The sequence below is a fragment of the Capricornis sumatraensis genome, chromosome 5, assembly GCF_032405125.1.
Source record: "Capricornis sumatraensis isolate serow.1 chromosome 5, serow.2, whole genome shotgun sequence".
In the NCBI taxonomy this organism is placed as follows: domain Eukaryota; kingdom Metazoa; phylum Chordata; class Mammalia; order Artiodactyla; family Bovidae; genus Capricornis; species Capricornis sumatraensis.
Window position 1 is genome coordinate 6,001,642 of NC_091073.1, and position 144,179 is coordinate 6,145,820.

The following is a 144,179-nucleotide window of genomic DNA, read 5'->3' on the forward strand; positions in this document are numbered from 1 at the left end:
AGTGAACTTGAATGGATGATGGGCTACATTTTTCATGTTGCATCTGATATTGCAGAGATTTTATCAGAACTTGATGAAATATATGCCATAGTTTATTAGTGCATTTTACTCATGAAGTTACAGTTGAATTCAATTCCCTTGGGACAATTTTCTACTCAATTGTCTGTGATGACCTGATAATCCTAATCAATCTATTGGATGCAGAAACAGCCAGTGGTAATTGATGATATTTAGAGAGAGAGTGATTTAGGTGAGCTACTTGTAGTAATACCATCTGACTTCATGTTTGTCATTTCAGTGAATTCATGATTTATACTGCTGAAATTCCTTTAAATAAAATCATATAATTTTGATGGTGATTTATTAGTTTTTCAATGAAGTTGAAAAAATAAACAGGTAAGCATCTTTATAGTGATCTGACCAATACAATCCCTCCGTGTAACTATAATATACAATCAGTTGTGGATTTAATTGATGAGTATGGAGTCTGAGCAAAGCAGGTTATGTTTACATGATTTAAAGACTCACAGCATTGAATTGTGAAAATCTGCTGCAACTATATCCTCAACATGGATATTGAAGTAGAGAGAATATTTTGTCTGATTTTCAATATCAGCATCTTCCCAAGAGGGGGCTTTTTTAGGTTTTCTCTATGACAATTATTTTGTGATTTCCAAGCTCACAATATTCTTGCTTCTAATTGGCATATTATTCCTCTATATTTGCCGGTTAGATTATGTGCTAGTCTTCCTCTGGCTTCTAAACTACATTGTCTTCATAAACTAAGTGTAAATATTCATGATCCAATTATTTGCATGTTCTGTTGTTAACTATCAGAAGGATATCAATTTTTCTATTCCAAGTTGTAGGTGGTATCTGTGTATATGAATCCATGTAAACTGGTGTGAAGGAATAGAATACCATCTCTTTAGTATACATTCATCAATACAACTGCAGAAGTTAATATTTTAAAATATATTTACATATTTATAACATATTTACAACATAAATTTATTTAGCAAATTTATCATCATGTGTTAGTACACCTTATGTGAGAGTTCACATATGTATAATATGAATAGATTGCTTTCATTTACTCAATTTTCACTTACTTTTGTACCTCCAAAATTGTAAATCACTTTAAATATCTTCCTTTAAATAATTTTGCCTTATGTATATTAAATTTCAGCGTTCATATATAGTTTTATTTTCTGAAAACTTCAGTAAAGGTTGAATGTGAACACAAAAATAAGACAGAATATCCAACTCTTGACTATCTTATGATTCTCTCAGCCCTAAATTCAAACACTATTTTCCACAATGTATTCTTTTTGAACATTTTCCATTGTCCTCCTAGTTTATAGATTTGATGTGAAAGATATTTAACAGTATTCAGTTGTCATAGTGAGAATCTTCTGAAGATTTATCCTTTATATAGCAGTCTTTTTGAATTAAACTTCAATTGTTTCCTGGATTTTCTTCAAAATTCTTGTATCTGGATAGTCTTCCACTGATAAAACCTGTTTCATTATTTTACTCTATTGGGAATCATTCAGAGTTCTCTTTCCTCAAGGAAACTGAACCTCTCACAGGGTGCCATGTCTGCTCTGGGCAAACAGTCCAGGGGTTCCTCTGAACTTTGTGTTTATGATCACAGGCCCTGAGGCTTCCTGAAACTTCCTTTACTCTTATATGTCCAGTAAACCTCTCCAATCCTCTTGTTGTTGTTTATTCACTCAGTTATGTCTGACCCTTTGTGACTCCATGGACTGCACCATGCCAGGATTCCAAATCCTTCACCATCTCCCAAAGCTTTCTCAAATTCATGTCCATTGAGTCAATGATGCCATCTAACCATCTCATCCTCTATCATCTGCTTTTCCCCTTGCCTTCAATCTTTCCCAAAATCAGGTGGCAAAAGTATTGGAGCTTCAGCTCCAGCATCAGTCCTTCCAATGAATATTCAGAACTAATTTTCTTTAGGATTGACTGGTTTGATCTCTTTGCAGTCCAAGGGATTCTTGAGTCTTCTCTAACACCGCAGTTCAAAAGTATCAATCTTCAGTGCTCAGCCTTCTTTATGGTTCAACTGTCACATCCACACATGACCAATAGAAAAAACATAGCTTTGGCTATATGGACGTTTTTTGGCAAAGTAATGTCTCTGCTTTTTAATATGCTGTCTAGGTCGGTCATAGCTTTTCTTCCAAGGAGGAAGTGTCTTTTATTTCATGGCTGCAGTCACCATCTGCAGTGATTTTGGAGCCCAAGAAAATAAACTCTGTCACTGTTTCCATTGTTTCCTCATCTATTTGCCATAAAGTGTTGGGACCAGAAGCCATGATCCAGTTCAAACCCTCTCTGTCACGTTAGCTTTTTCCTGTGGGTGTCCTTTGTGCCTCCCCCAAACATACACACATCACATAGTTCTGGGAGCTGTTCCTGGGAATAGAAGTGATGATGCACTGCTCAATTTTTGCAACTTAGATTTTTCTTTTCTACTAGTTGGGGATACCTGTCAGTCACCATGTGCAAAATACTGATATATAGAAAGATCACATACATTAGCAGCTATGAAGCAATGTTGTGTTTCTATCAGTCTCTCATCTATATTTTGTCTATCTATCATGTATCTAACTTTCAACTTGTGTGAGTGAGGAGTGGATAGGGAAGAGTGGTCAATTTTCTTTTTACTTCTCAAATATTAACTGAATTGAATAGATCTTAGCAATTTATATATTGTTATAAATTTTCAGGATAGTTATACATTTTTTTTTTCATTTTGCATTTTCATACTGTTCATGGGGTTCTCAAGGAAAGAATGCTGAAGTGGCTTGCCATTCCCTTGCCAGTGGACCATGTTCTGTCAGACCTTTCCACCATCACCCGCCCATCTTGGGTTGCCCCACAGGCATGGCTTGGTTTTATTGAGTTAGACAAGACTGTGGTCCTAGTGTGATTAGATTGACTAGTTTTCTGTGAGTATGGTTTCATTGTGTCTGCCCTCTGATGCCCTCTTGCAACACCTACCATCTTACTTGGGTATCTCTTACCTTGGGTGTGGGTTATGAAAAGACAAAATGATAGGATACCAAAAGAGGAACTCCCCAGGTCATTAGGTGCCCAATATGCTACTGGAGATCAGTGGAGAAATAACTCCAGAAAGAATGAAGGGATGGCGCCAAAGCAAAAACAATATCCAGTTGTGGGTGTGACTGGTGATAAAAGCAAGATCTGATGCTGTAAAGAGCAATATTGCATAGGAATCTGGAATGTCAGGTCCATGAATCAAGGCAAATTGGAAGTGGTAAAACAGGAGATGGCAAGGGTGAACGTAGACATGCTAGGAATCAACGAACAAAAATGGACTTGAATGGGTGAATTTAACTCAGATGACCATTATATCTACTACTGCAGGCAGGAATCCCTCAGAAGAAATAGAGTAGCCATGATGGTCAACAAAAGAGTCCGAAATGCAGTACTTGGATGCAATCTCAAAAATAGCAGAATGATCTCTGTTCGTCTCCTAGGCAAACCATACAGTATCACAGTTATCCAAGTCTATGTCCCAACCAGTAATGCTGAAGAAGCTGAAGTTGAACGGTTTTATGAAGACCTACAAGGACTTTTAGAACTAACACCCAAAAAAGATGCCCTTTTCATTACAGGGGACTGGAATGCAAAAGCAGGAAGTCAATAAACACCTGGAGTAACAGGTAAATTTGGCCTTGGAATGAGGAATCAAGCAGGGCAAAGACTAATAGAGTTTTGCCAAGAAGATGCACTGGTCATAGCAAACAGCCTCTTCCAACAACAGAACAGAAGACTCTACACATGGGCATCACCAGATGGTCAATACCAAAATCAGATTGATTGTATTCTATGGAGCCAAAGATGGAGAAACTCTATACACTCAACAAAAACAAGACCAGGAGCTGACTGTGGCTCAGATCATGAATTCCTTATTAACAAATTCAGACTTAAATTCAAGAAAGTAGGGAATACCACTAGACCATTCAGGTATGACCTAAATCAAATCCCTTATGATTATACAGTGAAAGTGAGAAATAGACTTAAGGGCCTAGAACTGATCGATAGAGTGCCTGATGAACTATGGAATGAGGTTCATGACATTGTACAGGAGACAGGGATCAAGACCATCCCCATGGAAAAGAAATGCACGGAGAAAAATGGCTGTCTGGGGAGGCCTTACAAATAGCTGTGAAAAGAAGAGAGGCAAAAAGCAAAGGAGAAAAGGAAAGATATAACCATCTGAATGCAGACTTCCAAAGAAGAGCAAGAAGAGATAAGAAAGCCTTCTTCAGGTATCAATGCAAAGAAATAGAGGAAAACAACAGAATGGGAAAGATTAGAGATCTCTTCAAGAAAATCAGAGATACCAAGGGAACATTTCATGCAAAGATGGGCTCGATAAAGGACAGAAATGGTATGGACCTAACAGAAGCAGAAGATATTAAGAGGAGGTGGCAAGAATACACAGAAGAACTGTACAAAAAAGAGCTTCATGACCTAGATAATCATGATGATGTGATCACTGATCTAGAGCCAGACATCCTGGAATGTGAAGTCAAGTGGGCCTTAGAAAGCATCACTATGAACAAAGCTAGTGGAGATGATGGAATTTCAGTTGAGCTGTTTCGAATCTTGAAAGATGATGCTTTGAAAGTACTGCACTCAATATGCCGGCAAATTTGGAAAACTCAGCAGTGGCCACAGGACTGGAAAATGTCAGTTTGCATTCCAATTCCAAAGAAAGGCAATGCCAAAGAATGCTGTAACTACCGCACAATTGCACTCATCTCACATGCTAGTAAAGTAACGCTCAAAATTCTCCAAGCCAGGTTTCAGCAATATGTGAACCGTGAACTCCCTGACGTTCAAGCTGGTTTTAGAAAAGGCAGAGGAACCAGAGATGAAATTGCCAACATCTGCTGGATCATGGAAAAAGCAAGAGAGTTCCAGAAAAAACATCTATTTCTGCTTTATTGACTATGCCAAAACCTTTGACTGTGTGGATCACAATAAACTGTGGAAAATTCTGAAAGAGATGGGAATACCAGACCACCTGACCTGCCTCTTGAGAAATCTGTATGCAGGTCAGGGAGCAACAGTTAGAACTGGACATGGAACAACAGACTGGTTCCAAATAGGAAAAGGAGTATGTCAAGACTGTATATTGTCACCCTGCTTATTTAATTTATATGCAGAATACATCATGAGAAATGCTGAACTGGAAGAAACACAAGCTGGAATCAAGATTGCTGGGAATAATATCAAATACCTCACATATGCAGATGACACCACCCTTATGGCAGAAAGTGAAGAGGAGCTAAAAAGCCTCTTGATGAAAGTGAAAGAGGAAAGCAAAAATGTTAGCTTAAAGCTCAACATTCAGAAAACGAAGATCATGGCATCTGGTCCCATCACTTCATGGAAAATAGATGGGGAAACAGTAGAAACAGTGTAAGACTTTATTTTGGGGGGCTCCAAAGCCACTTCATATGGTTATTGCAGCCATGAAATTAAAAGACGCTTATTGCTTGGAAGAAAAGTTATGACCAACCTAGACAGCATATTCAAAATCAGAGACATTACCTTGCCGACTAAGGTCCATCTAGTCAAGGCTATGGTTTTTCAGTGGTCATGTATGGATGTGAGAGTTGGACTGTGAGAAGGCTGAGCACCGAATAATTGATGCTTTTGAACTGTGGTGTTGGAGAGGACTCTTGAGAGTCCCTTGGACTGCAAGGAGATCCAACCAGTCCATTCTGAAGGAGATAAACCCTGGGATTTCTGTGGAAGGAATGATGCTAAAGCTGAAACTCCCATACTTTGACCACCTCATGTGAAGTGTTGCCTCATTGGAAAAGACTCTGATGCTGGGAGTGATTGGGGTCAGGAGGAGAAGGGGACGACCGAGGATGAGATGGCTGGATGGTATCACTGACTTGATGGACCTGAGTCTGAGTGAACTCCGGGAGTTGGTGATGAACAGGGAGGCCTGGCGTGCTGCGATTCACGGGATCCCAAGAATCGGACAGGATTGAGCGACTGAACTGAACTGAATGATATATTTTTAGGATACTTTGGAAATCCTTGAAGATGGATCAACCCTAGAAACAAGAATAATTAGATCCAGCTCTACATGAAAGTTGGAATAGGCAGATAGATGATGCTTTCAAGTGGGTGAGTCCTCTTACAAGTATGTGTTCTTGAGGAAGTGGTTCTAGCCTGCTAGAGAAACTTATGAAGTTGAGGAGCCCTAAAGTCAGCAGAATTGATACACTGGGCTTATTATTAAGCAGGAATTCATTCTTCAGAAAAAAGAACTTGGGTCACTGAAATACAATGTGATCAGTCCAGTTCAGTTCAGTTCAGTCGCTCAGTCGTGTCCGACTCTTTGTGACCCCATAAATCACAGCACGCCGGGCTTTCCTGTCCATCAACAACTCCCGGAGTTGACTCAGACTCGCATCCATCGAGTCAGTCATGCCATCCAGCCATCTCATCCTCTGTTGTCCCCTTCTCCTCCTGCCCTTAATCCCTCCCATAATCAAAGTCTTTTCCAATGAGTCAACTTTTCGCATGAAGTGGCCAAAGTACTGCAGTTTCAGCTTTTGCACCATTCCTTCCAAAGAGATCCCAGGGCTGATCTTCAGAATGGACTGGTTGGATCTCCTTGCAGTCTAAGGCATTCTCAAGAGTATTCTCCAACACCACAGCTCAAAACCATCAATTCTTCGGCCCTCAGCGTTCTTCACAGTCCAACTCTCACATCCATACATGACTACTGGAATAACCATAGCCTTGACTAGACAGACCTTAGTCGGCAAAGTAATGTCTCTGATTTTGAATATGCTATCTAGGCTGATCATTACTTTTCTTCCAAGGAGTAAGCGTCTTTTAATTTCATGGCTGCAATCACCATCTGCAGTGATTTTGGAGCCCCAAAAAATATAGTCCGACACTGTTTCCACGGTTTTTCCATCTATTTCCCATGGAATAATGAGGCCGGATGCCATGATCTTCATATTCTGAATGTTGAGCTTAAAGCCAACTTTTTCACTCTCCTCTTTCACTTTCATCAAGAGGCTTTTTAGTTCCTCTTCACTTTCTGCCATAAGGGTGGTGTCATCTGCATATCTGAGGTTATTGATATTTCTCCTGGCAATCTTGATTCCAGCCTGTGTGTCTTCCAGTACAGCGTTTGTCATGATGTACTGTGCATATAAATTAAATAAGCAGGGTGACAATATACAGCCTTGACGTAATCCTTTTCCTATTTGGAACCAGTCTGTTGTTCCATGTCCAGTTCTAACTGTTGCTCCCTGACCTGCATACAGATTTCTCAAGAGGTAGGTTAGGTGGTCTGGTATTCCCATCTCTCTCAGAATTTTCCACAGTTTATTGTGATCCACACAGTCAAAGGCGATGCTTTGCCCTAAAACAAGAGAGCATTGGGAACTAAAAATGTCTGAAGCTAATGTGAAAGGTGTGAGGAATATGGAATTCTTAGCCTGAGTCCTGAACTCTTCGCTTTTCAGCTTAGTTAGTGAAGCAGGTAGGAATCTGTGTTCCAATTCTTACATGGCCTTTAGAAAGTTAACCAACTAGTCATATCATAGTTTGAGTTCTTAATTTTAATTTTTTCAAGTTAATATATACTTTTACAGCACATTTAGTTTTGCAGGAAAACTGAGCATAAGTTCTCACATACCTTCTTTTTCCCTCACATATTCCCCTCTTTGTAAATAGTTTACCCTAGTGTGTGATAAACTGATATTTGCACATTACATTTTATTTGCAGTCCATATTTACATTAGGGTTCACTCTTTATGTTGTGTATCTCCGTGGGTTTCGATAAATGTTTAATGTCATATATCCATCATTACAGAATCATGCAGAATCATTTCACTGTCCTGAAAATCCTTTGTACTTCATCTGTTCATGCCCAAGTCCTTGATATCTCCACCAATTTACTGCCTTCATAATTTTGCTTTTTCCCTCATATAATTAGAGCCATATAATATGCAATATTTTCAGACTTGCTTATTTTACATAACAATATGCTTTTAAGGTTCCTTCATGTTTTTTTTTTTTTTATGGTGTGACACCTCATTACTTATTATCACTGAATAATATTTCATTGTATGAACTCCAGTTAGCTTATCCATATAGGTACTGCAGGGAATATTGGCTTCTTCCAGTTTTTGGTGATGGTCAATAAAGCAGATGTTAATAGTCAGATGCCTGTTTTTGTACTGACATATATTTTTAACTCATTGGGTAAATATCTAGGAATAATGAGCTGAGTTATTTGGTTAAGACTAAATTTAGATATTCAATAAATTACCAAACTGTTTCTAAAATGGCTGTACCATTTGCATTCACACCAGCATGAGTCAGAGTTCCTTGTCATTCCACATCCTTACTTGAATTTGGTGTTGTCAGTAATTTGGCATCTAGCCATTCTAATATGCAGGTAGTAGTATCTTATTGTTATTTTATATTGCAATTTCTAACAACATATGATGCTGGGCATCTTTTAATATGTTTATTTTTCCATCCATTTGTCTTCTTTGGCAAGGAGTCTGCTAGGATTTTTTTTTCCACTTTTTCATAGAGATGTTTGTTTTCCTATTGCTGAGCCATTTGACTGTTTTGGATACAGTCCTTTAAATGTGAGTATTGCAGATATTTTCTCCCAGGCTGCGGCTTGTTTCCTAATTCTCTTTACAGTATTTTTCCAGAACTGAAGTTTTTATCTAAAATGAAGTTATCATTTTTTTAATGAATTATACTTTTGATAGTGTATTAAATATTTGTTTTAAGCCCAGACTCACCTCTATTTTCTGCTATGTTATATTCTAGAAGTGTTATAGTTTAGCATTTTACATGTAAGTTTGCCAACTAAAAATTGGCACTTGCCATCTGCCTTTACAAGGTTGAAGTCACTAGCCACTGCAGTTGCTGACCTTTAAAACACCTTGAAAGACATCCGGAGCGGAGAGCAAAAATGAGGCCCTCTTGTGCTTTGGGAAAAACTAGCAGAACTTCAGGCAGTTAGATATTTTCAAGAGGAGATTTTATGAGCCCAAATTCTTGCATCTCCTCATATCTAGAAAAGTACTAAAATCATTTGTTGGGACATCTGCTCCTTATAACTAGCAGCCAAACTTTTGCAAAAATGTACAATTGTGTGCTTGACTTCATGTGTCCTTCTTCACTAAACTCATGTATACACTGACTTTCCTGCCCACCTTTTTGGAGCAATTTCTCAGAGCCCATCTGAGACGCTTCTTCTAGGCTACAGTCCTCATTTTGCCCCAAATAAAACTTTACTTATGACTCTCACATTGTATTTGCATTTTTTTTCAATTGACAGTTTTATGTATGATCATTTTGATTTATTTGTGTGTGTGTGTGTGTGTGTGAAAAGTGTAAGGTTAATATCTAGATTTTTTTTTTTATTTTTAGATATTCAATTGTTTCAGGACCACTTGTTGAAAGCATCCACATTTATCTATTTCAGCTGCCTTTGCTCCTTTGCTAAACTGCAGTTTACATTTAAATCTCAGGCCTACATTTGTAAGGTTCTAGTTTTAGCTTTCTATTCTGCTGTATTTATTTATTATTTCATCAATAACACATTTAATTATTATTGCTGTTGCTTTAGAATGCATCTTGAAATCAGATTTTTTTTTAAATTTTCTGACTTTGTTCTTCAATACTGTGTTGCTAGTCTGTGTCTTTTGCTTTTCCATGTAAATGAATTTGTTAACATCCAAAAATTTCTTGCTTGGATTATGATTCATATTGCCTTAAATTTATGGATAAAGCTGGTAAGGACTGGTATCCTAATATTAGTGATTGCCTTTCTTGTGAACATGGAATATTTTCTCATTTATTTAGACTTATTTGTTTCATCAGAGTGTTGTACTTTTTCTAATATAGTTCACACATATATTTTGTTAAATGTGTACTGCAACATTTACTTAGCCTTTCTTTTGGTGTTAATGTAAGTGATATTACAGTTTACGAATTCTGACTACTAATTGTAGATATGAAGGAAACCAATTAACTTCTGCACATTAACCTTGTATCTCACAACCTTGCATAATCATTCATTACTTCCAAAAGTTTTTTTTTTTTTTTTTTCTTTATTCTTCGGTATTTTTCTATATAGACAAATATGTCATCTATGAAAAAAGTTTTATTTCTTCCTTTTATTTCCTTTTGTTCATTCTTAATTTTATTTAATTACTTTTCCTATTGCATTATCTAAGACTTTCAGTATAACAAAGAAAAGATGTGAGAGGGGCGGAAGCCGGGAGGACCCCATGTCCAAAGGGCAGCGGCCAAGAGGAGTTACCTCACATCCGAGGACAGGGGCAAGGGCCGAGAGCACCAGGCTGTGACGGTGCAAAGACGGCCGAGAGGAGCTACCCCGAGTCTGAGGTCAGTGGCGGCGACCGGGAGGAGCTACCCCACGTCCGAGGTCAGGGGGGACGACCGAGAGGAGCCACCCTGCGTCCAAGGCTGGGGGTGGCAGCTAGGAGAAGCCACACCATGCCCCAGGCCAGGGGTGGCAGCTGGGAGGAGTAAACCAGCACCCGAGGCCAGGGGTGGTGGCTAGGAGGAGCTAAAACACATCTAAGAAGAGATGGCTGCATAGGCACAGGAGGGCCTAAAGGAGCTATCCCATGTTGAAGGTCAGGAAGGGTGGCGGTCAGGAGATACCCCTCATCCAAGGGAAGGAGAAGCGGCTGTGGTTTGCTGGAGCAGCCGTGAAGAGATAGCCCACGCCCAAGGTAAAAGAAACCCAAGTAAGATGGTAGGTATTGTAAGAGGGCATCAGGGGGCAGACACACTGAAACCATACTCACAGAAAACTAGTCAATCTAATCACACTAGGATCACAGCCTTGTCTAATTCAATGAAACAAAGCCATGCCCACAGGACAGCCCAAGACGGGTGGGTAATGGTGGAGAGGTCTGACACAATGTGGTCCACTGGAGAAGGGAATGGCAAACCACTTCAGTATTCTTGCCTAGAGAATCCCATGAACAGTATGAAAAGGCAAAATTATAGGATACTGAAAGAGGGATTCCTCAGGTCAGTAGGTGACCATATGCTACTGGAGATCAATGGAGAAATAACTCCAGAAAGAATGAAGGGATGGAGCCAAAGCAAAAACAATACCCAGCTGTGAACGTGACTGGTTATTAGAAGCAGGTTTGATGCTGTAAAGTGCAATATTGCATAGGAACCTGGAATGTCAGGTCCATGAATAAAGGCAAATTGGAAGTGGTCAAACAAGAGACGGCAAGAGTCGTCATTCTAGGAATCAGCAAACTAAAATGGACTGGAATGGGTAAATTTAACTCAGATGACCATTATATCTACTACTGCAGGCAGGAATCCCTCAGAAGAAATAGAGTAGCCATGATGGTCAACAAAAGAGTCCAAAATGCAGTACTTGGATACAATCTCAAAAATAACACAATGATCTCTGTTCGTCTCCAAAGCAAACCACTCAATATCACAGTAATCCAAGTCTATGCTCCAACCAGTAATGCTGAAGAAGCTGAAGTTGAACGGTTCTATAACGGCCTACAAGAATTTTTAGAACTAACACCCCAAAAAAGATGTCATTTTCTTTACAGGGGACTGGAATGCAAAAGTAGGAAGTCAAGAAACACCTGGAGTAACAGGTAAATTTGGCCTTGCAATACAGAATGAAGCAGGGCAAAGACTAATAGAGTTTTGCCAAGAAGATGCACTGGTCATAGCAAACACTCTCTTCCAACAACACAAGAGAAAACTCTACACATGGGCATCACCAGATGATCAATACCAAAATCAGATTGATTATATTCTATGCAGCCAAAGATGGAGAAGCTCTATACACTCAACAAACAAGACCAGGAACTGACTGTGGCTCAGATCATGAACTCCTTATTAACAAATTCAGACTTAAATTCAAGAAAGTAGGGAATACCGCTAGACCATTCAGGTATGACCTAAATTAAATCCCTTATGATTATACAGTGAAAGTGAGAAATAGATTTAAGGGCCTAGATCTGATAGATAGAGTGCCTGATGAACTATGGAATGAGGTTCATGACATTGTACAGGAGACAGGGATCAAGACCATCCCCATGGAAGAGAAATGCACTGAGAAAAATGGCTGTCTAGGGAGGCCTTACAAATAGCTGTGAAAAAAAGAGAGGCAAAAAGCAAAGGAGAAAAATAAAGATATAAGCATCTGAATGCAGACTTCCAAAGAACAGCAAGAAGAGATTAAAAAAAAAAAAAAAGCCTTCTTCAGGGATCAATGCAAAGAAATAGAGGTAAAGAACAAAATGGAAAAGCCTAGAGACCTCTTCAAGAAAACTAGAGATACCAAGGGAACAGTTCATGCAAAGATGGGCTCAATAAAGGACATAAATGGTATGGACCTAACAGAAGCAGAAGATATTAAGAGGAGGTGGCAAGAATACACAGAAGAACTGTATGAAAAAGATCTTCATGATCTGGATAATCACGATGGTGTGATCACTCATCTAGAGCCAGACATCCTGGAATGTGAAGTCAAGTGGGCCTTAGGAAGCATCACTATGAACAAAGCTACTGGAGGTGATGGCATTGCAGTTGAGTTATTTCAAATCCTGAAAGATGATGCTGTGAAAGTGCTACACTCAATATACCAGCAAATTTGGAAAACTCAGCAGTGGCCACAGGACTGGGAAAGGTCAGTTTGCATTCCAATCCCAAAGAAAGGCAATGCCAAAGAATGCTCAAACTACTGCACAATTGCATTCATCTGACATGCTAGTAAAGTAACGCTCAAAATTCCCCAAGCCAGGCTTCAGCAGTAACTGAACTGTGAACTCCCTGATGTTCAAGCTGGTTTTAGAAAAGGCAGAGGAATCAGATATCAAATTGCCAACATTCACTGGATCATGGAAAAAGCAAGAGAGTTCCAGAAAAACATCTATTTCTGCTGTATTGACTATGCCAAAGCCTTTGACTGTGTGGATCACAATAAACTGTGGAAAATTCTGAGACAGATGGGAATACCAGACCACCTGACCTGCCTCTTGAGAAATCTGTATGCAGGTCAGGAAGCAACAGTTAGAACTGGACATGGAACAACAGACTGGTTCCAAAAAAGGAAAAGGAGTAGGTCAAGGCTGTATATCATCACCCTGCTTATTTAAGTTCTATGCAGAGTACATCATGAGAAACGCTAGACTGGAAGAGACACAGGCTGGAATCAAGATTGCCGGGAGAAATATCAATAACCTCAGATATGCAGATGACACCACCCTTATGGCAGAAAGTGAAGAGGAACTAAAAAGCCTCTTGATGAGAGTGAAAGAGGAGAGTGAAAAAGTTGGCTTAAAGCTCAACATTCAGAAAACAAAGATCATGGCATCCCGTCCCATCACTTCATGGGAAATAGATGGGGAAACAGTGGAAACAGTGTCGGACTTTATTTTTTGGGCTCCAAAATCACTGCAGATGGTGATTGCAGTCATGAAATTAAAAGACGCTTACTCCTTGGAAGGAAAGTTATGACCAATCTAGATAACGTATTCAAAAACAGAGACATTACTTTGCCAATGAAGGTCCGTCTAGTCAAGGCTATGATTTTTCCAGTGGTCATGTATGGATGTGAGAGTTGGACTGTGAAGAAGGCAGAGTGCCGAATAATTGATGCTTTTGAACTGTGGTGTTGGAGAAGACTCTCGAGAGTCCCTTGGACTGTAAGGTGATCCAACCAGTCCATTCTGATGGAGATCAACCCTGGGATTTCTTTGGAAGGAATGATGCTAAAGCTGAAACTGCAGTACTTTGGCCACCTCATGCGAAGAGTTGAATCACTGGAAAAGACTTTGATGCTGGGAGGGATTTGGGGGCAGGAAGAGAAGGGGACAACAGAGGATGAGATGGCTGGATGGCATGACTGACTCGATGGACGCGAGTCTGAGTGAACTCTGGGAGTTGGTGATGGACAGGGAGGCCTGGCATGCTGTGATTCATGGGGTCGCAAAGAGTTGGACACGACTGAGTTACTGAACTGAACTGAGGTGAATTGAAATAAGGACCCTGCCCCAAGGCCCCAATTGTTAATTGACTGCTCCTCCCTTGTTTCTGGATCCCCTCCCTTCCCTGATAAGCAGCTCTTTGAACCTGCCCTTTGGAACTCAGGGAAGTCTGGAGGCTGGAGTCTATTCCTTGCAAACAGGGAATAGGAGACACAGAAAAGCTTCTGTGCCCAGGAGCCTCACCAGGGTCCTGCTCAGTTTCAATATGGCAGATTAATAACAAGTTGCGGAACTTAGAGCTTTGAATGATAGTTATTCTATTGCATATAGTGTGGCTGTCTGAGTAGGTGGAAGAGAAAGGTATCATGAAGACTTACTCAAAAATTGGCAAAGGGCATATATTGATGGTTTTGGTTCTGTGTCTTCTCATTCAGACAAGAAAGAGCTAAGGGTATTTGGTCATGTGTTTTTAATGCTCTCTAACTTAACACTTCTATCCAATCACACCTTTAAATAGCGTACACCCTGTAGACTCTACACAAATGTAAAAGGATATGATGATTATAATGATGATGATGGAGATCATCACACTCTTGCTTCAAGGGGAGAAGAAAATGAGTTTGTGTTTATTAACAATACAAAGTAGGACTGTTTTCCTTTGAGAAAAAAAGTCAAAATGACTGCTATATATTTACCTATTGTTAAAAGAGTTGACTAAAATGTTGAACAGCCCTAAATGTTAATGTTCCTGCTTCTCTGCCCATCACTGTTTTATATTTTTTTGTTATATTAATGCACTGTTATATATTTTATAGAACATCTTTGCTATAAATAACACTAATATGAATTTGAGAATAAAATATCTTTGGATTTGTGTTTAACATCTATAAAATATGAGGTCTAGCAAATATAATTTTTCATAACTTATATTTGCCAAAATCTAAATATCTAGACAAATAAAAGTCTCTTTTTTGTTGAGGTCGTAGAAGAGGGAAATCAGGAACATAAAGCTGAGGTGATTTTACTCCTCAGTTCATGGTATCATTCTATCACCACTTTATATAACATTCCTTCTGTTATTAGATTATCATATTAAATTATACATCATTAGATGATTTTTTAAATTTTCATTTGCCAACACAACTGCATTGCCCGTTCTTCATTGTTATCATTTTTGTGTGTGTTTTCAATGTGTGTAGTTTTAATTTATCTACCATACATTTTTTTAATAGGTTTATCCACTTAGAATGTCTATCACTGTTTTATGTATTTTAAATTTATGTTAGTTTTCCTACTTATGTTTTATTTTCACTCTATATTGTATTTTAAAGATTATTTCTATAGTTATATGTAGTGCAGTTCAGGAGACTGGGGTTCAATTCCTAGGGTTGGGAAGATCTGCTGGAGGAGGAAATGACAGCCCACTCCAATATTCTTACCTGGGAAATCCCATTGACAGAGGAGGCTGGTGGCTCCATGAGGTCACAAGTGTTGGTCACAACTTAGCAAGTAAACTACCATCTAGTTCATTCCACTGAGTGGTATTTCAGTGTATGTATATATCACATTTTAGTGGTTCATACACTTAGATAAAACCAAGTTTATAAAAAGTTTTGTCCTTGCAAATATCACTAAGGTACACATCCTTCTACATCTGTGAGCAAAAGTTTACCTAGAGCTTACACCCAGGAATATCTGTGTGTGTAAACACATAAATATATGAAATTATTTCTGTATGGAAGGATACACTAAATCCAGGATACATTTGCCTCTGCTAAGAGACAGAGATATATTTAATTCAGAGGGTAAACAAAGGAGATAACAATTTTTAGAAAGGTTAACTTTAAAGAAAAATATCTGAAAGTGATACAGTAGGAAAAATAGTAAATTCTTTAAAGTGTGTATATAAACTTTTGGTGTGTTATTATAGGCATCTTTATATATTTTTTTAAAGTTGAAAAATGTATTCATGCTTTAAATAAATTGACAATTTATTAGGAGACACAGAAAAAAAGTCACCATATAACAAAACACAATGATAAGTCTTATAGTAGGACTATACTCAACCTATATTGTTTATGAGTTTTTGAAATAAAGAAAAAAATGTCCAAAAAATACATGAGTGAAATTATGCTTGCAAATATATTATGCTTATGTGAATTCTGGGTGATTGAGGACTTATAAGCTAAGAATATAGATGAAACAGTCAAGGTAGACATAACAAGTTGTGAAAAGTGGGGAGTTTGGGAAGTTTAGGAAATATTGATGGAAAGTATTTTATGTGTTTTAAGCAAGGTTATATGACATGATGGAGGCAAGGTGCAACTAAAACTTCAGCAGGGGAAAAATCTGCCAGGTTATGTCAGCCAATAGTAAAAGGTGAAGGCTTATTCTTACTCTGTGGGCCAATTAAAGGAGAAGTGAACTTTAGAAAAACAATTCTCTTCCATCATGAGACTCTGGGAAATCCCTGCCACTGTAATCAGGATTCTCAGCAACAACTTTTTAAGAAGTTTGCATCCGCTGGAAAAAATTGTTCTTGTTCAATTCTCATTAATCTGATATAGTATATCTACAGGTGCCAGCCATTACAGTGCCAAAAGAAGCAGTAACAGACAAAGAGGGAAGTAAGAATTCTTCCGCTAAGGGAGATATGTTGACCTTTACCCTGAGAATTTATATCTTCCTTGTACTTTCATTTCTGAAAACAAAGGAGCTTAACATTGTTTTCCAAAGGAGGAAGAAAATATTATAAGTGGAGGTTAATTACTTTACAATATTGTGTTGGTTTTGCCATACATCATAAATTTATATTTTAAAAATAAATAAATAAATAAAAAGAAAAAAAACAATATATTGTAAGTGACGTTACATCCTGCATGGCTGTCAAGGAGGAGTAACCAGGTCATATGTTTGGACTTAAAGATTACTAAAGATCTCTCTTATCATCTTTCCAAATAAGTATTTATTGTTGAGAACTTTGAGTTCAATTAAAAATAGAGCTCATTCTCAATGATCAGAGGACACTAGCTGCAATATCTCCAAACTCCTGCTGAACAGACTGGAAAGAAAACTCCTTCTACTTTCCTCTCCTAGATTTGTAGGACTGCAGGCTTAAAGAGGCTGAAGAGTTTCAGGAAAATTTGAACTGCAGATGCACCCCCATTTAAGGTTATCTACACCATAAAGAATATGCTGCAATTCAACAAATATAGTATAAAGTCTTATCCTTTATAAATAATTTTAATGTTACAGTTGGATAAAGTTTCCAGAACTATGAACCCACCCTAAGACATGAGAATATTCATCTCATCTATATGTTTGTAGTAGGATTTTATTTTATTTTATTTTATTTTTTTTTGTAGTAGGATTTTAAAGTCAAGAACAGGAAGTAAGGAAAAGAAATACAAATGGATGTAATCTAAAAATAAAATATTTATTGAAAAACAATAGATTTTCTGAATAGGAGTCTGACACTGAAGAATAGCAATTCTTGTCTTTAACAATTTTGTTAGATTGTACTGTGACAGCTGTCATATCAGCATACATTTAAAAAAACTTATCAAAATTGGTGAAATGTTTGTGTGACCATTTTAATACTGAAGATGGAAGTAAAAAGGCAATAATTCAGCATAATATGTTTTACTATTTCAAGAAAGATAAAAACACAACTGAAACAGATAAAAGTATTTATGCAGTGTATGGTTTAGGTGCTATAACTGATTGAATGTATAAACAGTGGTTTGTGAAATTTCGTGTTAGAGATTTTTAGCTGGAGGATGTTTCACAGTTGGGTGGATCAATTGAAGTTGATAGCAATCAAATCAAGACATTATATGAGAACAAGCAATGTTGGGAGATAGTCAACATACTCAAAATATACAAGTAAACCACTGATAATCATTTGTACCATCTTGTCTTGGTTCATCACTTTGATGTTTGGGTTCCACATAAGTTAAGTGAAAACAAAACAAAACAAAAACAGAAAACCTCTTGACCATATCTCTGTATACAATTCAGTACTTAAACATAGTGAAAATGTTCCACTTCACAACAAATTTTGATGGGTGATGAAAAATAGATACTGTAAAATGATGTGGAATGGAAGAGATTATGGGCTAACCACAACAAAAGCTGGTCTTCATCCAAAGAATATGTTGCATATATGGTGGGATTGGAAGAGACTCCTCTATCATGACCTTCTTCTGGGAAATCAAATGATCAATCCTAACAAGTACTTCCCCCAATTAGGCCAAATTAAAGCAGCACTAGATGAAAATCATCTGGAATTAGTCAATAGAAAATGCATAATCTTTCATCAGGATAATGCAAGACCACATGTTTCTTTAATGACCAGGAAAAAAACTTTTACAGCTTGGCTGAGAAACTCTGATTTATCCACCATATTCATTAGATAATACACCTTCAGATTTCCATTTATTTCAGTCTTTACAACATTCTCTTAATGGAAAAAAAATCAATTTCCTTGAAGACTATAAAAAACAATTTTTTTTAACAGTTTTAAGAGTTTTGGGAACATGTAAATATGAAATTGCTTGAAAAACAGCAGAAAGTAGTGAAACAAAATGGTGAATAATATGTTGTTCAATAAAGTTCTTGGTGAAAATGAAAAATGTATCTTATCTTTACATAGAAACAAAAGAAAAAAAATTTGGCCAACCCAACGCTAAGCTCAAAAATGAAATGGATTGTTTCAGAATATAGTACAAATGTTGAAAGTTGTAAAATATGGAAGAAAAATTCATAAGAGTATAAGGGAATTCCCAAAGACAAGAACAGAGTGATTAATGGGAAGAATGATTCCTGGAAAGAAATCAATCCTGGATATTCATCAGAAGGACTGATGCTGAAGCTGAAGTTCCAATACTTTGGCCCCCTCTTGCGAAGAGCTGACTCATTAGAAAAGACCCTGATGCTGGGAAAAGTTGAAGGCAGGAGAAGAAAGGGACGACAGAGGACAAGATGGTTGGATGGCATCACTGACTCAATGGACATGAGATTGAGCAAGCTCCTGGAGATTGTGAAGGACAGGGAAGCCTGGAGTGCTGCAGTCCATGGGTTGCAAACAGTTGGACATAACTGAGTGAACAACAACATGAAATTATATCTAATAATTCATCAGAACAATTTATAAGGAGATTAACAGTTGCAGTACAGAATAAATTAGAAGAAACTCATACATACACAAACTGTAAATAAGCTTCAAAATGTCAATTATAAAGAAGTATTCTAAGCTCCAACAGTGATGAAATGAAGATACATCTAAAGAGCAGGGATTGCATGGACATGGCAAGGCTGCAGAACCCAATGATGCAGTATGTGAGTGCTGAAAAGGACCTTGCTCACCACCTGTGCATCACTGGATGGTTTACTCAACTTTCTGGACTCCAGATTTCTTATCTGTAAAAATGAATATAGTAATCACTTGCCTTATTAGACAGGACATTAATTTAGTTGATCTTTATAAAATAACTAGAACAGTGTCTGGTACTTAGCACCAGTTTGTTATGATTGTTATTTTCTGATATTTCTAGTGACAGTAGCTGTAATAGGACTATGAAGCAATATTAGAGAAGTACTTTAAAAAGTCAAGTTTGGCCCTGGAGAGTGGAACAATCATTTGACTCTGAAGATGAAATGAAGATCTTTCAGACATTTAAAGACTCAAGGAGTTTGTCACACCCAGATTATCTTTGAAAGAAGTACTGAAAATGTAGTTCATCAGAGAAAAATAGCAAATCTATACAGAATAAGGGAAATGCACATATCAGTGATGATCTAAGAAAAAAGTAAAATATAGTATTGCCTAAAGAAGGTAGTTTTGTCAAAACAAATGACTTACAACAATGAGAAATGGAAATATCTAGTATTATCTTTAACAAAGTTGGAGGAAGGTAGAGAGAGTAGGATATGAAATATCTTAAGTGAGGATATAAAGTCAATTTGAAAAATTTATTTTGGAATAAAATAAGTGGATTTTGACTTAAAAGATATTCTCTGTTACCTTAAAAGTGACCAAAATTTTCTGGTTAGAGTAAAAATCTCAAATTGCCCAAGTACCACTAAAGAACATCTACCATCATAAAAGAGCACCAGGCAAATTTGATGAGATAAATTCCCACTGAAAGTGTCTCCAAGATACAGAAAATGATGTACCAATATCATATGAAGAGTCTAGAGTTATTATCAAATTCAGAGTAAGACATTTTAGGAAAAAAAAAACTACAGGATTTGGATTTCCCTGGTGGTCTAATCATGAAGACTTTGTCTTCTAATGGCAGGGTGTGATATTAGGAGTCAAGATCTCACATGCCTCGTGGCCAAAAAACCAACCAACCAACCAAACAAACAAACAAACAAACAAAAAAAACAGAAATAATATTGCAACAAATTAAACAAAAATCTTCAAAATGGTCCAGATTAAAAAAAAAATCTTCAAAAAATTAAAAAAAAAGAAAACTACAGGTTAATAACTCCCAAATATATATATATATATATATATATATATATATGCCAATCATTATATGGAATATTAAATTTCTCTGTATATTAAAAATAATCACTAATAAATTTTACATTAATAGTTATGTTTCATCATGACAAATGGATTAATCATTACATTAACTAACAAAATATTAGCTTTGGGTTTTTTATACTTTTTAAATTATTACCCTGTATTATAGCAAAACAATATATATCTAGATAAAATTTATTTTCAGTCTGAAGAAATATATGCCAAACTTGTTACCTCTGAGACATTGGGAACCAAATAGAGCTTTTCAAATAGGGGATTTACTTGATCTATAGAGTAATTATTTAACAGAAAAGAGATTAAGAACTTGTGGGAAACTGGAAGTCACTCAGTTGTGTTCAATTCTTTGTGACCCCAAGGACAATACAGCCCATGGAATTCTCCAGGCCAGAATACTGGAGTTGGTAGCCTTTCTTTTCTTCAGGAGATTATCCCAAACCAGGGATCAAACCCAGGTCTCCCTCATTGCAAGTGGATTCTTTACCAACTGAGCTATCAGGGACGCCAGAAAATAGATGAATGAATAGCTTATGTATTCAACTAAAATTTAATATCATAAAATATGTACATATGATGAAAGATGATTATTGCACTAGTGTATGGATGTCTAGTGGTCAAGGAGACAAATTACCAAGCTACTGTTGAAGTTTAAGTAAAGCACCATGTGATTTCATAATAAAACCATGATGTTGAGAACAGAAAATTAGTTCTATGTTAGAGAAATAGAAGAGAGAATGAGCAGTGCAAAGATAAATAGGGGATGAAGCACAAAGATAATGCCAGAATGCCTCTAATTCAATAATGATGATGAATATTTGGATGTTCCATTTTCCAGTAATATTTTTATTTTTTTATTTTTTTATTTTTTTTGCTTGACATTTGGCTTTTATTTTCCTCTTTGTTTACATACCACAGTGACATAAATATTTAATAATACTCTATGTTATAAACAGTATTGTATTATACTTTCAAGGTATTTTTTTTCTCTTTTGTTGATACATAAAATAATGATGACTTAGATTCAAACCATGATACCTTAGGTTTGATAATATACACAATAAATACGTGTACACATTGATTTTAATTCATTTCCAAGCATATCCCCCTTCAACCCAATATTGTTGAAAAGCAGTTTGTACTCATTCTGTTTCCTCCCTGCCTCTCCACTGGTTAATTTAGTGTTTCACTTTTGTTCCCACCACTGAATAACCCTTTCTGGAAAAACGTAACCAATGACTTCTGAATATTTAGTTATCACTCTTGGCATCCTTGCTGAATTTCAAACCTTTGACTGATTTTTTTTTTCCTTGAAATATTTTTCTCCCTTAGCCCTGTGGCATTTTCCTTAATTTTATACAATATTAGTTACCATTATTTGTTAGTCTTATACACTGTAATTTCTTCCTTAAGACACTTAAATCTTTATATTTCCCACAGTTTTATATTCAGTTTTCTTCTCACTCAAGAAATGCTATTAAATTCATTTTAATTTTATCTAATAATGTTTTTTTTTTCTAAGTAACTTTTTTTTTTTTTAATTTTAAAATCTTTAATTCTTACATGTGTTCCCAAACATGAACCCCCCTCCCACCTCCCTCCCCATAACATCTCTCTGGGTCATCCCCATGCACCAACCCCAAGCATGCTGTATCCTGCGTCAGACATAGACTGGCGATTCAATTCTTACATGATAGTATACATGATAGAATGCCATTCTCCAAAATCATCCCACCCTCTCCCTCTCCCTCTGAGTCCAAAAGTCCGTTATACACAGCTGTGTCTTTTTTCCTGTCTTGCATACAGGGTCATCATTGCCATCTTTCTAAATTCCATATATATGTGTTAGTATACTGTATTGGTGTTTTTCTTTCTGGCTTACTTCACTCTGTATAATCGGCTCCAGTTTCATCCATCTCATCAGAACTGATTCAAATGAATTCTTTTTAACGGCTGAGTAATATTTTTAAAAGACAATTTCATGGTATAAAGTGATTAGATGATCTTTGAGTCAAATATGTCAATAAGGAAAAATATATCTTCAAAATATTGTGTCAGATTTATTTCTGGCCATTAAGAGAGTGATAAAAATGAGTGATATGATCTGAATAAATTATGGACTTTAGTTAGTATGTTAATATTGGGTCACTAATTGCAAGAAATGTACTGCAGGAATTTGACAGGGAAACTGTGTGTGTGGGTGGGGAGTAAGGTTATTAAAACACTACTATCTGCTCCTTTTTGTTGTTGTTGTTCAGTTGCTCACTCATGTCCAACGCTTTGCAACCCCATGGACTGCAGCATGCCAGGCTTTCCTGTTCTTACTTATCTCCCTGAGTTTGCTAAAACTCATGCCCACTGAATTAAAGATTGTATCCAATCATCTCATCCTCTGTCACCCTCTTCTCTTCCTGCCCTCAATCTTTCCCAGCATCAGAGTCTTATCCAATGAATTGGCAATTCATATCATGTAATCAAAGTATTGTAGCTTCAGCTTCAGCATCACTCCTTCAGTGAAAATTCAAGGTTGATTTCCTTTAGAATTGATTGGTTTTATCTTCTTGCTGTCCAAGGGATTCTCAAGAGTCTTGTCTAACAGCGCAGTTCAAAAGCATCAATTCTTCAGTGCTCAACATTCCTAATGGTCCGACACTGACATCCATATATGATTATTGGAAAAACCAGAGCTTTTAGTATATGGGCCTTTGTCAACATAGCCATGTTTCTGCTTTTTAATATCCTATGTTTGTCATAGCTTTTTTTTTTTCTTTCCAAAGGAGCATGCATCTTTTCATTTTATGGCTGTAATCACCATCTGCAGTAATTTTGGAGCCCAATAAAATAAAATGTGTCAAATTTTCCATTTTTTTTCCCCATCTCTCTTTCATAAAGTGATGGGACCAGATGCCATGATCTTCACTTTTTGAATATTAAGTTTTAAACCAGCTATTAAGTCTCTTCTTTCACCTTCATCAAAAAGCTCTTTAATTCCTCTTCACTTTCTGCTCTAGAGTTATGTCATCTGCATATTTGAGGTTATTGATTCTTGTCCTGGCAATCTTGACTCCAGCTTGTGTTTCATCCATCCTGGCCTTTTGCATGATGTGCTCTGCATATAAATTAAATAAGCATGGTGGCAATATACAGCCTTGACATGCTATTTTCCCAATTCTGAACCAGTCTATTGCTCCAGGTCTAGTTCTAACTGTTGCTTTTGATTTGCGTACAAGTTTCTCAGGAGGCAAGGTAAGGTGGTCTGGTATTTCCATCTCTTTAAAAATTTCCATGTGTTGTCTTTCCACACAAAGATTTAGAGTAGTCAATAAAGCAGAAGCACTAAGCGCAGGCACCTGCGGCCAGCGCACTAGGCACAGACGGCTGCAGCCGGGACACTAGGAACACTATGTGCGGCCAAGAGGAGCTACTCCACCTCTGAGGTCAGGGGCAGCAGCCTAGAGTGCCAGGCTGTGACAGCAAAGGAACGGCCGAGAGGAGCTACCCAGCGTCCGAGGTCAGGGGCGGTGGCAGGGAGGAGCTACCCTGCATCCAAGGCCAGGGACGGCGGCCAGGAGGAGCTACCCTGTGTCCAAGGCCAGGAGTGGCAGCTGGAGGAGCAAACCCACGTCCAAGGAGCGGTGGCTGCATGGGCACAAGAGGGACTAGAGGAGCCATCACACGTTGAAGGTCAGGAAGGGCAGCGGTCAGGAGATACCCCTCATCCAAGGGAAGGAGCAGCAGCTGCGCTTTGCTGGAGCAGCCGTAAAGAGATATCCCACACCTAAGATAAGAGAAACCCAAATATGATGGTAGGTATTGTAAGAGGGCATCAGGGGGCAGACACAATGAAACCATACTCACAGAAAATTAGTCAATCTAATCACACTAGGACCACACCTTGTCTAACTCAATGAAACTAAGCCATGCACGCAGGCCAACCCAAGACGGGCGGGTCATGGTGGAGAGGTCTGACAGAATGTTGTCCACTGGAGAAAGGAATGGCAAACCACTTCAGTATTCTTGCCTTGAGAACCCCATGAACAGTATGAAAGGCAAAATGATAGGATACTGAAAGAGGGACTCCCCAGGTCAGTAGGTACCCAATATGCTACTGGAGATCAGTGGAGAAATAAACTCCAGAAAGAATGAAGGGATGGAGCCAAAGCAAAAACAATACCCAGCTGTGGATATGACGGGTGATAGAAGTAAGTTCTGATGCTGTAAAGAGCAATATTGCATAGGAACCTGGAATGTCAGGTCCATGAATCAAGGCAAATTGGAAGTGGTCAAACAAGAGATGGCAAGAGTGAATGTTGAAATTCTAGGAATCAACGAACTAAAATGGACTGAAATGGGTGAATTTAATTCAGATGACCATTATATCTACTACTGCAGGCAGGAATTCCTCAGAAGAAATGGAATAGCCATCATGGTCAACAAAAGAGTCTGAAATGCAATACTTGGATGTGATCTCAAAAATGACAGAATGATCTCTGTTGGTCTCCAAGGCAAACCATTCAACATCACGGTAATCCAAGTCTATGTCCCAACCAGTAATACTGAAGAAGCTGAAGTTGAACGGTACTATGAAGACCTACAAGACTTTTTAGAACTAACACCCAAAAAAGATGTCCTTTTCGTTATAGGGGACTACAATTCAAAAGTAGGAAGTCAAGAAACACCTGGGGTAACAGGCAAATTTGGCATTCAAATGCAGAATGAAGCAGTGCAAAGACAAATAGAGTTTTGCCAAGAAAATGCACTGGTCATAGCAACACACTCTTCCAACAATACAAAAGAAGACTCTAAACATGGGCTTGATGCTGAAATCAGATTGATTATATTCTTGGCAGCCAAAGATGGAAACGCTCTATACACTTAACAAAAACAGGACCAAGAGCTGACTGAGGCTCAGATCATGAACTCCTTATTACTAAATTCAGACTTAAATTGAAGAAAGTAGGGAAAACCGCTAGACCATTCAGGTATGACCTAAATCAAATCCCTTATGATTATACAGTGAAAGTGAGAAATAGATTTAAGGGCCTAAATCTGATCGATAGAGTGCCTGATGAACTATGGAATGAGGTTCATGACATTGTACAGGAGACAGGGATCAAGACCATCCCCATGGAAAAGAAATGCAGAAAGCAAAATGGCTGCCTGAGGAGGCCTTACAAATAGCTGTGAAAAGAAGAGAAGTGAATAGCAAAGGAGAAAAGGAAAGATATAAGCATCTGAATGCAGAGTTCCAAAAATAGCAAGAAGAGATAAGAAAGCCTTCTTCACCAATCAATGCAATGAAATAGAGGAAAATAACAGAATTGGAAAGACAAGGGATATCTTCAAGAAAATTAGAGATACCAAGGGAACATCTCATGCAAAGATGGGCTCGATAAAGGACAGAAATGGTATGGACCTAACAGAAACAGAAGATACTAAGAAGGGGTGGCAAGAATACACAGAAGAACTGTACAAAAAAGATCTTCACAACCCAGATAATCACGATGGTGTGATCACTCATCTAGAGCCAGACATCCTGGAATGTGAAGTCAAGTGGGCCTTAGAAAGCATCACTATGAACAAAGCTAGTGGAGGTGATGGCATTCCATTCTATTTCAAATCCTGAAAGATGATGCTGTGAAAGTGCTGCACTCAATATGCCAGCAAATTTGGAAAACTCAGCAGTGGCCACAGGACTGGAAAAGGTCAGTTTTCATTCCAATCCCAAAGAAAGGCAATGCCAAAGAGTGCTCAAACTACCGCACAATTGCACTCATCTCACATGCTAGTAAAGTAATGGTCAAAATTCTCTAAGCCAGGCTTCAGCAATATGTAAATTGTGAACTTACTGATGTTCAAGCTGGTTTTAGAAAAGGCAGAAGAACGAGAGATCAAATTGCCAACATCTGCTGGATCATGGAAAAAGCTAGAGAGTTCCAGAAAAACATCTATTTCTGCTTCATTGACTATGCCAAAGCCTTTGACTGTGTGGATCACAATAAACTGTGGAAAATTCTGAAGAGATGGGAATACCAGACCACCTGACCTGCCTCTTGAGAAATCTGTATGCAGGTCAGAAAGCAACAGTTAGAACTGGACATAGAACAACAGACTGGTTCCAAATAGGAAAAGGAGAATGTCAAGGCTGTATATTGTCACCCTGCTTATTTAACTTCTATGCAGAGTACATCATGAGAAATGCTGGACTGGAAGAAACATAAGCTGGAATCAAGACTGCCAGGAGAAATATCAATAACCTCAGATATGCAGATGACAGCACCCTATGGCAGAAAGTGAAGAGGAACTAAAAAGCCTCTTGAGGAAATTGAAAGAGGAGAGTGAAAAAGTTGGCTTAAAGCTCAACATTCAGAAAACGAAGACCATGGCATCTGGTCCCATCACTTCACTGGAAATAGATGGGGAAACAGTAGAATCTGTGTCAGACTTTATTTTTTTTTAGCTCCAAAATCACTGCAGATGGTGACTGCAGCCATGAAATTAAAAGACACTTACTCCTTGGAAGAAAAGTTATGACCAACCTAGATAGTATATTCAAAAGCAGAGACATTTCTTTGCCGACTAAGGTCCGTCTAGTCAAGGCTATTGTTTTTTCCAGTAGACATGTATGGATGTCAGAGTTGGACTGTGAAGAAGACTGAGGACCAAAGAATTGATGCTTTTGAACTGTGGTGTTGGAGAAGACTCTTGAGAGTCCCTTGGACTGCAAGGAGATCCAACCAGTCCATTCTGAAGGAGATCAGCCCTGGCATTTCTTTGGAAGGAATGATGCTAAAGCTGAAACTCCCGTACTTTGGCCACCTCTTGCGAAGGGTTGACTCATTGGAAAAGACTCTGATGCTGGGAGGGATTGGGGGCAGGAGGAGAAGGGGACGACCGAGGATGAGATGGCTGGATGGCATCACTAACTCGATGGACCTGAATCTGAGTGAACTCTTGGAATTGGTGATGGACAGGGAGGCCTGGTGTGTTGTGATTCATGGGGTCGCAAAGAATCGGACAAGACTGAGTGACTGAACTGAACTGAGACGTTCTCTTGGAGTTCTCTTGCTTTCCCTATGATCCAACATATGTTGGCAGTTTGATATCTGGTTCATCTGCATTTTCTAAATCCAGCTTGTACATCTTGAATTTCTTGGTTCATGCACTGTTGAAGCCTCTTTTGAAGGATTTTCAGCATAGCCTTAGTAGTATGTGAAATGAGTGCTATTGTGCCGTAGCCTGTCCGAGAAGTGCTTTGCTTACAGTGTAAATCACATATACCTACAACATATATTCTGTAATACATTGTACATACATGCATGCCTGTGTATATATGTGTGTGTATGTGTACAAATATGTACTAATATATCACAAGGAATCACAATATCACCATTGCTAGCAGTATTAGCAGTAAATAAGTTCATTCAAAGTAGTTGTGATTAGAGAAAGGCTAGGTTAATGCACAAATCAATCATTCCAGGACATAAAAAAATTACTCTTTAAGACCTGGTATGACATTGACTTGCTGTGTGAATTTCTGCTGAAAAATAACTTATGTAGACTCAGCAACTATGTCTATCAAATGAAAGCAATTTATTTTACCTACTTCTGTGCCATTTAAGTATGAAGTTGACTGAGGAGGAGGGATTGAACACATAGCCTTACATGACAGCCATAACAAAGGAGTTTCTTGTTACCACATTTTACAATATGTTTTTTTTTTTTTTGTAGTTGTTGTTTCCTCTATACACTTAGAATCAAGGAATGTGTTTGATAAGATAAAACTTTTGAGGCCATAGACTAGAAGACTAAAACTTCCAAAAATCAGCATTAAAATAACTCTTCAGAAATAGTCTTGATATCATAATAAATTTCCTCAATTTTCCCAAGAATAAGTAGAAAAACTTGATCCCAAATACCATAAAAACTGGTGTTTAATGTCAGTTTTTGCCAAATTAGTTATATTAGAGGAGAAACAGCCACAAAGGAATGCAAGAAAAGTTTACAGCAGGATATTTTCTCTAACACAGAGCAACATTTATCATTGTTAGGCAGTGAGTCGATGATCTTGCTTAGTTGTTTGTCAAAGAATAATTGTTGTTGCTGTTCAGTCACTAAGTCATGTCCAACTCTCTGTGATACCTGTTTACCAAGTTCCCCTGTCCACATGATTTCTGAGGCAAGAATACTGGAGTGGGTTGCCATTTCCTTCTCCAGGGGATATTCCTGATCCAGAGACTGAACCTATTTCTCCCATTCGGCAGGCAGATTCTTTACCACTGAGCCACCAGGAAAGCCCCTAAAGAATAATTAAAAACATTCAAATTTGAAAGCATACCTGTTCCATTACTTCAGTTATTTGACTCCCCCCCCCCCGCTTTATGTAGTACCTTAAAGCTATATTTAATAATGGTGAAAGTCCCTGACACTAATTATGCTTTTTAAATCATGAATAGTCTTCTAAGTGACTTTGGTGTCAATCAGGAAGCCAGCTTAAGAATTAGTTTATATTATGTATTCATAATAATGGTGCAACCTTATAGAGAGACATTTTATTTTGTCAGGCATATCTGTCATATAAGATTATTATAATGAAAAAGTGGGGCAGATATTTTTAGACGAACTTGACACTGCTAAGTAAATGTTATTTGATAAGGGCACACTGTCTGTGCTGATTATCCAGCTGTTTTAGAGCACTTTAATATTCTGGTAAATTAAATAATAGGAAAAAGGAGATTGGCTTATCTTTGGATTTCAGAAAAAAAAGTTATAATTGGATTCAAATGAAAACATATAACACATTACAAATAATATTGAATTTTTTCATTCATAATAATTTAAAATTATCTATCTAAGCCTGGCATTTTAAAAAATATTTTATGTGTCTGATTGTATAATCAATTAAAAACATTTCGATAAATAACTTCACATCAATATCTATCAAAATAATTTTAGATATGAGAAAACAGATTGACAAGGGGTAATTTCAGTACAGGAACAGCTGAAACCTGGGTTTTTGTGGAGAGCGAACCCAAATAAATGTAGCTCAGTAGGTGGAGAGCTGGAAGGCACAAGGCAAGAATATTGGAGTGCTTTGCCATTTGCTTGATCTCTTCAGCAGGAAGGGCTATAGAGGAAGTTTTCAAGGATTCACTGAAAGTACTGAAATCCCACACCCCATCCTACTCCCACACTTTACTCCCTGAAGCCAGAGATTGCCACCAAGTCTCTAACATAAAAATGGAGGTTTACATTCTGAACAGGTTTTACTTTTCACTTTCAATTTTTTAATCATGTCAAGGTAAAAATCAATAACACAGAGATAGGAATTCAATTTTAATTTTCCAGATTATCTCAAAGCTATTTACTAATATATCTGCCCCTCTTGAAATGTAATATTATCCTCAAAGTATATTATTTTCATGTACACTAGACTTGCATCTCTGTTAGCTCTTCTTTTGATTTTCTCTGAAATATCTGTTTTGTTCCACATATTTTTTTGTACCAATGATAAAGCATTTTAATGCTATAAATTGAAATACATTTTAAATAACTTATGTGCTCTCCTTTTCACTAATCTCTTCCAGACTACATAGGTACTTGGGGACCTACTGTATATTTATGCTGTTTATACTATATATATATATATATATATACACACACACTGTATACAAATAAGCATATCAGTATATGTAAAGCTTATTGAGGTACTCAATAAAGGACATAAATAGTAGAGACCTACCAGATGCTGAAATGATCAAAAGGTAATGGAAAGGATATCCATAAGAACTGTACTAAAAAAATCCAAATGAACCAGATTACTACTACAGGGTGGTGAGCCACCCAGAACCAGACTCTCTGGTTCACTCTCTTCATTCTGGAGAGTGAAGTAAAGTGGGTCTTAGGAAGCACTACTGTTAATAAAGCTAGTGGGTGAGACAGAATTTCAGTAGAACTATTCAAAACCCTATAGGATGATGCCATCAAGGTGCTACCTTCAAAATGTTAGCAAATCTGGAAGACCCAGCAGTGGCCATAGGACTGAAAAAGGCCAGTCCTCATCCAAATTCCCAAGAAGGGTAGTACTAAAGAATATACTAGCCATCAGAAAATTGCACTCATCTTCCATGCTAGTACAGTCATGCTTAAAATCTTGCATCCTAGGCTTTAGCATTATATGAAATAAGAACCTCCAGATATCCAAGGTGGGTTTAGAAAAGGAAGAGGAACCAGAGATTAAATTGCCAACATTTGGTGGATCATAGAGAAAGCTAGGGAATTCCATAAAACACCTACCTCTGTTTCATCCACTATGCCAAAGCCTTTTACTATGTGGATCATAATAAACTGTGGAAAACTCTTAAAGAGATGGGAATACCAGATCATCTTACCTGTCTCATGAAAAGCCTGCATTTGGGTCAAGAAGCAGCAGTTAGACCTCTGTATGGAAGAGCTAACTGGTTCAAGATTGAGAAAGGAATACTACAGGACTGTCTTCTGTCACCCTGTTTAATCTATATGATGAGCACATCATGTGACATGCTGGACTGGATGAGTTACAAGCTGAAATTAATACAGGCAGGAGAAATATCAACAACTTCAGATAAGTGTTTGATACCACTTTAATGTCAGAAAGCAAAGAGAAACTAAAGAACCTCTTGATGAGGGTGAAGGAGGAGAGTGAAAGAGCCTGCTTAAAACTAAATCTTAAACAAGCTATTACAAATCTAGACAGTGTGTTGAACAGCAAAGACATCACTGTGCTGACAGAAGTCCATAGAGTCAAGGCTATGGTCTTCCCAGTGGTCACATATGGTTGTGAGAGCTGGACCATAAAAAGGCTGAGCACTAAGGGATTGATACCTTCAAACTGTGGTGCTGGAGAAGACTCCTGAGAGTCCCTTAGACAGCATGGAGATCAAACCAGTGGAAATTAACCCTGAATACTCTTGGAAAGGACAGATGCTGAAACTGAAACTCCAGTATTTTAGTCATCAGATGTGAACAGATGACTCATTGGAAAAGTCCCCAATGCTGGGGAAGATTGAGTGCAGAAGGAGAAGAGGGTGAAGCCTACTCATTTTATCTAGGTTTTCAAATGTATTAGCATTCGCTTCTTGATAATATTGCTCTGCTGTTGTTGCTCTTCTCTGTTAGAAATTATCTCGTTTTCTGTGTCCATCTCTTTCCTTCTCCCCTCCTTTTTTCTTTTTTCTTTCCATGATCAATTTTACTAGTACCAAAAATAACCTACTAATACAAGCAACAGCATGGATAAATCTTAAAATCTTTGTTAAGTAATAGAAGTCAGACTCAATAAAGTATATACTCTGTGATGCCATTTGTATAGAATTCTAGAAAATTCCAACAAAGGTATACTGACTAAAAGCAGATTGGTGGTTGGGGTCAGTTCTACAGAAGTGATGGACAGTAAAGGGTCAAGGAGCATCTTTGGGATGATGGAAATGTTCTGCATCTTACTTTTTGACAAGAGGTTAATGCATATATATGTTTTTTAAGACTTGTTAAGTGTTGCAGTCTAAATGGATTTGTACTGTATTGGTTTGTAGTGTGTAAATCATAACCCATTAAAATTGATTTTAAAAACTAACTCCATTATATTCTAATCCCTTTACTAGTACTAAGAAGCCTGATATTAATACAATTCTCTTCCCTTTGTTGATAATCCACTTTTTTCCCTACAGTGATTCAATATTTTTCTCTTTTTCCCATGCAATTATTACATTTTGTGATAGTATGTTGACTTTCGGTTTCTTTTCTTACTTCTCACACTTTAGCATGCCACACAGTTTTTCAATTTGAATGTTTTAATTTTTCTTTGTTTCAAAAAAGTTTAGCTTCATGATCTATTTGAATATTTCCCATTCCTTGATTTTCTTTTCTCTCTCTCTCTCCCTTTTTTTTTTTTTTTTTTTTTTAACTGTTTTACTATGAAGGATTTGGCTAACTGGCAATTGGAGTCTCGCAATACTACTTCTATAAATTGTATACTCTATTTGTCCTTTACTGCTTTTAGGAGAATTTTCAATGTGATTTTCTAATATTCTTGACCTGCATACAGATTTCTCAGGAGGCAGGTCCGGTGGTCTAGTATTTCCATCTCTTTAAGAATTTTCCACAGTTTGTTGTGATCCACACAGTCAAAGGCTTTGCCATAGTCAATGAAGTAGAAGTAGATGTTTTTCTGGAATTCTCTTGCTTTTTCTATGAGCCAACAGATGTTGACAACTTAATCTCTGTTTCCTCTGCCTTTTCTAAATCCAGCTTGAATATCTCAAAGTTCTTGGTGTATGTACAGTTGAAGCCTAGCTTGGAGAATTTTGAGCATTACTTTACCAGTGAATGCTGCTGCTGCTGCTGCTGCTGCTAAGTCGCTTCAGTCGTGTCCGACTCTATGTGACCCCATAGATTGAAATTAGTGCTATTGTGTGGTATTTGAACATTCTTTGGCATTGCTTTTCTTTGGGATTAGAATGAAAACTCTCCTTTTCCAGTCCTGTGGCCACTGCTGAGTTTTCCAAATTTGCTGGCATATTGAATGTAGCATTTTAACAGCATCATCTTTGAGGATTTGAAATAGCTCAGCTGGGATTCCATCATCTCCACTAGCTTCGTTCATAGTGATGGTTCCTAAGGCCCACTTGACTTCACACTTCAGGATGTCTGGCTCTAGGTGAGTGATCACATGGCTATCTGGGTCATTAAGATATTTTTTATACAGTTCTGTTTGGGATTAGCACATACACACTCCTATATATAAAATAAATAACAGGGACCTATTGTATAGCCCAGAAAACTATACTTAATATCTTTTGGTAACCCATAACGGGGAAGAATGTAAAAAAATAAATAAATAAATAACAATAATACAATCATTTTGCTATACAGCTGATACTAACAAAACATTGTAAATCAACTATATGTAAACAAAAATTTAAGAGTAAAAATGAAAACAAGAAAAAAAATGAGTCTAAATATTTATCTGTGCAATAATATAGCTTTTGAAAATTGATAGGCCTCATATACACTAATATATACAAACAGTTGTGTAACATCATGATCTTATCTTCTTAACATGCATTTTAATAAATTAACAAAATTGTTTAAATATCTTGTCTTTTTTTCCTACAACAAACTGTAAACCATGTCCTTTTAAAAAAAATATATTCCTACAGGTTGAGTAAGTCATTTTAAATGTTTAAGTCATACTGCACATTTCCAGATTTCTTTCAGAATATGTGTCCATTTATATTGTGTGTTATATCAGCAGTCTTTTTAGTACGGTGTTAGTGGAAAGCTGTGATAAAGAAAACTGGGCAGCTCCTGATTAACTGCAAACAGATATCACTCTTTAGAATTCAACTTTCCCTTTAACTTTATCAGTTCAGTTGTTCAGCCTTCAGCATGCCAGGCTTCTCAGTACATCACCAACTCCTGGATCTTGCTCAAACTCATAACCATTGATTTGGTGATGCCATTCAATCATTTCATCCTCTGTTGTCCCCTTCTGCTTTCATTAACTTTTTAGGTTTTAACAATATTCATTTTGAAAATTTTTATTTGCCAGTCATTGAAAACACTGACAATTTCTATCAAAAACTAGCTAGAATGTATCTGTTAATATAAGGTGGCAATAAAGGTGTATATTTCTTACTCAATGTATTACCAAATACCAAAATTTTCTTGGGCATGAAAAGAGAAATGAAGAAAAGATGTCAATGTTAATATCTGACTGAGAAAGATTCAAGGTGAAGGAAAATAAAAATGCATGCAAATGTTGTTTTATATTGAAAAGATAGAGTCTGCAATGAAGTTTTAATTATCTGCAAGTAGGATATTAAACATACAACACAACATCTTTTTTCCACTGTGTAGAAATATTGACTCAAATGCCAATATAATGTCAGATGTTATTCCTATATGGCACCAATGGATGCTAAAACAAAATACCACCTAATTAATTCTATTGATTTACCAAGTATTTAACAAAAAATACACATGCAAAGCTGAGATAATAAATTTCACCTGAATTCTTGAAAGAGTTACAAAATGAATCATTTCTCAAGATTAACATTAAATTTCAAACATTATAAACACAAAAATTATGCTGCTCAATATGCCTAGCAGCATTAATAAAAGTGGATGTTACTCTTGTAAAGATAAGAATATATATCTGAAAAATATAAAATAATAAAATAAATGATACACTCTCCTAAATAACCCTCCAGTTAATTTTGAGAGGGAATATTTGCCCTAATACAGAAAATATTAAGCATTTGTATTTTTCAAGAAAATAAAAGTACTTATGTATAAATATGTTGACTGTGTTCAATTAATTTATATTAAATTTGAGCAGGTATTTTGTTAAGTCAATTTTTTTTTTCAATTTATCTGTCAGAGTTGATGTGTCACTGTGTGTGATTCATAATGATGGAACCTGGAAAGAGATACTAAGACCTCGGCAAATACATGAGTGCTTCTAGAGGCTCCTCAGTATGCAGGATTTCATACTCCTTAGCATATGAGATGATGCTCTAGTGGTGTCTGTTTTTCCTAGCCATCACTTTACAATTCTGCTGTCACGTACTTAAGGTTAAGTGGGACCACTCTATTGTACCAAAATATGGTGATGTCAGTCATCTCCAAGGAATACAAAGATTTGGACTGCCAAAAATTATTTACACAAAGGGTAAGATTCTAACAGACATGGTGACAGTCCTTCACACTTTCCATCTCCATGCCATCCTACAATTTTTCCTTTTCTCCCTGCCTTCTTTCTTTTCTTCCCTCGTTTCTTTATTCTTACTGTTAGAATCCACTACAGTTTATGCAAACACTTGAAATCTTATTTCACTTGCATCCATGCATCTAAAGGAGGTAACGTAAAGTCTTATGAATTTTATAAAGTCATCCATTCCACTCTCAGTATTAATATGGAATAACTCTGTACCTGTCAGTTTCCAAAGATGAAAGGAAAAGATTAATAAATATTTCATTCCAAGTAAGTTCAGTTTTGTGATTTTTTAGAGAAAACATTCCATTATCTAATGTTTTATCCTCATGTTAAATTATGCAACTTAGTACAATATCTATTTAATGAAATTTCTCAAAAAAATTATCACTTCAGTTCAGTTCAGTTCAGTTGCACAGTCGTGTCCGACTCTTTGCAACCCCATGAATCACAGTACACCAGGTCTCCCTGTCCATCACCAACTCCCAGAGTTCACTCAGATTCACGTCCATCGAGTCGGGGATGCCATCCAGCCATCTCACCCTCAGTCGTCCTCTGTCCTCCTGCCCCCAATGCCTTCCAGCATCAGAGTCTTTTCCAATGAGTCAGCTCTTCTCATGAGGTGGCCAAAGTATTGGAGTTTCAGCTTTAGCACCATTCCTTCCAAAGAAATTCCAGGGTTGATCTTCAGAATGGACTCGTTGGATCTCCTTGCAGTCCAAGGGACTCCCAAGAGTCTTCTCCAACACCACAGTTCAAAAGTATCAATTCTTCGGTGCTCAGCCTTCTTCACAGTCCAACTGTCACATCCATACATGACCACAGGAAAAACCATACCCTTGACTAGACGAACCTTAGTCGGCAAAGTAATGTCTCTGCTTTTGAATATGCTATCTAGGTTTCTCATAACTTTTCTCCCAAGGAGTAAGTGTCTTTTAATTTCATGGCTGCAATCACCATCTGCAGTGATTTTGGAGCCCAAAAAATAAAGTCTGACACTGTTTCCACTGTTTCCCCATCTATTTCCCATGAAGTGATGGGACCGGATGCCATGATCTTCATTTTCTGAATGTTGAGCTTTAAGCCAACATTTTCACTCTCCTCTTTCACTTACACCAAGAGGATTTTTTAGCTCCTCTTCACTTTCTGCCATAAGGGTGGTGTTATTTGCATATCTGAGGTTATTGATATTTCTCCCGGCAATCTTGATTCCAGCTTGTGTTTCTTCCAGTCCAGCGTTTCTCATGATGTACTCTGCATAGAAGTTAAATAAGCAGGGTGACAATATAAAGCCTTGACATTCTCCTTTTCCTATTTGGAACCAGTCTGTTGTTCCAAGTCCAGTTCTAACTGTTGCTCCCTGACATGCATACAGATTTCTATTGAGGTAGATCAGGTGGTCTGCTATTCCCATCTCTCTCAGAATTTTCCACAGTTTATTGTTATCCACATAGTCAAAGGCTTTGGCATAGTCAATGAAGCAGAAATGGATGTTTTTCTGGAACTCTCTTGCTTTTTCCATGATCCAGCGGATGTTGGCAATTTAATCTCTCATTCTTCTGCCTTTTCTAAAACCAGCTTGAGCATCAGGAATTTCATGGTTCACGTATTACTGAAGCCTGGCTTGGAGAATTTTGAGCATTACTTTACTAGCATGTGAGATGAGAGCAATTGTGCGGTAGTTTGAGCATTCTTTGGCATTGCCTTTCTTTGGGATTGGAATGAAAACTGACCTTTTCCAGTCCTGTGGCCACTGCTGAGTTTTCCAAATTTGCTGGTATATTGAGTGCAGCACTTTCACAGCATCACCTTTCGAGATTTGAAATAGCTCAACTGGAATGCCATCACCTCTACTAACTTTGTTCGTAGTGATGGTTCGTAGTGATGCTTTCTAAGGCCCACTTGAATTCACATTCCAGGATGTCTGGCTCTAGATTAGTGATCACATCATCATGATTATCTAGGTCATGAAGATCTTTTTTGTACAGTTCTTCTGTGTATTTTTTTTTCACCTCTTCTTAATAGCTTCTGCTTCTGTTTGGTCCGTACCATTTCTGTCCTTTATCGAGCCCATTTTTGCATGAAATGTTCCCTTGGTATCTCTAATTTTCTTGAAGAGATCTCTAGTCTTTCCCATTCTGTTATTTTCCTCTATTTCTTTGCATTGATTGCTGAAGAAGGCTTTCTAATCTCTTCTTGCTATTCTTTAGAACTCTGCATTCAGATGCTTCTATTTTTCCCTTTTCTCCTTTGCTTTTTGCCTCTCTTCTTTTCACAGCTATTTGTAAGGCCTCCCCAGACAGCCATTTTGCTTTTGTGCATTTCTTTTCCATGGGGATGGTCTTGATCCCTGTCTCCTGTACAATGTCATGAACCTCATTCCATAGTTTATCAGGCACTCTATCTATCAGATCTAGGCCCTTAAATCTATTTCTCACTTTCACTGTATAATCATAAGGGATTTGATTTAGGTCATACCTGAATGGTCTAGCTTTTCCCCTACTTTCTTCAATTTAAGTCTGAATTTGCTAATAAGGAGTTCATGATCTGAGCCACAGTCAGCTCCTGGTCTTGTTTTTGTTGAGTGTATAGAGTGTCTCCATCTGTGGCTGCATGAAACATAATCAATCTGATTTTGGTTTTGAACATCTGGCAATGTCCCTGTGCAGAGTCTTCTCTTGTGTAGTTCGAAGAGGGTGTTTGCCATGACCAGTGCATTTTCTTGGCAAAACTCTATTAGTCTTTGCCCTGCTTCATTCTGCATTCTAAGGCCAAATTTGCCTGTTACTCCAGGTGTTTCTTGACTTCCTACTTTTGCATTCCAGTCCCCTATAATGAAAATGACATTTTTTTTTAGGTGTTAGCTTTAAAAGGTCTTGTAGGTCATCATAGAACCGTTCAACTTCAGCTTCTTCAGCATTACTGGTTAAGGCATATACTTGGATTACCGTGATATTGAATTATTTGCCTTGGAAACGAACAGAGATCATTCTGTCATTTTTGAGATCGCATCCAAATGCTGCTTTTCGGACACTTTTGTTGACCATGATGGCTACTCCATTTTTTCTGAGGGATTCCTGCCTGCAGTAGTAGATATAATGGTCATCTGAGTTAAATTCACCCATTCCAGTCCGTTTTAGTTCGCTGATTCCTAGAATGTTGACCTTCACTCTTGCCATTTCTTGTTTGACCACTTCCAATTTGCCTTTATTCATGGACCTGACATTCCAGGTTCCTATGCAATATTGCTCTGTACAGCATCGGAGTTTGCTTCTATCACCAGTCACATCCCCAGCTGGGTATTGTTTTTGTTTTGGCTCCATCCCTTCATTCCTTCTAGAGTTATTTCTCAACTGATCTCCAGTAGCATATTGGGCACCTACTGACCCGGGGAGTTCCTCTTTCAGTATCCTGTCATTTTGCCTTTTCATACTGTTCATGGGGTTCTCAACGAAAGAATCCTGAAGTGGTTTGCCATTCCCTTCTTCAGTGGACCACATTGTGTCAGACCTCTCCACCATGACCCACCCATCTTGGGTTGCTTCGTGGGCATAGCTTAGTTTGATTGCGTTAGACAAGGCTGTGGTCCTAGTGTGATTAAATTGCTAGTTTTCTGTGAGTATGGTTTCAGTGTATCTGCCCTCTGATGCCTTCTTGCAACACCTACCATCTTACTTGGGTTTCTCCTACTTGGGCGTGGAGTATCTCTTCACACTTGCTCCAGCAAAGTGCAGCTGCTGCTCCTTCCCTTGGATGAGGGGTATCTCCTGACCTTTGCCCTTCCTGACCTTCAGTGTGGCATGGCTCCTCTAGGCCCTCCTGCGCCCATGCATCCACCGCTCCTTGGACGTGGAGTTGCTCCTCCTGGCCACTGCACATGGCCTTGGGTGTGGGGTTACCCCTCCCTGTTGCTACCCTGGCCTCGGGAGTGGGGTTGCTCCTCCTGGCCACTGCCCCTGGCCTTGGGTGCTGCCCCTGGCCTCAGATTCAGGGTGGCTCCTCTCAGCCACCGCCCTTGACCTAGGACGTGGGGTAGCTCCTCTTGGCCACCGCCCACAAACCTAGACAGTGTATTAAAAAGCAGCAAAATGACTTTGCTGACAAAGGTCTATATAGTCAAATCTATGGTTTTCTGTTAGGCATGTATGGATGTGCGAGTTGGACCATAAACAAGGCTGAGAAATGAAGAATTGATGCTTTTGAACTGTGGTTCTGAAAAAGACTCTTGAGAGTTCCTTGGACAGCAAAGAGATCAAACAAGTCAGTTCTAAAGGAAATAAACATTGAATATTCTCTAAAGGACTGATGCTAAAGCTGAAGCTCCATTAATTTGGCCACCTGACGCAATGAACTAGATAACACCCTGATGCTGGGAAAGACTGAGGGCAAAAGAAGGAGGAGACAGAGAATAAGATGGTTGGATAGCATTAATGAACTAACGGACACGAGTTTGAGCAAACTCTGGAAAATGATGAAGGACAGAGAAGCCTAACATGCTACAGTTTATGGAGTCACGAAGAGTCGAGGCAACTTAGTGACTGAAAAATGAACAAAGTATACGCACTGCAGTGATGGAGCTCAACCCCTGTATTACACCCCAGCTCTCCACTGGGTGACCTTTGCAGTGGAGCTGGCAGTCAAGGGCAGGATATTGAGGAAAGTCACTTGTCTCAGAGTTTTTGAGCAGAAGAAGAGAAGGCAGAAAAGCATCAGACAGATGGTCCTTCTTCAGGAAGGCAGTGCTGTTCGTATGGAGAGGTGGTGAACACAACTCTTTCAGCCTTAGAGTAGACATCATCCTTTCATAACTGGTCTGACTGGGGTGTAGTATTATCCACTGGATGAGGAGAGGAAAGGGTTGCTGGACACGGTGAGCATGGAAGAGCCTTTTGATCAACTAAAGTGTATTATTATTTTCCACATCTCTACGTCTTTTCCTACCTAAATGTCATTCTCTTTACTTATAATCTGTGTTTCTAGCTTTTGTTAGTGTCTCTACAGTGCTTTGCAACCAAATCCTAAAAACTTATCTAAGATGAATTATCTTATGACTTTTCTGGGCATTTAAATTCAGAAGAATGGCTATATCTCAAATACATAGATTAAAACATATATTTAAAAACCGTTTGCCATTATTGAAAGTAAGACCTTTTTTTCGATGACATTAGAAAAAATTCTGATTTCCTCCTATCTAAGGTTAGCCTGTATATGATTCATGGACTATTCTAATGTGTCTTTGCTATCACTTACAGAAGTTAGTACATTTATAATTATAGCACTAAAGTATTCTTAGAAAACTTTAGAAGGAATACTATAGAATACTATAGAGGGAGCACGCTTTCCCCAGTGGTGGAACCAGCCGGCTCTGGAGCGCCAGAACCTTCTGTCTGCACCCCTTGGTTGTGAGCTGGCACTTCAGCTGCATGCTTTCCCCGAGCCTTGAGACTTAGCAAGCAGTTCCAATGGCTGGGAATAAAGGAAGAGGACATGCTGCTTATACCTTTAATATTGAAGCAGTTGGATTTAGCAGAGGTGAAAAGTTACTTGAGGTCTTATTGAAACCACTCCCACTATTTCTTGATACAGACTATAAGCCAGTGCCACTAAAAAAAGGAGAGAGTGAAGATTATGTGCTTGCCTAGAAACAAGAATTGAGAGAAACTGTGAAAAGAATGCCTTATTTTGTAGAAACACCTGAAGAAAAACAAGAGATTTTCCAAGGAATAGAGAGAACTTGCTTTAAAAGAGAAGAAAAGTTATTTTGTGCTAGCATTACCTTTATTGGCCCATTGGACCCTTTCCTAAATCTAAAGTACATTTTAGAATTTCAGTGATCTTACTTTTCTTGCATCTTGAAACATTTTTCTGTTTAATCATCATAGATATTATTTCATCATTTTTCATCAGTTAGCCTCTACTATGCTAGAAAATGGAGAAGGAAATGACAGCCCACTCCAGTATTCTTGCCTGGAGAATCCCATGGACAGAGGAGCCTGGTGGGCTGCTGTCTATGGGGTCACACAGAGTTGGACATGACTGAAGTGACTTAGCATTCTAAGAATAATACAATCATAAAATATTTTACCAATTTTCTTAAAATATACACACTTCAAAAACCTAATAAATTAATAAGATGCTTATTAAATGAACAATCCAAATACAATATTCATAATGACTTGACTATTAGCTTTGGAAAACAAACCAGTTGGGTGCAGTTTTGTTTTGAGGTGGGGGAGTCTATAACAATAATGCTTGAATGAGGCCAAAGCAATATCTTGTTGATCTCAAAGAATAATCTGTTTCTCTAACTAAATCCATGAGTTATAAATTAAAAGTTAGTACAAACAACACCAAAAGAGTTGATCATGCAAAAGAGACAAGGGGAATTAGAAATATGGGGGAAATTATGAATTTTATTGGAGTAAACAGAATGGCCCTGAGGAAGGCCGTCACCTTGTTATTTATAACCACAGATGTTAGTTTAGTTCAAGGAAGGAAAATATTAATGAATTGGATCTACAGACACACACATTCAGTTGACTTGAAGTATTTAGGAATTATCTTAAATATTACTAAAGTAACAAACTGTGAATCTACATAAAGATTTTTCCTGAAGAAACTAAAATTGATTTCTGTAAGGATGAATATATTGAAAATATGGCTAAAGCATTAAAAACTAATGCATTTATTCTAAAAAAATAGAATAAATCTATTTTTGTCGATTAATGTTCAACAAAAACAGAAGCAGTAGTGCAAGTTTTTAAATTTATTTTTTTATTAAGCAAATGCTAGGATTTAGATCAGTTTCCCTACCTTCAGATTCACTTAAAACAATCTGAGCAATTTTGCAAAGAAATTCCACTTTTAGGAAGCTTCAATAGAATGAATCATTAAGCCCCTCCCCTCACAAGTTCATGTATTAAATCTTAACCCCCTATATGATGGTATTTGAATGTGAGGCCTTTGAGTGGTGAATAGGTCATGGAGTAACAGGGAAGAAAGAGGGAAATCTCCCATGAATGGGATTAGTGCCCTTAAACAGAAGAGATCCCAGAGAGCTCCCCAGCCCATTCCACTATGTGCTGACACTGCGATAAGACAGTTATCTGTGAACCAGAAAAAAAGGGGTCTCACCAGACATGGAAAATGCCAGAGCCTTGACCTTTGACTTCCCAGCCCCCAGAACTGTGAGACATAAATGTCTGTTGTTTAGCCACCCAGTTTCTGTTACCTTGTTTTAAAAACCCAAACAGACTATGACAGAAACATATAAGTTAGTAATAGATATACCTGGTATGACCAAAATTCCAGACAACTATGGAAGTTAAGTTTCCTCTATGTACAATTTGAGAAGAATGCAATTCAGGGCTGGTTTGGTGCTTTTGCTCCATGAATTATGCAGGGAGCCAGGATCCTGAATTTCCTCCCAGTTTTTTTTTTTTTTTCCTACCCTGCTTTGAATTTGGGCCAGATTCTACCAGTTCCCTGTGGAGCTTCATCTTCATCCCAGAAGCCCAAGTAGCCCTGATAACACTTTCTGGAAACTGCACAGAAAATTTATCCCTCTCTTAGCCAAAGCTAGACACAATGAAGATTAGAAAATATAACAACATTTTTAGTTTGATAAGCAACAATAAATACTCAGGGAACTAAGAGACTAATGAAATAAATATTTGGATATTTAAACCTGTTTCTCTTCTAGCTCGTAGATAAGAGATAAGATTTCATTTGATAGATGAACTCTAAATTTTAAAAGTCAGAAGAGAAAGATAACTACAAAATTCTCATTTAACTAATAATTATGAGTATCAAGTGAAGTCGCTCAGTCGTGTCTGACTCTTTGCGACCCCATGGACTGTAGCCTACCAGGCTCCTCCATCCATGGGATTTTCAAGGCAAGAGAACTGGAGTGGGTTGCCATTTCCTCTACAAGGGATCTTCCCGACCCAGGGATAGAACCCAGGTCTCCCGCATTGTAGGCAGACGCTTTACCATCTGAGGCCCCAGGGAAATCAATTTTGAGTATAGTATTCACAAATAAAAATATTTAAATATAAAAATGTGAAAAAATACCTTCAGTTTCTCTGTAAAGCTGTTTCTCTTACACTAAGGATGAATATATTTTGAATAAATAAAATTTGCTTTATACTACTGTTTTTGAAGCTAAACTACAAAAGTTCAATGTTTTAATAGAATACTGGGAGGATTTAGATGATCAGATTTCACTAGGCTATCTATGCCAAATCAAATATGATTATTTGGCAAATAAAAGATTATCCATGAGAAAGAAAAAGTAAACTAGAATTACTTTTCCCAGAATCCCTTTCCCTCCATGAACATAGCTCAGGATTGGCCTAAAAGGGAAGTTTCAGAGATTGAGAGATAGAAGCATCAGTGGCTATATTCTGAAGGTTGTAATTGGATAGATGCCATGAGAGACAGATGCAGAGGGAGTCTTGTTTTGCCCGCATTTCTCTAGCACCCCCTTCGGCTTTTCTTGAGTTTGACCTGATGCTTATTGTCCAGACAATCATCATTCTTTGAACTCAGAGGGAAGAGCCACCCCAGCTCCTTTAACAGCAGCAGAGAACACCTACTGTTCAGCAAGTTTCAGTCAGTTCTTCCTTGTCAGGGCTGGTAGATATCATCTCCAATCCTCTGAAGATCTCTATTTCCTCAAATTCTCCAAAAATAATACAAACTCTAATTTATACAACCGGAGAAGGCAATTGCACCCCACTCCAGTACTCTTGCCTGGAAAATCCCATGGATGGAGGAGCCTGGTAGGCTGCAGTCCATGGGGTTGCTAAGAGTCGGACACAACTGAGTGACTTCACTTTCCCTTTTCACTTTCATGCATTGGAGAAGGAAATGGTAACCCACTCCAGTGTTCTTGCCTGGAGAATCGCAGGGATGGGGGAATCTGGTGGGCTGCCGTCTATGGGGTCGCACAGAGTCAGACATGACTGAAGCGATTTAGCAGCAGCAATTTCAACAAAAGGGTTTTTATTCCATAATATTCCATCATCATTCTCCTTTCTCTTTCTGTCTATATTTTATGCGTTTCTATTTTCATGTAAAATATACTATAAAAATATTTGCTTTATGTATATAGAGATCTCCATGTCATATGGGTGAAGATAATTTCTTAGTTGAAACCATATTGCAAGCATTGACTCTTACTACTTTATGTATTAAGTGAATCCAGTGCAGATAACTATGCCTTATAGTAGGCAACAGAGCATAAGCTTAAGAACAATGTTCCTACTTCCCATAAATCAACAAATATGTTAATTTTCTTTATTTTTTTTTATGTTTAAGACTAGATAATATCCAGCTGATCTATTTATTCAGTCATGCATTTTATAATACGGCATCTGTATATACATACAGAGCTTAGTGATCCACTCTGTTCACTCAGGAAGCTAAGCGACCTCTTGGCCTCAGATCTCGTTTCCCAGAGACTGTAGTGGTCAGAACAGCCAATGTTATACCGTGGTAACAAATGACTCAAAAACCTCAGCTCCTTTCAACAAAACATTGTTTCTCAGTCCCCGTAAGTATCTCTAACCAATCAACTGCCTCTTTGCTCTGTGTTCTGATGCCCAGGCTGATGAAGAAGCCTCAGTCTGTAGCAGTGGAAAAATAGCACTCATTAAGGTTTACTAGGAAGAAAGCATTGCCTGTTCTTTACATTGGCCAGAGCAAGTTAGAAGGCTAAGATTTGTGTCAGTGAGATGAGGAAGGTATATTTTTGGTATAATGATGGACTAGAGTCTGTTTTTCAAGATATGAGTTCTATGTCTCTTGCTCTAATCCAAAAGGCAGATCATTCACATCCCTCACTAAGGATATCAAGCCAAAATCCTAATAACATCTGCCATCCATCAGTCTACATCATCTGGAACTGTGTCCTCTTACTAGAGACCTATGAACTAAAACCAAGTTAGGTACCTCATCTACTCTTTGTGTTCAGTGGAGTAACAGGAAAAATATAACTACAATAAAAGCTCCCATTTTGAAGAAACCAGCTTTCACTAGTCTGTGATCCCCCAAACCTGTTAGGCAGTAGTTTGAGGGTTCCTATTCTAGGGGTGGGAGATGTTGTTTAGGCTGTCATTGTATATTTTGTCTCCAAGTCTGCCCCTTGCCCTACCAGCATGGCTATTGGTTCTACTTTTTGAGATGTCCTTCCTTTTTCACCACCTTACTTTGAGAAGGACATTGATAAAATGCCTTCCCTGAGGTCTAAGATAGGCCACTCATTCTGCTCCTCATATTTAGAAGTTTGGAGATCTAATATTTGTTCTACATTTGGAATAGTCAAACTCTCTTTGGGACAATACTGATGACTATTAGAATTACCACACACACACACACATGCACACACACACAGATTTTATATAGTTATTTGTTTTACATATAAACTCTGATAAACTTGAGCTACTTCTACCTGTCTTTTGTCTTTCACTTTATATGACATAACATTTGAAAAGCACTTAGAAATCAAATTGTGCAGTTGAGGTTTCCCATAGACACTATTTCTTACCAAATGGTCACTTGTCCTACAGATGAACATAAACACTGTATGGCGTCTCATGGCATAGTCAATCTGCTCACTGACTTTTTTACTCATCAGCTGCTAGAAGGTGAATCAATATTCCATTAGAGCCCACACACTGTTCTTCCTTCTGTCTACCTATCAACAAACAACATATCTAAGCCACCTTATAAGCCATCACCAACCAGTCAACATACCTCCTTACTGTGAGCCAGTAGTAGTGCCTGAAAAACGTTTAGTTCCTGAAACCATATTTTCATATAATATAATTTCCCTCATTGTTCTTTAAGCATGTTCTATGTAATTTGACATTTTAAAGTATATATGTGCAAAGTCACTACAGTAGTATCTGACTCTTTGTTACCCTATGGACTGTAGCTCACCAGGCTCCTCTGTCCATGTCCTCTTCTCCAGGCAAGAAGTACTGGAGTGGGTTGCCGTGCCCCGCTTCAGGGGATCTTCCCAACCCAGGGCTTGAACCCACAACTCTTGTATCCTCTGCATTGTCAGCGGGATTCTTTACCACTAGCACTACCTGGGAGTCACTTCAAACTATGGTTTAGCAACTAAATGCAACTTTCTAGGCATGCTTGGATCTTCATAAATGCCCTCATTTTAAATAATTTTTCTTCATTATTTTGACAATTATGCATCATGTTTTTTTCCAGCTGTATTCCTGAACTGATTTTTAAAGAGATTATCTAAATTGCCTACTTTTTAAATACTCATTTAACATAATAGCTATATATCCTTGCTATTAATACTAGATATGCATTTATATTTTTATCCACATGATTCATGAAATTTTGAAAAGGACATAGCCAAGGATAAGGCCAGTGGCACCTACTGGAAACCACCTTTACATATTGACACTTATCTATTAATCACCTTTTTGGGTTGAGTTTTTCAATCAGCTACTAATCCATCATTTTGATCTTACACTTTTCTAAATCTTGTCCACAAATGCCTAGTCTGACATGATTTGTTCCTTGTGGGTCTATATTCACCTCCTTCTCTAAGGAATCATCTTTCAACTTTATTGATGTGTTCCTTAGAAAGTCAGGCAGTGTTTTTCTACAGGCAGTAGTAAGCAGAATCTTTGTACAACTTTTTGAAGTATAATCATTATTTGTCAAACTTCAAACCTGTAGTACTTCTAAGTTTCACCACTTTCCTCAAATGTTTTCAAGTGTTTGCTCATGAACTAATTTTCAAATTATCTGAGTAACTTGAGTACATATTCATATGCTTTAGTAGGCATTCAAAATAGTTATGTGTGTTACTAAAATTCTCTTCACATCCCCCTTGTCTCAAAGTTTTTGTTTGTTGTTTGTTTGCTTTTTTTTTTAAGTATCATACCTAATTTCATTTTTTTAATATAAATTTATTTATTTTAATTGGAGGTTAATTACTTTACAATATTGTATTGGTTTTGCCATACATCAACATGAATCCACCATAGGTATACACGTGTTCCCGACCTGAACCCCCCTCCCTCTTCCCTCGCCTTACCATCCCTCTAACTAATGCTCATTTTTATTTGTCTCTGAGAATAACCCTAGAAACTGATCCTCATTTTCTCAGTTGTTTATCAATGGAACAAACCCCAAGCCATGGATTTTCCAGGCATTGCTGCAATTATACCTAAAACAGTCATTATTTCCCCTTGCCATCCTTATAGTCAGTTTATTTGATGAATTTAGTTAAACTAGAAAAGTATGCACTTTTAGGTTCAAATGTCACAAAGTTTTAAATGTAAGAAGGGAAGACAGGTCTCATCTTGGAAAGAACAGTAAATGTGGGTTCAAATATAATCAACTCCAAAGTTTCTAGTACAATGCAATAAGATTTTTTGACCTGTAGCTTATTCTACTAAAATTATAATTATTTTCTAATATAACATGTTGTATCAATGATAAAACAATGTAAACTGCCTTAAAGCACTGTATAAATGGAAAATATAAGCATCTTGTTATTGTTATTACTTGGTAATATATAGTTGATATAAGAAGCAAAGATAGGAAAAGAGCAATGAAAGCAGCACATTGAAAACTGAAAGAAGAAATAGTTTGCATATACTGAGACTGTATGCCATTGATTTATCCCATTATGTCATTAACATTTGGCAATAGACTATTCATCTTTCTTTAGTAATTAAAATAAGTCAGTGATAAACGAGCCAAGAAGAGTCAACAGTGGCATGAACTGATAGTGAAAGTTAGAATATTTTTATAGTGTTAATATGTCACCAGTTGGCACTCTGACAAACATTTCAATAAGGTTCTTCTAACATAATAAGTCACATTTAAAATATTTTTGCAGCTTCTCAAATTTAAAAGTTTAATTTCATTCCACTTTGCAAATATTTGTGATGTGAAACTGATAATATGTTTCCTTTGACCACTGTTTTTTTGATAATGACATCAAATAGCCTTCAAAATGAATTATGGATTTTTTGAACAGTCCAAGGGCATAACTTTATTAATTTTCTTTATGTTGATTGCTTACAGGTATGACCACTTATAATTTAAAATCTTAAAGTGTGGAGTCACAGAAATTGTACAGATGAAAGTTTTTATTGAAACATTAAATTGAGACCCCGAATTATTGAAAATTTATGTTATTCAGTGGCAAAATATCAGCAATTTTGTGCTAGTATTGAGCACTCAGTGTTATTGTGAAATAGTTTTTTCTTTTAACAGCTCTATTGAGAAATAATTCATTAAATGTGCCATTTTTTATACCTGTTCATTTATTTCTCATAGCTCTTTTGTATTTTATGTACTTTGAAAGAAGAGGGAAATCACTGTTATAGTATTTAAATACATTTGAGACATCAGGGATACAAAATAATGATAAAAATGAAGACATTAACATATTTAATGCAATGTTCATTTTGCATTAATGGCTACTTTATAATTAATAATATTAAAAGAATTAGTTGTTTCTTAAGTGGAAAATGTATTTCAATTTCAAAGCCATTTAAACTATTTAAAGAGATCTTTAATTGGGAAATCATTAAAAGTTAATCACCTTTTAAAAATATTGCAACTCAGTTGAGTTTTCTTTCTGACATCTCTTTAATTACGTTTATATCAGTTATCACTTGAACTATGATACAGTGACACTTGGTCACCTCATCATGATTATTTGACTTATCCAAATTAAAGTCTGAGCCATGGGTTTAATATATAGCAATATATATCAAAGCACCGTCAACATAATTAATAAAATTCTTCACTCAACCTTAGCTATTTGTGTGAAATTCAAACATTTCCTCCAGAAAAACCACTCAAATGTATGTAAGTGAAAGTGGCTCAGTTGTGTCCAATTCTTTGCAACCCCAAGGACTATACAGTCCATGGAATTCTCCAGGCCAGAATACTGGAGTGGGTAGCTGTTCTCTTCTCCAGGGTATCTTCCCAACCCAGGGATCAAACCCAGGTCTCCCTCATTGCAGGCAGATTCTTTATCTCTGAGCCACCAAGGAAGCTCACTCAAATGGGTAATTCTATCATTTTTCTATTTAAGTACAGCAAGAATGAAACATGTAGTGACAGTCTTGTGTATGTGTGTGTGGGTGTGTATGCACATTCATGCTTGTGTGTCCCTTAGCTTAGGCCAAGTTTTGAATAAATGTGCTTTTTTTCTATCTGTTCTGGATACTTGGGGTGGGGCGGACTTACCAGGCCTGTACACCTTTTCTCCCTCCTCAGAAAATAAATCTAAAAGGAAAATTATCTTGAATTTTGCTTCCTCTCTCAGCCCTTCCCAGAGATGGACAAGGTTGGTGAAGATGAAGATTGATGAGATGAAAGAGGGACCCTGGGAGTTCTCTTTTGGAAAGTTTGACATCCTTTCCCACATGGAAATGACCTGTCTGTTCAGCTGGCATTTGTCCTAGATGTAGTATTAATAATATAAAGATTGTTTGGCTGGAGACCTAAGCCCTACTGTCCAACTAGTTGTAATTTTAATTAAGCTGACACCTTGTTCTATTTTTATGATTCCTATACCTTACTTTCTACTTGATTCCAAGCTAATAGAAGAGAGAGGAATGTAAATATTTTAGATTTCTAAACCTCATTGTCTGGCAAAGATATGTCTTCTCTCTTCTTTGTATCCTTTATATTAAAATTTTCTGATTGAGGTCTGGGTATATAATCATATAAAGCCCCACTAGAAACTTATTTACCAGAGCATTTTGGTAGAAAACAATCTTTCTACTACTGCCATGCCAGGGGATTAGGAAATGTGGTTTCCAGTGGAGCAGAGCTTATCAGAGAGAAAGGGAAAGCAGCAAAATCTTCATGAACAGGTCAAGGCCATGTATACCTCTGTTGATTTTATTTCTATTTACCTGTGCAGAGGAACTTTCATTCTTTTGTAGACTAGTTTGAATTGGATTTGTGCTATTTGTAACAAAGAGAGGCTTCTAACAGAAGTAACTATAAACAAGGAGTGTCACCCATATGACACTGGCTATGTTGAAGGTAGTCCCTGACAATGTATCTATTTTCAACTAAATAACTGCAAATTCATGCTTTGCAGTGGCAAAACATCTACATGAATTTTTACCTATTTTGTTCAGTTTTGTTCCATTATTGAGTACCCAGTGCCGTCATTAAATAACTTCTTCACTGTTTTTTTTTTTTTTAACATTGTTTTTTTTGGGAAATGATTCATTTAATGTATGATCTGCACATTAAAGTATGTGATTCCCTGTATAACAAGTATATGTCAATATATTTACAGTTGTGCAACCATAACCATAATCTTATTTAGAAATTTTTCATCATCCTTCCCCCGAAATTCTTCATTCCTACTAGCAGGCAAGCCCCATCTCTCTCTAACTCATTTCACAGGCCAGACCTAGGGAAAACAAAAACTAATATACTTTCTATCTCTATTGACTTGCTAATTCTGGCCATTTCATAGAAATGAAGTCATGTTTCAAGTCACCTTTGACATAGCATATGTCAGTACTTTATATCTACATTTTTATTTATCCATCTATCAACTGGTGGATGTTTAAGTTGTCTTATTTTTTCGCCTACTAGAAGTAACACTGTATGAACATTCACACACAAGCCTTTGTGGGGCAAGTTTTTTCACTTCTCTTGGACAGATAACTGCTGCTAAGTCACTTCAGTCATGTCCGACTCTGTGTGACCTCATAGACGGCAGCCCACCAGTCTCTCCTGTCCTTGGGATTCTCCAGACAAGAACACTGGAGTGGGCTGCCATTTCCTTCTCCAATGCATGAAAGTGAAAAGGGAAAGTGAAGTCGCTCAGTCGTGTCCAACTCTTAGCAACCTCATGGACCGCAGCCTACCAGGCTCCTCCGTCCATGGGATTTTCCAGGCAAGAGTACTGGAGTGGGTTGCAATTGCCTTCTCCAAGGACAGATAACTAGGAGTGGAATTTCTATGTCATATTGTAATCCCATTTCATCTTTTGAGGAACTGACAAATTTCTTTCCAATGAAGCTGCAATGTTTTACATCTTCATGAGTAACATAGAAAAGTTCTGGTTTCTTCACATATTCTTCAACATTTATTATTATCTGTCTTATATTATAGGCATTTTTGTGTTTATGAAGTGATATATCATGTGTTTGACTTGATTTCCCTAATGATGTTGAACATCTTTTTATATGCTTATTGGCCATTTGTGTATCTGCTTTCAAGAAATATTTGATTAGATTCTTTTACCAAGTTCTATTTTTCTTTATATTTTAATTATCTCATTGTAAGAGTTCATATATTGTCAAAATCCAGGTCTCTTATCAAATATAAAATTTGTAAATATATGAAAAATTTATTTCTCCTTTTAAAAGATGATTGTTTAAAGAAAAAAAATTGTGACATATGTAGAAATATAAATTTATGAACTGCATAACATATGAAGCAATAAAATAGTACAAAAGATAGAGAGACAGAATAAAAGTATAAAGTTTGTTTTTCACACTACAGGTGAAATTGTATATTATTTGAAGAAACCCTATCATAAGTTAAGGTTTATAAAAATACTAGAGAATTTTCTAAAAGTATCCTTTAAATAGTGACACAATAAGGGACTAATAGAATTATTAAAAATAAAACAGTTTTATGGAAAAAAGGCAAGAAAAGCAAGAAAAAAAAAGATGAAATTACACGATGTCCTTGATTTACTTTAAAATATTTATTCAAATATTAAAGAGACGGGAGAGAGTGGAGAAAAGTGAGGCAAGATGAAGCAAGTACAATAGTGTATTGAGTTTTGGGGTCTGACTGATGATTATGTGGTGAAAAGTTTAATGCTGTCTTTATGTTTAGGTGTGCTCATTTTTTTAAAAAATAAAATGCTTAAGAAACATAATTGCATGTTTGTTTGTTTTTTTTTTTCCCCCCTTTGTGATTCCACAAATTAAAAACTATTTTCAAAATCTAAAATAAATTCCCACAGACGTAGGGGAGGCAAGGAAGCACAGCTAGGACTCTTGAAATTCTGGTGATGATGCAGAACTGGGGACCCTATGACCCCAAGCCATCTCTCAGTGACAACAGCAACGATTTTCTCCAACTTGGAGCAATACTCCCAGAGGCTGGAAGGAAGCACTGGGCACATGCCAATTTTCTATGATGACTGAAGAAAAAGGAGCTGCACACTTTGGCCTTGTGGTCTCAGAGTGAAAGCCTCCTCAAATAAAGAGGTGGCAATCTGAGCTAAACCTGGCTCTCAAAAAGTCCAGGCACAGCCAGCGATCAAATGACTCCTGTGAGTATTTTACATTGGACTTTACTCACTAAGTCTAAGCAAAATCTTCTGTTGCTTGCAGACAAAATCTCCCAGTGATATATTTTCAGGGGCCAGCTCTAGAAGAAGCCACGTTGATTGACCGAGAGAGCTCTTGAGATCCTTGTTCTGTAAGTCATCAATGTTTGCAGAAGAGGCAATGCAGTGTGTTGACTCCTCTTTCTGCAATTCACAAGCAATGATTTTTGTTTTATTGTTTTGTTTTTAACTGCAGCTCTCCCATTCCCTTCTATGCTGCATTCTGAATGTGCTTGCAGGGGTAGTTAAATGTATTGTTTGCTTTAATTGCCAGGCCACAAGAGGTAGTATGTGGAATTAAATACTGCCTAGCACACAAAGGGAAAATACATACACATTCATATATATTAAATTTACTTTTTTATGAGCAGGAGACATTTGAGATTTCATGTTGGGAAAAGGGATGCAGGTCAGTCTTGATAGCACTCTCTCTCTGTGTCTCTCTATCCCTTACCACAGAGGTAGCCAGGAAATGATACCTGATCTATCAGAAAACCATCTCCTCAAGAGAGCAACAAGGCCTGAAAAATGCCATTTAAAAATATTTTACTGGGAGCTTCAATAAATCTGGAAATAGGATCCCTCTTTTGTAAGGATTTCTGATCTGATAGAATATGCATCTTTGATGCCTGGTGGTCATGCTACCGTGTCTTCTCTGGGGAAAACATATGAGATCAGGAGAGAGAATGGATGTTTCTGACTTAGAAATGTCTGTTGCCACCATGTCTGTATTCAAATTCTACCCAGGTGTTTTGTTTCGTTTTATGGCTTACTGCCATTTATACTGATTGTCACTTACCAGAATTTAACATATGAATTATACAGGCATTTTCAGGAAAGGTCTGGGGAAGAGATTGTGTAATGAGGACATCAGACAAACTCATGTGTAGAAGTGAGAATGTGGGGCTGAAATGTTTGGAGGCTGAAAGTGGGATCCTTTCCCCTGTATGTTCCTTTCAGCTTCCAGAATGCCTACCTGGTAGAATCCTGATTAAGATCCCAGGTAGAAGACTGGGGACACTCACTAAGTCAAAGTAAATACTCATAGATACTCACATATAGGCTTCCCATAATGACTGGATTTATCTCTCATACTTTTATTTGTCAGCCTTATGAAGATCTGTCTTTACCTCCTATCAGTTTTACACATACTTCACTCTTTAAATACTAATAGATAAGAATTCACAAACATTTAAAGAAATATACTAATTTCAAAAAATGTCCTCTGAAAGAAAGAGGGAAGAGAAAGAGATTGAGGTGTTGCTCAGATATACAAAGATAAAATAAATCACTAAGGATGAACTAGGAATCAAATTAACACCAAAAGGTAGGATACCAGCACTGGAAGTCAGTAGATAATGAATTTATTCTTTTAAGATTTTAATGGAAAATTATTTTTGAATTATCTGTCAAGAATGAGGTTAGAATTTTCAGATACATTAGGGCTCAACAATTTGGCACACCACTTATCTTCCTCACCAAGCCTTGGAAAGACTGAAGCAGACTAACATGAAGACAGAACTGGGAGGAAGATCCTGCAAAGAGAATAACAGGTGCTGTGCAGCTGGGAAGAGGGCAGACTGCCCCACAGCAGTGCAAAAGGAACCAAGTAAGAAGTTCCCAAGGAACAGAGAATGCACACCCCACCTTAAGAGGAGGTTTATCTTTCTGGCTTGCTTCATTCGGTATAATAAGCTCCAGTTTCATCCACCTCATTAGAACTGATTCAAATATATTCTTTTTAATGGCTGAGTAATACTCCATTGTGTATATGTACCACAGCTTTCTTATCCATTCATCTGCTGATGGACATCTAGATTGCTTCCATGTCCTGGCTATTATAAACAGTGCTGTGATGAACATTGGGGTACACGTGTCTCTTTTGATTTTGGTTTCCTCGGTGTGTATGCCCAGTTGTGGGATTGCTGGTTCATAAGGCAGTTCTATTTCCAGTTTTCTAAGGAATTTCCACACTGTTCTCCATAGTGGCTATACTAGTTTGCATTCCCACCAACAGTGTAAGAGGATGCCCTGTCCTCCACACCCTCTCCCGCATGTATTGGTTGTAGACTTTTGGATAGCAGCCATTGTGACTGATGTGAAATGGCACCACATTGTGGTTTTGATTTGCATTTCTCTGGTAATGAGTGATGCTGAGCATCTTTTCATGTGTTTGTTAGCCATCTGTACATCTTCTTTGGAGAAATGACTGTTTAGTTCTTTGGCCCATTTTTTAATTGGGTCCTTTATTTTTCTGGAATTGAGCTGCATAATTTGCTTGTATATTTTTGAGATTAGTTCTTTGTCAGTTGTTTCATTGGTATTATTTTCTCCCATTCTGAAGACTGTCTTTTCACCTTGCTTATAGTTTCTGTTAGGCAGGTAGAATAGGGAAAAGGAGTCCAAACTGATGGTGGCTAAAAAAACAAGGAAGGTCAAAGGAAAGTCTGAGGACCAGAGTGAAGACTTCAGGTAAGAACAAACAGCACTCCTGGCTAAACCCAATTTGCATAGGGCAGGCCCAGGTGGAGGAAAAAACATATAAAAGGAGGAGCCTAAGTGCTTTCTCTCTCTCTCCCTCTCTCTCTCCACCTTCCCCATACACTCCTCCACTCTCTTCCCTTCAAGTCTTTGGGTTGGCATGCCCTCATGCTTAGAAGATGGATTCTCCTGCTATCTTCTAAATAAAATAGAGCTGTAATGCTGATTTGCCTAAGAGCTATAACATGGTTTGTCCAAGACCTGAGAGCTGTGACGCACGGAAGGCTTTAATGTCTGGTGCTCCAAATCTTTGTTGTGACGAGACAAAGAACCGAGGAACATACACTCACGTGAGTTTCCTGTGTTGTGCAGAAGCTCTTAATTTTAATTAGGTCCCATTTGTTATGAAACTGGAGAGTTTTATACAGAGTGAAGTAAGCCAGAAAGAAAAACACCAATACAGTATACTAATTCATATATATGGAATTTAGAATGATGGTAATGAGAACCCTGTATATGATACAGCAAAAGAGATGCAGATATATAGAACAGTTTTTTGGACTCTGTGGGAGAGGGAGAGGGTGGATTGATTTGGGAGAATGACATTGAAACATGTATAATATCATATATGAAATAAATCAACAGTCCAGGTTCGACGCATGATATAGGATGCTTGGGGCTGGTGCATTGGGATGACCCAGAGGGATGGTATGAGTAGGGAGGTGGGAGGGAGGTTCAGGATGGGGAACACATGTACACCCATGGTGGATTAATATTGATGTATGGCGAAACCAATACAATAGTATAATTAGCCTCCAATTAAAATAAATAAATTTATATTAAAAATAAACAAATGATGGCACATCCAAACAATAAAAAAAAAAAAAAGAGGAGGTTTACTATATATTTGAAGGTAAATGAGTGAATGAGCTACAACTACAGGAACTAAAAGTCAGATTTTAAAACATGTGAATGTTACATCCAAGAAAAATCAATGTACAAAAAAGGAGATAAAATATTGTCACCAAGACTCTTGTTTCAGAATCTTATCCTTGTCCCTCCCTTAAACAGAAACTGATCCCTCTTATCTAAGTTTCAGAAGAGAGCTGCAAGGAGAAAGAAATAAGGAAGGTTACAACCAGCTTGAGCAACGGTGGTGGATTTGACTTTCTGTGGAGCTTGGAACTCGGACCTCATTACATGCTCCTTGTAATGCATTAGCTAAATGATACACCCTTCAAACAGTTGACAGTTGCCATGACAACAACTGGAAAAGCTCATAAAAAGACCAAAAAGAGAGTTTCATCAATTCTAGGTCCGAACCACACACTTGTTCTCAGATAAATAATGAGTATCTCTCCCAAACTTTCCAAATCCCTCCCTCTTACCTCAATCCTTCTACATATTTGGAATCTCTGCCTGTACTGGTTTTTGGAGTTGTTTTGTAGACTGGGTTCATGATTCCCCATTCTTTGGCCATTGAATAAAGCTAGAGCTGTTCCAATCCCAGCAATGGTTTCATTCTTGGCTGTGCAAATTTGATGGATAAAATAACCTCTCTGGCTGAGACAAGGGGTCTCAAACTGACCTAGTATCCCGTCTCAGGTCCAGTTGACCAATTATCAGCACACAAAGTGACCACTGAAAAGCTAAAGTTGTACAACAAGAAAGAACTGTACATATAAAATGGCATATGTCCATATGTACATATAAAATGTACTTATATGTATAAATACATATATATGTATGCATATATACACATATATGTAAATGTATAAATGTAAATATACATATGCATATGATATAATAGAACCATACCTTCATTTTCCAGGGAAAATAATTAATTGATAATATTTACAATGTACTAATCAAGGAAAGTCATGGCCAACCTAGATAGCATATTCAAAAGCAGAGATATTACTGTGACAACAAAGGTCCACCTAGTCAAGTCTATGGTTCTTCCAGTGGTCATGTATTGATGTGAAATTTGGACTGTGAAGAAAGCTGAACGCTGAAGAATTGATGCTTTTGAACTGTGGTGTTGGAGAAGGCTCTTGAGAGTCCCTTGGACTGCAAGGAGATCCAACAAGTCCATCCTAAAGGAGATCAGTCCTGGATGTTCATTGGAAGGACTGATGTTGAAGCTGAAACTCCAATACTTTGGCCACCTTATGCGAAGAGTTGACTCATAGGAAAAGACCCTGATGCTTGGAAGGATTGGGGGCAGGAGGAGAAGGGGACGACCCAGGATGAGATGGCTGGATGGCATTACTGACTTGATGGATATGAGTTTGGGTAAGCTCCGGGAGTTGGTGATGGACAGGGAGGCCTGGTGTGTTGCAATTCATGGGGTCACAAAGAGTCAGACACGACTGAGTGACTGAACTGAACTGAACTGAATCTGTTAATGGGGCTTCCCTGGTGGTAAAGAATCTGCCTGAAATACTGAAGACCTGAATTTGATCCCTGGGTAAGGGAAGATCTCCTGAGGAGGGCATGGTAACCCACTCTAATACTCTTGCCTAGGGAATCATAAGGACAGAGAAGCTTGGCAGCCTGCAGTCCTTAGGCTCACACAGAGTCAGACACTACAGAAGCAAGGCAATACTGAAGCAACTATACAGCAGCAGCAGCAACCTAGTAATATCAGTAGATTCATTTTATTAAATGTATTTTTATTTTTAGGTCAAATTAGTTTTAAAAAGTAGAAAGCAGTTGCTGCTTCCAGGTCTAGTCATAATGAAACTGTGTAACTCACACTGGGACTTTAATCAATAGTCTTTTAACTGAGATCACACACCTGGTTTCAGGACTTAAGGAAGCTCAGGTTCTTGTTGTCTCATCACAGAAATAATTCAGTGACAGACAATGTTATAAGTAAGAAGTGGATTTATATACAGGGAAACACACTCTGCAGACAGAGTGTGGGCTATCTCAGAGGTAAGAGTGGCCTCAGAATATGAGGTATTTAGTTTTTATGGGCTGGGTAATTTAAAGGAAAGCTAAGGCAAATTTAGTGTATTAAAAAGCAGAGATGTTACTTTGCCAACAAAGGTCCATAGTGAAATCTATGGTTTTTCCAGTAAACATGTATGAATATAAGAGTTGAACCATAAAGAAGGCTGAGCACAAAAGAATTATGTTTTTGAACTGTAGTGTGCTAAAGAAGACTCTTGAGAGTCCCTTGGACAGCAAGGAAATTCACCCAAATGATTCTAAAGGAAATAAACCCTGAATATCCATTGGAAGGACTGATGCTGAAGTTGGAGCGCCAATATTTTGGCCACCTGATGCAAAGAGCTTACTCACTGCAAAGATTCTGATGCTGGGAAAGATTAAGGGCAGGAGGAGAAGGGGGTGACAGATAATAAGATGGTTGGATGGCATCACTGAATCAATGGACATGAGTTTGAGTGAATTCAGGGATATAGTGAAGAACCAGGAAGCCTGGTGTGCTGTGTTCCATGAGTTCACAAAGAATTGGACGTGATTTAGCAACTGGACAACAACAATTTCTTAGGCTAATGAGTGGGAGGATTATTTCAACTATTTTGGGGAAGGGTTGGGGAATTCCAGGAATTAGGCCACCACCCATATTTTGACCCTGATGTTTGGCCTTGGAATTATCATGATGCTGGTGGGCGTGCCATTAGCTTGCTGATGTTTTACGATGAGATATACTAAGGCTCAAGGTCTAGTGAAAGTCCACTCATCCACCATCTTGGACCTCTTTAGGTCTAATCAGTTCATACTGGGTCCTCAGTCTATGCAATTATTTTAAAAGTTGTGCCCTATTCCCTTCCTTCCTGTTTCAATAACATAAGAGCTGAAATCAGACTTTTCCTCCTGCCATAATTAATTATAGAAGCTTTAAAAATATATCAAACAAGTATTTTGGGCATTAAATAACAAAAAGTACAAGGACATGATGCCCCCAGGTGAGCTCCTTGCTTGCTATCCCAGCTTTCTCCTTGGCAACCAGGTGTCAACTACAAATTGACACTTACTAAGAGCATTGCCAACAACTGAACAACAAAGACATTTGCCATCTGCATGCCATCTGCCATTTGTCTTTATGGAGACTAAATCCCATGCTGCAATAGCTGTTGACCTCCAATAACCACTGAGGGAGTTCAGGGTGGTGTGAGGCATTCTGTGCTCCAGGGAATCTGTTGGGGCAGGTCTTTAGATAGCTGGGTATTTTTAGAAATAAATTTTATTATCTCAGTCCTTGCATCTCCTCATATCTAGAGAAGTACTAAATCCCTTCATGGTGACATCAGATCCTCACGACTAATAAAAAGCTTTTGTAAAATGAGTGCTTCATTGTATTGAACTCCCCCTTCACCAAAACCTTATATATATTGACTTCCCCTCACTGTTGCTTTGGAACAGTCTCTCAGAGCTATCTGAGATGCTGCCTCCTGGGCTGCAGTCCTCATTTTACCCCAAATAAAACAACTCACAACTCCCAAGTTGTATATTTCTTTTAGTCGACAGGATGTAGAGCCCGACCATGGAGAGCACACAAATCCAAATTCAGTGAAATGGAGGCAGCTGGAATTTAGGGAAAGCATACCAAATAAGAAAGCCATGGAGAAGGGTTCCTCTTACAAGGATAGTACCCTTTCATGTGTCCTTGGACCTGGGCAGTGGAAGACCTAGCAGAATACAGTGGCTGGTTAGCCAGGACCAGGCCTGTAGCTTGGGGGAGACTTCCAGGAACCACAGGAAGGCAGAGAATCTTGGAGGAGGTGTGAGAGTGCAAGACAATGGTTCCTCTGAGTCTGTCCAGAGAAGGATTTCCTAATGCCTGTCTAGGTTCTTCTGGGTGGCCTAAGAGTTTAATTGACATGAGACAGATTAAGAGAAGAAAGTAAAGCAAAAGTTTGACTTTCTCCCAAACATCTGCAAGGGAGAAACCAAGGAAGACCGAGTAACTTGCCAAAATGGCCAAGGCCCTCACCTTAAATACCACCTTCAACTAAAGACAAAAGAGAATGTTGGGGGAAGTGGTTTGGGACTTTGAAAGGGAGAAAGGCAATTCACATGGAGATGGACAGTAAATATTTGGTAAACAAATATTTGCTGGTCCCTCAGAGGCAGGGCAAACCAGAAGAGACTCTGATCCTTAGGCCCTGTGAAGCCTCCTCCACAACACCCAGCTCACTTTTTTTTTTTTTTTTTCCCCAGGTAGCTCTAATTCTAGAAATAAGGCCATTATCTAAATTATTTTATGCAGTTAAAGGGGCAGTAACTAGACAAACTTCCCAAACCTTTGGTTTCTGAAAAAAATAATCAGATTAAATAAATCCTCATGCCAATGAGACATTTGGGGGCAGCAAATTTTGCTTCCCTATACAATATTGATGGGGCATCCCTGGCAGCTCAATAGTAAAGAACCTGCCTGCCAATACAGGAGACATGTGTTTGATATCTGGATTGGGAAGATCCCCTGGAGAAGGAGATGGCAACCTACTCCAGTATTTTTGACTGGAAAATCACATGGATAGAGAATCCTGTCAGGCTACAGTCCATGGGGTCACAAAAAATTGGACACTACTAAGCAATTGAACACATTTGTACTCATATGATGATGAGGGGAAAATATGTCAGTGAATGTTGCTAATTTCCAATTACAGCAACTAGAATTTGGCAAAATAATTAATAAAAATAGAAAATTAAGAAGAAGCTAAGAAGGAGTTAATTTGGGAAATTTATTAAAAGCATTAGAAAAATATAGACCTCTTAAATTAGTGAGTAGAAATTTTGAAAATTAATATCAGTAGATTAGCAGAACATTTCCCTTGGTAACACAAATGAAGAAGTCTTTTGCGACTAGATTATAAATGAAATGAATGAATGCATATTGCAGAATGAATAAAATCTTTGGAAAGAATATATAGGTTAAAAGCATACTACAAAACTCAGGTTTGGCTGCTCACTGCTCAAAAGCCAATAGTTGAAAGGAACATGCCAGTAGAGAGGGAAGATGCTTTAATCAGAAAATCCAGTAATCTGGGGAAAAAGTGGACTGATATGCCCAGACCAGTTCTTCTTAGCCATGACAATTTTTAAAGAGAAAAAAAGCGGAAAGAATATCAGGGAATCATCAAGGCAGGAGAGTGTGTTCTACATCATTCTTCACTGAGTGCAGACTAACTGACTGATTCTCTCTTCAGATGTTTTCTGGCCTGCATGATCTGCCTGCAGGATTCTTTAGGAAGCTGTTGGGGATAATGGGAGATTGTTATTCTTTAACCACTTATTTATTCATGCTTAATTGTTTTTGTCTAGGAAAAAGGTTAGGCAAGACATGGTGTACATTCAGAAGAGTCAGGAGTTAGGTTAAATTGCTTAGTGATCTCATTCCTGTGCTTGGATAATTTTTCAGGTTAGAAAAGAAATAGGTAAACAAGAAAGGAGACAAAGGCATCTTTCCCGCTGAGGTGTAGGATGTATCTATAATAACAGCAACATTTAATGTGGGGAGAGGCACCACCTAAGGAATCTGAGAGTGGTTATAATAAAGAAAGTTAAGAAGATGGTGTCACAGGAGTTCAGAGGAATGAATAATAACAATTCTCACCTCTTGTGTCCGGAAAGGCAACAGGCACCTTAAGAAAATGAATAAACATTTATGTGGAGGGAGGTGGATTAGCAGGGGAATCAGCCACTAACAGATGCCATGGAGATATCATGTGGACAGAGAGTGTGGAATCATTTAAAAGTAGCATTGTCAGTGGTGGGGTTCATGCACCAGGCAAACTGCAGAGAGGACAAAAAGAAAGTGAAGAGACATGGATTCTTCTGAAGCAAGTTTGATTAATCTAATTGAATAAAATCATAAAAGAGTAGAATGAAAATAGGTGACCAAGTGACAAAGTGTTAGTCACTAAGTTGTGTCTGACTCTTTGCGACTCCATGGACTGTAACCTACAAGACTCCTCTGTCTATGGGATTCTCCAGGTAAGAGTACTGGAGTGAGTTGTCATTCCCTTCTCTAGGGGAGCTTTCCAAGCTAGGAATCAAACCTGGGTCTCCTACATTGGAGGCAGAAAGTAAGAGGGAAGTGTTCAACTCTCACTCCACTGAAAATATTCCAATTAAATCTGATTGTCTTATTGTAAATTATGAGAAGTTTACATACTAAAAATGTATGTGAAAATCCGGTATCAAAAATTAGTAAAATGTGTATGTTTGTTAATAAAATGGAAACATATAACTTTTATATATTTAGAAGAGAAGTCTCCTATATGACACCACTGGGATGAACAAGTATTTTCCTTCTACAGGAATCACAACTGCTTACAACTCCTAGACAGAGAGTACAAAAGCAGTGGCTTCATGACAAAGCAAATTAACACACAATCTTTGTTGATATTTTTGACCAACAAATGCAGAAAGCAACAAATAAGGAAAATAGTCTGTTTGAAATCTTAAGGATTGCGATTTAGAAAGCACTGAATTGAATAGAAACTCAAAGATTCTGTGAGCAAAATAGAAGATGAGGAGTTGGAAAATCAGTGGAGGAAGATAATTCAGAGAAAGTTGCACTGGTTACATTTTACAGATCTATGATATACACCTGTAGGCATTCAACCAGGTTTGTCAGTGGCTGTTGCTAAGCTGTGGTCTCTGGGGCATTAAAACACACACACACACACACACACACACACACACACACACACACACACACACACACACACACACACAGAAGTTCCAAGTGGTCCCAGGATGACTGGGTCAAGCTTACACTGCATCCTGGGTGAGCATGAGAAAGTTTCCTGATTTCCACCCCAACTCCATTTTAGCTTCATTGACCTGAGTGTCTCCCTTTTGTGATTCATGGCCCACAGCATCAGAAAGTATGACCTGATCATATTTATTAAACATACAGGTATATGCCTGCATGCTCAGTTGTGTCTGACTCTTTGCAACACCATGGACTGTCAGGCTCCTCTCTCCATGGGATTATCCTGACAAGAATAATGGACTGGCTTGCCATTTGCTCCTCCAGAGAATCTTTCCTACCCAGGGACTGAACCCACATCTGTTGTGCCTCCAGATAACTGGCACTAGAGAAGTTAAAGATTCATAGACATTGATATAATGAATAAATCAAGCAGAAACCTAAACCTCATTGTTTTATAGTTAATATGCTTACTTAAAAGAATTTGTCAGATATTCAAAATACAACCACACAGTAAAAGCAGATTTTTGAAAACAAGAAAGTTTTTAGCAAATCAACTTAAAATTCTATAGTTGATAAATTTTACAGCCCGTAGATCGAAAAAGAAAAGAATAAGTCACTTATGCACAAAATTTCTGGTTAATCTTTAGCTCCCAACTTGAGTTGTGAAAGCTGAAATCAGTAATCAAGTTCTCAGTTCTGACAATAATAAAGACATGATTCCCCTCAAGGAAATCAGTCCTTTAGAGGAAAGACTAGTACAGTAATATAATCAAATGAAAAAAGTCAATCAAAATTTGTAAAGAGGAAAAATGTTTTGTATAAGATTTTAAACACATATTGCTGGGAAAGATACAGTGAAACAAATGTCATTCTTGCAGTAACATAATAGGAATAATACTTTCACAAATGATTATAAGAAGAAGAGGTATTGATGTGAGATTTGAATTAATAATTAACTATGAGTTCATTGGCTTCAAAGAATATAATCAATCTGATTTCGGTGTTGACCATCCGGTGATGTCCATGTATGGAGTCTTCTCTTGTGTTGCTGGAAGAGGGTGTTTGCTATGACCAGTTCATTTTCTTGGCAAAACTCGATTAGTCTTTGCCCTGCTTCATTCTGTATTGCAAGGCCAAATTTGCCTGCTTTCCAGGTGTTTCTTGACTTCCTACTTTTGCATTCTAGCCCCCTATAATGAAAAGGACATCATTTTTGGGTGTTAGATCTAAAAGGTCTTGTAGGTCGTCATAGAACCGTTCAACTTCAGCTTCTTCAGCATTACTGGTTGGGGCCTAGACTTGGATTACTGTGATACTGAATGGTTTGCCTTGGAGACGAACAGAGATCATTCTGTCATTTTTGAGATCACATCCAAGTACTGCATTTCAGACTCTTGTTGACCATGATGGCTACTTCATTTCTTCTAATGGATTCCTGGCTGCAGTAGTAGATATAATGGTCATCTGAGTTAAATTCACCCATTCCCATCCATTTTAGTTCGCTGATTCCTAGAATATCGATGTTCACTCTTACCATTTCCTGTTTTACCACTTCCAATTTGCCTTGATTCATGGACCTGACATTCCAGGTCCCTATGCAATATTGCTTTTTAAAACATCAGACCTTGCTTCTATCACCAGTCACATCCACAGCTGGGTATTGTTTTTGCTTTGGCTCCATCCCTTCATTCTTTCTAGAGTTATTTCTCCACAGATCTCCAGTAGCATATTGGGCACCTACTGACCTGGGGAGTTCCTCTTTCAGTATCCCATCATTTTGCCTTTTCATACTGTTCATGGGGTTCTAAAGGCAAGAATACTGAAGTGGTTTGCCATTCCCTTCTCCAGTGGACCACATTGTGTCAGACCTCTCCACCATGACCCACCCGTCTTGGGTTGCTTCGTGGGCATAGCTTAGTTTCATTGAGTTAGAGAAGGCTTTGGTCCTAGTGTGATTAGATTGCTAGTTTTCTGTGAGTATGGTTTCAGTGTATCTGCCCTCTGATGCCCTCTTGCAACACCTACTGTCTTACTTGGGTTTCTCTTTCCTTGGACGTGGGATATCTCTTTACGGCTGCTCCAGCAAATCACAGGTGCTGCTCCTTACCTTGGACGAGGGATATCTCCTCACTGCCGCTCCTCCCGACCTTGAACATCGAATAGCTCCTCTAGGCCCTCTGTCGCCTGCGCAGACACTACTCCTTGGAGGTGGGGTTGCTTCCCCAGGCTGCCACCCCTGGCCTCGGGCATGGTGCAGCTCCAACCGGCTCATATCATGAACTCCTTATTGCCAAATTCAGACTGAAACTAAATGATGTAGGGAAAACCACTAGAACATTCAGGTATGACCTAAATCAAATCCCTTATGATTATACAGTGGAAGTGAGAAATAGATTTAAGGGACTAGATCTGATAGATAGAGTGCCTGATGAACTATGGACAGAGGTTCGTGACATTGTATAGGAGACAGGGATCAAGACCATCCCCATGTTAAAGAAATGCAAAAAAGCAAAATGGCTGTCTGGGGAGGCCTTACAAATAGCTGTGAAAAGAAGAGAAGTGAAAAGCAAAGGAGAAAAGGAAAAAAAAATAAGCATCTGAATGCAGAGTTCCAAAGAGAGCAAGAAGAGATAAGAAAGCCTTCCTCAGCAATCAATGCAAAGAAATAGAGGAAAACAACAGAATGGGAAAGACTAGAAATATCTTCAAGAAAATTAGAGATACCAAGGGAACATTTCATGCAAAGATGGGCTCTATAAAGGACAGAAATGGTATGGATCTAACAGAAGCAGACGACAAGAAGACGCAATGGACATGAATCTGGGTGAACTCCGGGAGTTGGTGATCAACAGGGAGGCCTGGCATGCTGCGATTCATGGGGTCACAAAGAGTCGGACACGACTGAGCGACTGAACTGAACTGATGAGCTCATTAGAGGGACTTAACAGTGAACTTTAACTTTTTGTATAGTTAAATCACCTAACAGTGTTTCCCAGTCATGTACCAGGTACATCTGCGAACAGTACCCTTCTTATTGTTTCCTACTGCTTATTACAAAACTGAAAGTGCGTATTTGTGCAATAAGTGTTAGTTGTTCAGTCGTGCCCGACTCTTTGTGATCCCACGGACTGTAGCCCTCCAGGCTCCTCTGTCCATGTGATTTTCCAGATAAGGAGACTGGAGTGGGTTGCCATTTCCTTCTCCAGTGTGTATTTGTGCAGTAATTTGATTAAACTCTATTAACAGTACTGACAGAATTTTCCATGGGGCTGTGTATTTCTGCACAAATTTTCAACAGAGCCTGTTGTTGTCTTTTTTCCCGCCTCAGTTCACAAGGATGTGTGTAGGTAGAGAGTGAAGAGCCTTGGAAAACAGATAGTGCCTTTCTTGAAGCAGGAGGCAGGCCAAATTCAACTGTTTAACTAAACACTGGACTTTTTTGGTGGTTTAATGGTAAAGAATCCCCCTGCCAAGTGGGAAACTCAGGTTCAATCCCTGGGTCAGGAAGATCCTCTGACGAAGCAAATGGCAATCAACTCCATTATTCCTGTCTGGGAAAACCCTGACAGGCTACAGTCAAGTTCAGTTCAGTTCAGTTTCTCAGTCATGTCTGACTCTTTGCTACTCCATGAACTGTAGCATCCCAGGCTTCCCTGTCCATTGCCAACTCCTGGAGTTTACTCAAACTAATGTCCATTGAGTTGGTGCTGCCATCCAAACAGCCCATCCTCTGTCATCCCCTTATCCTCCTGCCTTCAATTTTTCCCCACATCAGGGTCTTTTCCAATGTATCAGTTCTTCTCATCAGGTGGCTATTGGAGTTTCAGCATCAGTCCTTCCAATGAGTATTCTGGACTAATTTCCTTTAGGATGGACTGGTTGAATCTCCTTGCAGTCCAAGGGACTCTCAAGTGTCTTCTCTAGCACCATAGTTTAAAATCATCAATTCTAAGGTGCTCAGCTTTCTTTACAGTCCAACTCTCACATCCATACACGACTACTGGAAAAGCCACAGCTTTGACTATACAGATCTTTTTCTGCAAAATAATGTCTCTGCTGTTAATATGTTGTCTAGGTTTGTTATAAGTTTTCTTCCAAAGAATTAGTCTTTTAATTTCATTTCCAAAGTCACCATCTGCAGTGATTTTGGAGCCCAAGAAAACAAATCTCTCACTGTTTCTATTGTGTCCCCATCTATTTTCCATAAAGTGATGGAACCATATGTCATGATCTTAGTTTTTTAAATATTGAGTTTTAAGCCAACTGTTTCACTCTCCTCTCTCACATTCATGAAAAGGTTTTTCAGATCCTCTTTATTTTCTGCTATAAGGGTGGAGTCATGTGCCTATCTGAGGTTATTGATATTTCTCCTGGCCATCTTGATTCCAACCTGTGCTTCATCTAGCCCAGCATTTTGCATGATGTACGCTGTATGTAAGTGAAATAAGCAAGAGGACTATATGCAGCCTTGTTGTACTCGTCTTTCAATTTGGAATCAGTCTATTGTTCTATGTTCAGTTCTAGCTGTTGCTTCTTGACCTGCAAATAGATTTCTCAGGAGGCAGATAAGCTACTCTGGTATTCACATGTCTTGAAGAATTTGCCACATTTGGTTATGATCCACACAGTCAAAGGCTTTAGCACAGTCAATGAAGCAGAAGTAGATGTTCTTCTGGAGTTCTCTTGCTTTTTCTATGATCCAGCAGATGTTGGTATTTGATCTCTGGTTCCTCTGCCTTTTCTAAATCCAGCTTGAACATCTGGAAGTTCTCATTTCATGTACTGTTGAAGGCTAGTTGGGAGAATTTTAGGCATTACTTTGCTAGTGTGTAAGATGAGTGCAATTGTGTGGTAGTTTGAACATTCTTTTTCATTGCCTTTATCTGGGATTGGGATTAAAACTGACCTTTTACAGTCTTGTGGCCCCTGCTGAGTTTTCCAAATTTGCTGGCATATTGAGTGGAGCACTTTCACTCATCTTGTAGGATTTGAAATAGCTCAAGTGGAATTCCATTACCTCCACTAGCTTTGTTAGTAGTGATGGTTCCTAAGGCCCACTTGCCTTCACATTCTAAGGTGTCTGGCTCTAGGTGAGTGATCACATCATCATGATTATCTGGGTCATTAAGATCTTTTTAGTATAGTTCTTCTGTGTATTCTTTCCACCTCTTCTTAATATCTTCTGCTTCTGTTAGGTCCAAAGCATTTCTGTCCTTTATCAAGCCCATCGTTGCATGAAATGTCCCTTTGGTATCTCTAATTTTCTTAAGGACATAACCAGTCTTTCCCATTCTATTGTTTTCCCCTATTGATAATTTAGAAAGTTTTTCTTCTCTCTCCTTGTTTTTCTTTGGAACTCTTGATTCTGGTAAATATATCTTTCCCTTGCCTTTCACTTTTATTCTTTTATCAGCTATTTTCGAGGCTTTCTTAGATAACCAATTTGTCTTTTTGCATTTCTTTTTCTTGGGGATGGTTTTGATCATCGCCTCCAGTACAGTGTTACAAACCTCTGTTCATAGTTTTTCAGGAACCATGTCTATCAGATCTAATCTTCTGAATCTATTTGTTGCTTCCACTGTATAATTGTAAGAGATTTGATTTAGCTCATACCTAAATGGTCTAGTGGTTTTCCCTACTTTCTTCAATTTAAGTCTGAATTTGGCAATAACGAGTTCATGATCTGAGCCATAGTCACCTCTTGGACTTGTTTTTGCTGACTGTTTAGAGCTTCTCCATAGTTCTTTCTAGCTCAACTCTTGTTCTTGCAGCCATTTTATATTTAAAACACATCAGTGTCTGGATTGGCCCAGGGGATCAAGTATTTTGTGAGAACTGCTAAGAAGCCTTGGCATCTAGAGTAAGTTCTGAGTTTATGCTCTATCCTAGCTCTTGTGTATAATACTTCACTAGATATTTTAAGAAAATCTTGGAGCTAATAAATAATATCTACTAATTGATAGACTCATATGGCAATAAACGATTGACTACATAATCACACAGTCCAGAACTGAGAGCTAATTTCCTTTGTAATAATCTGATCCTAATACCTCATTGCACAGACAGAAAACAAATGAGCCTTAAATTTGGGATGAACCTGCACTCAGAAATCTAGAGGTCCAAAAGCCTAACAATTCAGACAATCATCTAAGGGTTTTTGAGATGCACTCAGATGTGGTATTAAAAAAAAAAAAAAAAGTATAAGCATGGCCTATCCACTTGGTTACTTGAGAAAGTATGTCTATTTCTATATCTTTCCAAATCAAGATCTCTCCATGTGTTGTTAAGGTGACTGAAGTGCATAAATATTTTTCAGATGAATTTGCAACCCCAAAGAAATTTTTTGCTAGTTGTATTCTACTTCAAGCTAAACTCCTTGACTTGTCCTCATCATTCTCTTTTATCTTAAAGTTTACTCCAGGATCAAAAACAAAACAAACAAAGAGAAAGAAACTTGGTAAAGACTGATTCATTCCTGTGATTTATTTTGCTTTGCTGAAGATCCTCTGTGTTCCACTTTACAACCTATATTATGTTTTCCTTCCACAGAGTCTACCTCCTATATGAGGATATGAGTCCTAGATGGCAAACAATGGTCTAACAGTCAGAGTTTTAGAGGCAGAGTGACTGAGGCTTGAGTCTTTGCTATGCTACCCATCAGTTTATGACCCCATGAAAGTTACTTAGGTTGTCCAGCCTGAGATTTCCTGAATTTAAATAAGAATAATATAATGATAGCATTTATGAAGGTTAAATAATATTATACATATAAATGGCTTGCCCAGCAAGTGACACAAAAAATAAGTAAAAGAACATATTATGACAATTCAGACCAAAGTGGTATGAGTTACACCAAGGGGATTAGATATCACCTTGTGCTTCTATGGATGTGACACTATCTCTAACAATGTTTCAAAGAAGATGTTACCGACCTCAAGTCAGTGCTAAAAACGTAATATCAGGTATCAGATGCCTGAGATAATTACAAAGCTGGAAACATATAAGAAAACAAGGATGCCAAGGAAGAATACAAGAAACAAGGCAGCCAGGAGATATCAGGATGAGGAAATGTCATGGAATGCAGTTTGGTATGAAATAGTTTTTATAGACAGCAAAGGCTATGAATAAGACAGTGATGGGACTGTGCACCATTATTGAGGGCGGATAGGCAGATGTCAGACTAAACAAGCCTGAGACTCTTGTATACTGTAAGAAACAAAATGTAAGAAAATATTTTTTTAGGAAACTCTCAATAAAGCTCAGCATCATTATGGCATTTTAGCCTTCAAAATTCAAGGCAATTCTCAGCATAATTTGTTGCTGTCCAAACTACATTCCTTACAGTGCAGTATTCAACACAGCATCAGGGACAAATGTGAGAGCAAGGCTTATATATATCAGAAGAGCATTGACATTGTACATTTGGAGAAACAGATGAAATATAAAGCAAAACCTTCCTTCTGTCGACTTTTGATTGCATTAGTCTCCTTAACTGATAGGACTATCTAAGTTATCATATTTATGATCAACTTATTTGTACAAAATAACATGATATAGTCACTCTAACAACAACTTGTTGGCCTTAGGACAGTCATTCTACAACATCTCTCTTCCAGATTCCTGATAGTTAAGTCATATTTATGTCACAGTTCTACATCTATTGTGAGCATGCTTTTGCAATATAAGCTTTTAGAAAACGATATACAATTATTAAAAAAAAATACTAGTCCAAAACAAGCTTTAAGATATGAAATTTAAACTATACTTTGTTTTGGATTTTTTTTCCTAAGCTTATTCCAAAATTTCCAATGTCTTTAAAATATGTATCTAATTGGATGTTTTGACTTTGATAATCATAGTTTTTGTTGTAATACTTATTTTAAAAGCATGGAGACATCTTGCTATTTATCATTGTGTTTTTTTTTTTTTTTTGCAAGCTCTCCTCTTGCAACTTTATTTTTCTTTTTAATTTTAAAATCTTTAATTCTTACATGTGTTCCCAAACATGAACCCCCCCCCACCTCCCTCCCCATAACATCTCTGTGGGTCATCCCCATATCATTGTGTTTTTAATATTTCCCTAATATATTCAATGCGATTAAAATTCTTAAATTAATGAAAAGGTAACACTTATTCCCCAGTGGTCCAGTGGCTTAGACTCTAAGCTTCCAAGGCAGTGGGCCCAAGTTTGACCCTTGGTTGGGGAACCAGATCTCACATCCTGTCACTAAGACCCAGCATATATATATATATATATATATGCTTCCCAGGCAGAGCAGTGGTAAATAATTCTCCTGCCAATACAGGAGATGCAAGACACACGGGTTCAATTCTTGGGTCTGATAGATGCCCTGGAGGAGAAAATGACAACCTACTCAGTATTCTTGTCTGGAAAATTCCATGGACAGAGGAACCTGGTGGGCTACAGTCCCTGGGGTTGCAAAGAGTTACACATGACTGAGTGAGCATGCACCAGAGTTATACATAAAAATATATTAATATAGTTAAGCAATTTCCTAGAATTATGTTTGAGTCATGATAAAACCTTTTTTTTTTTTTTTTTTCAAAAAAAGTGTAACTTGGGAAAAATTAGATTCCTTTTCAAATTTCAAAAGTGGTAGAGAAGAGGATAAGAAAACCTATCGGAAAAAAAAAAAATTCAGTTTCAATGTAAGACAAACACAGAAGAACTGAAAACATATTTCCATTTTAACCTAGTTTCTGATCTTTTGAAAGTTTACTAGAAACCAAGTACATTTTTGGATTATATATATATATATATATATACATATATATATACAAACAAACACACACACATATCTTAAACACATTTTCCATGCTTTTGAATAATTTATAGAAAAATAATTTTAAAATAAAACTAGTAAAAGCAATTCCATGTCCTAATTTTACATACACATATGCCTTCAAACTGTTTCTTAAAATTCCACAGAAAATGATTTTTTCATTCACAGCAAAATCTAAAAGTAAAAAACTTATTTACCATCAATATTAATGTCTAGAGTATGCCACTACTCAGCTTTCCTCAATATCACCTACAAATTCCAGGAAAGCTGAGAACCCATAAGCCGTAGCACATCCTTAGAGACCAAAAGTCCAGGTCACACAGCACCAATTTCATAATATTTTTCCCAGAGATTTTGTGATATGTTTATCATGAGCCCTTAAAAATAAATGTTTATATATGTCATTTGCTATGTTATATATGTAACATGGAGCCACCTTATAAATCTTTTTTTATTAATTGATCTTGAATTACTTTGTCTTAGAATTTAAAATTTTAAATAGGACCATGCTTACCAGATGGATTTTGAGCTTCAGCTGATCATGAGCATTTGTATTTGCATTCCAGGGACTTTGATCAGATTTTAAAAACACACTGCTCCGTATTCTGGTTACCAGACCAAATTTGGGCCCACTCACCCTCACAGACAACCTGACCTGCCTCCTGAGAAATCTGTGTGCAGGTCAAGAAGCAACAGTTAGAACTGGACATGGAACAATGCACTGTTTTCAAATCTGGAAAGGGGTACGTCAAGGCTGAATATTGTCAACTTGCTTATTTAACAATATTCAGAGTACATCATGAGACATGTTGGGCTGGATGAAACACAGCTAGAGTCAAGATTGCTGGGAGAAATAACAATCACTTCAGATATGCAGATGACACCACCCTGATGGCAGAAAGTGAAGAAGGACTAAAGAGCCTCTTGATGAAACTGAAAGACGAGAGTGAAAATGTTGGCTTAAAACTCAACATTCAGAAAACTAAGATCATAGCATCTGGTCCCATCACTTCATGGCAAATAGATGGGAAACAGTAGAAACAGTGAGAGACTTTATTTTGGGAGGCTCCAAAATTAATGCAGATGGTGACTGAAAGGAAAGTGAAGTAAAGTCACTCAGTCGTGTCCGACTCTTTGCGACCCCATGGACTGTAGCCTGCCAGGCTCCTCTTTCCATTGGATTGTCCAGGCAATATAACTGGAGTGGATTGCCATTTCAGAGTCCCTTGGACAGCAAGGAGATCCAAACGGTCTATCCTAAAAGAGATCAGTCCTGAATACTCATTGGAAGGACTGATACTGAAGCTGAAACTCCAATACTTTGGCTACCTGTTGTGAAGAACTGACTCATTGGAAAGACCCTGATGCTGGGACAAATTGAAGGTGGGAAGAGAAGGGGACAACAGAGGATGAGATGGTAAGATGACATCACAGACTCAATGGACACGAGTTTGAGTAAACGCTTGGAGTTGGTGATGGACAGGGAAGCCTGGCATGCTGCAGTCCATGGGGTCACAAAGAATCGGAAACCACTGAGCGACTGAACTAAACCTGCACATAGTAAAGTCAATCTACTGACATTGCATTGTGGTGAGAAGAAAAGTACTGCTTTTATTGGCAAGAAGTCGAAGAAGCTAGTGTTCAAAACACCAGAATCCCCTGATGGATCTCAGGAAGCATTGTTAAGACAAAGTGAGGGTGGGGCGTCCCAGGGTTTGTGATAAGCTCATGAACAATCATCTGGTTGGTTGATGATAAAGTAACAAGGGCATAATGGGGTTAACATTATCAATTTTCCAGTACCAATAGGTCTGGGAGCTATGTGCTTAAGTAATCTAGTAGTTATTATTTTTTTTTTTCCATTTGGTGGGGTTTTGGCATCTGTAAAACAACTCAGAAAGCAATCAGCTACTGTTATCTATACTTCAGAGAGGAGCTAAAGCAAACATATAGAGGAGTCTGTTCCAGGAAGGCCCCATTCCTTCAGTTAAATTACTTTTTTAGCATATGATTTAATAAAATGCTGGCAATTATATTAATTACACACACACATACACACACAAACCCTTTAAATATCTTAACAATATTCTCTAAAAAGTAGCATGAACATTGTTTTAATGCATATGCATTTATTGTTTTATAAAAATTATAAAAATTCATACCTTTTACTGTTTTAATTATCAATAAAGTTTTGTGTCAATTGTTTTCAATAGTGAAAAATGTATACTGTAATAGTCAATGAAACTAATTTTTGAAGTTGAAAATTAAAAATATATATATACTGAAATGGTTTTCAAAAAATAACAGCCATCAGGCATAATAGTCTTTGTTAAGAGATAATTGTATTTTTATTTATTTATTTTTTATAATTGTATTTTTAATACTGAATTAGTTTGTTATAAAACTAGCACTTATTTGTCAAATGGTGCATTGATATTATCCATTTCTGATTTGTTTGAAGTTTCAAATGTCTCAGTCAAGATTTGTGGAAGGAATCTGGGCCTTTACAAGGAATAAAGTGTGATTAGAAGACTTTTCTGCATATGAAATCTAGTCATTTCTGCATGTTTAATAATGTAAAACAGGCACTCAAGGGGGAAAAAAATGGCAACATCCTTTTTCATAATAAGGTAGGTAGAGCTGGTTGTATAATTACCCATATAGAGAGCTTTAGGTTCCTCAGCATTTAGAGATCCCCATTTGTCAGAACTTTATGTGGAGGATAATTCCTGGTGAACTGGACAATTAATACAGATTAGACACTACCTTTGGCCATGATAACTGTTAAAAAACAATACAGCAGGACTCAAATGAAGTCATTTATGCTAAGCCACTGGTCACTAAACCCAGATTTAATGTAACTGCAGTTTGGTTTCCCATAGCAGGAATAAACTTAAGCCAGTAAACCAGGAATCACCTGGTCAGTATAAGCGAAGTCATCTGCCTGATAGATCCCTGTCACTACCAGAAGGAAAGTAACTCTACAAGGACCAACTCTTTTTCATCTAGAATAACTTGCTTTTTCATGCTCCCTTCTGTCTTTAAAAGATTTTCATTTTCTACAACTCTTTGGGCCTCCTTTCTATCTGTAAGATTAGATGCTGCCAAGTTAGAATCAATTTTTGCTTAAACTTATTAGTTTTAATTTGCCTCAATTTACCTTTTAACATATTAGATTCATGTTTCCAAGATTCTTTAAGTGGTACTCATATAGCTTTGTGAAGTTTCATATGTTAAAAAATGACAAAATTTGTTTTTTTTTCCCATTTTTATGAATTTAATTTCAATATTGTTGATACAATTGCCTACCATTTTTGCTGTGCTGATTGTTCTAGCTCCCAAGTGGTGACACTTTACTTTGAAATGTTTAAGAACAGTTCTTTTTATATATAACATTTAAACTATTTTATTCGTATTGCTATTCTCCTGTAAAGTTTGGTAAAATCCACATTCTGAAAGGAAAGAGAAATGTAAAATCAGTGTGTAAAGCAAATTGGGTCATCTTAGCTTTAAATATTAGGAAAAAAAATATATATTCTTTTAAAACTTGCTTGTTAAATCATTGAGAACCTGTTGCCAAACTCAGGCTCAGCTTCTTTCTGCTCAAAAGCCCATGATTCAAGAGGCAAATGTCAGTAGAGAGCAAAGATACTTTAATCAGAAAAGCGTCAATTAGGGGAGAAGGAGGACTCGTGCTCTGTGATCAACTTCAAAAATATTGCTCAACCATGACAGTTTTCAAAGGGAACAGGTGGGAAGGGAATCTCAATGAATCACTGAGGCAAAAAGCTGGGTTCTGCATCCTTCTCCATTGTGTGCAAACTGACTTACTTGTTCTTCAGGTGGTATTTTGCCTGAGTGATCTGTAGGTTTTCTAAGGAGTCTGTCAAGGGAGAGAACTAGTCATTTTTTAACTGCTTAATTATTTATTGTTACTTCTTGCTTAAGTAAAAAATTAACAGGTTAGACAAGGCATAGCCTATATTTAGGACAGCATAGTTTAGGAGTTAGGTTAAACTGCCTAATGATCTCTTTAAGGTAAGAGGGGAACAGAAATGAACAAATAGGAAAGGGACAAAATAGTTGCTTTTAATTCCCCACTGATAAATACCATTTCATTTCTATGAGATTGGGGTGAGGGTCCATCTTCTGTAACTTCTTCATGCTGATACAGGGAGCCATATTTTCACAGTGGAAGACATAATTATGGGTCTGCAGCATGCCTTTGCTAGCAATTTTAGAGGAAGCTACAATTATTTTTATTCTTATATAAATATAAATTGTTATAATTTATAATGTTAACCCTTTTCTCTTGAGGTCAATTCTTGGAATTGTGTTAGCCATAGATGTAGTGCTTCTCAAGATAGAACACCTAATGTCATGACTTCAGTCTGGTCATCTTGGAGCTAGCTTCTCTACTTGTGCAGATTTCAAAATAGACAAACAGATAGAAGTATATTAAATGTGTGATAACATTTGGCTGAAAAGACTTTTTGAACAGCCAGCAATTAGGATTTATATGCCAATTTAATAGAGGATGGGGCAAGGCTGGACTATTATGACATAAAAATAAGATTTTTAAGGACACAATTAGGTTTATAGGGGAACAAATGAAGAGTGGTAGTCCGTGGTAATGTTTAAGTCAGCCTCTGTTCTGGCTGCAAGCTTCCCCAGAAGGGATACATAAGGTTAACTCCAAAGGGTCTGCCTTAGTTAGGGAAGGGAATCTCTCAAAAGGCTTATTTATTCCTCTGCTGAATCTCAAGTGTCTTCAGTTTGACATAATCTTTACACTGTTGTACGTTCCTCCACATACATTGACAAACCACTGTGGCTAGTGTACATTGGTACAATATTTTTGAAAGGTAATTTTGCATTACACCTACATGATTTCCTATTTCCATTTTCAATAATTAAGCATCATTGACTATGTGAAAACCTTTGACTGTATGGCTCACAACAAACTGTGGAAAACTCTAAAAGAGATGGGAATAACAGACCACTTTACCTGTCTCCTGAGAAACTTATATGCAAGTCAACAAGCAACATTTAGAATCTTACATGGAACAATGAACTGGTTCAGATTTGGGGAAGGGTCACCCTGCTAATTTAAGTTCTATGAAGACTACATCATATGAAATGTCAGGCTGGAAGAATCACAAGCTGGAATCAAGATTGCTGGGAGGGAAATTAAAAAAAAAAAAAAAAGATTGCCAGGAAAAATATTGACAACCTCAGATATGCAGACAATACCACTCTAATGTCAGAAAATGAAGAGGAACAGTAGAGACTCTTGATGAGGGTGAACAGGAGAGTGGAAAAAAAAAACTGGCTTAAAACTCAACATTCATAAAACTAAGATAATACCATCCTATTCCATCACCTTATGGCAAATAGAAGGGGAAACATTGTAATCAGTGACAGATTTTCTTTTCTTGGGCTCCAAAATCACTGTAGAATTTGATCAGAGCCATGAAAGTAAAAGATGGTTGCTCTCTGGAAGGAAAGTTATGACAAACATAGACAATATATTAAAGAGAAAAGACATTACTCTGCTGACAAAAATCCATATAGTCAAAGCTATGGTTTTTCCAGTAGTTGTGTATGGACGTGAGTGAAGTGAAGTCACTCAGTCGTGTCTGACTCTTTGCAACTCCATGAACTGTAGCCTGTTAGGCTCCTCTGTCCATGGACAGAATACCGGAGTGGGTAGCTGTTCCCTTCTCCAGGGGATCTTCCCAACCCAGAGATTGAACCCAGGTGTCCCACATTGCTGGCAGATTCTTTACCGTCTGAATTACCAAAGAAACCATACAGATAAAAATCCTATATATGGATGTAAGAATTGGACCATAAAGAAGGCTAAACACTGAAGAAATGATGCTTTGAAATTGTGGTGCTATAGAAGACACTGAGAGTTCCTTAGACTGAAAGGAGATCAAACCAGTCAGTTCTAAAGGAAATCAACCCTGAATATTAGTTGGAAGGACTTATGCTAAGCTGAAGCTCCAATACTTTGGACAGGTGATGGGAAGAGCTGAATTTTTGAAAAAGACCCTGATGCTGGGAAAGACTGAGGGCAAGAGAAGGGGATGACAGAGAATGAGAAGGTTGGATGACATCACTGACTCAAAGAACATGAGTTTGAGCAAATCTTGGGAGATTGTGAAGGACAGGAAATCCTGATGAGATGTAGTCCATGGGATCTTAGAAAGTCAGACATAGCGACTTAAAAACAACAAAATACATGATTTGTCATGATATTTACTCACTAAAGTACATAGCTGGACTCATACTACCTGATTTCAATACTACGTATAGAGCTTTAATGATCAAGTCACCCTGATATTGGTGAACAAGTAGATACATAGCTAAATCAAACAGAGTAGAAAGTCTAAAAATAGACCAGTACAGAAAGGATTAATCAATTTTTAACAAAAGAACAAAGACAACTCAAGGGGAAAAGAATAATCTCTAAACAAATGGTGATAAAGCAACCATGTATTGATACCCAAGATGGTAAATTTAAATCCATATCTTACAATTTATATAAAATCAACACAAATCATAACCTATGTGATAAAATTGTTATTAGAAAGCATGAGAAAATATGTGTGTCCTTAGGTTAGGCAACAGTTGTAAGCTGCTATACTAAGGCAAAATTCAAGAAGGAAAAACAATGATTAATTAGATTTTATAAAATTAAGCTAAAAAAAATTGATTTGTGAAACACACCATTGAAAGAATGAAACAAAAATCCACAATGAGAGTAGCTCACATTAGATAAAAAGCTTATAAGCAAAGTATTTAAAGAACTTCTAAAATTTAACAAGGAGATAAACAAAATTTAAAAATTGGCAATTTGAACAGACCAAAAAAGGTATACAGATGAAAACTAAGCATGTGCAATGGTGCCTGATATCATTAGTTACTAAGAATGTGCAAATTACAACCAGAAAGAGATATCTGTACACACTTTTTAGTGCGGCTAAAATGAAAATTGTTGACAGTGTCACGTGTGGATAAGCATGCCAAGATCTGGAAATCTCAAGTTACAATAGAAAATGTTATAGCCACTTTGGAAACTATTTTTGTTATTTTTAAATAAAATTAAATACACACTATTCATATGATCCATCAGTGCCATTTCATATGATATTATGAAAAAAAGGCTAAAATACAGAGAAGTTGCCAGGGTTGAAGAAATGGGGTTTAAGCTACAAAGGCTTAGTGGGAGGGAGCTTTTCTAGGAGTGATAGAACTGTTCTATGTTTTGACATGGTAGTGATTCCATAAGTATGTACTTGTGAGGACCAAAAAGTACTAATTTTACCCTATTTTCATGAAAGCAAAATAATAATTTTATGAATGAGTATATGGAAATTTTGAAATTTTGGTCAATTTCAATACCTTGGAAAGAAGTGCAGCATTGTAAGAATGCACAGCCCACCGAGCTACACACATAATCAGCACTGCAAGGTTTTTAAATGTTTCCAGACTTTTTTTTTTTCCTCTTTGACACCAAGAATATCATTTGAGTGCTCCCCCAAACATAGGATAAATGATTAGATATACTTCATATGGTACGAACAGTTTACTTCATAAAAGGGAGATTAAAGACAAGTTCTGCTTCTTTCCTTTTTTCTTTTTTTTTTTTTAATGATGAAAAGAGGGAGAAAATGTCTTATAATGGTGAGTCCTTTTCTAAAATAAGGTAATGAAGTGGAATAAAGGAAGCTACACTTACTAATAATATTTTCAATCTGTTGACTATCCTGAATGTCCTGTTATGTTCATCAATTACTCTTACAGACAGAAAATATACACATTTATTATCATAAGATAATACTTCTGTGTAAAATAAGAAACAGTGCTTTGTTTCAAGTATTATTATTAAGAAGACATGTGAAAATGAAATTTCTGAGCCTTTAAGCACATCTTCCCTCAATACTTAACACTGAATCCCACACACATTTATCTTTCATTCTGTTTTTTTTTATTCTGTTTTATAATCTATTATATTACTCAAAATTTTAATGTAAATTGTTTTACTTGATAATAGTATATAATGATATATATCTCAAATCATAGTTTTTATAGTTTTATGTAAAAATACTAGCTTATTTTTTGCCTTTAAAAACTTTTAGCATGTTTTTCCTGTATCCATATGGCAAAATGTCTTCAAAATTAAAAAGCTGAATTTAGCATATATTCAGAAAGAATGAAAAACAATTTGAAAAACCTAATTTCATTTAGGAAAGCAAAATGTGAATTTTTTTCCATAAGTTGTAACACTGTCAAACTGATATTGGAAAAGATGTCTGGTCTGTTCTGTCTTAATAGACCAAGGACTGTGCAGTATTGTCCTCAGAGCACAGTGGTCTCCTTTTTGTAAAATTATAGCAAGATCAATTATTGCTCTATTTTTTCTCAGATTCAAAATTTTAGCAAATATAAATTAAACAATAATAATATTCACCTCTAGAAATGAGTATTTTCTTCTAATCAGAGTGTAAAATTAAGTTTCACAAGTTATATGGACGTTTATGATAGATGAGATTGTGTACAGAAAATGACCAATAAAAAAATGCAAAGTAAAGCAAAAAACAGCTTGATTTCATTGAATGTTTATATTATTTTATTTTTATTTTATTTACACTGTGATTTGTATTATTTCCTTCCTCACTTGGTGCTTTGTTTGCTTTAAAAAATTTTTTTTAGATATTAGGTTGGGTTGTTTCTTTGAGATTTTTCTCATTTCTATAGGTAGGCTTGTATCACTATAAACTTCCCTCTTAAAACTGCATTTGTTATGTCTCATAGATTATGGAGAGTTGCATGTTTTTGTTTTTGTTTTTTTTCTTGAGAATATTTTATAATTTCTTCTTTGATTTCTTTATTAACCCACATTTTTTAAAATATCATGTTGTTTATTCTCCATGTGTTTGAATTCTTTCCATTTTTCTCGCTATAATTGCTTTCTAGTTTTGCAAATTTGTGGTAGAAAAAGGTGTTTGACATAATTTCTATCCTGCTAAATTTACTTAGACTTGTTTTGTGGACAAGCATGTGATATATTCCAGAGAACATCATAAGTGCATTTGAAAAGAGCATGTATTCTAGATGTAGAGAAAAAAATATATGAACATCAAGGGAGGCAAGGGGGGTTGGAATGATTGGGAGATTGGAATATATATATTGCTATATTTAAAACAGATAACTAATGTGAACTTTCTATATAGCACAGGGCACTTTACTCAATACTCTGTCGTGACAAAGAGGAGATACATGTATTGTATTGCTGATTCATTTTGTTGTACTGCAGAAACTAACATAACATTATAAAGTAACTAAATTTCAATTAAAAAAGAAAAGTATATTCTTCTGCTTTGGGGTATAATGTTCTATAGATAACTATTAAGTCCAACCAGTCAAATGTATCACCTAAGACCACTGTTTCCTTATTGATTTTCTTTCTGAATGATCTGTCAACTGATATAATTGGAGGGTTGAAGTGCCCTATTAATATTGTATGATTATCAGTTTTTCCCTTTGTGTCTGTTAATATTTCCTTAAATATCTAGGTGCTGCTATATTAGGTGAATTTATCTTCACAAATGTTACATCCTTTTTTTGTAGCAATCTTTTTATCATGATATTAATATCATTCCCTTCTTTATCTTTTGTTATACACTTTGTCTTAAAGTCTTTTCTGTTATGATTATTGCTATCCACACTGTCTTTTCATTTCTATTTGCCTGAAATATCTTTTCCCATCCTTTCATTTCTGACCTTTGTTGCTGCTGCTGCTGCTAAGTCACTTCAGTCGTGTCTGACTCTAAGCGACCCCATAGAAGGTAACCCACCAGGCTACCTAGACCTTGGGATTCTCCAGGCAAGAATACTGGACTGGGTTGCCATTTCCTTCTCCAGTGCATGAAAGTGAAAATGAAAGTGCAGTCGCTCATTCCTGTCTGACTCTTAGCGACCCCATGGACAGCAGCTAACAAGGCTCTGCTGTCCACAGGACTCTCCAGGCAAGAATACTGGAGTGGGTTGCCATTTCCCTCTCCGGGTGATCTTCCCAACCCAGGGTTTGAGCCCAGGTCTCCCACATTGTAGGCAGATGCTTTACCATCTGAGCCACCAGGGAAGCCAGTACCCAAGAACAAATCCTAGGCCTTGACGGAGCTCAGTTCACATTTTGCAAAAGGTGAAAAACTAGTGTGTACAAAGATGAAGATACAAATGAACTGAAAACAGTGGACTTTATTAGAGACAGCATAGACATGCCTTCTTCTTCTTCTTTTTCTTTTTAATCCAACCAGCTACCCTATGTCTTTCAATTAAAGCATTTGGTCAATTGACAATTAAAGTCAGTATTGAGATGTATACATTTATTGCCATTTTATTACTTGTTTTACATTTGTTTCTATAGCTCTTTTTTTTTTTTTCTTTGTAGTTTGATGATTTGATATAGTGTTATGCTTGTTTTTCTTTCTCTTTTTTTCTGTGCATTTTGTAGGATTTGATTTGTGGTTACATGGAGCTCACATATATTAACCTGTAGCTAGTGGAGGTGATCAATTCCAGTTGAGCTATTTCAAATCCTGAAAGATGATGCTGTGAAAGTGCTGCACTCAATATGCCAGCAAATTTGGAAAACTCATCAGTGGCCACAGGACAGGAAAAGGTCAGTTTTCATTTAATCCCAAAGAAAGGCAATGCCAAAGAATGCTCAAACTACCGCACAATTGCACTCATCTCACATGCTAGTAAACTAATGATCAAAATTCTCCAAGCCAGGTTTTAGCAATAAGTGAACGATGAACTTCCTGATGTTCAAGTTGGTTTTAGAAAAGGCAGAGGAACCAGAGATCAAATTGCCAACATCCTCTGGATCATCAAAAAAGCAAGAGAGTTCTAGAAAAATATCTGTTTCTGCTTTATTGACTATGCCAAACCCTTTGACTGTGTGGATCACAATAAACTGTGGAAAATTCTGAAAGAGATGGGAATACCAGAGCACCTGACCTGCCTCTTGAGAAATCTGTATTCAGGTCAGGAAGCAACAGTTAGAACTGGACATGGAACAACAGACTGGTTCCAAATAGGAAAAGGAGTATGTCAAGACTGGTTCCAAATAGGAAAAGGAGTACCCTGCTTATTTAACTTCTATGCAGAGTACATCATGAGAAATGCTGGAGTGGAAGAAACACAAGCTGGAATCAAGATTGCCAGGAGAAATATCAATAACCTCAGATATGCAGATGACACCACCCTTATGGCAGAAAGTGAAGAGGACCTAAGAAGCCTTTTGATGAAAGTGAAAGAGGAAAGTGATAATGTTGGCTTAAAGCTAAACATTCAGAAAACGAAGATCATGGCATCCAGTCCCATCACTTCATGGGAAATAGATGGAGAAACAGTGGAAGCAGTGTCAGACTTTATTTTTGGGGGCTCCAAAATCACTGCAGATGGTGACTGCAGCCATGAAATTAAAAGACGCTTACTCCTTGGAAGAAAAGTTATGACCAGCCTAGATAGCATATTCAAAAGCAGAGACGTTACTTTGCCGACTAAAGTCCGTCTAGTCAAGGCTATGGTCTTTCCAGTAGTCATGCATGGATGTGAGAGTTGGACTGTGAAGAAGGCTGAGCGCCGAAGAATTGATGCTTTTGAACTGTGGTGTTGGAGAAGACTCTTGATGATCCCTTGGACTGCAAGGAGATCCAACCAGTCCATTCTGAAGGAGATCAGCCCTGGGATTTCTTTGGAAGGAATGATGCTAAAGGTCAAACTCCAGTACTCTGGCCACCTCATGCGAAGAACTGACTTATTGGAAAAGACTTTGATGCCAGGAGGGATTGGGGGCAGGAGGAGAAGGGGACGACAGAGGATGAGATGGCTGGATGGCATCACTGACTCAATGGACGTGAATTTGAGTGAACTCCAGGAGTTGGTGATGGACAGGGAGGCCTGGCGTGCTGTGATTCATGAAGTCGCAATGAGTAGGACACGACTGAGTGACTGAACTGAACTGATACTTACTTGTTTTAAAATAATGGTAATTTAAATATGCTTTCAAAGACGTATAATTTTACTCCCCTTTCCAACATTCTGTGTTTTTGATGTCATATTTTACAGCTTCACATCTTTCCTTTCCTTGTTAACAAAAGCTATAGTTTACTTTTATAATTTTATTTTTTTTAATTTTGTACTGCTTGTTTATTGATCCACAGAATATACTATATATTTATCTTGTGAGATTTTTCATTTCTTATAAATTCTTGTTTTTTTTTTCTTTTTTGGTAGTCTTTTCTTTTTTATTTAAATCAGACCCTTTAACATCTCTTGTGAGATTGGTTTACTTTTATGAATCCTTTAATTTTGGCTTGTCTGAGAAGCTTTTCATCTCTCTTTTCGTTCTGAATGATAGTTTTGCTGAGCAGAGTATCCTAGGTTGTAAGTTTTTCCCTTTTAGTACTTTAAATAAATTTTGCCACTCCCTTCTGCCCTGCAAAATTTCTGTTGAAAAAACCGTGGATAGCTTGTGGGGGTTTCCCTTGTACGTGACTCTGTTTTTCTCCTGCTGACTTTAAAACGGTCTGTTTAACTTTCATCATTCTAAGTATGATGTGTCTTGATGTGGGTCTCTTTGTGTTCATCTTGGTTGGAACTTTCCATACATCCTATTCTTGGATATGTTTTTTCAGCGTGAGGAAGTTTCCAGTCTTAATTTTATAAAATATATTTTCATCCCCTTTTCCTCTCTCTTCTCATTTGTAACCCTTATAATGTGCAGATTAGTAGGCTTGATATTGTCCCAATGGTCCCTTGACTATCTTCATATTTTTAAAATTTATTTATTTATTTATTGCTGTTACAAATGAGTAATTTCCACTATTCTTTCCTCCAGGTCACTTATGCATTCTTCTGTATCATCTAATATCTTTTAAAAATAGCTTTTAATATAAATTATTTATTTTAATTGGAGGTTAATTACTCTACAACATTGTATAAATTGCTTTACAATATTGTAAAGCAATATTGATGTGTGGTTTCTTCCACGCATCAACATGAATCAGCCATAAGTATACATATGTCCTGTCCCTCTGGACACTCCTACCACCTTCCAACTCATCCCACCTCTCAAGGTTGTCACAGATCCCCATTTGTGTTCCTTAAGTTACCCAGAAAATTCCCTCTGGTTAACTATTTTACATATGGTAGAGAAAGCAATGGCACCCCACTCCAGTACTCTTGCCTGGAAAACCCCATGGATGGAGGAGCCTGGTAGGCTGCAGTCCATGGGGTCGCTAGGAGTCAGACATGACTGAGCGACTTCGCTTTCACTTTTCACTTTCATGCATTGGAGAAGGAAATGGCAACCCACTCCAGTGTTCTTGTCTGGAGAATCCCAGGGACGGGGGAGCCTGGTGCACTGCCATCTCTGGGGTCGCACAGAATTGGACCCGACTGAAGCGACTTAGCAGCAGCAGCAGCAGAGTATACGTTTCCATGTTACTCTCTCCATTCTTCCCATTCTCTCCTCCCCACCGCTATGTCCACATGTCCACAAGTCTGTTCTCTGTCTGTGTCTCCATTGCTGCCCTGCTTATAGGTGCTTCAATACCATATTTCTAGATTCCATATGTGTGTGTTAATATATAATATTTGTTTTACTCTGACTTACTTTGCTCTGTATAATATGGTTTAGGTTCATCCACCTTATTAGACCTGACTCAAATGTGTTCATTTATGTACTACAGATTATTTTTCCATTCATCTGCCAGTGGACATCTAGGTTGTATCCATGTTCTAGCTACTGTAAATAATAGTGCAATGAACATTGGGGTGCATGTGTATTTTTCAGTTAAGGTTTTCTCACAGTAAATGCCCAGTAGTGGGATTCTTGGGTCATATAGTAATTTTATTCCTAGTTGTTAAAGGGATCTCCATACAGTTCTCCATAGTGGCTGTATCAATTTAAATTTCTACCAACAGTGCAAGAGCGTTTCTTTTTCTCCACATCCTCTCCAGCGTGTATTGTTTGCAGATTTTTTGATGATGGGCATTTTGACTGGTGTGAGGTGGTAACTCATTGTAGTTTTGAGCGCATTTCTGTAATAATGAGGGATGTTGAACATCATTCCATGTATTTATTGGCCATCCATATGTCTTCTCTTGAGAAATATCTGCCCACTTTCTAATAGTGTTGTTTTTCTGATATTGAGCTACATCAGCTGCTTATATATTTTGGAGATTAATCCTTTGTCAATTGTTCTGTTTGCAATTATTTTCTGCCATTCTGAGGGCTGTCTTTTTATTTTATTTATGGTTTCATTTGCTGTGCAAAAGTTTTTAAGTTTAATTAGGCCCCAATTGTTTATTTTTGTTTTCATTTCCATTACTCTAGAAGATGGTTCATAGAGGATCTTGCTCCATCTTTATCTCATAGTGTTCTGCCTATGTTTTCCTCTAAGAGTTTTTTTTTTTTTTTTTTTTTTTGGTCTTAGAGTTAGGTCTTTAATCTATTTTGAGTTTATCTTTGTGTTTGCTGTTTGGAAGTGTTCCAATTTCATTCTTTTACATGTAGCTGTCAAGTTTCCCCAGCACCTCTTGTTGAAGAAACAATCTTTTCTCCGTTGTATGTTTGTTTCTCCTTTGTCAAAGATAAGGTGCCTGTAGGTGCATCGGCTTATCTCTGGGCTTTCCATCTTGTTCCTTTTGTCTATATTTATCTTTCTGTTCCAGAACCGTGCAATCTTGATGACTATAACTTTGTAGTATATTCTGAAGTCAGAAATGTTGATTCTTTCATTTTTAATCTTCCTTCTCAATATTACTTTGGCTATTCAGGGTCTTTTGTGTTTCCATATAAATTGGGATTTTTTTTTTCTAGTTCTGTGAAAAATGCCATTGGTAATTTGATAGGGATTGCATTGAATCTGTAGATTGCATATGGAAGTATAGTCATTTTCACAATATTGATTATTGCAACCCAAGGACATGAAATATCTCTCCATCTCTTTATAGCAATTTTGATTTCTTTCATCAGCATCTTATAGTTTTCTGTATAAATCTTTTTTGTTTCTTTAAATAGGTTTATTCCAAAGTATTTTATTATTTTTGTTGCAATGGTAAATGAAACTGATTCCTTCATTTCTGTTTCTGAATTTTCAATCTTAGTATATAGGAATGCAAGTGATTTCTGTTTATTGATTTTGTATTCTGAAGCTTTACTAAATTCACTGATTAGCTCTAGTAACTCCCTGATAGTACCTATAGGGTGTCCTAAGTACAGTATCATGTCTTCTGCAAACAGTGAGAATTTTGCTTCTTTTCCAGTCTGGATTCCTATTCTTTTTTCTTTTCTTTTTTTTTTTTTTTTTCTGATTATCATAGGTAGGACTTCCAAAAGTATGTTGAATAGTAGTGGGGACCTTTGACTTTTTCCTGATCTCAGAGAAAATGCTTTAAGTTTTTCACCATTGAGAATCATGATTGCTATGGATTTACCACATATGACCTTCGTTATGTTGAGGTAGTTTCCTTCTATGTCCATTTTTGAAGAATTGTTGTCATAAGTGGGTGTTTAATTTTGTCAAAATATTTTTCTGCATCTACTGAGATAATATTAATTTTATCTTTCAAGTTCAACCTTCCAAAACTGAACTAGGGAGAAATAGAAATCTTGAACAAGCCAATCACAAGCACTGAAATTGAATCTGTGATCAAAAAGCCCAAGGCCAGGTAGCTTCACAGGTAAATTTTAGCAAACTTATAGAGAAGAGCTAATGCCCATCCTTCTGAAACTCTTTCAAAGAAAAAAAAAATGCAGAGGAAGGAACACCTTCCAAACTCATTCTATGAGGGCACTATCATCCCCAATGCCAAAGCCAGATAAAGACATCACACAAAAAAACATTTGCAGGCCAGTATCACTGATGAAGGGGTGCCCAGGTAACACTAGTGGTAAAGAACCTGCTTGCCAAAGCAGAAGACAAAGAGACTTGGTTTCCATCTCTGGGTGGGGAAGATTCCCTGGAGGAAGGCATAACTATGTACTCCAGTATGCTTGCCTGGATAATCCCATGGACAGAGGTGCCTGGTGGGTACAGATCATAGGGTGGCAAAGAGTTGTACATGACTCAAGAGACTAAGCACAACACATCACATCACTGATGAACATAGATGTAAAAATCCTCAGCAAAATTCTAGCAACAGAGTTCAACAACACATCAAAAAGATCATACTCCATGATCAAGTTGTGCTTATCCCAGCAGTGCAAGAATTCTTCAATATACACAAATCAGTCAATGTGATACAACATATCAACAAATTGCTCTTTTTTTAATAGTATATTTTCATTTCAGTTATTGCATTCTTCAGCTCTGACTGGTGGTTTCTACATTCTACATTCTAATTCTTTGTTGAAATTCTCATTATGTTCCTCTCTCTTTTACCATGCTCAGTTACCATTCTTATTATTATTGCTCCTAACTGTTTATTTGGTAAATTACTTATTTCTGGTTCATTACAAATTTTTCCTTTGATTCTTTTAATTTGAAACACATTTGTTTGTCTTTTGTTTAACTTTTTCTGTCTCTGTGAAATTAGGTAAAACAGTTACCTATCCCAGGCTTAAATGGATGTCCTTGTCTGGTAACATCTAGACTGGAAACAGAGGATTTGGGGTCTCACTACTGAGTTGGTTTTGCTTTTGTTGGTGATGTCAATTGTGGTGGTTTAATTGCTAAGTCATGTCTGACTTTTGTGACATGTAGCCTACCAGGATACTCTGTTGGTAGGGTTTCCCAAGTGAGAACACTGGAGTGGGTTGCCATTTCCTTCGCTAGGGGATCTTCCCAACCAGAAATTGAACCCAGGTCTCCTGCATTGCAAGCAGATTCTTTACCGACCGAGCTACCAGGGAACCCCTGGTAATACTGGTATCTCCCCTGAACTTCATTTCACTTCTCCTAAATAAGGGTAGAGCCTTATGTGCTCACAAAGGCTGCCTCCACCCTTGCCAGAGGCAGGGTTGGATCCCACATGGTTACACTCCCTTTATGTTTGCATACTGGCCTTGTTAATAGTAGCCTCAAATCTTAGGGGATTGGTACAAGAACAGGAGGTGCTTGAGCAGGCACCCACTGCAGGCTGGGATGTGTTCTGGGGGTGGTCCTAGGAAGTTGACCAGAGCTCTAGGTCAATTTGTTGCCTGTGCATAGTGATTGTGAGTAAGAAAGTGTGTGCATGCACTCAGGGACTCATGCACTGGTAATTGCTGCTTTCTGCCTTCACCCTGTTCACTGGAAGAGTCAAGTCCAAGCCAGCTCTGTTTCCTTTAAGTGTGAACCTCCTTTGGTCACAATGGCCTCTATTCTAGTGGAAAGCAGTTCTGGAACAAGAGGGGCTGGAAAAGATGTCTAGAGTGTGCTGGACTGTGCGCTGAATCAGTCCCAGCAAGCCACACAGAGTCCCAGAAGTTTTCAAGGTGCTGCTTCCATGTTGTGACCTGGAGCAAGCACTTCAAGGGCAGAGTCTCAGTTTCTTACAGTCTTATGGTAAATTCTATAAGTTTTAAAATTAGCTAAAGGAGCTCATCTTTCTGTTGTGCCCAATAAGTTGCTTGAATCTCTCGCTCCCCAGGGAGTGTCCCCAAGCCCATGATATCCATCTCCTATTCTATGGCCCCTGCTGGGATGTGAGACTGCTTCTCTTCCTTTCCTATCAGGCCATGTGTGTATCTCTTTACAGCCTTGGTTGTAGAAGAACCTCTCTGTCAGTCTTTAGATTGTTTTCAGTGAGAATAGCTCCATGTATAGTTGTAGTTTTGACCTGTTCACTGGGAAGCTGAGAATAGCAACACCCTACTCTACTAAAGAGAAGGTGATGGCACCCCACTCCAGTACTCTTGCCTGGAAAATCCCATGGTTGGAGGAGCCTGGTAGGCTGCAGTCCATGGGGTCGCAAAGAGTCAGACACGACTGAGCGACTTCACTTTCATTTTTCACTTTCATGCATTGGAGAAGGAAATGGCAACCCACTCCAGGGTTCTTGCCTGGAGAATCCCAGGGACGGGGGAACCTGGTAGGCTGACGTCTATGGGGTCACACAGAGTCAGACACGACTGAAGTGACTTAGCAACAGCAACAACTCTACTATCGGGATTCCCACCAACTTTTAAAAATGTATTCTTTTCTTAAAGGGTCATGTATTAATGGAATTAAGGCCTGTTTCAAGAGGAGAGTGAAAAAGTTGGCTTAAAGCTCAACATTCAGAAAACGAAGATCATGGCATCTGGTCCCATCACTTCATAGGAAATAGATGGGGAAACAGTAGAGGCAGTGTCAGACTTTATTTTTTGGGGCTCCAAAATCACTGCAGATGGTGACTGCAGCCATGAAATTAAAAGATGCTTACTCCTTGGAAGAAAAGTTATGACCAACCTAGATAGTATATTCAAAAGCAGAGACATTACTTTGCTGACTAAGGTCCGTCTAGCCAAGGCTATGGTTTTTCCTGTGGTCATGTATGGATGTGAGAGTTGGACTGTGAAGAAGGCTGAACACTGAAGAATTGACACGTTTGAACTGTGGTGTTGGAGAAGACTCTTGAGGGTCCCTTGGACTGCAAGGAGATCCAACCAGTCCATTCTGAAGGAGATCAACCCTGGGATTTCTTTGGAAGGAATGATGCTAAAGCTGAAGCTCCAGTACTTTGGACACCTCATGCGAAGAGTTGAATCATTGGAAAAGACTGATGATGGAAGAGATTGGGGTAGGAGCAGAAGGGGACGACAGAGGATGAGAGGGCTGGATGGCATCACTGACTTGACGGACGTGAGTCTGAGGGAACTCTGGGAAATGGTGATGGACAGGGAGACCTGGTGTGCTGCAATTCATGGGGTCGCAAAGAGTCGGACACGACTGAGCGACTGAACTGAACTGAATTGAACTGAACTCACTAATCCAGGATGATCTCACCTTGATATTCTTAAATTAATTATATTTTCAAAAACCCATTTTCCAAATAAGCTGCTATTCAGAGGTTGAGTATCAACATGTCTTTTAGGAGCCATCATTCAACCCAGTACAATTGCTAATAACAAAGAAAGCTTACATTCAAAAAATATATTTATGCAAAATTTAGAATAGTTATAACAATTACATGCTCCAGAAGACTTACAAAGGAAGGTAGAGAGAAGAGCATATGCTAACGAAACAGCAATCAATATTGTCTGTTTTGTTTTAAAATAAAGCATGACTATTTTGATATGAAACTGGATTTAATTCAGACAAAATAGCACTAAACTTTGAATATAAAAGTTTCAACCAAGTGAGCTTTGAGAGAAAAGAAAGAAAAGGAAAAAGGAAAAAAAATGCATTTTTAATTTCTGGAAAATAAAAACCAACTTTTCTGTTTCTGTAATATCTTATCATGTCAAGTATTTAATAGTTAAAACTCTTCAAAGGGTAAAAACAAAACAAAAAATTGAGATAACCATTGTGAATCATTCTTGGATTTTTAATGAGTTCTATTAAATAGAAGCTATTATCTAGGAGCCTTTGTATATAAATTTTCCCCAAATTCAGTTTAATGAATCCTATAATCAAAAATATTACTATCTAAAAAGATTTTGGACTATCTTAATACTTCTTTAAAAGACTTATGGCCACAGAATATAAGAATATATAAGGATACACACACACATGTTTAGAAGATCTTCATTCTGAATAATATGTACTTGTGTTTCATACAGATGTATCAAGGAAAATATATTGCTTCTGTTTTGGAAGGACAAGGAATTCCTATGTCTCCCAAATTCAATCTATACAAATACATAATTAAACATGCATTTTCCAATTATATCAAGGATGAAAAGACCTTAATGGTGATAGGTGATATTTGTAATCCCCTTTTATAATAATCACATTAAAGTACCTCCTCTCTCTAGCCATGAACATGACTTCTTTTGTACAGTTCCATTACAAGCAAATCATTGTTTCTGGAGTTTCATCAATATTGGATTAGATCTTGCTTGATTAATTCTTGAAGCCTATTTTCTATATAGACTGCTTATTGATCTGATGCAATGCTTTGGGGCCAAACAGGATTTTTCCTACATGCCAGCCTTTCTAATCATCTATAGTTCTAATTTTCTGCCCACATTCTTCTCTTTTCCAAACCGTATACACTCAGGTAATTTTTATGGTTATTTTAAAATATATTCTAGGATTAATATTCTCTTTAAAGAGTTATATTAAAAACTGAAAACTAAATTCCAGTTAAAGAGGATTACCCATATAAAGCTGAACTTAAATTTTACATTTTTGTCAATGCAGTAGCTGTTTGTAATAGCCATATTATTTTATTATGTCATAAATTTCTTACTGCCAATTGCCTCCTCCATAATTTCTTTATACTTTCTGTTTTCATCCCCATAACCTCCTAATCCTATTCTTGTGCACTTTTTGATATTCATCTGTAATAGCTTAACATTTTTTTCCTAGATTTATTCTAATGTTGTGACTCCTTGAGATATTCTGAATTTATCTTTTTGTCATCCCAAATCGGACTCTTCTACATATCTTCAAATAATGAACATATTTGTTAAACATATGTTCTATGTCTTCTGGTAGTTTTATTAAAAAAAAAAAAGAATGCTTAAGAAGTCAGATAGAAGACACAGTTCTCTTCTATGACAAAATTATTGAGTAACTATTATTATTATTATTATTATTTACTTTACAATATTGTATTACCCTGTATGCAAGGCAGAAAAAGAGACACACATGTATAGAACAGTCTTTTGGACTGCATGGGAGAGGGAGAGGGTGGGACAATTTGGGGGAATGACACTGAAACATGTATATCATCATATAAGAAACGAATCACCAGTCCAGTCTCGATACAGGATGCTTGGGGCTGGTTCACTGGGATGACTCTGAAGGATGGTATGGGGAGGGAGGTGGGAGGCGGGGTTCAGGATGGGGAACACGCATACACCCGTGGTGGATTCATGTTGAGTAACTTTTAATGTAAGCATTTCAAACTGTTACTAACTCCCATAACTGAACAGGCAGCAAACTCATTTTTTTTTTTCATGATTTCCACAAAAATATCATTAAATTTCATACTGTATTCCAAACATAGTATTACATGTTTCCATTACTTAGCAGGCAAGCAGCATTGCCAGAAAGTAAGATTAGTGTGATGTAATTTATTCTTAGTGAACAAAACCCTGTTTTAGGACAGACATAAAAATCCTTGTGCACTAAATTGCATTTCCAGTCTCAATTTCAAGCATAATTTTGCATAGGGAAAATTAATAATCATTCTACTTTGATAACTGGAAAACATCACTGCCAGTTTGTTATCTTCAAGCTCTCCTTTTCTTTCTTGATTAATCTCCAAAGAACATTTATAAATTATATTATTAGGACTTTTCAAAGTGTATATTGACAAAAGTCTTTGACTATATTCATATGTGATCCCTCAGATTATCTTTTTTTAGTTTGGCCTTAAGTTCACAATTGGTTCCACCCTTTGAAAGAACATTGTCTCTTGCAAGAACAAGGGCCTCTTAGGAATGAGCAAAGAAAAATAAAATAGGAAAAGGTGGTCCTGCCTTTTCTATTATTATATACAGTTGACTCTTGAACAATATGGATTTAAATTGCATTGGTCTGCTTATATGCGAGTTTCTTCCAATGAATGTTGAAAAGAAATTTAGGATGTTTGTAACTATTTGAAAAACAAAACAAAACAAAAAAACACCTCACAGATGGACCACATAAACTAAAAAAAAAAAAAGAGAGAGAGAGACAAAAAAGAAAGAAACAGTTAAGTATGCCATGAGTGCATAAAATATGTAGAGATACTAGTTTATTTTATCATTTATTACCATAAAATATACAGGAAAATATTATAAAAAAGTTAAAATTTAACAAATGTTTTGCACACAAACATATAGAGTCTCTACGTATCCCACTTTCAGTTGTGAAAAATGTAAACAAACATAAAGATTCAGTATTAAATAAAAACTGCACAGAACTAACTGTAGTACATACTGAACTACTCTAATAATTTTGTGGCCATTTCCTGTTGTTATTTTGGTGAGCTCAAGTGTTGTGAATATCTGCTTAAGATGCCATATAAAAGAATCACCTTCATAGGAAGAGTTTATTTTTCTCGTAAATTCCATATTACAATAAAATGTGATATTTCACAGTTCTTATTTATCTTTCATCATGTTTAGTGCAATACCATAAACACTGAGCAACATCATGGGACCTGGGAGCAGTGCTGCTAGTGATACTGCAAGAGCTCCCAAGAAATAAGTTTTGACATTAAAAGAAAGAGTTGAATCACCATATTTTGAGGTCTGCAGTTGCCCGTAATTGCAAGATATGTGAATCCAGTTAAGGGACAATTGTGAAAGAGAAAAGAAAATTCGTGAAGCCATTGCTACTGCTACTCCTGCAAGTATGAAAAACTTTCACTTTTTGTGAAATGTATTTTTATCTTGTGTTGAAAATGCTGCTTTTATGTGGATGCATGATTGCTTAAAGAAAGGCACAACAATGGACTTTACTATGATTTGAGAAAAAGCAAGGTCACTGTATAAAACTTAAACAAAATTAAAGTGATGGATTTGCCTTCCCTTGTGGTTCAATTGGTAAAGAAATTGCTTGCAATGTGGAAGACCTGGAGTCCATCCCTGGTTTGGGAAGATCCCCTGGAGGAGGGAAAGGCTACCACTCCAGTATTCTGCCCTGGAGAATTCCACGGACTGTATAGTCTATGGCTCACAAAGAGTAGGACATGACTGAGGATCTTTCACTTCACTTCAAGGTGATAGATCTAAAGCTAGAGAATGTCGTGCTAACAAAGGATTGTTTGATAATTTTAGAAAGAGGTTTGGCTTTTAAAATGTCGAGGTAACAGGGGAGGCAGCAGAGGATCTCTCAGACACTATTAAGAAAATGATCAAGAAGAAATGAAACAAATGACAAAGAATATATACAAGCAACCCCTGCAGCCTGATACCAGAAAAATAAATGGCCCAATCAAAAAATAGGCCAAAGAACTAAATAGACATTTTCCCAAAGAAGATGTACAGATGGCTAACAAACTTTAACATGAAAAGATGCTCAAATCACTTATTATCAGAGAAATGCAAATCAAAACCACAATGAGGTAACATTTCATGCCAGTCAGAATAGCTGCTATCCAAAAGTCTACAAGCAATAAATGCTGGAGAGGGTGTGGAGAAAAGGGAACCCTCTTACATTGTTGGTGGGAATGCAAACTAGTACAGCCACTATGGAGAACTGTGTGGAAATTCCTTAAAAAAAAACTGGAAATAGAACTGTCATACAACCTAGCAATCCCACTGCTGGGCATACACACCGAGGAAACCAGAATTGAAAGAGACACATGTACCCCAATATTCATCGCAGCACTGTTTATAATAGCCAGGACATGGAAGCAACCTAGATGTTCATCAGCAGACGAATGGATAAGAAAGCTGTGGTACATATACACAATGGAGTATTACTCAGCCATTAAAAAGAATATATTTGAATCAGTTCTAAGGAGATGGATGAAACTGGAGCCTATTAAACAAAATTAAGTAAGCCAGAAATAAAAACACCATACTAACAGCATATATATGGAATAAACAGCATGTATATGGAATAAACAGCATACTGAGGCATATATATGGAATTTAGAAAGATGGTAACAACAACTCTGTACGCAAGATAGCAAAAGAGACACCGATGTATTGAATAGTCTTTTGGACTTTGTGGGAGAGGGTGAGGGTGGAATGATTAGGGAGAGTGGCATTGAAACATGTATATCATCATATATGAAATGGATCGACAATCCAGGTTTGATGCATGATATAGGATGCTCGGGGCTGGTGCACTGGGATGACCCAGAGGGATGGTATGGGGAGGGAGGAAGGAGGGGAATTCAGAATGGGGAACAAGTGTACACCCATGGGGGATTCATGTAAATGTATGGCAAAACCAATACAATATTGTAAAGTAATTAGCCTCTAATTGAAATAAATTTATATTAACAATATAAACAAATAAATAAAGGGTACCTATCTGGACAGGTTTTTAATGCAAATTGAAAGTGCCTTAGTTTGTTAAAAAAAAAAAAAAATTTCCACAAAAAATATTTATTAGCAAGGAAGAGAAGCCAACACCAGGGTTTAAGGCAGGAAAAGATAGGCTAGTTCTACTGTTTTGCATAAATGTGGTTGAGTTTACAATCAGGATGGAACGTTCCATATATCTGCTAACCTCAGAGCCTTGAAGGGATATATAAAAACAGTTTCTAGTTTATTCACTGCACAACAAAAAGGCTTGGAAAAGAATAACTCTTTTTTTGAATTGGTTCCACTGCAGCTATGTCTTGAAAGTCACAAATTACCATGCCAGTAAGGACTGAGTTTTAAAGTTCTTTTCATATTGGGCAATGACCCTGGCCACTCAGAACACCAAGTTCAATACTGAAGGTATCAAAGTGATCAGCTTGCACCAAGTTCAGTTCAGTTCAGCTCAGTTGCTCAGTCGTGTCGGACTCTTTGTGACCTCATGGACTGCAGCATGCCAGACTTCCCTGTCCATCACCAACTCCCAGAGCTTAATCAAACCCATGCCCATTGAGTTGGTGATGCCATCCAACTATCTCATCCTCTCTCATCCCCTTCTTCTCCTGCCTTAAATCTTTCCCAGCATCAGGGTCTTTTCCAATGAGTCAGTTCTTCCCATCAGTTGGCCAAAGTATTGGAGTTTCAGTTTCAGCATCAGTTCTTTCAATGAATACTCAAGACTGATTTCTTTTTGGGTTGATTGGGTCCAAGGGACTCTCAAGAGTCTTCTCTAGCACTACAGTTCAAAACCATCAATTCTTCTCAGCTCAGCTTTCTTTATAGTCCAAATCTCACATCCATTCATGGCTACTGGAAAAACCATAGCTTTGACTAGACATTTGTTGGCAAAGTAATGTCTCTGCTTTTTAATATGCTGTCTAGGTTGCTCATAGCTTTTCTTCCAAGGAGCAGGAGTCTTTTAATACCTTGGTTGTAGTCACCCTCTTCACTTTCACTTTCACTTTTCACTTTCATGCATTGGAGAAAGAAATGGCAACCCACTCCAGTGTTCTTGCCTGGAGAATCCCAGGGACGGGGTAGCCTGGTAGGCTGCCATCTATGGGGTCACACAGAGTCGGACACGACTGAAGTGACTTAGCAGTAGCAGCAGTCACCTTTTGCAGTGATTTTGGAGGCCCCCAAAACAAAGTCTCTCACTGTTTCTGTTTTTTCCCCATCTATATTCCATGAAGTGATGGGACCATATGCCATGATCTTAGTTTTCTGAATGTTGAGTTTTAAGCCAACTTATTCACTCTCCTCTTTCACTTTTATCAAGAGTTAGTTCTTCTTTGCTTTCTGCCATAAGGGTGGTGCCATCTGCATATCTGAGGTTATTGATATTTCTCCCGGCAATTTTGATTTCAGTTTGTGTTTCATACAGCCCAGCATTTTGGATGATGTACTCTGCATATAAGTTAAATAAGCAGGGTGCCAATATATAGCCTTGATGTACTCCTTTACTGAATTGGAACCAGTCTGTTGTTCCATGTCCAGTTCAAACAGTTGCTTCTCAACCTGCTTACAGATTTCTCAGGAAGTCTGGTATTCTCATCTCTTTCAGAATTTTCCACAGTTTGTTGTGATCCACACAATCAAAGGCTTTGGCATAGTCAATAAAGCTTGCCCCCAAATGTGCCTCTAATTCAACTTCCAGATCAGAAGTCATAATTTACTTTAAGTTTCATTACACATGGTAGGTACTCTAGGGAAAGCATTATTAAGGCTATGGAAGAAAATCCTGATAGAGAGAACATCATGAAAGTCAGGAATATGTCTTAGTTGTTATATTAACAGAAAAAACCATCAAGTCTAAAATAACAAATTCCTGCTAGAGGAAAACACATCTCAATGTTGTGTATGACTTCACAAGATTTACTACAGAGTCCATCAAGGAAATTATGAAAGAGATTGTGAATACGGCAAAAAAAAAGTAAAAGGTTGGAGGTGAAGTGTTTCAAGATATGAATCCTAGAAAAAGTATAGAGCTAAAAGACACCACATGAGAAGAATTGACAGAAGACCATGTGATGGAGAAAAGCACTTCCCAATAAGAGCCAGGTGAGGAAGAAGACATGGAAGAAGCATCACTGGGTAAAAAATAGATATTGCACAACGTGACTGAAGAGCTCTGATTACTCAGGATTTCCTTTAACTTCTTTTATGGCCTGGATCCTTTATGATTTGCACATTGAAACTAAAGCAAACAGTGGAAGAGTGATTTATACTATATAGAAACATTGTCAGAGGAAAAAATAAATAGCGAAAGTTCAGACAGAAATTACAATGTATTTACATGAAGCTACACCTGCCTCTCCTTCTTCCCACTCCATCTTCTCTACCTCTTCTACCCCCACTACCCTGAGACACAAGGCCAACCGCCCTCTTCTTCCTCCTCCTTGTCAACCTACTCAATCTGAAGATGGCAAGGATAAAGACCTTTATTGTGATCAACTTCCACTTAATGAATAATGAATCATGATCACACTCTACAGTAAAAAAAAAAAAAAGTTACCTGTTGTGCATATGTTAATGTCTTTGTGTGAAAATCTAATAACTAGACAGCAAGAACTATGTGAAACATTTTTGTGTCATCATCTTTATTATTGCTTTAGTATACATTCTGTAGAACATGATGTGCAAGTCTTGTATTGAAGGAGAGTCTACTCTTACCTAGGAGTAAGTGAGAGATTACAAATGCAAAATTAATAATGTTACTTTTCTTTGGAGAAGACAATGGCACCCCACTCCAGTACTTTCGCCTGGAAAATTTCATGGACGAAGGAGCCTGGTAGGCTGCAGTTCATGGGGTCGCTAGAGTCGGACACGACAGAGTGACTTGATTTTCACTTTTCACTTTCACGCATTGAAGAAGGAAATGGCAACCCACTCCAGTGTTCTTGCCTGGAGAATCCCAGGATGGGGAAGTCTGGTGGGCTACTGTCTATGGGGTTGCACAGAGTCAGACACGACTGAAGCGACTTAGCAGCAGCAGTAGTTTTCTTACTATGTTATAACTTTGTGTAGAGGTAAGGAATGTTTCTTTCTTAGAGACTTTGGAAGGGAGTTAGGCTTGCAAATTTTTGTTTTCAGACTTGTGGTCTACAGAACTGTGAGAAAATGAATTTCTGTTGTTTTAAACCACCAAGTGGTGATTTATTACAGAAGCCCTATAAAACTAAAATAGTCGTCATCTGTATTTGACTGAAATCTGAAAGTATGAAGATCTCATATTCATAACTCAAAGAGAAATAAATACAAGAGAAAAATCAGCCAACGATTTGGTTGCCTGACTCAGTAATTGATGTTCTGTGTTAGGAAAGTAGAAGTTAGAAAGGCATTATGAAAAAGCTCTTTTATCTCTTTGCAGAGATTGGGAACTGTCCAATATTTTGACTCTGATAGATTTTCTATGATGGATCTTTTTGACTGCTTATATCTAAGCCAAGTTAAGAACCATATGATCCATGTATGTAAAAGAAGTTTTAAATTAACCTAAACTTCTAGCAGAAAAGGCAATGGCACCCCACTCCAGTACTCTTGCCTGGAAAAGTCCATGGGGTCGCTAAGAATCAGACACGACTGAACAACTTCACTTTCACTTTTCACTTTCATGCATTGGAGAAGGAAATGACAACCCACTCCACTGTTCTTGCCTGAAGAATCCCAGGGATGGGGGAGTATGGTGGGCTGCCATCTATGGGGTAGCACAGAGTCGGACACAACTGAAATGACTTAGCAGCAGCAGCAGCGACTTCTGATCCTGGAACAGCAAGCAACCAGTCTTAACTGGTAGTTTACTTAGTCTGCAAAGCATGTGTCAGCTATTTTAAATCCAATTTTTAGGTAAAGTGAGTGAAATTCAGAGTGGTTTAAAGAAGCTACTTAAGGCATGTTGCTATTGAAAAAAAAAAAATATATATATATATATAAGGCAAGTCCAAGTGTTCCAACCCTGTGGCCAGTAATCTATCACACAGCTGCCACATCCCTTAAAATATTAAAATGATGAAATATGGAGTAGACATGCCATGGTATTAAATTGGCAATAACAGTGGGAGAGGAATGGAAATTGCTCTAGCTACATATACAAATTTTATCAGGCATGTTGATAGTCCAAATGAGATTAAAGGCCATTAATTTATAAGAACACCCCAATACTAGTCTTGCATTTGAAGAGAAACACATGGTAAATTTGAAGTTAAGTTATTACTAATGAATGTGGAGAATCTAAAAAATAATAACATAGGAATTTTACATTCAAGACTTATAACTAGATAAAAGCTGCTAGATAAAAATTTTATATCCATGGTTTCTTGTTAAAACACAAGATCTTAGATAATATTTAAATAAACACATAATAAAGGTACAGATATTCTTAAGCATTTAAAAATGTTTCTCCTTTATAGCTTAATATACTAAAATACATTTAATTCTACATGTATTCTTTCTGTAACATGCATGAAATATAGGTAAGACACATTGAATGTATTTGTAATAATATCCTGCTTTGTTTCAACAGTGAAATATAAATTGTATGTTTAAGCTATAAGGATACTATGTACTCAGAATCACAATTTGTATTTTAATATATATAAATGTTAAACCTGAGAGCTGTATTACAATTATTTCAGTCCTCCTTTCCCGATAATTCAGGATCAAATTAAAAAATAGTTGACACATGAGCCGGTAAAGAATCTGCCTGCAATTCAGGAGAGCCCTGTTTGATTCCTGGGCCAGGAAGATCCGCTAGAGACAGGATAGGTTACACACTCCAGTATTATTGGGTTTTATTGGTAAATCAGCTGGTAAAGAATCCACTGCAATGAGGGAGACCTGGGTTCTAGCCTGCCTAGGGCTGATCCCTTGGAGAAGGCAAATATTACTCACTCAAGTATTCTGGCCTGGAGAATTCTATGGACTGTATAGTCCATAAGGTCACCAAGAGTCAGACAGGACTAAGCGGCTTTCAGAACTAGGCATAGAGCCCTATACAGAAAAGGAAAAGCAGACAATGTGGTATCAACATCAAGGTGTTTCACCTGGATGATAAACAAGTACAATTTTATTTATTTGCAAAATGTTTATTGGAGTATATTTGATCTACAACAATGTGTTAGTTTCAGGCGTACAGCAAAGTGAATCAGTGATACATATAGCTACTTATTTTTCAATTATTTCCCATATAGCACAATGCACAGGATGTTTTTTATTCTTACAAATAAATTTTAGAATAAGTTTCTCAAATTTCAACACATATAAGATTGATACTTTGTTTGGCTTTTCATTACATTTATAGATCAACACTTCTTTCTTCACTTCTTAAGAATACTTACATAAAATCATAAGCAGATTTTGAATTTTATCAAATGGCTTTTTGCAAGTATCAGTGTGTTCATTTTAATTTTTTCTTCATTAGTCAAATGGTTGGAAAAGCTGGCAGAGAACATCTTCCTTGGTAATATATTGCTGGAACAGGATGCCTAACTTTTAGAGAAAAATGGTACTTTTGGCCTCGCATAAAATGAATCTCTACTCATAGTTGTTCTATATTTGTTTTAGTACCAAAGTGTCTTTTGGATTTATAAAGTGACATTTTCTATACCTTGCAACCTTTATTTTCTTCTGAGAAACTTAGTTATTGGCATGTTATAAGCAATTGAAAAATAAAATTATTTAGGATTAGATCTCCTATGAAAGCAATTTGGGAGCAGTTGTAATTTATTTCATTGTCATATTGTTCAATTTTTATTTTAAAAAATTGTTTTCAGGTAGTTTTGATCATTCAAAATATTTTACAGCAATTCACTTTTGTTGATTTTTTCCAACATGATTAATGTGTATTATCATTTAAGTTCCATTAAACAAATAAAAAAAAGAACATTTTCTTTCTCTACAGTATCATCTTTCATTTTCTTAAATAAATATTTCTGTATATCTTTATTTTTGAGACATTTCTCCAGCAAGTAGTTTATATGTAAAGATAGAATGTCTTAAGTCCTGTTTTCTTCAAATCTTAATAATGATTATTTTTTTTAAATTTAACACCATTCATTTATTTCTAATTTTTCTTTTTAAAATAAATCAAATATTTTCTGTTTTTTTGAATGTGATCACCCTTTATCATATTTTATAAGCACTAATGAATAATATTCTTATTACAGCTGTATTTTAAATATTTTGTAAGTAAAAGTTAAAGCTTTCCAAACAAAGTTAGTAAGATGCATATTTTGTTAATTTCTAATTAGTTGAAATAATTTTGTTTGAACATTTTTGGTACTGTGTTTCTCTGATGACAAATATGGATAATGGTAACATTTTCATTCAAGTCCTGGTGGTTGGCTAACACAATAAACTGACGTCTCTTACTTAGCACAATGTTTGATATATATTTAGTGCTCAATAGAGACATCATTAATAGCTCTTATCTATGTTATTATTACTTTCATTATTCCCAAATAATATTATCTCATTGTATGATCTCTGAAACTTATTGAGGTTTGACTTGTGTCTTGGGATGCAAACACATTTATAAATATTCCTGGGGCATTTGTGGAAAAGGTTTATTACTGTAGGACAGGCCTAGTTTAAAACTACTTGTTCTAGCACTATAACTATATCTATAACTACTTTCCTTAAAAAAAAAAAATCGCTTTTGAGTGTGAGAGATGTAAGAGTTTTTTCCCACAATTTTAAGTTTCTCCACTTATATAATGTTTACATGTCTTAAGTTTGTTTAATTCCAAAGATTTTGCTTCTCTTGTTTATCTCATTCTTTATTAAATGACTAAACACTTTCATAATAATCGTACATAACATGAAAGGAATACCTAACATTTAGTGTGAAAATATTGTTGAAGAGCATTTTGTTTCATGTAGTTTTCTCCTGCCACTAACATATTTGCAATTGATATGAAGCATTGTTTTAATAATTACCTTGAGAACCCCATGAACAGTAATAAAAGGCAAAAAGATAGAACACTGAAAGATGAACTCCCCAGGTTGGTAGGTGCCCAATAAGCTACTGGAGATTAGTGGAACTTCAGAAAGAATGAAGAGTTGGAGCCAAAGTATAAATAGTACCCAGCTGTGGATGTGACAGGGATGGAGGCAAGGTTTCACGCTGTAAAGAGATGTATTGCCTAAGAACCTGGAATGATAGGTCCATGAATTAAGGCAAATTGCAAGTGGTCAAACAGGAGGAGATGGCAAGAGTGAACGTAGACATTTAAAGAATCAGCTAACTAAAATGAACTGGAATGGGTGAATTTAACTCCTATGACCATTATATCTATGACTGTGGGTACGAATCACTTAGAAGAAATGGAGTAGCCACCATAGCCAACAAAAAAGTCCAAAATGTAGTATGTAGATGCAATCTCAAAAAAGACAGAATGATCTCTGTTTGTTTCCAAGGCAAACCATTCAATATCACAGTAACCTAAGTCAATGCCCTGACCTGTAATGCTGAAGAAGCTGAAGTTGAACGGTTCTATTAAGACCTACAACACCTTCTAGAACTAACACACACACAAAAATATGTCCTTTTCATTATAGGGAATTGGAATGCAAAAGTAAGAAGTCAAGAAACACCTGGAGTAACACGCAAATTTGACTTTGGAGTACAGAATGAAGCAAGGCAAAGGCTAATAGAGTTTTGCCAAGAGAACACACTGGTAATAGTGAACATCCATTGTTAATTTCAAAATCAAATTGATTACATCCTTTGCAGCCAAAGATGGGGAAGCTCTATACAGTCAGCAAAAACAAGACTGGGAACTGACTGTGGCTCAAATCATGAACTCCTTATTGCCAAATTCAGACTCAAATTGAAGAAAGTAGGGAAAACCACTAGACCATTCAGGTATGACCTAAGCCAATTTTTTTACGATTATACACTGGAAGTGAGAAATAGACTCAAGGGATTAGATCTGATAGACAGAGTGCCTGATGAAGTATGGACAGAGGTCTGTGACATTGTATAGGAGACAGGGGTCAAGATCATCTCCAAGAAAAAAGAAATGCAAAAAAGCAAAATGGCGGTCTAAGTAGGCTTTACAAATAGCTGTTAAAATAAAAGAAGCAAAAAGCAAAGGAGGAAAGGAGATATACTCACTTGAAGGCAGTTTCAAAGAATAGCATGGAGCGATAAGCCTACCTCAGTGATCAGTAAAAAGAAATAGAAGAAAACTATGCAAAGAGTCGGGCATGACTGAGCAACTGAACTGAACTGAACTGAACTGAACTGATAGAATGGGAAAGACTAGAGATCTCTTCAAGAAAATTAGAGATGCCAAAGGAATATTTCATGCAAAGATGGGCTCAATAAAGGACAGAAATGCTTTGGACCTAACAGAAGCAGAAGGTAGTAAGAAGAAAAACTATACAAAAAAGATCTTCATGACACAGATAATAATGATGATACGATCACTCACCTAGAGCCAGACATCCTGGACTGCGAAGTCAAGTGGGCCTTAGAAAGCATCACTATGAACAAAGCTGGTAGAGGTGATGGAATTTCAGTTGAGCTATTTCAGATCCTAAAAGATGATGCTGTGAAAATGCTGCACTCATTGTGGCAGCAAATTTGGAAAATCCACAAGAAGCCACAAGACAGGAAAAGGTCAATTTTCATTCCAATCCCAAAGAAAGGCAATGCCTTTGGCACATCTCACAGAACAGTAAAGTAATGCTCAAAATTCTCCAAGCCAGGCTTCAACAGTATGTAAACCATGAACTTCTAGATGTTCAAGCTTGTTTTAGGAAAGGCAGAAGAACCAAAGATCAAATTGCTAACATCTCTTGGATTATCAAAAAAGCAAGAGAGTTCCAGAGAAACATCTATTTCTGTTTTATGGACTATACTGAAGACTTTGACTGTGTGGATCACAACAAACTGTGGAAAATTCTTCAAAAGATGGGAATACCAGACTACCTTACCTGCCTCTTGAGAAATCTGTATGCAGGTCAGGAAACAACAGTTAGAACTGGACTTGGAACAAGAGACTGGTTCCAAGTTGGGAAAGGAGTATATCAAAGCTGGAAATTGTCACCCTGTTTATTTAACTTAAACGCTGAGTACATCATGAGAAACACTGAGCTGGATGAAGCCCAGTGAAATTTCTGGGAGAAATTTCAATAACCTCAGATATGCAGATGACACCACCGTTATGGCAGAAAGTGAAGAAGAACTAAAGAGCCTCTTGATGAAAGTGAAACAGGAAAGTGAAAATGTTGGCTTAATATCCAACATTCAGAAAACTAAGATCATGGCATCTGGTCTCATCACTTCGTGGCAAATGGAAAGGCAAACAGTGGAAAGAGTGAGACACTTTATTTGGGCTGGGGGGGGGGCTCCAAAATCACTGCAGATGGTGACTTCAGCCATGCAATTAAAAGACTCTTACTTCGTGGAAGAAAAGTTATGACAAAGTTACACAGCATATTAAAAATCAGAGACATTACTTTGCCAACACAGGTCCATCTAGTCAAGGCTATGGTTTTTCCAGTAGTCATGTATGGATGTGAGAGTTGGACTATAAAGAAACCTGAGTGCCAAAGATTTGCTGCTTTTGGACTGTGCTGTTGGAGAAGACTCTTGAAAGTCACTTTGACTTCAAGGAGATCCAACCAATCCATCCTAAAAGAAATCAGTCCTGAATATTCATTGGGAGGTCTGATGTTGAAGCTGAAACTCCAAAACTTTGGCCACCTGATGTGAAGAGCTGACTCTTTTGAAAAGCCCTTGATGCTGAGAAAGATTGAAGGCAGGAAGAGAAGGGGACGGCAGAGGATGAAATGGATGAATGGCATCACTAACGCAATGGACAAGAGTCTGAGTATACTCTGGCAGTGGGGATGGACAGGGAGGCCAGGCATTCTGCGGTACATTGGTCGCAAAGATTTGGACACAACTGAGCAACTGAACTGAACTGAACTGATTGTTTTAACATATATGATTTTTCTAAAAGTAATTCTTAATTGAGGAAATTTTAATATGTACATATTGAAAAAGCGCTTGCCTTGAAGAAGCAAGATTGACATGTCTTGTTTCATTCCTGATGGTATAGTAAGAGGGCACCTATCACATCCAATTTCACTATGAAATACATGCTATGAAACAGGAATACTTTAATTGAAGTAATTAAAAATTTATAGCTTAGAATATGCACTTACATAATGCTAATGTTTATGGAGCTAAATATTTCAAGTAATATTCTGTTTCAACAAGTTTAAATGGACTAAAAAAAGATTTTTGTTCAAGTAACAGAAAATCTTACACTTGCTATAAATTATTATAGAAAGTGTAGGAATGTGAAATAATCTTCCTTGGCCTTGGTACAGAGTGGTGTGATTGATGGCCTATATAATCACACAGCAAGTGTGATCAGTGTGCAAACTGGGGGAAATTTTCTTTAAGTATTATTCTGAAGTTGTTTCCAACTACTTGCTGAAGTAAATTTGGAAGCAAACAGCACAATAGCATTACAATTATACTGAGTTCAATTGGAATGCATATTGCTGATAATTTGCAAATTGATTTTTATTTCTGAAGAGTATAGCAAAATGTATCTTCAGGAGGGGCTCCCCTCAGGAATTATACATTATAATTACTTGTTTAAATATTTTGTCTCATTTTTAAGCTTAAATATCAATATCATCTTAATTATAAGTAGGAAAAACTGGAAATTTTTCCTATCCAAGGCAGTTAACTATGCATTGGTTTGAACTCCCTTCAGTCATCTGAAGTAATTATTTATCTGCAACTGTGTACTTCTGTATTTTATTCATAAAATTCCTGGAGAATAAAAAAATGCCTCTAGTTATAGAGAGGCCTGGAAAATGTAGCCTCAACTGATTCTTTCTGTCAAGACTTGAGTATTCATAGCTTACAGCAGGTAGGCAAAGACCCCTCCCCAAGAACAGCACTCATCTGGAAACATAGCATCAGAAAGCATCAAGGTGCACTGAAACTCTGGTTTCTTTGAATGAATAAAAAACCAGTACAGAACAGAACTTCTCTCCAATTTTGCATCTCTTATTCCTTGCATCATACTTAGCACATTCAGTAAGTATGCTCCAAGCTGGTATGGAAAAGGTGAAAGTGAAACTGCCACCTGCATGCTCTGAAAAACTGATGAGTCTCCATGTAGGACTCTCCAAGGACTCCACAACCCTGAAGCTGCCAGGGACAATTACAGCATCAAATAAGTAGAAAGGGAAGATCATTGTCACCTTCTACCCATTCACCTACCATTTTTGAGAGCTGGCAGGGCTTCTGTATAAAAACAAACAAACTGGAGGAGTTTAACCAAGGAATCTTGAAATCCCATCTTCTCTGCTTGATTTTAGCCTCCTTAGAAATAGTAGAAAATTATGTGAAGTGTAGAAAGACTGAAATGCAAATATTCCTCCAAAAACAGTTAAAATATTTTCACAAATATTTGCTAAAAACAAGAAACAATTAAGGTTGTACAGGTTGGCATTATTGAATGAAAATTACTAGATATACATTTTAACTTTGTGAAATATTTAATGTGTAGGAGTTGGAGGAATGGGATGAAAAGTGTAAAATCTCTACAGTTATTGAATCCATTTATTTTGTGCATATTGCTATACTACGAGGATAAAGTTGGTGAAAACAAAGATACTGTTATAATTTGAAAGATGTTTTGTAATCATGAAAGCAACACATCCTTAAAACTATACAAAGTGTTGGGGTCAATGGTTGCTTCATTTGGCTGGTCATTCAATCAACCTAGAAACATACTTATGGGCTCAGTGATGAGGTCCTTTTCTCTGTTGGATTGCCTTCCATTCCCTAGGAAAGATCAGTAAATATCAAGCAACTGAGACTGAAATGCAATAATAAAGAAAGACACACATTCCGGAGAATGCATATGCAATACTAAGCTGAGAGAACCCATGGGACTAAAATTTAAGTCTAAAAGGCAATATAACCATAATTTCAGAGATATTCAATACTAAATCTATTTAAAAATGCATTAACTAATGCTGTCATTTTTAAGTTTATGGCTTGTCCTTCATTTTTATTGGAAAGATAAGAAAGGGAAATTCAGCCCATAAATTTTATACAAACATGGCATTTCTGCACTTTGACACAGTACACTTTATCAGGCACACAGAAATCATATCAGAGTTTCGGTTACTTTGTTACTTGGTTGATTTATTTGTTTTCAGGCCAAATTGTATTCAAGGCAAAATAATAAAAGAGAACACAAGGCTGTTTCTGTTGTAAAACACAACTCACTCTGGTGTTATATATGAAAAGCTATAACATAAAATATTTGAAGTAAAATATTCATGATGAGATTTTCTTTGATAAATCCATAAAAACCATGGAGCCATTTGTTCAAAATGTATATAAATGTATACACTTCACATAAGCACATACAAATACAAAATTTCACATAAATTTTAAGACGGCATACAAAGGAAATAATTATAAAAGAAACAATAAAAACCTTTTGGAAAACCTAGTAAAGTAAATATGTAAAGTACATGATAAAAACTAGTAAATGTTGTACCTGTATCTAAATGTTTATATCTTTGCCTGAATATTGTAACAATGAAAAATTCTGGATTGCTTGATTACAACAAAAGAATTTTTTTTTAAATATAGTGAAATTTTATAAGAAGAAGATAGAAATGTTAACCAGAAGAATAAATGTGAAAATGCTAGAACCCAATTAAAAAAATCAAATTAATTGTTGAGGTTAACATATGCTTGAATAAGAAAATTAACTTCTAGTTTCCGAAGGTGTGTTATGTGCCAAGAGTTACTTAAATGCTTAACACATATGAATACATTTATTCTTCACAGAAACCTTTGAGGTAAATAAATAAATTGAGGCACGAAGTCTAATACCAGAAATGGGCTTTTCTGGAGGTAACATAAACTCAGATAAACTGCACCAGAATTCAGTACATTACTCAGTGTATTATATTATCTTCCTGTAGAGAACTATAGTGATTAAAAATGGAAACTGCACAATTAATAACAAATTATGGGCAGAAAAAGCACCTCTGAAACAGAACTGCTTATATAGAATATGTATATGAGAAGCAAGTCTCCATAAAAGCAAACTAATCAGACTAATTTTCTTAAATAAAAGTGAGATGCTATTACTTCACTGCTCACAGCTTATGGTTTCTGATTTCACTGAGTCTTCAAGGTAAAATTATACAAGGGTCTTTGTAAGATCTAAATCATCTGATCCTCTATCAGACTCTAGGAGTTTTCTTCCCAGGATCCATTTTCCCTTCTCCATTTTAGCAATAAAATCCCTCGAGGGTTTCCTGGGCAATGGGCATCCCATTTTGGATTATCTTTCCCAGCCTCTGGTGCAGATAATTGCAATGAGGTAAGATCGTGGTGTGGTTAAGTTTTAGTCATGTTGTGCAAGAGAACACAGTGTGTGACATGTCAGCTTAGGGACTTTACAAGGAAGTCCCTTGCCTTTCACTTCTCATTTCCTTATGGGTAGAAAGCTTGGAATATGGACTTGGTGCTAGTGGTCATCTTTTGATCATGAAATGAGAAAAAGATTTTAAAAAGTAATGAAGCAACAAGACAGAAGGAAGTTGGAACTTGAATGAACCTGTGATTAAGTTCTTCCTTCTTTCTGAGACACCTGCTGTGTTTATATTGCTCTATGCAAGAAAAATAAATTTATCTGTGCAAACCAATTATTTTCTGTTTTCTTTGCTACATCTGTGTTCTTACTTATACAGGCTGTCTGCAATCCTGGTGGCCCAGCAGTAAAAAATTCACCTGCCGACTCAGGAGATATGGGTTTGATCAATAGGTCTGGAAGATCCCCTAGAGAAGGAAATGGCAATCAACTCAAATATTTTTGCCTGGAAAATCCCATGGACAGAGGATCTTGGCAGGCCACCATCCATGGGGTTGTAAAGAGTTGGAGATGACTTAGCAACTAAACAACAGCTGTGATCTCTACAATTATGTCACTTAACACTTTCCCTCTTTGTACATCCAATGACTACAATCACCTGTTTTCCACTAAAAACAGAACAGTACATGAACCAAGAACTTCCAGATGTACAATATGGATTTAGAAAAGACAGAGGAACCAGAGATCAAATTGCAAACATCTGCTGGATCATAGAAATTCCAGAATATTTCAAGAAATTCAAGGTAATTCCAGAAAATTGTATACTTTTGCTTCATAGACTATGGTAAACCATTTCACTGTGTGGATGATAACAAACTGTGGAAAATTCATAAAGAGATGGGAATACCAGATCACCTTACTCAGATATCTGTATGCAGGTCAAGAGGCAACAGTTAGAACTAGACATGAAAGGATGGACCGGTTCAAAATTGGAAAAGAGTAAATCAAGGTTGTATATTGTCACCTTATATACAGAATACATCATGGGATACTGGCCTGGATGAAACTCAAGCTGGAATAAAGATTGTTAGGAGAAATATCAATAATCTCAGATATGCTGGTGACACCATCAAAATGGCAGAAAGGGAAGAGGAACTAAAGAGCCACTTGATGAGGGTGAGAGGACTGTGGTTTGAATTCAACATTATAAAAACTAAGATCATGACATCCTGTCCCATCGCTTTATAGCAAATAGGGAAAAACTGAAAGCAGTGACAGATTTTATTTTCTTGATCTCTAAAATCACTGTGGATGGTGATTGCAGCAATTAAATTAAAAAAAAAAAAAAGAAAGAAGCAAAAAACCAACACTTGCTCCTTGGAAAGAAAGTTGTGACAAACCTAGACAGCACATTAAAAAGCAGAAACATTATTTTGCTTACAAAGGTCCATACAGTCAAAGCTATGGTCTTTCCAGTAATCATGTTTGCATGTGAGAGCTGGACCACAAAGAAGGCTGAAGACTGAAGAACTGATGATTTCAAACTGTAGTGCTGTAGAAGGCTCTTGAGAATCCCTTGGAGAGCAAGAAGATCAAACCAGTCAATTCTAAAGGAAATGAATCCTGAATATTCATTGGAAGGACTGTTGCTGAGGCTGAAGCTTCAGTGCTTTGACCACCAGTTGTGAAGAGCCAACACGTTGGAAAATATCCTGATGCTGGGAAAGATTGAAGGCAGGAGGAGAAGGGAGAAACAGAGGATGAAATGAGTGGATGGCATCATCAACTCAATGGACATGAGTTTGAGCTAACTCTGGGAGACAGTGAAGGACAGGGAGACCTGGCATGCTGTAATCCCTCGGGTCACAAAGAGCCAGACATGACTGAGCAATTGAACAACAACAACAACACTCACAATTAAAGAATTTCACACCTTTGCTTTCCTACACCTTGGATGTCCTCCTCACAAATATTCCATGACTGCCCACACACTTCTTGAGTAAACGTAGATATTCCCTGACTACTTTACAGGTCCATGCTCATCTCCCCACCTCTCCTGATTTTTCATTGAATTCTCCTTTTATCATAAATTGTCTATATTCTTCTAATAAAATTAATTTCCAGGAGTAAATGAACTTTATTCATTTAGTTTTCTTTTGAATCCTAAAACTGCAAAATAGAGAGCAGCAGGGAGTTGAAACCTAATAAATATTTTAGGACAGATGACTAGAACAATAACAAAAAAAATCTTTAAGGTGAACGTGAAACAATCACATAATCAATCATATATTAGATCACTAAGAAACATCAATGTTATATGGAGTTACAAGAAATATTCTCTTTAAAATTCAGTGAAATGAGATATTTAAAAAGTTCTTCCACATGGAAATAAAAGAAAAGCATTATTACACAACTTTTGGATGAAAAATAATTAGAAACATAAAAAAGCAAGCTGTCTAAAATATAGCTATAATAAAAATACTGTATATCAGGTTAGGACATTGCTTTATATTTACTTTGTCAGCTTTATTTAGATATGATTGAAAAATTAAAATGGTAAATATTTAGGTTGTGCAATGTGATTTTTCAATGTATTTTTCAATGTGATTTTTCCTGATAATTTGATAAACACATGCATTGTGAGTTTCTACATTCAAGTTAATTAATACCTCTGTCACTCACATCAGTACTCTTAGCAAATTCCAAGCAAAATATTTCAACATAATATTTGTTAACAATAATCACCATGTTATTAGATTCCATGGTCTCTTAGATGCCAGAATTTATTCATCTTATAACTAAATCTGTATCTTTCAACCAACATCTCTGCATTTTCCCCTTTCCCTAATCCATGAAAAACAGTATTCTACTCTCTGATTATGAGTAAAACTTCTTTGAATCCACAGGTATGTGAGATTATTTGGTTTTTGTCTTTCTGTTTCTAGCTACTTAGCATAATGTCTGGCATAATGTCCTTCATAATGTACAATTGTCACAAATGGAAGAATTTCCTTCTTTTTAAGGTTGAATAATTTTATATTATATAAATGCACCGTATTTTTATTTATTCTTCCTTTAATGAACACTTAAAATGCTTTCATATCTAGGATATTGTAAGTAATGCCATGGTGAACATTGAATTTATGATGTCTCTTTGAGATTTGCTTTCATTTCCTTTGCATATAGCCCAGAAGTGGAATCACTGGATCTTATGATAGTTCTATTTATAATTTTTTGAGGAAACTGCATATTGTTTTTTAAAGTGATTTAGTTTATTTACATTCCCACCAACAGTGCAAAAAGTTCCTTTTTATCCACATCCTTGCCAACTTATTTCTTATTTTCTTATATGGTAGCCATTCTGGCACCTGGTATTTTCCAATGAGTCAACATTTTGCAATAGGTCGCCAAATTATTGGAGTTTCAGCATCAACAACAGTAGTTCCAATGAATATTCTTGGTTGATTTCTATTGGGATTGACTGCTTTGATGTCCTTGAATTTCTAAGAACTCACAAGAGTCTTCTCTAGCAGCACATTTCAAAAGCATCAATTTTCAGTGCTCAGCTTTCTTTATGGTCCAATTCTCACATTCATACATGACTAACAGAAAAAAAACATAGCTTTGACTACACGGACATTCATTGGCAAAGTAATGTCTCTGCTTTTAATAAACTACCTAGGCTTGTTATACCTTTCCTTCCAAGGAGCAAGGTCTTTTTATTTCAAGGCTGCAGTCAAAGTCTTCAGGGATTTTGGAGATCAAGAAAATAAAATCTGTCACAACTTCCACTTTTTCATCTTCTATTTGCCATGAAGTAATGCGACCATGATATTAGTTTTTTTGTTTGTTTTGTTTTGTTTTTCATGTTGAGTTTTGAGTCAGATTTTTCACTCTCCTCTTTTATGTCTTTAGTTCCTCTTCACTTTCTTCAATTAGAGTCATACCATCTGAATGTCTGAGGTTGTTGATATTTCTCCAGGCAATCTTGATTCCAGCTTGTGCATCTTCTGTCCTGGCATTCTGCAGGACTTTATGCAGGCATTCTGCACAGAAGTTAATTAAGCAAGGTGGCAATATATAGCATTGTCACACTACTTTCCCAATTTTGAACCAGTTCATTAGGTTCTAACTGTTGTTTCTTAACCCACATACAGATTTCTAAGGAGGTAAGTTGGTCTGATCTCTTGAAGAGTTTTCCTTAGTTTGTTGTTGTGCACACAGTGAAAGGTTTTAGTATAGTCAAAGAAGCAGAAGTAGACGTTTTTCTGGAACTCTCTTGCTTTCTCTATGGTTCAACAGATGTTGGCCATTTGATTTCTAGTTACTCTGCCTCTTTGAAACTCAGTTTGTGTATCTGGAAGTTCTCAGTTCACATACTGCTGAAGTCTAGCTTGAAGGATTTTGAGCTTAAACTTGCTAGCATGTGGGATTAGCACAATTGTACCGTAGTTTGAACATTCTTTGGTATTGCCTTTCTTTGGGATTGGAATGAAAACTGACCTTTTCTTGTCCTGTGGCCACTGTTGAATTTTCCAAATATATTGACATATTTATTACAGCATTTTAATGGCATAATCTTCTAGGATTTTCAATAGCTCAACTGTAACTCTATCACCCCCATTAGTTTTGCTTGTAGTATTGCTTCCTAAGATCCACTTGACCTCATACTTCTAGTATGTCTGGCTCTAGGTAAATGACCACACCGTTATGGTTACCCAGGTTGTTAACACCTTTCTTGTATAGTTCTTCTTCTTTTTTTTTTTTTGCAGTTGAAGTTGTTGTTGTTGTTATTGTTGTTGTTTTAACTTTACAATATTGTATTGGTTTTGCCATACATCAACATGAATCCACCACGGGTGTACACCTGTTCCCAATCCTGAAGCCCCCACCCACATCCCTTCCCCTGCCATCCCTCTGGGTCATCCCAGTGCACCAGCCCCAAACATCCTGTATCCTGCATTGAATCTAGACTGGCGATTCATTTCTTATATGATATTTCAATGCCATTCTCCCAAATCATTCCACCCTCTCCCTCTCTCTCTCCCACAGAGTCCAAAAGACTGTTCTATATATCTGTGTCTCTTTTGCTGTCTCGCATACAGGGTCATCATTACCATCTTTCTAAATTCCATATATATGCATTAGTATACTGTATTGGTGTTTTTCTTTCTGGCTTACTTCATTCTGTATAATCGGCTCCAGTTTCATCCACCTCATTAGAACTGATTCACCTCCCAGAATACTGGAAATAAAAGCAAAAATAAACAAATGGGACCTAATTAAAATTAAAAGTTTCTGCACAACAAAAGAAACTATAAACAAGGTGAAAAGACAGCCTTCAAAATGGGAGAAAATAGCAAATGAAGCAACTGACAAACAACTAATCTCAAAAATATACAAACTCCTGCAGCTCAATTCCAGAAAAATAAATGACCCAATCGAAAAATGGGCCAAAGAACTATATATTTCTTCTATGTATTCTTGCCACCTCTGCTGCTTTTATTAAGTCCTTACTGTTTATTTTACTGTGCCCATCCTTGCATGACATGTTCCCTTGTTATCTCCAACTTTTTTGAAGAGATCTCTAGTCTTTCTCATTCTATTGTTTTCCTCAGTTCAAGAGGGAGGGTACACATTTATACCTATGGCTGATTCATGTTGATATTTGGGAAAAACCAACAAAATTATATAAAGCAATTATCCTTCAATTAAAAATAAATTTAAAAATGATAGAAGAAAAACAAATAAACAAACCAACAAGAAAGCTTTCCTATCTCTCTTTCCTATTTTCTGGGATTTTGAATTTAGTTGGATATATCTATTCCTTTGTCCCTTCCCTTTTGCTTCTCTTCTTTCCTCAGCTATTTGTAAATCCTCCTCAGACAACCACTTTGCCTTCTTACATTTCTTTTTCTTTCAGATGGTTTTGGTTACCACCTTCTGAAGAATGTTATGAACCTTCATCCATAGGTCTTCAGACACTCGATTTACCAGATCTAATCCCTTGAACCTATAAGTCACCTCCACTGTATCATAAGGATATTTCATAAGGAATTTCATAAGGATAATCATAAGGAATTTGATGTAAATCATACCTAAATGGCCCAGTGGTTTTCCTTACTTTCTTCAATTTAAGCCTGAATTTTTCAATAAGGATCTCATGATCTGATTCACAGTAAGATCCACGGCTTGTTTTTGTTTATTTTATAGAGCTGGATCTTCGACTGAAAATAATGTAATCCATTTGAGTTTGGTATTGGTCACCTAGTGATATACATTTGTAGAACTGTCTCTTGTGTTGTTTAGAAAGGGTGGTTGATTTGACAAGCATGTTCTCTTGACAAAATTTTGTTAGTCTTTGCTCTGCTTCATTTTGTAGTCCACAGCCAAACTTGCCTGTTACTCCAAGTATCTCTTGACTTCCTACTTTTGCATTCCTATCCTCTATGATGAAAAGGACAACTTTTTTTTTTTTTTTTCCCCTTGCTTTTAGGTCTAGAAAGTCTTATATGTCTTCGTAGAACTGGTCAACTCTAGCTTTTTTGGTGTCAGTGGTTGGAGCATAGACTTGGATTACCATGATGTTGAATGATTTGTTTTGGATACAAACCTAGATCATGTTGTCATTTTTGAGGTTGCACACAAGTACTGCATTTTGGATTCTTTTCTTGCCTCTCAGGAGTACTCCATTTCTTCTAAGTGATTCTTGCTCACAGTAGGAGATACAATGGTCATTTGGATTACATTTTCCCATTCCCATCCATTTTAGTTTACTAATTCCTAAGATTTCAGTGTTCTATGGTGCCATCTCCTTCTTGACCACATCCAACTTACCTTGATTCATAGGCCTAATATTCCAGATTCTTTTGCATAATTGTTCTTTGTAGTCTTGGCATAGCTAATAGCTTCATTAAGTTTTACAATCTCCTTCACCACAACCAAAGCTGTAATTCATGAAGAGGCTTTTAATAATATTATTTCTTTCAATCCATGAGCATTGATTGTCTTTCCATTTATTCAAGTCCCCTTCAATATTTTCAGTATCTTTTAGTTATCAGTGTACATGTCATTAACCTCATTAGTTACATTCATTCCTAAGTTTTTCAATTCTTATTGATGCTATTTTAAAAGAAATTGTTTCTTAATCTGTTTTCCAGATAGCTTGTTGTTATAGTTTATACATAAATTAAAATAAATTTTCTTATTAATTTTATATCCTGCAATTTTTCTGAAATCTTGTATTAGTTTTAGTAGCTTTTTGGTTGAGTTTGCAAGGTTTTCTATATATATCAGCTTATGTCATATAAAAACAGAAAATTTAACTTTTTCCTATCTGATTTAAATAACTTTTACTTATTTATCTTGAACAATTGCTCTGGTTAGGTTTTCAGTAGTATGCTGAATAGAACTGAAAAGAGTTAGTATCCTTGTTTTGTTCCTGATCTTGGAGAAAAATATTTTTTTTTCTTTTTGAAACAATGACAGACTTTATTTTAGGGGACTGCAAAATCACGGCAGATGGTGACTTCAAGCCATGAAGATGCTTACTCCTTGGAAGAAAAATTATGACCAACCTACACAGCATATTAAAAAGCAGAGACATTACTTTGCCATAAAAATCCATCTAGTCAAAGCTATGGGTTTCCCAGTAGTCATGAGTAGATGTGAGATTTGGAATATGAAGAAAGCAGAGTGCCAAAGAATTGATACTTTAGAACTGTGGTGTTGAAGAAGACTCTTGAGAGTCCCTTGGACTGCAAGAACATCCAACCAGTCCTTCCTAAAGGAAATCAGTCCTGAATACTCATTGAAAGGACTGATGTTGAAGCTGAAACTCCAATACTTTGGCCACCTGATGTGAAGAAAATGGTATGTCATTTAAAAGGAATGTGATTCTGGGAAAGATTGAAGGCAGGAGGAGGAGGGGACGGCAGAGGATGAAATAGTTGGATGGCACCACCAACTCAATTGACATGAGTTTGAGTAAACTCTGGGATTTGGTGATGGAGATGGAGGCCTGGTGTGCTGAAGTCCATGAGATCACAAAGAGTTGGACACGACTGAGCGACTGAACTGAACTGAGCTGTTGAGAATGTTGATTGTGAGCTTTTCATAGATGACATTTATTAATTTGTGGTATAGTATTTCTGTTCCTTATATGCTGAGTATTCTTATGGTGAAAGAATGTTGTATTTGGTCAAAGGCTTTCCTTCATCTATTATAATGATAGTATAATTTTCATTCTTCATTGTATTTAGGTGATATATTGTGCTTATTTATGTATATGTTGAATATGATTGCACCCCAAAATTAGATCCTACTCGATCATGGTATTTGATTCTTTGTAGGTGAGATTGCGTTTAGTTGCTGGTATTTTATTGAGGGTTTTTTAATCTATTTTAATTAGGGTACTGGCTTATAATTTATTTTTCTTTTGAGGTCTTTGGCCTGATATGGATGATACTGTATTCATTGATTAATTTTATAAGTGTTTCTTCCTTTTCAAGTTTTTGGAAAATTTTGAGAAATATTTTTCTTTAAAAGATTCCTTTAAAAAAATTATTCATTTATTTTAATTGGAGGACAATTACTTTATAATATTGTAATGGTTTTTGCATTACAACAATATAAATCAGCCATATATATATGTGTGTGTGTGTCCCTTCCATCCTGAACCCACTTCCCATCTCCCTCCCCACTTTTTCCCTCTAGGTTGTCACAGAGCAATGACTTTGGTTGACCTGCTTCTTGCATCAGACTCACACTGGTTATCTATTTTCTATACAGTAATTAATATTTTTCAATGCTATTCTCTCAAATCATCCCACCCTCTCCATTTCTCACTGAAAAATTCCTAAATGTCTGTTTTTTACATCTGTGTCTCCTTTGGCACCCTATATGTAGGATCATTGGTACCATCTTTCTAGATTCTATATGCATGTATTAATATACAGTATTTACCTTTTTCTTTCTGACTTACTTCACTCTGTTATAATAGGCTCTAGTTTTATCCACCTCATTAAAACTGACTCAAATGTGTTCCTTTTTATAGCTGAGTAGTATTCCATTGTGTATATGTACCACATCTTTCTTATCTACTCATTTGCTGGTGGATATATAGGTTGATTTCATGTCCTAGCTATTTACAATAGTGCTGCAATGAACATTGGGGTACGTGAGATCTTTCAATTTTGGTTTTCTAAGGGTAAATGCCCAGTAGTGGTATTGCTGGGTTGAATGGTAGCTTTATTCCTAGGTTTCTTTCTTTCTTTCTTTCTTTTTTTTTTTTTTTTTTTAAGGAATCTCCACACTGTTCTCCATAGTGGTTGTATCTGCTTGCAGTCCCACCAACAATGTAAGAGGGTTTCCTTTTTCCACATCCTCTCTATCATTTATTGTTTGTAGACTTTCTGATGATCACCATTCTCGCCAGTGTGATATGATACCTCATTGTGGAGTGAATTTGCATTTCTTTAATAATGAGTGATGTTGAACACCTTTTCATGTGTTCATTAGCCATCTGTATAACTTCTTTGGAGAAATATATGTTTAGGTCTTATGTCCTCTTCTTGATTATGTTGCTCATTTTTTTGGTATTGTACTGCTTGTATATTTTGGAGATTAATTCTTTGTCAATTGTTTCATTTCTTATTATTTTCTCCCATCCTGAGGGCTGTCTTTTCACCTTGCTTATAGTTTCTTTCATTGTGCAAAAGCTTTTAAGTTTATTTTTGTTTTTATTTTCATTACTCTGGGAGGGGGGTAATTTATGTCAGAGAATGGTATGTCAGAGAATGTTCTGCCTATGTTTTCCTCTAAAACTTTTATAGTTTCTGGTCTTACATTTAGATCTTTAACCAATTTTGAGTTTATCTTTGTGTATGGTGTTAGAAAGTATTATAGTTCCCTTCTTTTACACATAGTTGACCAGTTTTCCAAGCAACACTTTTTGGAGAGACTGTCTTTCCTCCATTGTATATTTTGCCTCCTTTGTCAAAGATAAGGTGTCCATAACTATGTGGTTTATCTCTGGACTTTTTCTTTTGTTCCATTGATCTATATTTCTGCTTTTGTGCCAAACTATCTTGATGACTGTAGTCTTCTACTATAGTGTGAAGTCAGGAAGGCTGATTTTTCCAGTTCCATTCTTCTTTTTCAAGTTTGGTTTGGCTATTCAATGAATCCATAGGAAGTTTTGGGAAGCCTACTCATTTTCACTATATTGGTTCTTCAGTGTGTTGATTTTGCTGTGCAGGTTTTTCTCTAGTTGTGGCTAGCAGAGGCTGCCTTCTAGTTGCAGCACACTGGCTTCTAATTGTGGTGGCTTCCCTAGAGCATGAGCTCAATAGTTGCAGCTCCAGCCTCTAGAGTACAGGCTTAGTAGCTGTGGTACACAGACTTAACTGTTCCACAACAATTCCATGTGAGATCTTCCAGGATCAAAGATGAAATCTGTTTCTCTCGCATTGGTAGGTGGATTTTATTTATTCATTTATTTATTTATTTATTTATTTTTATCATCAAGCTATAAGGGAAGTCCTATTCTTGAGAAAGTCTTGATTGCTTTGTTAGTCAACTTGCTAGTGTATAATTGTTAATAGTAGTCTCTAATATCCCTTCTCTTCTATCAATTGTAAAGTCTCATTTTTTTTCTGTTATAATTTTATCTGTTTGAGTCCTTTTTTTCTTCCTAGTTGGTCTAGTTAAAATTTTGTTAGTTTTGTTTACTTTTTTTAAAAATCAAACTCAATTTTATTGATCATTTTATTATCTTTATAGATTCTATTTCATTTATTTCTGCTATTATCTTCATCATTTTCTTCTGTTAAACTCACATTTAGAATTTTCTTCTTTTTTAATTCATTTATTTGAAATCTCTTTTTTAAATTAATGAAAGAGTTTATGTGAATAAAGTTACTATTTAGAAATATTTTTGCTACTTCCATAAATTTTGTATATTATTTTCCCATTTTTATTTGTGTCAGAATTTTTAATTTTTTCCCTCCTGAATATATATATATATATATATATATATATTTATCCATTGGTTTTTTAGAAGTATGTTGCTTAATTTCCACTGACATGACTTTTCCAATGCTCCTCCTGGTACTGATATGCTATTTCATACTGTTTTGGTGAGAAAAAAAATATTTGAGTTTTTCAATGTTTTAGATATATTAATACTTCTTTTGAGATCCAATATATGATCTATCCTAGAGAATGTTCCCTGTATGCTTAAAAAGAATATTTGTTCTGTTGCTATGGAATGGACTGTTCTATATATGTCTGTTAAGTATTTTTGATTTATACTGTTAATTAAATCTGATGTTTCCTTATTCTGACAGGATAATTTGTCTACTGATAAAGTTAGATAGTGAAGTTCCTTACTATTATTGTATGGTATCTATTTCTCCTTTCAGCCTTTTTAAATAAAATAAAATTAAACATCTTTAGAACAACAAAAAGTATTATATCAAAGTTAAGTTGTCTGAGTTTGGTAACTGCATTATGATTACACAAAATAATTTATTAGTTAAAATCCAATGAAGTATTAAAGGTAAAATAGTGTGATATATGTGGCCTAATTTTAAAAATAGGTGTCTTTTATTAGATGACACACAAAGATGAAGAGATATACTATGTTCTGGATTTGAAGAATCAATACTGTGAAAATAACTATACTACCCAAAACAACCTATAGATTCAATGCAATCCCTATCAAATTAACAATGATATTCTTCAAAGAACTAGAAAATAATTGTTAACAATTTGTATAAAATTCAAAAAATCTCAAGTAACCAAAACAATATTGAGAAAGGAGAATGGAGTTAGAGGAATGAAACTTCTTGCCTCAAACTATACTACAAAGGTCCAGTCATCAAGACAGTATGGTCCTGGCATACTGAAGACAGAAACATAGATCAATGGAGCAAAACAGAAAGCCCAGAGATAAATATCACACAGCCATATAAAGAAATGGATTTGATTCAGTTCTACTGAGGTGGATGAACATAGAGCCTATTATTCAGAGTGAAGTAAATCAGAAAGAGTAAAACAAATATCATATATTAATGGATATATATGCAATCTAGAAATATGGCACTGATGAAAATATTTGCAGGGTAGCAATAGAGACACAAACATAGAGAACAGACTGAGGAAAGGAGAAGGTGGGACATATTGAGAAAATAGCTTTGAAACAAACATATAGACCTATGTAAAGTTAAATTAACAAGTGTAAAGTTAAATATGTAGTTAGCAAGGTAACACTTAAAATTATCCAAGGCTGGCTTGAACAGTATGTGAACCATGAACTTCAAGATGTTCAAGCAGCATTTAGAAAAGGCAGAGGAATCAGAGATCAAACTGCCAACATCTGTTAGATCAATGAAAAAGCAAGAGAGTTTCAGAAAAACATTTACTTCTGCTTTATTGACTATACCAAAGATTTTGACTGTTTGTATCCCAACAAACTGTAGAAAATTTTTAAAGAGATGGGAATACAAGACCACCTGACCTGTCTTCTGCAAAACTGGACAGACCTGCCTCTGAGAACTGGACATGGAACAACAGATTGTTTCCAAATAGGGAAAGGAGTACATCAAGGTTATAAATTGTCACCCTGCTTACTTAACCTATACACAGAGTACATCACGAGAAATCCTGAACTGGACGAGAGACAAGCTGGAATCAAGATTGCTGGGAGAAATATCAATAACCTCAAATATGCAGATGACACCACACTTATGGCAGAAAATGAAGAAGAACTAAAGAGCCTCCTGATGAAAGTGAAAGAGGAGAGTGAAAAGTTGGCTTAAAACTCAACATTAAGAAAACTAAGATCATGGCATCTGGTCCCATCACTTCATGGCAAATAGATGGGAAAACAATAGAAACAGTGAGAGACTATTTTTGGGGGCTCCAAAATCACTGTAGATGATGACTGGAGCCATGAAATTAAAAGATGGTTGCTCCTTGGAAAAAAGTTATGATCAACCTAGATAGTATGTTAAAAAGCAGAGACATTACTTTGCCAACAAAGGCCCATCTAGTCAAAGCTATGGTTTTTCCAGTAGTCATAGATGGATGTGAGAGTTGAACTATAAAGAAAGCTTAGCACCAAAGAATTGATGCTTTAGAACTGTGGTGTTGAAGAAGACTCTTGAGAGTCCCTTGGACTACAAAGAGATAAAACCAGTCAATCTGAAAAGAAATCAGTCCTGGATATATATTGGAAGAACTGATGCTGAAGCTGATAACTCCAATACTTTAGTCACCTGATGCAAAGAGCTGACTTATTGGAAAAGATCCTGATGCTGCAAAAGATTGAAGGTGGTAGCAGAAGTGGACAACAGAGGATGAGATGGTTGGATGGCATCATCGACTCAATGGACATAGTTTGGGTATCCAACCAGGAGTTGGTGATGGACAGGGAGGCTTGGAGTGCTGCAGTCCATGGAGTCACAAAGAGTCAGCCACGCCTGAGTGGCTGAACTGAACTGAAAGTTAAATAGTCAGTGGAAAAATGTTCTATGTCACAGGGAGCTCAATTCCAGTGCTCTGAAATAACTTTAAGGAGTGGGATAGGGTGGGAGGTGGGATGGAGACTCAAGAGGGAGGAGAAATATGCATACATACAGCTGATTCATGTTAATGTATGGCAGAACCCCACATGAACTTGTAAAGCAATTATCCTTCGATTAAACACAAATAAAGAGTCAGACACGACTGAGCGACTGAACTGAACTGAAACATAAATAAATAAGTATATTTGAATATTTAAAGGAAATTCTAAGTAAAAATTGGAGAAAAGTGAAAATAAAAAGAAATTAAAAGAAAACACAGAAATAATTGCCTTTTATTATTTAATATATACTATATCTGCATCTGCAGATAATGGGTATTTACCCATTTATCTAACCATCTATCTATAGACGAAGATAAAGCAAATATTGCAAAACATTAAAATTTAGTGAAATGGAGTAAATAGTTTTCTGAATATTTTAGCTGCTTTTCTACAGATTTCAAGTGTTTTCAAATTGATATTCTAACTATAAAGCATAAAATAAAGCAACAGAACCAATTTCCAAAGGTAATTTGACATAAGCATGTAAATATTTGTAACATATGATGAGATTTTACAATTCAAGGAGTTGGATACACTTATGGAAAGGGAACTAAACAACATAAATGGAAAATTTACAAAAGAAAAGGAGTCACATAATATAAATATCTTATCTTTTTCCATTGAAATTAAATCTAATTAAAATCAAGTACATTTTCATCAATGAAATTACCTAATCTGTTCTATTTTTAATCCTGAAATAGATGGAAATGCTCGTGTATGTTATGCTTGTGGGAGCCTAATTGCTACAAGCTCTGAGAAAGGCCGTTTGACAGTATTTATCTGGATCATTAAAAATGTTTATATACTATAGTCCATTAATCTCACTTCTGTAATTATTCCTCAAATAAAGTGATCTACAAGGCAATCAAAATTTGGTATATAAAGAATTCATTGCACCACTTTAGTAAGATGGAGGAAATGAAAATATACTACCTATCTGTTGGTCATCTTATTAAGCTGTTCTAAATAATGAAATATGGATATTTAAAAGTGATAACTTTTGGACATAACTCTGCTATTAATCCCATTATCAATTTATCTTTCTATGTCAAATAAACAGCATAGTGTAAGTAAATTATATCTGCACCTCTCTAAATAGAGGTGCTGATTAGAAAGAAATTGTTCACTTAAGATATAAGTACTGGGGAAAAAATGAATAATATCTGTATGAGACTGGAAATACTCTTTATATTTTGTATGTAGAAATATAGTCATATATTTACAAAAGATATACATTGTTACCTGCTAGAAATCAGGTAAGGTGAAGTGGCTACTGCATTATATTAATATTCTTACAATTGCAAGCATGAGTATATGCAAGAACACAGATAATTTTCAATCAAATAGTATAAAATGTCCCACTAAGATGAATTTATAAAGGCAATACTTCTGGTTGTCATGATGCATGCCCTATTCTTCATGTAATGTGCAACAACTTGTCAAACAAAGTGAATGGTTTAGTAGTAGACAACCAGCCCCTGGCAGACTCAGTCCCTCTTGAAGAAGTCATCAAATAGAGTGAGAAAAAAGTTAAGCAGTGCACAAAAATAGGAAGTGAGACGATGAATTTCATTTTAAGTAAGTGATTGCATTCAGTAAACAGTGCAGGTGCAAAAAGGATTCCATGGTTTTTCTCACTCTGTGGTCATAGACTATAAATAAACTCAGTGTGCACAGGGCAGAGTACTGGAGAGAGTGACCGCACAGAGCTAGAACTTAAGATCTATGGAGGACTGTCTCTAAGCATTAGGTAAAATATTATGCAGCTCATGCATGTGATGAAACTACGCAAAAGTCAGGGAAAGAAAAATGTTGGTGGAACAATATTTAGGAAGCACACAAAACCTAAAATTGTATCAATTTGGAAAATTTAAAATTCAGTGTATTTGACAGAATAGTTGGAAAGGTCTTTCTTCAATAGTGAGGAGAAAGAGTTGTCTAACCCCTCCTAGTGAATGTTAAAAACCAACTTAATTGTATTCTTAGAACCAAGCTCTAGAATACATATAGGACTAAAGAAACATATAGCACCCAAGAAGCTGAAAGTTACAACACCTGACACTCAGTTAGTGATGACCAGATATGAAGAGAAACAAGAGGATATAATCCTTAACAAGGATAAAAAAAGAAAGGAATACATCTAATAACTGAAAAGATACTAAAATTAGAAAATAAAGACAATGGAGCTGTCATTGTAACAGATCTCATTTGTTCTAAATGTGTTTTGAGGACATGAAAAATAGTAAAAATAGTCAAACTGGACATATAGATATAACAACTTCAATTCTGCAGTGAAAAATTCACTGGATAAGATTAGAGTAGATTAATACATTGCATGGAAACGTTAATGAACTTGAAGTTACAGCAATAGGAACCATCTAGAATAAAACACAGATTTAAAATATTAAAAGAGTTTAAAAAATTAAAGGAACATCAGTGAGCTATGAGACATTAGGCAGCCTAACTAATGTCTGTGTAATTAGATTTCCTGAAGGAAAGGGACAAGCAGAAAACTATTCAAAGATACAATGGCTGAAAAATGTCCAAATTGCAAAAATTGTAAATGGGCATATTAAAGAACTTCAAAAAAATCACTAACATTAAAAGCATGAAAGAAACTATACCAAACTATACCACAGCAAAATTTCTTAAAAGAAAGGATTAATGGGGATGTTAAAAGCTATAAGGGAAAAAAAGACACATTACATAGAGTAATCAAGATTAAAAGAAAAAAAAGAGTAATAGCATATTTTTCCTCAGAATCAATGCAAATGAGAAGACATCACTAAACTAATGAATGTAAAACACACACACACACATACACAAAATCAAACTAAAATTTGTACCAAGCAAAAATATAGTTCACTAAAAATGAGAAATAAAGTTATTTTTCAAATATACAAAAGCTGAGAGAACTTAACTCTAGCAGAATCTTACTAAAATAAAATACAAAAACACCCAGAATGAAACTATTGACTGAGGTCTTTTAGGCAGAAAGACAATCACTCCAGAGGGAAATCTGGGTCCATACAAAGAATGCAGAGCAACACAAGTGCAAACAACTTGTAAAGGCACACATAAAGCAACATAAAGGCCTAGCTATAGTCACATTGTGATGCTATATATGAAGGGCAGATGATCACTTAGAGGTACTTATATTCTGAACCCTAAAGCAGAAGCTAAGCTAACACCAGAAAAACTCAGTGTCTAGAAACATCTTTACTTTAACAGAGCATCTGCCCTTTAGCCCCAGTTCCTGGGTGGTAATCTTTGTGTTGAAGCCACGGACACCCATATAGCAACAGTGTGATTTAGAATAAGGAAGTACATATGCGAAACACCTAGGTAGAGGATCTGGGTCGTATGGTATCAGACAGTCTGGAGACAGATCAACTATGTGTGCAACCAATCAATTATAACTACAAAGTGCAGCCTCATGAAAAAAAAAAAAGAAAGAAAGAAAGAAAGAAAAAAACAAAAAAACCTTACAGCGAGACTCAGCTGAGCCCCTCTGAGCAGCACTTCACATGCAGTGTCCCATGGAGACAAGGGGTTAATCCTGACTCTATGAGAACACATTCAGTGCTTCCTCTCTGACTGATTTAATATGCCTCTTTTCCCCATGATAAACTGTAACCATGAGTATGATCATTCTCAGTGAGTTCTGTGAATCTTTCTAGTGAATTATCAAAATTGAGGAGGATTTGGAAAAGCCCAGGTGACAGCTTATTTTGAATTGCACATATCATCACAGCTAGGCTGAGCATCTAGATATTTAAGCAAACTTAAAGGCTTTTTTTTTTTTTCCTGTGAAAGTATTTTGCACTAGTAGTTAGCATCTATAATGTGCCTGTGTGCGAGATAAGTCATTTAGTCTTGTCCAACTCTTTGTGACCCTGTGGACTCTCTATCCTGCCATGCTCCTCTGTCCATGGGATTCTCCAGGTGAGAATACTTGAGTGGGTTATCATGACCTCCTCCAGGGGATCTTCCTGACCCAGGGAGGAATCAAACCCACATCTCTTATGTCTCCTGCATGAGTAAGCAGGTTCTTTACCACTGTGTTCTTTACCTGTGAAGCATCAATAGTAGATTGATTTAAAGTAAGGCAGTTACCTCAGAAAATGTGAGTGGGTTTCCTAAATAAGTTGAAGGCCTCAAAAAGTTTCCTGGAGAAGAAGAAATTTAGTTTCAAATACAGATTAAAGTATGCTTGAGTCTCTGCCTTATCAACTTTCTTACAGATTTTAGATTTGACAGCTTCTACAATTGAGGGAGCCAATTCTTTACCATAAATCTCTTTATAACCGATTCCAAGTCATAAATAAAGCACTAAAATTCTATGGCATGATATGGCAATAGAGATAAATAAAATATCACCATTATGTAGTCCTAATCAAATACTTCTTAAAGAAAACAAGATTCCAGGTGAAAACATATTTCATACTTTGGGGCAAGTTTGTCAAAATAATGAGTGTTATGAAATTGACTAGTTGCTTCTAACTACACTAGAACAATGAGGGAAAAAATAATGATGGCAGGGTTTCAGATTTTCAACTTAAACTTGTGCCATGCCTGTTGCACCTTAATTTAGTCTGCAAGGACTTGATTCCCTTTTCCTTCCAAATGGAATCACACTGATCCATTACATTAATCACATTATACTGAATGGACTTCATGTGCAAGAAATGGTAACTGCTCTAGACTTGCTGGTAATATATTTGCATATGAAAGGGTAGAAAAAATCTGAAAACATTTTAGAAGAGTTCAGTGACATTTCTAGGAATCCAGTGGTATAGAGCATGTTGAAATTTTCCTTCTGATATCAAGGATGAGTTGTTGCATCTGGGCCCCTCCTACTGTGTATTAAGAGCATAATTTCATAATTTCTAATGCTACTCCACCCATTGACTTGGTGATCTAAAACTTGCTAGCTTTGAATGGGGTCCTTTTAGAACAAGAGAAGGCTCTGTCACAGGTCCAGACTACCAACTGATCCAACAGATTCAATGGTGCTTGAAGGGTCCCTGGTCGAGATTCTATTTGTGGACTTTGGTAGATTCTGCAAGTGAATCATAGTGTAAGACATTAGGATTTTGAGGCAAATACATGTCTTCATGTCAGAAAACTACCTTCTTCTTGAGAAAAAGCCCTTGGGTACTGAGCCTTAATGGAAACTAACTGCTCATTCATGGGCCACCAAGTTACCATTCAGCCTGGACTGCTCAAAATGAACTAAGAATTGTCTGACCCATCAAACCATAAAGCTGGGTATAGACAACTCTATCATAAAAGCAGCAGCATTTTGTTATGATTAAAATAAACAATCTTCTCCCAAAGTTACAATCCATGGACTTACAGGATGCCTTCTCAAGGTATTTTGTCTCTTGGATTCAATCCTGGTGATTGTACTAGTTCCTATATGTAATGGATTGCTTTATCACTTTCAGAGATTACACATGTCTCTGGGGAGATATTCCTCAAATGTTATCTGTCCTGCTGTGGCCTCCTATTTCAATATTCTTTCAACAATTCGGGTTCTAGTTTTTTTTTTTTTTTTTGCCACCAAATGCTTATGTTCACATCCATTTAACAGCAGTTTTAGATCTTTGGGCAACTGGTTAAATGCTTGTTCTGGCTTTTTACTTCATAAGTGGGTTATTTGAAAAGTAATATAGAATTCAGTGTCATGTGGTACACTAGAAAGATAATTTCTTTAATCTTAATAGCCTTACAAAATGATAACACACACATGCACATACATACACACATGAATTGAAATTTGCGGTAACTCTGAATTATCAAAACATGTTTGACTTTTATTATCATTGTGATATTTTTAGTGATCTGTACAGAAATTTAACAGATGGCTTCATGTTATAATGGAAGAACAATTATCATTAAATGGATAATGATCTACAACACATGAGAAAGAGGGGAAAAAAAAAAAAATCCAGGAGGTTTCTTTCACATACAGGTAACAACTCTGTGAACTACTCTACACTTTTTAAGAAAAACAAAAGGCAAAACACCAATAGTGGAGAACAGATGACAGAGGAGTAGGTGAATATAGAGTATATCTCTCTCCATGGATACATTAGAATACACCTTCAGACACAGAAGTGCTTGCAGAAAATCAGCTGCGAGCAGACTGGAGTACCTGACCTCAGGAAAATAATATATAGAACCATGCAAACTTGGTAGAATGAAGTAAATAGGGGGATAAACAGGAGGACTGGATCAGCCTTTGGCAGGTGGGGGAACTGAAGCAGGTGTCTGATCCACACATAGGGACAATTATCTGGGTCAAAAGAGAAACATTAAAGGCTGAGAATGATGCAGCTGATCTGTGGAAGCCTAAATGGAATGAGAATCAGACAGTCCTTCCCACAGCCATATGTACCTTGGACAGAGATGCAGTTACCCTAGAAGGTGCAGCGACTGGGAGCTGGAGGGGATTTTGGCACAATCCTTGTGAGAGGGCTGCTGTTGACTGCAGAGAGATGTACCAAGGGGACATGAAGGAGGAGATTGTGGTGGGAAATGCCTATGAAGGAAAACCAGGCAGCCATGGAAGCAAGGCGATACTGCTGAGTCATGCATAGGGGATGGAGCCATCACCATAGCCTCTCTCTCCCCACACACCAGCATTGACAGCTGAACAATAGAGAGGTTGGCTCATCAAGCACCTGATGCACTTAACTACAGAGTAGGACCCCAACCAGTCCATTTAAGTGCCTGATGTGGCAATCTAGAGAGTAGGACTCCAGCTGGTGGGGGGGGGGAGGGAGGGAGAGGAGTCCCTCTATGTGACTGATGCACCAAACAAGAGAGAAGGATGGCAGGCAAGGGAGCCCTCTAAGGCCTGAATGGGTGGAACTACGGAGAAAGACTGGCTAAAGAGGCTTTCTGATTGCCAGCTACAAGAGGTTTGTAAAAAGACTCTTGTAGTGCCATAATTCCAGTGGCTGAGGCAGTCCATGTTCCTGTACACTTGGCACCAATATTTGAATTATAGGAGTCCCAAAAGAAGAAGAGAAAAACAAAGGGTTTGAGAAAATTTTTTGAAATTTCTCCAACATAGAAAAGGAAATAGTCAAACAAGTCCAAGAGACACAAAGATTCTCATACAGTATAAACCCAAGGAGAAATACACCAAGACACATACTAATCAAACTGCTGCTGTTGCTGCTAAGTTCCTTCAATCATGCCCGACTCTGTGAGACCCATAGACAGCAGCCCACCAGGCTCCTCTGTCTACGAGATTCTCTAGGCAAGAATACTGGAGTGGGTTGCCATTTCTGTCTCCAGACTAATCAAACTAACAAAGAATAAATACAAAGAAAGAATATTAAAAGCAGCAATGAAAAAGCAACAAGTAACATACAAAGGAAATCCCATATGTTTAACAGCTGATCTTTCAGCAGCAACTCAGCAGACAAGGAGGGATTGGCAGGATATATTTAAAGTACTGAAAAGGAAAAATCTACAACCAACATTACTCTAACTGGAAGGGCCTTATTCAAAATTAATAGTGAAATCAAAGGCTTTTAAGACAATCAAAAGTTATGAGAATTCAGTACCACTAAACCAGCTTTATATCAAATGTTAAACAGACTTATATAGCCAGGAAATACTAGAGAGAAAAAAAAAAATCTACAAAAACAAACCCCAAACAATTAAGAAAATGGTAATAAGAACATATATATCAATACTCATTTTAAACCTAAATGGAGTAAATGCCCCGACCAAAAACACAGGCTTGCTGAACAAAAGCAAGACCTATATATATTCTGTCTACAAGAAATCCACTTCAGACCTAAAGACACATGAAAACTGAAAACGAAAGTACGGAAATGTATACTTGCAAATTGAAAGCAAAAGAAAGCTGGAGTAGCAATCCTCATATCAGACAAAGTAGACCTTAAAATAAAGAGTATTACAAGAGATAAGGAAGGGCACGACATAATGATCAAGGGATAAATCCAAGAGGAAAACATAACCAATGTAAATACCTGTGCACCCAACATAGGAGCACCTCAGTACATAAGACAAAAACTAACAGACATAAAAGGAGAAATTGGCAGTAACACATTAATAGTAGGATACTTTAACACTCCACTTACACCAATGGACAGTTCATCAAAACAGAAAATTAATAATGAAACAAAAGTCTTAAAGATACGTTAGACAAGATTGATCTCATTGATATCTTCAGGACATTCCATCCAAATGCAGAATACACCTTCTTCTTAAGTGCACATGGAACAGTCTCCAGGATATGTCCTCTGGAAGGTTCATTACACTGTCCACTAACTTGTCTCACTTTTCACCCCTAACACTGAACATATCCCTTTACCTTACCAGAAATGTTATTTTCACTAAGACACTTTACTTGAAAAGAGGATGCCTTCTCTGATACTCCATGTACCACCTGGTTAGGAAGTAGAACTGGCATCAACCAAGCAGTCCCTGGCCCAGTTGTCATTTAATCAGACAGTGCTCATGCAGAAAGATCAGCTTGCTACATAGCCCATTGTTTTCCCTTGTCCCAAATTTATTTTATTTTCTTGGTGATTTTCTTGTATCCATAGTTTTCTTCTCAACTTCTATTCTTGAACAGCCTTAAGTTCAGTTCAGTCTCTCAGTCATGTCTGATTCTTTGCGACCCCATGGACTGCCACACCCCAGGGTTCCCTTTCCATCACCAACTCCTGGAGTTTACTCAAACTCATGTCCATCGAATTGGTGATGCCATCCAACCATCTCACCCTCTGCCGTCCCTTTCTCCTCCCACCTTCAATCGTTACCAGCATCAGGGTCTTTTCCAATGAGTCAGTTCTTCAGAGCAGGTGGCCAAAGTATTGGAGTTTTATCTTCAGCATCAGTCTTTCCAATGAATATTCATGACTGATTTCCTTTAGGATGGGCTGGTTGTGCCTCCTTCCTGTCCAAGAAAATCTCAATAATCTTCTCCAACACCACAGTTCAAAAGCATCAATTCTTCAGTGCTCAGCTTTCTTTATGGTCCAACTCTCACATCCATACGTGACTACTGGAAAAATCATAGGTTTGACTAGACAGGCCTTTGTCAGCAAAGGTCACTGCTTCTTAATGTGCTGTCTAGGTTGGTCATAGCTTTTCTCCCAAAGGGCAAGCACCTTTTAATTTCATGGCTGAAGTCACCATCTGCAGTGATTTTTAGAGCCCCCAAAAATAAAGTTAGCCACAGTTTCCATTGTTTCCACATTTTTTTGCCATGAAGTTCTGGGACTGGACGCCATGATCTTCATTTTCTAAATGTTGAGTTTTAAGCCAGTTTTTTTCACTCTCTTCTTTCACTTTTATCAAGAAGTTCTTCAGTTCCTCTTTGCTTTCTGCCATATGGGTGGTGTCATCTGCATGTCTGAGATTATTTCTGTTTCTCCTAGCAATCTTGATTCCAACTTGTGCTTCATCTATCCCAGCATCTCACATGATGTACTCTGCATATAAGTTAAATAAGCAGGTGACAATATACAGCCTTGATGTACTTCTTTCTCAATTTTGGAACCCGTCTGTTGTTCCATATCCTGTTCTAATTGTTGCTTCGTGACCCACATACAGGTTTCTCAAGAGGCAGTTCTGGTGGGAATTAAAGGGAATTAAAGAGAAGGCAATGGCACCCCACTCCAGTACTCTTACCTGGAAAATCCCATGGACGGAGGAGCCTGGTGGGCTGCAGTCCATGGGGTCGCGAAGAGTCGGACACGACTGAGCGACTTCATGTTCACTTTTCACTTTCATGCTTTGGAGAAGGAAATGGCAACCCACTCCAGTGTTCTTGCCTGGAGTATCCCTGGGATGGTGGAGCCTGGTGGGCTGCCATCTATGGGGTATTACAGAGTTGGGCACGACTGAAGTGACTTAACAGCAGCAGCAGTAAGTAATTCCCATCTCTTCAAGAATTTTCCACTTTGTTGTGATCCACACTTTCAAAGTATTTGGAGTAGTCAAGAAAGCAGAAGTAGATGTTTCTCTGGAACTCTCTTGCTTTTTCTGTGATGCTGGCAATTTTATCTGTGCTCCCTCTGCCTTTTTTAAATCCAACTTGAACATCTGGGATTTCTTAGTTAACATACTTTTGAAGCCTAACTTGGTTAATTTGAACATTACTTTGTTAGCGTGTTAGATGATTGCAATTGTGCAGTAGTTTGAACATTCTTTGCCATTGTCTTTCTTTGGGGTTGAAATGAGAACTGACCTTTGGAATGAAAACTGAATATACTTGTTGACCTAAATATTCAACATCTCCAGCTTTCAGAATTCATTAGGCTGTACTTCACAAACTCATTTCCTTAGCCACTCTCTGGATCTTATTATTCTATTCTGTTCCACCTCTTTGATCTTAAATTCCTAAGAATTTCAGTGTGTTCCAGGTATTCATCAAGACACCCACTTCATTGCATCTGTGATTTTTTTTTCACTTCTTCCTCCACAAATTGTTCTTTCATAAGCTGATATCCTTACTACTTCTGATGATTCATGACATATGTCTTAAAAGCTTCCAATAGCTAAATGTTTATGGAGAAACTGGAACAAAAATTCAGAGTTTGGCTACTGAAAATTCTTGAACCCCCAATCTAAGTTGGCCATATTTATCTATTTATGATTTCTCTGTATTAATATCCATTATTTTCAGTTGATAATCCCAAACATATTTGACTCAATTCCCCAACAAAGTGCAACCTTTTTCACAGTGACATAGATTGAGGAAAAAAGAGACCATTTGTTAAGAACTATTTTATCTGTATCTAGTCCTAATCATCAACTTAATAAATGACCAGTTCTATTAATAATGTTCTTCCTTGAATTGAAAGGATATAACTTATCCTGCAGTCTGACATGAGAATTGGATCACAAGCAGTGATGGGCTGGTCTTATGGAGAACCATTGGAGCATTCTCAGCAACAGAGTAGCTTATCAGAATTATACTATGGTTTTATTTATATTTCAAAGAGATCAGTGAGCTGTATTGTATTGTTGAATGGAACTTGGTAACCATTGGAGAGGCCCCTTACTGTGAGAATCATAATTCTAAGACTAGCTAAATACTACCAGAGAAGGGACTCTGAGGATGAGAGGCAGGACTATATTGAGATACTTTTAAGAGGTAGGGTTATAACCATTAAAATGTGATGAGTTATAGTGAGATTAAATGGAGGAAATGCTGTGTAATTATATATTGATTTATCTTTGAGATGTTAATAAGTCAATCATGGGAACAGAAATCACAGGTTCAATATCCATTTCAAGGAATGATGCTGAGTTCCTCTGGATGTAGTAAGTTAAAGTGTTCCTTGTAGGTGTAGAGCAGTCAATCATACACATTCAACAGATAATTCTGGCTTCTGTATAGAAAATTGAGATTCATCATTGTGACACATGGCTTCATCTCATGGGTGAAAACAAGTTCACCCCAAGAATAATATGTAGAGTAAGAGAAACAGAACAGTGTAAGACAGATCCACATAGATAGCTAACATTTCATGGTTGAAACAAGGAAAAGGATCCTATGAAGGAAACAGACACACAATGGAATTAAAATTGCCAAAATGCAGTTTACAAAGCTATGAGATGAATGACTTAGATAAAAAAAAAATAGTTTATCTGTACAGAGTCTAATTCTGGAGGAAATCAAAGAGCTTTGTTCAGGGCTATGCTTAATTCAGGTACCTATGAGATATATCAAATGAAAATGTGAAAATTCAGTTGTAGAAACATCAGGTTTAAATTGACTTCTCTTAAACATTTTCATTTTGAAATAATTTGGGTTTCATGAGTTACAAAAATAGCAGAGTCCTGTAAATTCGTTGGGCTTACCCAGAGGCTCAGAGATAAAGAATCCGTCTGCAATGCAGAAGCAACAGGAGATATGGGTTCGATCCTTGGATTGGGAAGATCCCTTGAAGGAAGAAATGACAACTCATTCCAGTATTCTAGCCTGGAAAATTACACCGACAGAGGAGTTTGGTAGGGTACAGTCCATGGAATCACACCGAGTTGGAAATGACTCAGCAACTGAGCAAACATGCATGTAAATACTTCACCCAGTTTTGCTTAAAGTTAATATATTATACAACCAAGGTATATTTTATTTAAATTAAGAACTCAAGAGTGATTTCTTTGAATCTATAGATTACTTTGGGTAGTATATTCATTTTCACTATATTGATTCTTCCAATCAGTGATGTGTTCTTCCAAGATCATGGTATATTTCTCCATCTATTTAGGTCATTTTTTTAAATTTCCTTCATCAGTGTTTTATAGCTTTGTATACAGGTCTTTTGTCACTTTGAGGTGAGGTGAGGTGAAGTCTCTCAGTCGTGTCCGACTCTTTGTGACCCAGTGGACTGTAACCTACTAGGCTTCTCCGTCCATGGGATTCTCCAGGCAAGAATGCTGGAGTGGATTGCCATTTCCTTCTCCAGGGGATCTTCCTGACCCAGGAATCGAACCCGGGTCTCCCACATTTGAGGCAGACGCTTCAACCTCTGAGCCACCTTTAGGTAAATTTATTCCTAAGTATTTTGTTCTTTTCATTGCAATGGAGAATGGGATTGTTTCCTTAATTTATCTTCCTGATTTTTCATTGTTGGCATACATAATTTCTCTGTATTAATTTTATATTCTGCAAGTTTACTATATTCATTGATTAGCTCTAGTAAATTTTTGGTGACATCTTTAGGGTTTTGTTTGCAGAAGGTCATGTCATCTGCAAACATTGAGAGTTTTATTTCTTTATTTTCTACATGAATTCCTCTTTATTTATTTTTATTCTCTGATTGCTGTCTCTAGGACTTCCAAAATTAAGTTGAATAGCAGTGGTGAGAGTGGTTACCCTTGTTCCACATTTTAGAGTCGATGCTTTCATTTTTTTCTTTTTTTTCCATTGAGGATAATGTTTGCTGTGGGTTTGTCATATATGGCTTTCATCATTTTGAGCTTTGTTTCTTCTATGCCTACTTTCTGGAGAGTTTTTATTTTTTTCTTTTTTTTTTAATCATAAATGGGTGTTGAATTTTGTCAAAGGCTTTCTCTGCATCTATTGCAATAATCATGTGGTTTTTATCTTTCAATTTGTTAATATGGTGTATCACATTGATTGATTTGCAAATATTGAATAATTCTTCAATCCCTGGAAAAGCCCATTTGATCATGATATATGATCTTTTAAATGTGATGTTGGATTCTGTTTGCTAAATAATTTCACAATGTGCATGGAAACACAAAAGAAATTAATACAAAGCAAACTTGAGAAAGAATGGAACTGGAGAAATCAACCTTTCCAACTTCACCCGATACTACAAAGCTACAATCATCAAGATTGTGTGGTACTGGCAAAAACAAAATAGAAAAAAAAAAAAAATCAGTGGAACAAAAAAGAAAGTCCAGAGATAAACACACACATTTATGGATATGCCTTTCCCACTTGATTAAAGTGGAGTCTTACAGCTTCCCCCTTTGTAGAGTTACTATTTTTATTTTACATGCTCTAGACTTTGGTAAGAGTGCACTAAGCAAAGAATGTTATCCAATAATCTCACATAGAATTTGTTCAGGGTTTCTTTTTTAGGTTAAAAATGATAAAGGTGGTTTTCATTATTCTTTGATAAAGAAAATGTTCTTGAAAGTCATGATTGGCTTTCAATTGAGTGATCCTGAGAGAAAGAAAAAAAAAAATGTTGCTTTGTGTCAATTCCAAAAACTTGACTTTAAATATTGAGGTTAATAATGAAGAAGTCAAGCTTACTGGGGACAGTAAGATCAATTTGCTAACCAAATCTAAGTAAGTTTGACTATAAAGTTGAAAGAAGGAAATCAGAGATAATGTGGCAAAGGTTTAGACACTGAGAGTTTCCTAAGAAGGAAATTGATGCCAGTTCCTGTTATGAGAGGAACTGCAGACGGGGCAGGGTGGGGTGGGGGAGCCCAACTTTCCAGGATATACACAAAATAGATGTCATACGTGAGTTTATGTAGTATCTGGGCAGTAAGGCAATGGGTGAAGGAAGATGAAAAATTATGTGATTCTGAAGACAACATCATAGGGTCCTGTAAATCCTAGTATGATAGACAAGAGTAAGGGACCATCTCTAAGTTTCTGAGAATGACGGTAACGTCGAATCAGCAGGCTTACATGGATGGGAGGAGGAGGAGGGATCCAGAACCTATTTCCTTGACAAATGAAGGTAATGATGAGCCCATAAACACCAGGCAAAAGAATCCAGCACTGATGTTTATTTCAATATCTTAGTCATAGCCCAACAAAGGACAAGAGAAGAAAATGGCTAAAAAGGCAAGTGTCTCCACCCTGATATTAAGCAGTCATCTCTTGAAATAAGAAGAAAACTGGGAAAGATAGCAAGGGAGAGGAATAAGGAATCCTGAATTAACTAAATAGTAATTTTAAATAATTTTATTGGCAAGAGCAAAGACAGTACCAAGTGCTCATTAAAGGTGGCAGAACAGATTTTCCTCAAATACTGTAGTAGGGGAGAGACTCCAGAGTAAGCTGATCTCAACTCCAAGTACAAAGGTGATTGAGAGTTTTAAAGAAAGAACAGAGAAGGGATAAATGTGATTAGAATGAATCTGGGGAAATTGATTGTTAGAGGGAAAGAATGGTCAGAAATTTACAGAAACGGTTTTTGTACTACATTCGTTGGGAGTAACTATATCCTGAAGTTTGGCAAATTGGCATTTTTTTGAGCAGAGACACAGCAGAGGCCTGGCAAAGTTTGGTCAATTCTCTGAGCAGTGTTTGGACAAGTGTTTTGTGCTGTATGGGAGTTCAGAATTTCTAAGGAATAGTGTTTCCACAATTTTCAAGATTCAGTTTTTAGTTATCAAGCAAGAATTAGACTTCTGAGCTTTGTGTAATTATAAAGAAATAAATAATATGCCTTTTTAATACCTGAGATTAGTTTCATACCTGAGTAGCAGTATAAAATTTAACACTACTACAAATGAGTGACATCAAAACCTCCCTACCACATAAGTGAGAGCAGAGGTGAGGACTTAGATGTGTCTGGGGAAGAGTAATCCCCACCCTCATTCCCTTGCCACCATGAGTCCTCTGTAAAAAAACAGCAGGAAGAGCTGTAGACATCATGCCACACAATATGGAGAGATACAAGCACCAATTCCATTAGTAAGAAATATTTAATTTGGGAGCCAAATTGAACTTCACCAGACAAATGAAATGCAGTTCTTACATTGTAAAATTCCATCTTGTTCTCTAATAATAGGCACACTGAGAATTGCAGGTTATGCTTCATTCATAAAGTGGTTGGGAGTCACCTTGGAAGATGCTAACTATGAATCCAAGAGATAACCAGACATGAATTTGTGTTTTAAAAGTTTTAGAAACATCCTGCGTAAACCATTCTCTTTCCATTTTTGTGCAACTAAAGCTTATTTAGCTGGTTCTAGGTAGCCATCTCTCTAACAACCAGCCCTAAACCTTGGTCTTGCTGTTTTCTCCTATACCAGTCACTCCTAACAGACACCTCACAGTTTGATATATTATTTAATATCTGCCTTGTGCTCATAATCTGGTACTCCAGTCATTTCTGGTTCTCAGATTATTAATTCTTTACTTATTAGGATGAAAAGAAATGGCAAAATGAAAAAAAAAATATTGAGCATGAGTTATATGATATACACGTATGATTTAATTAATGTATTACCTTTTTTTCATTCTGGTAGTAATCCAAGTCTATGCCCTGACCAATAATGCTGAAGAAGCTGAAGTTGAACAGTTCTACGAAGACATACAAGACCTTCTTGAATGAACACGCCAAAAGAATATCATTTTCATTATGGGGAACTGGAATGCAAAACTAGGAAGTTAAGAGATACCTGGAATAACAGGTAAATTTGGCCTTGGAGTACAAAATGAAGCAGGTGAAAAGCTAACAGTGTTTTACCAAGAGAACACACTGGTCATAGTGAGAGGGGAACAGGCAGGATTGCCAGGGATTTCCAGCAGAGGGAATAGGCTGCAAGTATCAGACTTTTTTTTTTTTAAATTTCTTCCTGAAGCGGCAGGAGGAAAAAAAAATTCTCGATGGACATGTTTTCCTTAAGCTATTGTTAATGAAACTATGTATTTGCTTTGGAATTTGCCTTTCTTCAAAATGATTCCACTTACACTGATAATAGGTCAACAAACAAGTGTTCATATCAATTGTTTCATGGCTGGGGAATGATAAACTTCATGCCATTTTATCTCAAAAATGCATATTGTGGGAGAGGGGCCTGGTAAAATTCCATCAGCCTTGAGGTGCCTCTCTTACTTGGTTAATGGCTTTCTTACACACATAAAACATCTTGCTAAGACTAGCAGAGAGGGGAGGGCTGCCGGGGTCCTGCCCCAGTGGATCCAGGGTAATTCAAAGGAGAGACAGAGTAGGCGAGGAAAAACTTATTTATTTAGAAATATAAAAGAAATTAAGAAGAAATAGTATAGTAGGAAACTTTAGTGGAGAAAAGAGGCTGAATAACTTGGTTTACATGGAGAACTAATAAAATCTCAGGACAAGAGATTTGCACCATCTACGTTGGGCCATCGGCACCCGTTTGAATAGCAGAGGGTGCCCCACCTTAGGTTCCCTCTCTCACGGATCTTAGAAGCCAGGGCAAGTAAGTAGAAGTGGTGACCCTCCCCTCTCCAGATGGGAATTCAGCCTGAAAAAGAGAGGGAGGGAAAGGGAGAAAGAAAGAGAAAGAGACACGGGGGGAGCCAGATTTCCAAGAAACTAGTTCGAGATACTAATCCTAGAAACTGGTCCATCCTTTATTGCTCAAAAAGCTTTTTATACTTTTTGGTTGTACATAGAGATCAATGGATAATACAAAATTATGCAGTGTCAACAGCCCTGACTCTTATCGAGACCAGGCTTTCTCTCTGCATACCTAGTTGTATGCATAAGTCTTAGGTGATTTACATCATCTTCTGGCCAGAAGGCCAATTAACATTTTACAGCCCTTTTCTGATAAGGGTAATAGTGTTGTTCTTCCCAAAGTCTGGTGCCACTCTCAGAAAGCACTAAATAAAGTTACATTCTTAAATAGCAAGGATGAAACATTTTATAACAATAAAGTGGAGTACAGTGATTTATAACGAAGAGAAAATTAATTAACTCAAAAGTCTAGTATAGCTAACATCAAAACTACTATATTCCTATTTTCGCATACCGATTCCATTGATTAATATCCTCCAAGGTGCCTAAAAGATAAAGGATATGGAGGCCTGGCGGCAAACATTAACTCAACAAACTCTTCACCAAACTAATTCTTAGCTCCAAAAGGCTCTATATCTTTAAGATATTTTAAGCTTTGTGCCTCTCACAGTTGGGGGCTGCAAATAATCCACAAATTGTAAAGTCGGTCAGGCCAGTCAGATAAGTTAGAAAGCCATCAAAAGGGTTTAAGATGAGACATTCTTTTTATATGCAGGAGACTGTTAACTGGAGCCCTAAGTTAATTCCTTTTAGAGGCAGAAGAGTGGAAAGCACAGTACAATAAGGCAGGCAGACTCTGGTTTTGGGGGGTAGATGTTCAGGAAAACCCAGGGGGAACCCCTGAAGCCTAACTCGCCTTGCCTATCAGGCGTCTCTGCATGACCTTGTCATGGGTGGGATCTCCCGTGCTGGTTTCCGGAAGAGGGCATTCTCCATCCCTCTTCTGCTGTCTGTGTCAGAAGCTTTCTCTGTCCTTTCTCACTTTAATAAAACTCTGTTACACAAATGCTCTTGAGTGATCAAGCCTGGTTCCTGGTCCCAAAGTTAAATCTTCTTCTTTGCAGATGACAAACCTGACACTGTTCACTGTAAGCTATCATCTTGGGGGCTCATCCAGGATCTTCTGGACAAGGGAAGAACACTCAGAGCTCTAGTCTCTCTGTTTTCTCAGTATACACATTTTCTTCTGTACTTTACTAACTCTAGGGTGTGCTTGTGTGTGTGAGATCAGTTAAACGATACATATGTGTGGACCAAGGGCTGTGCCCTAATCTCCGGTTCCGAGGTGACCTCATATAGTTTATGGCAGAAACCCTGTCAAAAGATTATACCAACCTACCAATGCTGAAAGACACCCAACATCCCTGTGAGGGAAGTTGCCAGAGATGGGCAAAGCATGTGGACCAAATTTTCCTTTCTCAGTCACTTTTTCCTGGTTTCTTTGACCATTCTGTAACTGCCTGGGAAAGTAGAACTACTAACCTAATCCATCAGATCATAGACGTTCAAGACACTTGTGATCCATGATGTTACTATGTACTTTCACTTAAACCTGAAGTATGGAAGTCCCTAGTCTTTTTAGGAGCCAAAAATTACGAGAGCATGTTTCAGAGTGAGGCGGAGCTCTAGCTCCAGGAACATCTCTAAGTCTGGAAGTCACTCTTTTGGCTGCCTGCCTCAGGGATCAGCGACCTGAAAGTGAGTCTTTTATGACTGTGACTCCTATCTATATGGATAGAAGCATTGCTGGTTACCGTGAGGTTTTCGAGGACACAGATCGGGAATTGCAGGATTTGGTCAAATTGGAAGTGCAATGCACTTCTTCTTTTGGTAGCACTAGTTCTTAGTGGACCAGAGGAGGCTCTCTGGTGACTTTTGTCTCAACTCCCTAGACATTCCTTTCATGGAATCTGTGGAAATGAACTGGAAGGATTGGACTTAGTAGCTTGAGGACATAAATCATTTTTTCCTCATTGGCCAAGCCTTTTGTTATCACGTATACTTGCATGGTGACAGAAGGAGCAACTTGGATGTTGTTTATCCCATTATGACTCACCATTTCTACTGTGGTCAGGACTGTACTCAGGAATGTGCATGGGCACACATAAGATGGATGCTAACCCTGTTAATACTAGCTTGGGAAATATTCTGAAAATCTGTGCTCCACTCCAGGCAACATCAAGGGAAAAGGACAAATCAAACAAAGATTTGGGTGGTATGGAACTAAATCAGTCTGGAATGCTGTCAGGTCTACCCCTGGTGCATTTCCACCCCCACCTTGGTGGTAGAACTGGGAGAGACGAGTAAGATGCCTGCATTGGTAAGGGACAGACTAAGTCTGACCAGGGAAAGAAAGCCTCAGTGAAGAGTCTGTCTGCACCCCCATCTAGAGCAGTGAAGGACGCTTCTGGTGGAGAAAAACACGGCTGTGGATGCTGCTTTTTTCTCTCTTATAGATGGGAGATAGCAGTTCCAGAACCACTTCTTTAAAATGTATTTGCTGAGGCAAGTTTAATCCCCAGAGTTTAAAAAGACATTTCCAATCTTCTGTGATACTGAATGGCCACAGTAACCTTTGTAAGATGGGGAAATGTTAACTTGTTGAAATATCTCAATTATAACTGTTTTACAACTAGACTGGTTCTGTAGGAAAAAAAGGAAATTGGTAGAAGTGACATATGTGTAGCTCTTTGTCACTCTCTGAGGAATGCCAGACTTATGTCCTAAAGATACAGATTTGTGTGTGAAACCTTCAGCTCCCTCCTGTCCTCTTACTTTGCCCCTCTTTCTGGGGCTTCCAACTGAACAGGCTGAGTAAGGACACCCTTCCACGAGGGGTTGCCTCAGTCTAGGTAGAAATTCAAAGATTTCCAATTGTGGTCGAGATTATTTAGAGTATCCAAAAACTACATGAATGGGAAAGACTAGAGATATCTTCAAGAAAATTAGAGATAATAAGGGAATATTTCATGCAAAGATGGACTCAATAATGGACAGAAATGGTAGGGACCTAACAGAAGCAGACAGTATTAAGAAGAGGTGATAAGAATACAAAGAAGAACTGTACAAAAAAGATCTTCATGACCCAGATAATCACGATGGTGTGGTCATTCACCAAGAGCCAGACATCCTGGAATGCGAAGTCAAGTGGACCTTAGGAAGCATCACTATGAACAAAGCTAGTGGAAGTGATGGAATTCCAGTTGAGCTATTTCAAATCCTGAAAGATGATGCTGTGAAAGTGCTGCACTCAATATTCCAGCAAATTTGGAAAACACAGTGGTGGCCACAGGACTGGAAAAGGTCAGTTTCCATTCCAGTCTCAAAGGAAGGCAATGCCAAAGAATGCTCCAACTACAGCAAAATTGCAGTCATCTTATAGGCTAGTAAAATAATGCATAAAATTCTCAAAGCCAAGCATCAGCAATACATAAACCTTTAAATTATAGATGTTCAAGCTGGTTTTAGAAAAGGCAGAGCAACCAGAGATCAAATTGCCAATATCTGCTGCATCGTCAAAAAAGCAAGAGAGTTCTAGAAAAAAAATCTATTTCTGCTTTATTGACTATGCCAAAGCTTTTGATTGTGTGGATCACAATAAACTGTGGAAAATTCTGAAAGACATGGGAATACCAGACCACCTTACCTGCCTCTTGAGAGATGTATGTGAAGGTCAGGAAGCAACAGCTAGAACTGGACATGGAACAACAGACTGGTTCCAAATAGGAAAAGGTGTAAGTCAAGGCTGTATATTGTCACCCTGAATATTTACTTTATATGCAGAGTACATCATGAGGAACGCTGGGCTGGAAGAAGCAAAAGCTGGAATCAAGATTGCTGGGAGAAATATCAATAACCTCAGATATGTAGATGAAACCACCCTTATGGCAGAAAGTGAAGAAGAACTAAAGAGCCTCTTGATGAAAGTGAAAGAAGAGAGTGAAAAAGTTGGCTGAAAGCTCAACATTCAGAAAACTAAGCTCATGGCATCTGGTCCCATCACTTTATGGCAAATAGATGGGGAAACAGTGAAATCAGTGGCTGACTTTATTTTTCTTGGCTCCAAGATTGCTGCAGATGGTGATTGCAGCCGTGGCATTAAAAGATGCTTACTCCTTGGAAGAAAAGTTATGACCAACCTAGATAACATATTGAAAAGCAGAGACATTACTTGGCCAACAAAGGTCCCTCTAGTCAAGGCTATGGTTTTTCCAGTGGTCATGTATGGATGTAAGAGCTGGACTGTGAAGGAAGCTGAGTGCCAAAGAATTGATGCTTTTGAAAGATGGTGTTGGAGAAGACCCTTGATAGTCCCTTGGACTGTGAGGAGATCCAATCTGTCCATCCTAAAGGAGACCAGTCCTTGTTGTTCATTGGAAGGGCTGATGTCGAGGCTGAAACTCCAAAATTTTGGCCACCTGATGGGAAGAGCTGACTCATTTGAAAAGACCGTGATACTGGGAAAGATTG